This window comes from Dioscorea cayenensis, chromosome 19, assembly GCF_009730915.1.
Source record: "Dioscorea cayenensis subsp. rotundata cultivar TDr96_F1 chromosome 19, TDr96_F1_v2_PseudoChromosome.rev07_lg8_w22 25.fasta, whole genome shotgun sequence".
NCBI lineage: Eukaryota > Viridiplantae > Streptophyta > Magnoliopsida > Dioscoreales > Dioscoreaceae > Dioscorea > Dioscorea cayenensis.
The window spans coordinates 4,715,049-4,859,227 of NC_052489.1; the positions used below are offsets into that span (position 1 = coordinate 4,715,049).

Here is a 144,179-nt window from a genome sequence, read left to right on the forward strand (position 1 = left end):
ACATTAGTTTAGGAAGACTTATATGGAAATTTTAAAAATAAGAAAATTATCTAAAAATATAGAAAAACTAGGCAGTTGTTTAAAAAAAAACCCCTAAATCCCATCTCCCAAAAATATTACAAAACTTTATGACATCCTCAACATGCAGATTTTGTTGACATCTTGAGAGAAAACAAAAAATATATATCATTATTTTTTCTCCCTTTTCATTTTGACTATGCCATACCCTTTGGCCTAATTTTTTTTAATTATTAGGGGTTCTTTTGCAAATTTTAAAAATATTGTTTTGAAAAATAGTATATATATACATACAAAGCATTCATATGACCTAACAATATTAAGTTACTAAATTAATTTTGTTATTATATTTTCCTTCTTAACATAATACTGTAAGTTAAAATTTAAAAACTTGATTCCCATATATGATTTTTTTTAAAAAATGCAATTATTATATATAATTTTTTTTTAAAAAAAACCTAAAGACAAACCATAGTGGTCAAAGCGACTTAGTTCAAGTGGTTGGCGGCACTAAAAATAAGTCTCTCGTGGGGCGTGGAAAGTGGTGAGGGTTTGAATCTTTGTTAGAGGAATTAACTCACAGGTGATGTCACAGCTCACACTCACGTGCTACAAAGATAGGCGCTTGTCACCCTTTTTCAAAAAACCCCCATAGCTATACTTTTAAAATGATTATAAAAAAATTGTTGGTTAAACAAACAAAAACATGAAAATCTTTGAATTATTGTAAACTATGCACATCAAATCATATTTAATATTTATTTAACTAATTTGCATACATCTGAACATCTAACATTTGTCAGAACTCCCAATCCTTAATTAATCTCAATTCAAATAGAAATAAAATCTTACAAAATACTAAATTCAAATGTTTGTTTCTAATATGTACAAATATAAAGCAAATATAAAGCAAATATACTCTTCTTTTAAGAAAATCCAACAAGACATGAATGCTATCTCTGATTATATATATATATATACAATGCATTTGAAAAAATATATCAATAACCAAAGAAAAATAGGCCAAACCAGCCATCTCTCTATATGTATATATATATATATATACCTTTGTGAGGTAGTAGAGACTATCCCAACAAAAAAAAAACACCTGATAAAACTAAAGTAATCTTCCTAAACAACAATCCATCATCACTCTGTTAGATCTAACATGGTACTGTTCAAGAAGTTTTTTCATGTTCTTGGTATTGTTTACATATATTTTCCATGTTTTTGGTATTGTTCAAGAAGTTTTTTCTTTAGCAAAAAAAAAAAAAAAATGCATATCATTCTTCCAGTTTTAACTTATTCTTCCTTATTATTGTGTTCATTTCTACCACTTAATTTATGATATATATTGAATGCAATTTGCAATGCTAGTAAAGCAAAAGAAAAAAAAAAGAGAGAGAGAATGAGGACATCCAAATTCAAGAAAATTTGTGTGTGTGTGTGTGTTTTTTTTTTGTGGTAGTAGCCTAGGGAAGAGAAAGAGTTACCAGGATGTTGCCATTGATCTTGGGAAAGAACTGGTTTGGATTCTTCGTTTTACTTGATTTTTATTATTCTTTGCATCACTCTCTCTTCCTTTCTATCTTGTTCCTCTGTGCAAAATAAATAAATAAATGAAGATATTTGAAATCAACTAGCAGTTGTTCGCCATTCAGGTGATGAAAAACATTGATTTGGTATATGGAGGAGGAAATATTGGATTAATGGGCTTGATATCTCAAACTCTCTTTGATGGTGGAAGACATGTTCTTGGGTATGCTTTAGGTTTTTTTTTTTTAAAAAAAAATAATTCAAAGTCCATTCATTTAATAAAAAAACTTCTTAAGATATTAACCAAATCTTTTATCCAACTACTTAGAGTGATTCCCAAGGCTCTAATGGATAAAGAGGTATAAAAATAATTTAGTTATTTTTATTACAAACTCTTTAAAAACAAAAACTCAAAGCACAAACTATGCATTAATTTTTTAAATATATATATATATATATTTATGGCAGATCACTAGTGTCACGATAGGAGAAGTAAAACTAGTTGAAAATATGCACCAAAGGAAAGCAGAGATGAGTCTACATGCTGATGCCTTTATTGCTATGCCTCGTTAGGGTATAACCGACATTTCCTATTACTCAATATTGCACATAAATCAAACTCCTTCTTTATTTGCATCACAGAACATGAAAAAAACTAAATTTGTTCACTATTTTAAAAATGCAACAACTACCATTGTTGCATTTTGTTATTATTCTTTTATCACTTATTATGCAGAAAACACAAATCATATCACTAACCATTATATTTTTTCATTTCAATGTTAATTGTTATGCACGAGGTTATGGCTCTCTTGAGGAACTTTTTGAAGTAATTACTTAGGCACAATTAGGTATACATATCAAGCCAATACTTTAATCACAATTATACACATACATAATGAAAATTATAAAAAGAACATGACTAACTTAATCTTTGTTTTAGGTCGAATTGCTAAACATTGATGGCTACTATAACTCATTGCTTTTTTCCATTGACCAAGCTGTAGAGGAATGTTTCATCATACCAAGTGCTAATAATATTATTGTCTCCGCTTCAAATGCAAAGAAGCTAATTGAGAAACTCGAAGTAATATTTATGATTTTTTTAATAATATTTACTAAATATTAGTTTCTTGACAATTATTGTTAATTATTTAGAATTCTACTGAAATTACAGGACTACTACTCATGTCATGAAGAAATGGCATTGAAACTAAATTGGAACTCTTAGCAGCTCAGACACTCCTAAAATAATGTAATTTCTATTTAAATATAAAGATATAATGAACAACAACATTATAGACAAATTTTGCTGATTGAAGGCTTCAACCTATGTTTATAAGTTCATGTTATAATAAATATGAACTTGCATAGTAATTGCATAGCATTACACTTGGTATATATATTTTTTTAAAATGCATTAATGAAATACAAAATACAACAAAAAAAAAATATTTATATACAAAAAAAAAAATACATGTGAACAAGCCTTACAGCTAAACTTTTTTGCCACATCAGCATAACACACTAGACAAACCTTAAAAATATTAAGTTAACTACAAATGCATCTTAGCCTAGCTATGATTTATGCACAAAAAAATATTCAAATTTCATATAACTATAATACTTTCATATCTATTAATAAATACAAAATGAAATGCATAACAAATTGATTTAGTATGATTATCATTGAGAATCTAATCTAACACTAAATTATTCTATGCATTAGTAAGTGTAGAATAATTTCTTTATATCATCTCGAATAACATCTTCACATGACTTACTTAGAAAAACATTCACTACTACATTGTTCTTTTACAGGTCAAAAATATTGCTAGCCATAAGAAGGGAGGCAAAGGGTCAACCCCAAACCATCATCAGATCCATGGAGTTGACACATAGGAGAACAATGCCAGGAAGTCTCTCAACTCCAATTCATCTCCCAAAATCCCATCTTTAGTCACTCTGATCGATGTCAATCTTCCTATTGCCATGGACGACGACGTTGAACAATCCACTATCTCTGATGCACATCCATAATGACAAACAACCATGAGTGGAGTGGAGTTGTTTCACTTTTTTTCCATTTTTTTTCCACTGTTTGGAATTGGTGATGGGAACTTGAACAATTTGTTCTATGTTTAATTCAAATGGTTTTGTTTCCTAATATTTTGATAATAATCTTTCATTTAATTATTAAATTGAGTAAATGTGAATGACATCTCAGTTAAATTGAGTAATTCTTTCAAACTTACTTGAGAATATAAATCAAGTTGGTGAATCCATCACAACTCAACTTTTCTACCATGAATGTAAAACAAAAAAACTATGTTGTAATTTATTCATGTATGAATAAATCCTTACTAAATATATGATTTTTTTTTCAAACTTACTATATATCTTATAACCAATATATATTAAGAACAATTACCTAAAAGTCCTTGGAAAGTTTCAAACTTCCACTGCAGTCCCTCTGACAATTTTATTTCCCATTAGATCCCTCCTTTTTTAAGCCAAGTTCTCTTTAGCCCTTGGTGTTACTTCCGTCAGTTATGTGGAAATAAAATGAATCAAATGCCCATGCACCCATGTGAGATGAAAAAAAGGCAAAAAGTTTCCCTCCAAGTCACATCACATTTAGTAACCTGCAAGTAGCTACAACTAGCTGTATTGCAAGTGGAGTTACATATAAAACATTGTTTGGTTACCTGTGAAAAGCATTTTACATGTAAAATATTTTGCACTCTTGATTGTACTATTGCAGGATTTCAACTTATAACAACTTTTGCTGTAAGTTGAAATCCTGCAAAATAACTTGGTTAAAGTCACCTTCATTTTAACAAAACAACTTTCCTCTTTTGCTTGAGCAGCCCCACCGATCCTCACCGCTCCGTGCTTTTTTTCTTGCTCTGTGCTTAAGTTGGGATCCACCGCCAACGACGACAAGGTACTTCTCCTCCCTTGCCCTTTGGATCTGGCCTCAATCTTAGTTCGAATAGATCTAGTACCATAGTTTCCATACCTTTGATCTTCATTATTTCCATTTTGGTCTCATTTATGTGATTGTGATTCTTTTTCTGGGATGTTTTGACTGTGAAAACATGAACGTGAAACCAATGTGTTTCTCACCTCTTTGCTATTACCAAGCACTCTCTCACTCACACTCATACACACACACACACACACACACACACACTCATTTGCACATATATAAACCATTGAAGATGTAAGAGCTCTTATTTGGCTGAATCGGCAGTGGCCTGAAAGTTTTGGTAGCCGTCTCACACACAATACAAAATCCAGTACTCACGCCATTCCTCTCGTAAAAAAATGATGTTTTAGGGAGAAAATTTTCTTTTTAAGTGATGTTTTAAAAAAATAAAATAATATATATTTTTTTCAACACTACTTCTTCAATAACAAGGAGACTTACAATTATCAACTGATTTTTTCTATTTTTTAAAGTTGAGAGATTGATGTTGTGCGGGGAAAAAAATTAGTGGAACAATAATTAGAAGCCTTTTTTTCACAAAGGAGTATTTTAGTTAAAACTCCAACTGGTTGCGGGAGTTGTAAGGGGCTTGATATTTTTTTAAAAAAATAAAAAAAATTATAACTAGGAAAAATGTATTAAAACCAACATATATTATATTTGTTTAATAAAATATTCATAATTTATTTATTAAAATAAATTACATGTTTCTGATATAATTTGGATCTTTTTTTTCGTTGGAGCATGTCTATTCACTCAACTTTGGCCTATTAGACTTAATACTAATCAAGCTTGCTCATTGTTTATGTGGCTGAGTGTGTAATCTTGTCCCCATTTGGCAACTAGGGAGTGTGCTTATCAACTGATTAATAGCTTGCATTTACATGCATTTTTTGTTCTTAGCTTTAGCTTAGAAAATATGATCATGTGTACTTATGATTTGAAGCATATATATTATTGTTGTTTAATCAACCATGATCTTTAAAATGTTAATTAGTGACTTAAAACTTATTTTGTGGTTCTTGATAGCTAAGAAGATCTTTGAAATTTTTGGCATTTTTGTGAAGAGTGTTGTTGAAATTAGGTGAGAACTTGGAGAGAAAATTATTCTCTTAATCATATTTTTTTTTTTCATTTGCTTTGTAGCTTATATATGAGCATATATATATATATATATATATGATGATGAAATTTTTGTATGTATATACAGTCATTCTAGCATATGTACATGTATGAAGTAGAGGGATAGTCCATTACTTTATATATGAAAGCATAATAATGTAAAAACAAATTATTATGTTAAATTATTTAGCAATATTGTCATCAAATTCGGTCATAGAAACAATAATTAAGAAGCCATTAAACAAATGCAAAGGTATGGTGGGTTATGCAACATACCTGTCTGCTCATTTATGGCATTTATGGCATTTTGTGCATCCTAAAAAATAAAAGCATAAGATCATTATGCATTTTACCACCCACCCCGAAACCCACATAAAAAGCACTTCATTTTATTATGCATTTTACTAGTGGGAATTATTTGCTAACCATAAATCATCCTGTATTATTTTCTTTATTTTTTTTTGGTATTGCCAATTACGATACCTGTTTATTACTAGGATCAAGACTATTATCCCAATGAAATTTGCAAAAAAAGGTTCAATAGAATCGCACTATTCTTTCATCAAGATTTGTCATACTTGGACTGTTAATTCTTTCTTTGCATGGTGATACTTATATTTTTTGGTAATTATTTTAATTATTTTAATTATCTTACTTAATGGCTATTGCAATATGACTTATAGATGGAGTCAATGTCTGAAGATGAATATGCCACAATTTCTTTCACTTATTTTCCACCATCTTTGCGTTAATGTGGTTTAGGAGAAGAAACCTTAGTTTGCCATGGGAGCCTTATTACAATAGAGATGCACAATGAGCAAATTATATTTCAAGAATAATAAATAGCTCCGATGAGGCTAGTATATCTATGTTGAGAATGAAAAGAGCATCATTTTTTGGATTGTGTGATCTTTTAAAAGCGAAAGTATTGCTATACAATACTTTACATGTAAGTGTGGAAGAGCAAGTGGCTATATTTCTTCACATAGTTGGTCATAATATGAGAAATAGGGTCATTGGAGTTAATTTTCTAAGATCGGGAGAAACCGTTAGTCGATATTTCAATCATGTCTTGTATGCTATTGGAGAACTTCAAGGTGAATTAATCCAACCACCTAATATAGCCACAAGTCCAATCATCACTCAAGATCCAATGTTTATGCCATACTTTAAGGTAAGAAATATAGATTTAACTCTAAATAATTTTTTAACTAATAGATGCAAGGTGTTAATAATTTTTCATTAATTAATAGGATTGCATTGGAGCACTTGATGATACACATATTCACGCATCTGTTCCACACGATATTGTAGCTCATTTCCGTGGAAGAAAGCCTTACCCTAGTCAAGATGTATTAGCTGCAATTAATTTTGAATTAAAGTTTACATATGTACTAGCCGGTTGGGAAGGTTCAGCACATGATGCACTTGTCCTTCGGAATGCTTTGGAAAGAGAAGATGGGTTTGTAGTGCCTGAAGGTATCATAAAATAATTTCAAAATTAACATAGTTAATCTAATACAATTGTGTAATTAATAGATTGTGGCTATTTTGTCATAGGAAAATACTACCTAGTAGACGTCGGATACTCTACCCGACCCGGTTTTATATCACCATTTCATGGTGTCCGATACCATCTCAAGGAGTTTAGTGCACGAACTCCATCAAATAACAAGGAGTTGTTTAATTATAGGCATTCCTCTTTGCGCACTTCAGTTGAACTAGCCTTTGGTGCTTTAAAAAATCGGTTCAAAATTCTAACATCTAGACCATTTTTTCCATTTCAAACGCAAGTGGATATTGTCATTGCGTGTTGCATACTTCATAATTACATTTTACAAAGAGGTAATGATATATATGTACCAAATATTGAAGATTGGGAACCACACACAAATATATGCGAGGTGAGAACGCAAGCCCAAGCTCGTGAAGAAACAAGAGAATGGTGTGCAATACAAGAAACAATTATGAATGATATGTGGATTAATAGATAAATCTAACTTCCTATGTTTTTTTAGGCCAAAAAAAAAAATTTGTGGGCTTATGGAATGCTATATGTTTTCCAAATTTTGTTGTTTAATTATACAAAACAAATCATGTGGTGAAACTTGTTTATGTTTTGTTTTCATTTGTGATCTTATTCAATGTCTCCTTACATTTTGAAATGAGTTTGTTATACCTTGCCCACTATTGAATAAGATCAATTTTAAAATAATTACTTCAATGCTAATTATGTGATACAGATGGAGTCTCAAGACTTAACACAAGAAAGCCATGACTCTGTTGGAAGGAAAACATCAACTAATTTCCGATGGACAGCTATCATGACATCTTTCATGTTGGCATCTTTGGTTGAGCAAGCAAATCTTGGCCTTAAATCTGACAAGGGATTTAAAAGTGTTGCTATAAATGTTGTTGCTATGGCTGTGGGTGAAAGGTTCAATTTAGCCGTAAGTGACACACATGTTTTCAATCAGCTTAGGTATATAAGAAAAATATGTCTAATAATAAAGAAGATTAAGAATTTAAGTGGTGTATCATGGGATGATGTGGAGAAAAAAATAATCATGGGAGAGGAGGAATACCGAATATATATACAAGTAAGTAGTGACTTAGAGTTTTTATAATATATTTTCAATATTTGTGCATTGACTTTAATTAGAGAATGCATATTTATCTTTGTAGGCCCACCCCGGGGAAGAGATTTATATTAATAAGCCAATTCAGAACTATGAAGAGATGGCAATTGTATGTGGAAATGATCAAGCAATGGGATCTTTTGCGAGAACAAGTGCTCAAAGTTCTAGAAGCCTAGGCACACAATTGGAACCACCACTACAAATGCCAATAATCAATCTTGATGACCAAAGTCAAGGCTTCGATGATTTTGACGACATTGGACAAACTCAACCTCCTACAAATGACACACCGACGAGCTCCACCTCCAAAGGCAAAAATGGTAAAAAATGAGGAAAAAGTGCTAAAGCGGATGAAGAAATCATGCGAAATGTTGAGCATCAATTAGGAAGAATTGCAAATGCATTAGAGGGAGACAAGAGTCAATTTATTAGTAAGTAATTGCTTGATGAGATTATGACTTTAAGTGAGCACTACACCGAATATGATCTTGGACAGGCATATGACTATTTGCTTCAAAATCTTCCTTTAGCAAATGGGTTTATGAGCAAAACTCATTCACTTCGTTGCCTTTGGATGGATGATTTTATTGATCAATTAAGGGGTGGTTGTCGAGCATGAGTTGTTATAACACCATATCATGTTGTTTTATCTTAACTTGGGATGATGTCTTTGGACAATGTTATATTTTGTTTTAATTGGACAAGTATCATGGGATGATGTCTTTGTTATTTGTTTATTTTTTTTTGTTGTTGGATGGACAATTGTCATTTTATATTTGAACTATGAATGTTGAATGTCGTTTTTTGGTTGAACGAGGCTTCATGTTTGTATTTTTGTGTATGATTATTAAAATGTGTATTATGAATGTTGAATGTCATATTTTGGATGAACAAGGCTTCATGTTTGTATTTTTGTGTATCATTATGTTGATGTGTATTATAAATGTTGAATGTCGTATTTTGGATGAACAAGCCTTCATGTTTGTATTTTTGTGTATCATTATGTTGATGTGTATTATAAATGTTGAATGTCATATTTTTAATTTTTTTTTTTTGTTGTTGGATGGACAACTGTCATGTTGTATTTGAACTATGAATGTTGAACGTCGTATTTTGGATGAACAATCAAAATAAAATTAATTAATTATTTATTATATATAAAGTATTAATTAATTAATAATGAATAATAAATAATTTTTGTATTGTTTAAATGTAATCAGTAATTTATTAAATCAATTAATTAGTTTCAAAAATAAATTTAATGAAATTAATCATTTAGGTTTAAATTATTTTTATGAAAAATATTAATTAATTAATTAATTAATTAATTAATTAAGTAATAATAATAATGATAACAATAATAATAGTAATAATAATAATAATAATAGGGGTAATCTCACCCCTTCACTTACATGGTAACCATATCTTTTAACTTACATCATTCCAAACAAAAAAAAAAGTAAATGCAGCATTTCCAATTACAGCAAACCAAACAAAAATGATGTAAATTGAAATGCAGGATTTTCACTTACACTGTAATTTTGTTTACATGTAATTTCACTTACAGGTAACCAAACAGCCCATTAATGTAAAGTATGGTCATATCTTCCGATGAAACTTCTTTGTCAGAGAAAAGATGATATTCCAGTTCTTCTTCTTCTTTCATTCTTGCCATTTTTTTTTGAACTTCTCCTTGTTTATCTCTGTTTGGTTGCCGAAGCTTCAACTTCGTCTTCCATCTTGTTTAGTTAGCAGGTTGAAATGAAGATATTTACACGTAAGTTGTTGTTGTTGTTGTTGTTGTTGTTGTTATTGTTGTTGTTGTTGTTGTTGTTGTTCTTCTTCTTCTTCTTCTTCTTCTTCTTCTTCTTTGTGTTATTTTGCATGCTTTTGCGTTTGTAATATAACAAGCTTCTTCACTTTTGTCATTTTTCTGTGTGTCATTCTTACAAGATTTTTGCAATCTCATGTAGGCGTCATTAACAATAGAAACATTTTCCGCCGTGCGCGATACAAAGGTGAAGGATGTGTGCTTCAATTCACCATTTTAAATTCATAGGAGTCAGTCATGGGTGAGATATGAGCACGTTGGGTGGTAGATGTTTCTTAAGTGAGAGTGAAGTTTGTAACGCCTGACGCATACAAAATGCTTTGCCCAATTGAGTCTGACATCGATTTTTAATGCATGTGTTATATATACCATAGTTTCAACATATTTGTCATAGACATCATCATCGAGAATGTGAGTGTCTCTGTAGATGGAAACTCGGCATCCTTGATCCCATTGTAATACAACAATCACTGATTTTGCTGGTTACTTATCATCTATATATTCCTTTGTTCTATATGATGGTACTATGAATAACAAATATTTCATATGTATTAATATATCTTACTATATTAAAAATGATTTCCTATGTATAATACCAGACTTCTATATCTTATTCTGATATCCCGTGTATAATATGTGTTTCCTATGTAGAATATTGTTTCATGTGTATAATCTATGTTTCTTGTGTATTATTATTGATTGTGTGTATTTTTTTAATACGGAGAGTCATTGTCAGACAGCGTCAACCTCAATAGCGATAGTTTTTTCTCCCAACATAATTCTTCTAGGCCGCTCAATATTGTTGGGTTTACCGATTCACATGATGGTTTCACTTTACAAGTAGGCCAATGGTTTGAGAATGCAGACCAATTTAAAGATTTCCTATGAAGCATAGCTATAAGGAAAAATTTTAATTTACATTTATAAAAAATGACAAACTTCGGGTGATTGTAAGGTGCGCTGCTCAGGAATGACAATGGCGAGTGCATGCTTCTAAAGAGGGAATTCATGATGCGTTCTGGTTGAAGACAATACAAGCAGCTCACATTTGTGGTGGAGGAATTGGTACGACAGTACATTTAAAAGCAAGCAAGAAGTGGGTTTCTGAATGTGTTATACATAAAATAAAAGAAACATCATTATACAGAGTTGTTGAAATACAGAATGACATATTGCATAACTACGGTGTTCGTCTTCCATACAAGCGTGCTTGGATTGAAAAGGAGGTTGCCAAGTCGATGATTCATGTAGTGAGGTTAGTAGCTATCATTTAATTCTATGGTACGCAGATAAAGTATCCGAGACAAATCCCGATAGCGTTGTCACCATTGACAATGATGACGAGCGGTTTAAGTGTGTTTTTTTTTTCATTTGGGGCTTGTTTATTAGGGTTCAAGCATGGGTGCAGGCTATTACTTTTTATTGATGGAACCCATTTGCTGGCCAAGTATGGTGGGATTCTGCTAGGGGCAACAGCAAAAAATGGCAATGATGGTCTATTCCATGTAGGATTTGCTATCGTTGACAACGAGACTGATGAGAACTGGACTTAGTTACTTGCTACTCTTGAGGAGGCCTTGTACGGTCAAGATATCTATGATAAAATTATAACATTCATATCAAATCGATCGAAGGGACTAGTCAATACCGTCGTGTGAGTCTTCCCCTCATCACCACATGGTTATTGCCTACGTCATTTGGAGGAGAACTTCATGAAGACAACTCTAGCCTCAGGAAAGCTTTGCGAATGCAATGCTAGGCCGTAATCTTGAAAATTGCATATGTATACACTTCAAAAGAGTTCGATGATGCAGTTTGTGAACTTGCATATCTATTGGCCGACGCACACGCTTGGTTGATGAATAAGTCTAACTTTGATCATTGGTTAAACTTTTTATTTAAAGGAATGCCATGGTGTGAGATGTATTCCAACGTGGTAGAATCCTTCAATGCCTGGATTAAAGAGGCACGGCATCTACCAGTAATAAGCATGGTTGACTCTATAAGGTTAGTTACCTACTGTATATGGATATGTGGTTCCATGTAATATATTAGCATTTCTGTGTGTTATATAAATTTCCTGTATATGATACAAGTTCACTGTGTACTTATTTATGTTTCTGTGTATAATTTTAACTTTACAGTGTATAAATAGACATTCATGTGTATACATATTGATTTCCTGTGTAATTGTCATTTTCCAGGTTTAGACTTATGAATATATTAGCCGAAAGACGCGAATAATCTAACAGGTGGGATACACCCCTCTATCCTGAAATACGGAAAAAGGTTGAGCAAATCGTTGATGACACTCATTTCCTAAGAGTTGGTACTGAAGATACATACGAAGTTATTAACAATAACAACAACGCAGTCAGCCTCTAGTCTCGTCAGTGTTCATGTAAAAGGTGGGAAGTACATGGCCTACCATGCAAGCATGCATGTGTGGCGATTATGCAAACAGACACAAATGTCTATTCTTATGTTGATGATTACTTCACAGTGGAATGGTATCGTCGAGTGTATGCGAATCCAATATTCCCTGTTCCTGACAGTGACAAGCCATCTAATTACAACCGTCAACTACGACTTAGGCCACCAATATCAAAGAAACGGCCAGGCCGTCTAAGAAGGAAGAGAATAGAGTCACAAACATTCGATGTCCGCGAATTACATTGTAGCCTGTGCCATGAAGCTGGGCATAATCGGCTATCATATAATGCAGTTATAGCGGACTGACCATGCTAACCCTAATGGTAGCGTATGATATTTGATTTTGCTTTCGCATGTTTGTTAGCATGACTTTATTAATATTTTTGCGTTCCCTATTTTATTTCTCTCGTTTGTGTGTGTAAAACCTTATTTATTATGTATACTTTTGCGTTACTGTGTATTACATATGTTTTGCAGTGTAGTACATCCGTAATCCCTGGTCATTTTGTCTGTATCATATGTACTTGCATAACAAAATTTTCAATTACAGACAAACATAGGCATTAGAAACGTAAGATCTCATAAATGTTTGAGCTGAGTGACGAGTAGTGCATGTACTTCTGCTTCTCATTGTCCAAAACGAGTAGATGGTGATGACTATGAAGTAAGATTGGCATAAGTATAAGGTAAGCTGTTTTGTACCCGTATATGATATCTTCCATCATATACACTGCTTCTTCCGCTGCAAATTGCAATTTCTACATAGCAAGAGCTAGGGCTCATGTGACAATGCCACATCTCTTGAATACCAGTGGATTTGTTAGCAATTCCACACGGAGCATGAGTATGAGGGCATCCAATACATCATCGGGGACATTTTCCTTCCTTTCGAGGAAGATGAACAAATGGGCACGAGTGGTATACCCGTAGTCTTTATCATCCCTCCAGATGACAGAGCTAGATAAAAGAAGCACACAACCGTCCATAAGTATACATAAAAACATTAAAATAATATGATATACACAGGTAACAATATCAATACATAGTAAACTAAATATGTACGCAGAAAACTAAATATCTACGCAGTAAACACACACACACACATATATATATATACACACATAATGATATATAATTTACACATGTACATGATTTTGTAATATAAATTGTCTGAGCTATATGGAAGAGAAAAATACTTGTCGACACGTGTGCTGAGGAAGAAGGTGAGGGCTGCTTTTTCGAATTGGTTAAGCTTTCCAAAACCCGGATAGGTCTTCTTCTGTGGTAGGAAGTCAGTCTCAGCCTTCTTTTGATCCTTAAAGTACACCTGTCCTTCTAGTTGAGGCTGGTATATGACCACAGCAAGTGGCGTTTCTGTCGATTTTTCCTTTCTCAAACCATTCAGGAATTGAAGTAGTGTGTCTACAGCACTTAATGCTACATCATCATTTCCGGAGTCGTCACTCAAGATGGAAACCTTTTCAGTAACTTTGTTCTTCTGTGTTAGGCCCTTATTCCTTGTAGCTCTCTTTGGTGGAGCCTTTTTCGGTTGGGCTCTTTTTGGCTGAACCGCTTTGGCTGTGTCTTCTTCACTGGGGCTCATTTTCATGGAACTTTTTTTGGAGATGGACTGCATTGATGTGTATCTTGCGCAACCATGCATTGTATAACACGTTTGGGGGAGCATCTTCGGCCTTTACCGGGATCTGTGTGGCCACTGGGGCCTCAGGAGGCGGGACATGAGACGGAATTTCATCCGTGGCCACATGAGGAGGCGGAACATGAGACGAAATGTCATCTATATCAGCTTCAGGAATTATAATTTCATCACTTCGGACAAAGCATTTAGATGTTGGGACCTATGCTACGACTTCTGGCTCTTTTTCTTGAGTAGCTATTGGTGGAACGTGAACATCCTCGAAAGCAGCTTTGTCATGCTGTGCAGGGATTTCCGCATTTCCTGTATACTTCATACTGTACTGACTAGAACGATTTTTCCAAGATCGTGCTATCCTTTTGAACCTAACGCCAGGAGTAGGGGACGGTACTGACGAAGGAAGGCGGCTGATATCTGTTGTCTTCATAGGGGGAACCGAATCCAAAGGCGGTGACCGTGACTCAGCCTTTTTTCGCTTTGCATCTTCACGTTCACGATCGTCTATACGAGCTCGCAGGTCATGAAACTCTGTTAAGACTTGTTGCAATAATCGCCGCATTTCATCATCACCTTGCGAAACCTTCTTAATCCTATCCATTGATGACTATCTACGGCCGATTTCTTCAGAAATAGTTAGAGGGGATTGATTCTAACGTCGCTTTTTGTTGCCTCAACGCTTGGTTTTTTCCCAGCAGTTGGGGCCTTGTTTGTTGTCGGGACTGCCTTGTATAGTAGCCCGATTCTGATGTTTTGACAGGGGTTTGCTTCTTGGCACACTTAATATTACCAACTAACATATTCTCCTCGTCGTTAGCTGGCAGAAGCTCAGAGAACTGCTAAGTAAACATGAAACATCGTAATGTTAGCATAGTATACACAATAATTCTAGAATATACACAAGAAATATGATATTATACAGATGAACACAGTATTATACACATGAATTGAGTAATTTACAAAGTACAACATTGTATAATTGGGGAAATAACATATTCGTCCAAATTACCAATCATTTTATACAGCAATTGGATTAACTTACTTTTCTCCCTTTGATTGAGTTTAGCAGCGGCTCGATAGACGCCGACTTGATGAAACTGGAATCCTCATAGCACATGATATGGGGTATCTGGCCTATTCTTTGTTTCTTGATACTGCCCATCACCTAATAAAACCAACTAATTAGAGAAACCTTTCAAATACCCTGCACTAGGGCACTTTTCTTTACAACGAAGTTTGGCATGGGCGGCTGTCGCAGGGATGTCTTCCATCATCCACTTATGAGTAGCATGCGCCCATGCATAATGCCCGAGTGACTCCAGATTGTCAGCGTACCTTGTTATAAATGATGGCATATTTAGACAAGTGTTGGGGAACAGAATCATCGTCATGAAGTACACCACCAGGAGCTTCACAAAGGTCTCCTCGTCACTGTGTTTGCTGCTTACAATTCTCAGTAGGCTATCTTTGATTACATCTCGGTGATGATTGTGCATTTGATGCAGAAAGTTCTTCTCAAATTCTGACTGGACCCTCTAATGCTTGAAAGAGACAGTATATCCATGGCAACTGAGGCCTAGGATGAGAGCGACGTCTTCTAATCTGAATAAGATCATGCTTTGTCCTATCTTAAACATTGGTTGTTCTCATCGTACACCTGCAATACCACATCGAGAAATCCTCGCTCTTGCAACACGAGAGTGATGTCCATAAAATGGGAAAACAACGTACTGCAGAGTATCTCCCAATGGCGCATGTTCATTAGTTTTTTCAACTCTGTAATGGTTTCAACAACTGGGCCCAGATAACACTGAGCGTTTACAAGTATTGTTGCCATCTTCTGATCTATATAAAAATGCAAACACAGACTCAATCAGGTTGAGAGATAAATATAATATTATACACAACAAACCACAAAGTATACACAGGAAAAGTGACAAACATTACACAAGAATGTCGATATTAACAAAGGAATCATACAACATTACACAGAAAATAAGGAAAGCCACTCAGATAACCCTCCTTCCATGGCAATCAGGTATATCTTCTCACCTTTGTGCTACCTTTTTTCCTTGAGGTAACTCGCCAATCTTTCACAGGATCTCGTCGGAGATCTTTGCCAAAGATAATCCCGAACAAATGGAAACCGGGGATGAAAGTTGCCGGAGATCTCGAAGACGAGGTTTTGCAAGAAATAAAACTAGCCAAAAAAAGGATTTCAACGGCCTTCGCTGAGATAAGAAGAAGGCGAAAGGATGCAGCCTTTGGTGAAAGATAGGGTTCGCTCCCAAATCCCAACGATTTGCAGTCCCAACCATCCTCGCAAACGGTTCCCAAGGAAAAAGCGGGGTTAAAAATGTCATTTCAGCCGGTTGAATTCAACCCCAATTAATTCATCTCACAAATCTTCTCTCAGGGGCAGCTTCATCATTTCACAGGCCATTTAACGCCTCAGTCTTCTCCGTCTACTGATTTAGGGCTGAAAAGTAAATTATAGAAAAAGGAGGTACCCCTTGAGGAAACTCAATATTTTGGGGGATTAAAAGGAATTATTGAAACTATTGAGGGACTTTTGGGTACTTCATCAACAAACGAAATATTTATTACATTTTAAAAAAAAATTAAAAAAGGGAGAAAAATTAAAAAAATTGAATAAATAAAATAACATAAATTTTAAAATGCAATACAATTGAAAATCAAATTACTTTCATATATAAACCTGTAGCGTCAGCACGGGTCTTCCCCACTAGTTTATATAATTTTCAAGACCTTCCTCGGGGGCTACTTGTTGATGGATTTGTTGAATGTTTCTGGCTCTTTACAAGTTCTTGCTTGATGACCAAATTCACCACACCTAGCACATTTATGTCTGCCTAACTTGATCTCATCTTGCCTTTATCTTATTTTTCTTCAGTCTTCTAGCTAGTCTCCTTGGCAATGGAGGAAGTAAACCATCCAATTGACTATTAAAAGTCCATTGATTAATGTCAGGCATGGGAGCAATCTCCAAGTTGTAGGCAACCCAAATTTTCTCCACTAAAAAATATAAATCAACATATTCTTTTCATTTTGCACCGTTGATACTGAAGATGAATGTCATAGCATATACACAAGATATTCCAGAAACTTGCCACTTTCTACAACTGCATATTCCATCAGTCAACACAACATCACACATTTGTCCTTTGTAAGAGACCTCAGCCTCTGAATCTCTACAACATTGCACCTTATATGTTGTCAATCCTCTGAATAGGTTTCTTACATGTTTCTTCACAAATGGCACAATATCATCCTTCCATTTTGTTGTCATTCTTCTTCTTTTATCCATGGTCACCATTATCTTCTGTCTGATTGTGTCTAAAAAGATCCAAAACAGGTATTTCCCTAACTTTTACAACCCATGCATTGAATGACTAAGATATGTTATTTGTGATGTAATTACATTCACAAACAGTACTAAACTATAATCTACTCCATATCTAGTTTCTTCCCCAAGTATTCTATCCAATTATAAACTCTTATATTAATTGATTTGATGTCTTCTATAACTGTATTGTAACCTCTAACTGTGTATGATCTTGCAGCAACCCAAATGCTTCTTTGTAGATTTTCCCCATGGAATTTATTCTTGAAATTTTGGTACATGTGCCTCACACATGTTCTATGCTCCACAGATGGATAAACCCTACAAATTGCTTCCTTAAGGCCCTTTGGCCTATTATATGTAAGTACCAAATCGTTAGGTAAACCTATTACCTCATATAAGACATTCAAGAACCATGTCCAGGACTTAATATTTTCTAACTCTAATATGCCATAAGCAACTGAAAGAGTCGATTACATCCATCAATACCACTAGCTACTGCCATTACTCCTTTGTATTTGCCTTTGAGATGGTATACATCAAGTCCCAAGAAAATTCTAGACATATGAACATCCTCTTGAAATGTGATTTCCCCTCCTTTGAGTCTTTGTCAATTTTACTATGCTGCCATAATTCCTTCTCATCAACTCATCCTTGAAATCTGTGATCTTCATATAAGACTCCTCCCAATTACCATGTATGGTAGACACCGCTTTTTCTTTCCCCCTCCAAACCCAATGATATGGCAGATCCACATTATACTTTTCATTTACCCTTCTTCTTAACTCGACAGAATCACCTTCCTGATGAAGCCAATCATAGACCTTACTTGCAATCCAATGTTGGGTTTTCATTTTATTAACACATTTGTTTATTGAGCAACAAGAGTGTCATCTTGCATTGTCTTTACCTACAAGGTATTAATGCATATTAATTGCTAGTTAATTTGTATTGCAAAATTAAGTAACAATAAGTAAATAATAATTGTTCTTACTTGCAATACACCTTGCTCTCGAACAATCGATGCATGGACCCTCCAGGAGCATTTATAATCTACACACCTAGCTGTCACTCTTGGCTTATCACTTTTGATGTACTTAATGGAAAACTCTCTAAGGATGGAGTACTGTTCAAGTGCCTTTCAGAATTGATAACAATCAACAAACAAGGAGCCAATCTTTATACTTGGGTTTTCACCACCAATCTGAATTTGGTCTTCCTCAGCACCTGATTCATCATCTGATTCACTGTTATACAATGATTGATAGCTAGTTTCACTATCAATCTGCTCAACCAAGTCAAGAACTTGACCACAATCTTCTTCATGCACCATATTGATGTTTTCATGATTTGCATCAATGCTTGTTTGAGTTGGAATAGGTCTGTCATTAGAAGCACACTTTGGAGTTTCTCTCCTATCCATTACTTCTAAATTAGTGGCCCTTTGCCCACCATCCTGTATAGAACATGGTGTTGCATCAACCAATGTTACATAAATCTCACACTTCTTTAGGTCCTTATACTCATTAAACATGTTGGTGACATCTTCTTCTCTTCTAATTTTAACAAACGACTTCTAACTATTTTGTCTTGTCACACTCCAAAATATTAGTATTTGATTCAACCCCCAACTGTAGAATTGAGATAGATCTTCCTCCATATTCATTTAGTTATATAGATCGGCATGCACAATAATTGATTTTTGTTTTCCCAAATGATACCTCAATCTTGTAGTGCCTTTAATTTCCTTGAAGTATCCACCATACTTGAATGTCAACTTGTACACATTGTTGACACTATCCTTGCATGAAATGGAAATTGTTGGAATTCTTTAAAGAACTTACAACCTAAACCAAAGCAGGAAAACATTTCAGCAAAAAAAAAATAGAAATCTTATTTTGATACCACATTGTTGTAAACTGAAGAGAAACCAAGAACCAACCATTTAATCACTCATGAAACAACTGATCCTTTCGCAAAACTAACTAGAAGATTCCAAAATTCAATCACCAAACTCTCAAATATCCCAGAATTTTTTTTAAAAAAATTAAAACTAAGATGACCTTGAACTGAAGATGGCAAACCTCACTCAAAACCCAAGACCGGATCACCAGATCCAATTGACAATACCACTAATTTTCCAGAACTCAAACACCTTTATTCTATAATTTCCCCTAATCCAAGGGGAAATCACATGACCATGAAACCCTACACAATCAAAACCACAAAAAAAAAAAGATCAAACAAAGTACTAAAGAGAAAAAACAATCATTAATGATCCGTAAAACATCAAGAATAATGCAGGTGCCTCCAAGCTATCTAAACCAAAGAAGCAAGATTGTGTGATCCAACTGGAACAACATCGGATGTGGTGATCTAGGGTGGCTAGAGATCGAGTATCACCAACCTCCAAGAAGCCTGGGATTATGTCTCCTGTTCTGCCAGGCGATGAGAAGGTTGGTGAAGGAACATCTCTCCCATTTCTCATCTCTCTATTTCTTCACCAACCTTCTCATCACCTAGCGGAATGGAGACAGATGAGAAATGGGAGAGTGATGAAGACACACAGACACACACACACACACACACACACACACACACACACAGAGAGAGAGAGAGAGAGAGAGAGAGATGGAGAAATGGCCAATTGGAGTTTTTGTTCGGAGGTGTATTGGTCAAGTTGTACAAGGGTTATTTTGGACCTTTTGTATATCTTAACCCAAGTTATACCACAGTTAATATAGTTTAATTAACTTTTGTTAACGGAATCTAACAGTAGGGACATATCGGCAATTATCTATATTTTTTAGGGATATATAATTATTTTTTCTAAAGATAAATATACAATTATGGAACTTTTGAGGGGTTTTTATAATCAATTTTCTCTTTTATAAAACCCTCTCAGTTGAGAAATAATGGTAAAATGGTGAAAACCACATTTGGGGTTGTTTGGATGGGCTTATTTTAAACCCAAAAGAGCTTTTTTATAAGTTAAACACTTCTATGTTTTAAAAAACATGTTTGTTTGGGCTTTTAGGCAGAAGCAAAAACTGAGAAAAAAGCTGAAATTCAGCTTTTTCAGAAGCTGGCCACCATGTGCTTCTCAGACTTCTGAGAAGCTATTTTTGGGGGTGTAAAATTACAAAATTATCCTTGACAAATGACTAATTCCCTCATTATTTCTCACTCTCAACATATAAATATTCTCATTAGACCAATCCCAGAATCCCCTACGAATCCTCCAAACCCTCGCCATTATCTCCTCACCGCTTTCCATCTCTCCCTTTTCCCTCCTTGATTTTCTTTTCTGGCCGGCAGTGCAAGTGAAGAACCCAAGGGAGCCTGCAACAGCAGCTCCAGCAGGTGGTGGCGCATCCCATGACCGTGATTCCCCTGGCAAACATCACCACCGAACATATTCAAAAGGTATTTTCATCCAATCTGGTCTTCCCATCATTTATATTCCATCATTTCCTCCTAAAGTTCCGATTTTTTTTGGAAACCCCTTTTGCGGAAGTTTGATCTTATCGTTCTGCAATGTATACACCTAATCATCTTAATTATTTTGATTATTTTTATTTAACAATCTTAACTTATAATTCAAATAGTCTTAACTCTAAATTCTGTGGTTATATGTTTTGATTATACATGTTTAAGCGCTGTTCTGAAATTAGTATTCGTTTAATCCTTTTCAGCCATATTGGAGCATGATCATATTGCAAATCAAACTTCTTTAAACCTATGTTTTCACTATCTTGATTTGTAGTAGAATCATCATTTCCATTCAATTCATTACTGCTAATCCCACTCAAGTTTACATTGTCTTGTTCACTAAATAATTAATAATTTAACATTATTATAAAGGCTGAAATTAGTATTATAGTAGTCAATCTTGTCTTTATTTATACCCTTACTTGGACTATTTTGCTGTTGAATCTGACAAGTAAATTGTTGTTATAATTTGCACATTCTTAGCAATTTATTTAGCAATTTATTGTAATATACATTCTATCCTACATGTACACATTGCTATTGATAAACAATTAATGTTTTTGGATCCAGATTACTAATGCTTAAATTCTCTGCATCTATTTAGTTCTGAAATTTGATTGAGTCACTATTGAAGCTTTTTACTACTATTATTAATTCCTGGTTGTCTGCTTCCTTGTAATTCTTTGCTTATTCCTTGTAATTACTGCTGCTTAAATTGTTTGCATCTATTTAGTTCTAAAATTTGCTTATTTTTGTTAGTTTTTGGATCTAAATTACTGCTGCTTAAATTCTCTGCATCTATTTAGTTCTAAAATTTGATTGAGTCACTATTGAAGCTTTTTACAATTGTAATTAATTCCTGGTTGTTTGCTTCCTTGTAATTCTTTGCTTATTCCTTGTAATTACTGCTGCTTAAATTGTCTACATCTATTTATTCTAAAATTTGCTTATTTCTGTTAGTTTTTTTTTATCCAAATTACTGGTTAAATTCTTTGCTTATTTCTTGTGTAATTTTTTTGCTTATTTCTTGTGTTTATTTCTTGTTAGTTCACTTACTACGATATAAACTCTAACCTTCTGCAATGCATAATAATTAATGAATTGAGGAAAACTATTTGGTTCACAAATCTTTGGTGATAGTATGCTCAGGACCTCAGGTTTTAAAGACATCTATTTATTGAGTTTAGCTAGTGTTATAGTAGTCAATTTTGAAAAGTTTATTTATTATAGTATCACTTGTCTTTTGTTATTTTTATTATAGTTTATTTTCATTTGATATGTGGAAAGAAAAAACCTTGCATATGTTCTTATTTTGTTTGCTTCAAATAAAGGTTTGAAGGATAATTTTTCAATATGGCCTCAATACTACCACCTAGAAGAGTTGTACAAGGGACAAATGTGGGTAATGTGGATGTGATACCAAGCGAAAATAATATTAAAGCCAGATGGGATGACACAAACACTGAAATGTTCCTAAAGATATATGTCGAGGAGATCCAGATTGGTAATAGACCACACTCACATTTTACAAAGGAAGGTTGGAAAAATATATTATCAAAGTTTACTATGAGAACAGGGTTGAGTTACAACCATAAGCAACTGAAAAATAGGTGGGACTGTCTCAAGAAAGAGTTTGGCATATGGGCAAAACTAGTAGAGCACCAAACAGGGCTTGGTTGAGATCCTATTAAAAGGACAATGATAGCAAGTGATGATTGGTGGGAAAGAAAAGGACAAATAAGCATGTGAAATCTTTTTATATAATGGTGTAGTCATTTGTTTTATAATTTTTATTTCACAAAATTAATAAAGCGTTGTCTTTTTTTTATTTAACTAAAATAGGAAAACCAAGAATATCTGAAATGGAGAAATGAGGGTCCAAAGTTCTTAGATATGATGGAGATATGCTTTAAGGATATAGTGGCAACGGGCTATATGGCATTGGTACCATATGCAGAACCATCATCAGAAAATGAAGTTTCCAATGAATGAGTCAATGCTCCGATGAATGATGTTGACGTGGAGGTAAATAACTTTGATGATGACGGTGACAGTCCTTAACAACACAATGATACTCCACTAGGAGAAACAAGTACAACACAAGCTAGAAGAGACAAAAAACATCACAACGAGAAAAGAAAAAAAAGTGAAAATGAAAAATTGCAAGAATTATTTGATTGTCTTCTCTCCGGGATGGATAATATGTCACGTTCAAGTAATGCACGAGTTGAGAACGATGATCGTTGTAGTATCACCAAATGTGTGGACTTGTTGGACATAGTAGTGGGGATGGAACAAGGAAGTCCACATTACTTTCTCATGGTGAGGTTGTTTGCAAAAAAAAATATCATCGGGAGACTTTCGTGGCACTTGTGGAAAAGGACCCAACTCTTGCTATAGGTTGGTGTCACACTTTCAACATGGATAACCTCACCAGGCTTTGACTTGGATGGATGCTTATTATTCTAGGGGATGTTTAGATTTGTTTGTTATATTTTTTTTCTTATGCCATCAACTTGTTTGTTATGTTTGAATGTTGTACTCGACTATTATCTTGATTTTGTTTAGTGCTAGACTTATATGGTATTTGATTTTGTTTATTCGTGCATTTGTATGTTGCAATTTTTTTTCATGTGGTAATGGAGGCATTAAACATTTTTTATGGCTTACGTAGGGTGTAAAATAAAAATGAATTTCATGCCTAATTCAGATATAGAATCAAAAGAATCAATGTCCGATTCAGAAGAAGAAGCTAGCAATTTGGGTATGCATATAGATGAATACATTGGAAGGATATATGCATGTGTTGCCTTGTACAATACTAGTATATGAAGTCAATGTTGAAAAGAGAGAAGAAGACATCTTCTTTAACTGGTCATAGGTGGGTTTATGAAATATTGAATAGATCAGATACTCATTTCTTTGAGCAAGTCCGAATGAATAAAGCTATATTTAGAAGATTAGTGGATGAACTTACTCAAATGTATGGTTTACAATATACCCAAAATGTCACTGTAGAAGAATCAGTTGTAATGTTTCTATATATACTCGGACAAGGAGCTACTTATTGGAATGTGGAAGAAAGATTTCAACATTCTGGAGAAATAGTACATAAACAGTTCCATCAAGTGCTGAAAGCTACCTGCAAACTTGGAAATGATATTATCAGACCTATAGATGGAAGTTTCAGAGATGTGGATGATTACATATGTGGTGATCCCCGATATTGGCCTTATTTCAAAGATTGCATAGGTGTAATAGATGAACACTGTAATACCCTGAACCTTTGGATAATTACTGGAAAAATATATTCAGGGTATTACTACAGTTGCAGTAATATTTTTGTACAGAGTAATTTTGGTGAGAAACCCAAGCGGAAAGAACAAGGACTTAAATGTAAAAGTTTTTAAAAAAAAAATTTTGGGTTAAAAAATAAATGAAAAGGATGGACATGAAATGTTTATGGAAACCGAGGACTGAAAAGTAAGATGGAAGGGATCTTTTAAAAAAATGTTGTGTTATAACCTGGGGACCGTTGGGTAATTTGAAAGGACCTTTTGAGAATACTATTTCATAATTCAGGGATCATTGGTGAGTTTTTCAGGGACTGTTTTGTAAGAAAATATATTTGGAGGGATTGAAAGTGAATTTCGGCTGAAAATGTAATTTAGAGGAAAAAAAATCTAGGGTTTGAGAAATTGTTCATCTTCTTCTCCATCTTTGTGCTTCTGATAGCCGAGAAGAAAAAAATAAAATAAAAAAATGAAGAAATGAGGAGAAAAAAATGGGAGATTTGAGGGTGGGGGATGGGAGATCGTGGGAGGGAGCTCATGGGAGGATGGTTTTAGTTGGTAGAGAACTTTTCTTGGTGTATTTTTTTGATGAATGAGTGTATGTATGCATGTATATATGTGTATTTGATGGATTTGATGAAGATAATGATGGATTTGAGTAGGAAAAAAACATGTTTAATGGTTATAGATGATTGTTGCTTGATTTGTGTTGAAAAAAATCATTGTATTTGTGATGAATCTAAGCTTGAATGAAGGATGAGATTTTTCGGTTTCTTGTAGCAATTCTTGTAGCACCGAGATTAGGGTTTAGTTTTAGTTAATTAAGTTGATGATTATGATGATTAAGATGTTAATGATGATGGTTAGATTGGAATTGGTTGAGTTAGCCAAGTTGATTTGGTTGGATCAAACCAAGTTATAATTGATTTGGTTGAGTTGAATTGAATTGAATTGATTGAGTTGAGTTTGATTTGGTTTAACCAAGTTCATTTAATTGAATTGGAATTGGGTTTTGGATGAGAATTGAATTGGTTGGGTTTGATTGAATTGATCCGAGTCGGGGGTTTGATTAAATCGAGTTGAGTGTGGTTGGACTTGAATGGTTTGGTTGAATTGAATTAGTTGAAGTTGATTTGGGTTTTGGTTTTGGATGTTGGGCTAAGGGTTTTGGGGCTGAACCAAGTTGGTTCAATATATTTTTGTATAAGAATTGAGTTGGTTCAAGGCTGATTGGTTTAATTAAACCTGGTTCAGTGAAATTGAGTTTGGTTCAGTGAATTTGAGCTTGGTTCGAGTGGAATTGAGGATGGTTCGAGGTTGGTCGAGAATGGTCTAGTCCAAATTGAGTTGGGCTTAAGTGCGATTGGAGACCAATTTGATTATCTGAGTCGGGGTTTGAACCGATTGGAGTGAGTGGGCCCGATAGAGGTTGATTATTATTTTTTTGTATTTTTCTTTTTGAGTTTAAATATGTTATTTATTTTTTTATTATATTATTCTATTAGGTGTTGTTCGGTCTTGGGAGGGAGTTCAGGGTCTAGTGAGGAACCCAAGGACACGGAGTGAGTTGGTAGTGGCTATTATTTTTAAATAATTGATTAATTATTATTATTTTTGAAATAATTGTTTAATGGCTAGTATTTTTGGAAATAAATGTTTAAGTATTTCATTTTATCATGTTTAATTGCGTATAAAGGTCGAAATATACTTATATTTATTTTTCCTACGATGTGCCATGATAACAGTATTGATACATCGGTTTTGTATAATTATATGTATTTGTGAATAGTAAAAAAATACATGTATATGTGATTTAATTATTCAATTCTTGTATTTATTTTTTTGATGGGTATATATGCTTTTGATTTGGAGTGATTTGCGAAACCATGTGAGCATATTAAAGATGTTTTATCGGCGTTGTTAGTAGAATTGGTTTTCATTCTGGTATAGGAATGGTATCATGGATCTTTCTTGGTATTATGCATGGTTATACTTTTTGGCGTTGGCTTTGTGGAAAATAATGTTTATTTCAGTGATGTGAATACTTGTCTCGGAAAAGGATCACGTGATATGATTTATATCGATGGTATTATTCTTTGTATTTACTTGATGGTTTTGATGGTGACGGGCTAAGGGCCCGACTCTCTGCGATAGTGGGTCCCCACGGGCCGACCTTTAGAGGTGGCGTGGTGGACCCGGGTGTTGATTACTACGAGGGCGGTTCGGGTGGGAGTGTAGAGCCACGGTCGGATATTCATCGGAGTGGCCGGGGTCAGCGGCCGGTGAGCCAGATGGGTCAGCGTTAGGGGCGTGAGTTCCTTGGCGGCTCCGAACCTAGCGCTGCCACGGCGAGGGTTTAGAGAGTTTTCTGAGACCATGTTATCTTTGGGTGAGTGTTGGGTATTGCTTTTATTTTTGAATTTGAGATTTATGTTATATTTTTTTGAATTGTGATGAGACCCGGGACTCTCACAAAATTTGTGTTTTCGAGAAAATCAAATTGATGTTGATTTATGTTGAATTTATGTTTCAAGAGTTCTTTAAAGATTGTATTTTTGCTAAAATTACGGTATTTTTGAAAAAAAGTTGGAAAAATTATTTGAGAAGTTGGTATTTATATACTATATATATCATGTATTTAAGTATTTGAAATTATTAAGCCACTCTGACCAAAGCCCGAGATGTCTTTGTAGTTGCGGGAGGCGGGGACCCTAGTAGATCACCGATTCGACTATAGAGCTAGTCGAGGTTGAGTCCGGGATTGCGGTGGGTCCTTCTTCCTTTCTTTTTTTATTTATTGTTGTTGTGATCTTGTAGCGGTTGTACCCATAAATTTGAGTTATTGTATTCATGATATTTATGTATTTGAACACTGTAGTTGGTGTAAAGTTGTAAATTGTGATTTGTAGGTCTGATTTTGTTTAAAACAGGGTGTCAGTTTCCAGTTAAAAGGGAATTTTAACTGATGGGTGCCACATTTACCTCAGTAGAAGGGGTGGGTGTGACAAACACATGTAGCCGTTCTTGTCCCGACTGATAGTCAGGTTCCATTTATGAATAGGAACGGGTACACGTCAACAAATATCTTAGCCGCATGTGACTTCAATATGCGTTTCACATTAACACTTATTGGTTGGGAGGGATCTGCACATGACACAAGTGTATTAATGGAGGCTTTGAGGAATCCATCTTTGCAATTTCCTTAACCGCCCAAAAGTTCACATTTACTTGAAGTTTATTTTATAATCTATGTTTTATTTTTCATTTCTTATGGTATTATACTTTTGTAGGGAAATACTACCTTGTTCATTCTAGGTATCCTACAATGAAAGGATTTTTGGGACCATGCAAGAGTGCAAGATATCACATTCCACAATTTAGGATGTCTCATGCCTTTACGTCTCCGAATGAAGTATTCAACTATCATCACTCGAGTTTGAGAAGTGTTATAGAAAGAACACTTGGAGTTTGCAAAGCAATGTGAAGGATTCTATAAATATGACCAAGTATAAATTGAAGGTGTAGTTCCAAATTATATGGTCATGTTTTGCGCTCCATAATTTTATTCGTAGAATGGGTGCTAATGATTTAGATGTTTTTGAGAGTATTGAAGATATCAACCAAATTCAAGAAGGTGAATGTGGCTTTGAGGGTGATGACTGTGAAAGTTCATTTGTATGGCAACAACCTACCAATGAGGACACTCAACAAATGATCACACTTAGGAACAATATTCAGGACCAACTCTCCAATCGATGTTTGCCTTAATGGTGTAGTATTTATAACTTATTGTAATGGTTATGGTGTACCCTATCTTTTGTGTATGTTGTATTCTTATGTTGTAGGCATGACAATGTAGTAGTATTTATAAGACACATGGGAATCCACTCTTTGAAGCATTGGAGAAAATGAAAGAAGGTGTGTTTATGTTGAAGAAATCCTTTTGCTCAAATTATTGTGTTCTTGATTGTAACAGCTTCACTGTTTTATATTTGTTATGGCAAAAACCCATGCTTATTGTGGTTTATTTGATCTATGCAAGCTTATTCATACCTGAATGTGATTTCACTGATGTTATAATTTTGCATGTTCAGGCTGAAGTTTTCATATTGTTTTTGTATCTCTTTCATTGGAAATCTGTTTGTTGTTTGAAGATGATGGTTTATAAAATTGGAAACTCTTGCATGTCCGTTTTTGTGCAGGAAATATTTTTGTGATTTAGTCCATGTGTTTGTTTCCATTTTGATGGTGTTTGGGCAAAAGATTTTGGAATTTATGTTTGTTGGTGTCCTAAAGTTGGCACCTTTATGAATTTGCAAATCGGAAGAGTAAATTTTGATGATGGTTTATGAATTTGTATTGTTTGAGAAACTCTTTTATTTCTCTTTTTGTGCAGGCAATCTCTTTGCTTTTGTGTTGTTTGTATCACCTTTATGAATTTGTATGGTTTATGAATTTTACATTATTTGAAATTTAGTTTTGTTATTGTAGGTTTTGAAATTTGTTAGTTTATAACAGCTATTTAGTAAAGCATATACCAAGCTTATCATCATTTAGGCAAGTTCCTATAATATCAGCCAAGGACAGCAAAAGGGGTTCCTTGAGATTAGGCGAACTGGTAAATCTAAAAATAACAATGGTAATCGGAGTAAAGGTCTGATTCTAGCTTGAATGTCCTGATATATTCCAATTCATGTATTTAAATTAAATCTGGAATATGTTGGCTCTTTGTAGGCCAAAGGAAGCAAAATCAACGAAGCCGTTGATGTAATTCTGTGCGGCGGTGATACATTATTGGAGGATATTAGCAAAACACCTTGAAAAAGACATGTACTCCAGTTGCACATCTCAAAAATTTTTCTTTATCACGTCTCAAAAATTTTTCTTTATCACAAAGCTCTTAGGAAGCAAAGTTTGTGTAGCAAGAGTATTGAGGCAACATGAAACCAACTGTTATGAAATAATAGAGGTGACAAACAACATGTTTTGAGTTAGTCTTGCAACTTCCACTGCCTACTCCACCAAGTATCAGTTATTTTTAAGCTGTATATTTGCATGTTTTCTAAGCATTGGTATTTATTAAGAGAATCCTGAGTTGATATGTGCAAGAGAAATAATGCTGGAATTGATGACATTGATTTTCATAATGGGAGTTTTCACATCCGTCTAGATGTAGTATAGACATGAGAACTTTAGGAATGTTTTATAAAGATAAATATTAAAAAAGGTAGAAAAGTTTTTTTTAAAAAAAAATCAAACAAGTTATGTATTTCTCAAGAGAATATTAGATTGAATGTACAAGTAAAATTAAATTAAAATTGACTAGATTTTCGATAAAAATAAGTAATAAGAGAGAACTGAAAATTTTTTGTTGTGAGAAATGTAAGAAGAAATTTGATCGGTTCATCTTTCATTTTATAAAAATTATAAAATGTTTATGTAGGATGGATTGTATATTTCACATTAAAGAATGTTCATTTTGGTAATTTGTATCTCCAAAAGTGCTTTTACAATTTTACATCCAAACCCCTTCACACATATAAAAGTGATTCTGAATTAATTTATTTAAATATAAAATACAAAAAAACACTTAACTTACTCGATTTTTTTTTTTTAAAGTCTTTCTGCCAACACTTTTCCTTCAGCTAATCTAAACAAGGCGTATATCCTCTTAAACCATACCTTCTGTATAACCAGGGATCCAAAACCCTTACCATACAAAACCTCATCCAAGCGAAGGGTCTCACTTGAAGAACAGAATGCGTCTCCTTGCTCGTCTCCGCCGCCACCATCTCTCACTCCCGTTCTCCTCCTCCCCAAACCTTAACCTTAACCCTAAACCTAACCCTAAACCACCATCCGAGAGTATCCGGGCGATCATCAAAGCCCTCAACGACGAGAGCGACCTCGACAAGCTCGTCACCTCCTTCAAGAGTGCTGCCGCCATCCCGCGCTTTCGTGCCATCCACAATGTCTACGAGATCACTGTCCGACGCCTTGCCATCGCCGGCCGCCTCGCCTCCATCGAGGACATCCTCGAGTCGCAGAAGACCTACTCCGACATCAGCCGCGAGGGCTTTGGCATCCGCCTCATCTCCCTCTACGCGCGTGCCGGCATGCTTTCCCACGCCGCAACTACCTTTGATCAGCTCCCGTCTCTCGGTTGCCCGCGCACCGTCGCCTCCTTCAATGCCCTTCTCACCGCCTGCACCCACGTCAAGGACATCGATCGCTTGGCCGAGGTCTTCCGTGACGTCCCGGCATCAGACCCTTCCATCGTCCCCAATGCCATCTCTTATAATATTTTGATTCTGGCTTTATGCGAGAAGGGTGATCCTCATGCTGCTCTTGATGCTCTGAAGCTGATGGAAAAGAACGAAATGGAACCCAATTTGATCACTTTTAACACTCTTCTCAATGGGTTTTACAGCAAGAGTTTCTTTCTTGATGGCGAGAAGGTTTGGGAGAAGATGAAGGATAAGAACATAGACCCTGATATAAGGAGCTACAACGCCAAGCTTAGAGGGCTGGTTCTGCAGGGAAGGACAATGGAGGCTGTGGAGCTTATTGGGAAGCTGAATGACCTTGGATCAAAGCCTGACATATTCTCTTTCAATGCGGTAATCAAAGGGTATCTTAAAGATGGGAAATTGGAGGAGGCTAAGAAGGTTTATTCAGAATTGATGAAGAATGATTGTGCTCCGAATCGATGGACTTTTGAGATGTTGATCCCTGAGCTCTATGAGGCTGGAGAACTTGATATGGCTCTTAAATTATCCTATGAAAGCCTTAGTCGTCGGTGTTTTGTTGAAGTTGGGGTGTTGCAGAAAGTAGTAGATGGGTTGGCTAAGGCATCGAGGGTAGGCGAGGCTAAGAAGCTTGTCGAGCGTGGCAAGTTCAAAAGTTTTGCTAGGAAGGGCTTGAAGTTGCCATTGTCATCGTTAGTTGGGTAAGTTAGTTTATCCAATTCCATTGTTCCATGGATCAAGCTAACTTATTTTATTTTTCTCAACTGTATTTTGATGTCAAATCAAACTATGTTTCATCTTATCGGAAGGAATATCATATTCTCGGAGTTTATGTTCAGTTTTGGACTTAAATATCATTTTTTTATTTTATTTGCATTGGCATGCATATACAAAGCTTTTATTTTATCTAAAACCTGATGATGCTTTCAACTCTTTTGCTTGAGATACTAGTCATATTAATGCTTGTCATTGACTGAAAAAATTCTTTCAGCGTGACTAAGTAATTTACAGGTTAAGAATTACGAATTTCGTCAATTGAGAATAATATTAATTTACAATACTTCGTGTTGTTATGATGTACATCTCACATGTTAGCTTCGAAAACAATTTTGTATGTACTTGTGTGTGCGTAAACATAAAATAAATTAGGGTATTAGTCACAATCACATGTTTGCTTTTCTTGGAGCAGATTTTCCTAGAAAATTTTTGAACCAGTAAGCAGAGTCTTTTGGTATTCTTGTAAGGTTGTTCTTGTAATCGATGAAGTATAGCCCAAATCGGACTGTGTAACCTGAGTTCCATTCCCAATTGTCTAGCAATGACCATACAAAGTAACCACGAATGTCGCATCCCTCCTCCCTGCATTTTGTTGATTAGTACATTTAGTATTATCCAGCTGTGTTAAGGAAAATATCAATTCCATGCCAAGGCAAATTGATTGAGAGAAGTAACGGGAATGTGCTGTTGAAATTTCAAAGAGGATAAGGCATGAAATGTGCATGGAAGGTTTTGATTGAAGTTAAAAGTTCTCATATGGCTAAGGATGCTGCACCTGCACTTCTGATAACAAATGGCAAAGGAGTAAGTATTCATGGAGAAACTCCACTTCACTCACTTAGAAGAAACTTTGATGGTTACTATACTTCTTTGCTTATGGATTATTACCTGCAGAAACTTAAATTGCTATTAATGTTTACCTGTTATGCTAGAAATATGACCAATTTTTTTTAAAAAAAAACTTGTTAAATTTAACCTATCTTCCAAAAGGGGGAAGAAAAGTAGTGGTTCTTTTTTGGGGAGTGGGTTTGTCTCATGACTTTTTAATACAGGAAGTATTAAGGGTTAGCGTAATAGGCTCAATTATTATATTATGTCTAAACTAATATCGAAGTCAAACCTTATGGCAGCGTGAAGGTTAGAGAGGTAATCATTGTGGTAATTTATCCTCTTGTCATCCTGTAATGCCTTGTCTAGGGCAATGAAAGGGCTGTTTGCATCATCCATTCCTGCAATTTGAAAGCACTCAACTTTATTCTTCAACAACTTGATATATAAGCAGCTCTTGAAATAATATGTTTACTTCACCATTTTCTGTTATGATGACTGGTGTATGCCCGTAGTTTTTCCTGATATAGCTCATCAACTTGTGAATGCCCCATGGAACTATGTGCAGCCACCGGGATGCTGCCTGAAAGGATATACATTCAATTAAGTCTGGTTGGTTATTGGACATGAATTTGTAAGCATTGAGAGACCTCGTGCTGCAGCTTACGTTTTCGCCTATCAACTCCCCATACCGGAAAGCTAGGAAAACATGAAATTTTTGTTAGCAGTTGGATTGTTTTACGAGAAGGCTAATGCATCTATGTTTTATGGGTTTTACCAGTTCTAATGACACCCGCATCAGTATAAGCATCATCTAGTATCCGCTTCCAAATTCTGGTGCGATCATTTCGAGCATATAATGTGGTGTAATGATTTATGCCAAGAAAATCCAGTGAGCCAGCCAATAATTTTGACATCTCAGCTGTAAATGTTGGTAGTCTGCTGCCAACAAGATCCTGCATTGAGCGAGGATATTGACCAAAGAGCAGAGGCTCTAAGAACCTACTTGGGTTCTTCTCCATTAGTATTGTAGCCAATACAATATTCTATCTGTAAGAGAGGGTGAGTTTTTAGAAATGTTACCATCCTAGCTCAAAGTCCATTGCTCTACGAGCAGCATCAATGTCTTCGTCAGCATCTGAAAATGGTTCATACCATTTGGAATCCAGAGCAATTCCAATGGCACCCCCTTGCTTGGCCTACAAAATCCATAGAAAAGCTTATTATGCCTTTCCGAGGGATTTGAAATTTTGTATGATAAACTGGCAGTGTTATTGTTGCTGAGAGGAGTTTGGGTACCTTAAAATGGAGCTTGTAAGTATGAAATACAGATGCATGGGATAGAAGAATATTATGAGCAACTACATATGGTTCGGTCGATGATTTTCCCTTTTTACAGAGCAAATGAGAGAGAATTGAACACCTCCCAGGAGCCTGTATTCCTGTATCATAGCCTAGAATTGAGAAACCATGAGGTTCGTTGAATGTAATCCAGTGCTTCACTCTGTCTCCAAAGGCTTTGAAGCAAGTGAATGCATAATTATTGAAGTCCTCTCTGTATCATAGCCGGTTATCAATTCATTTGTCATTTTTTATGAGAATGAATGCTGAACTACTTCATATATAAAGTTCACTCTTACAGTCTTACACTATCTGAATATTCAGCCAGCCTTCATATCTATCTTCTAATGCCTGAGGAAGATCCCAGTGGTATAATGTAATGTATGGTTGTATTCCTGAAACAAGATGAAAGCATGTTCAGTAGCTTATATTGTTTGAGGAATTCACAGAAACAGTAGAGAAGTGTTGTTTTAGGCTACCTTTCTCCAACAATGCATTTATGAGGTGGTTGTAATGATTTATTCCCTCTGAATTGGGCTCTCCAGTTCCATCTGCCGATGATTTTTGTTTGTGGATTCCTTGGAAGATATAATAAACAACTTAAAAAGGGATAAAGACCTACTTGGGAAAATTCTTGACCATGAGATGGAGAACCGATACGCGTCCATTCCCAAGTCCTTCATCAAGTCCACATCAGCCTACATTTTTTTTTGTTTTTGAAGAAGTGACGGATTGATTAGCTTTCTATATACTACATGTGATGCAAATTGTGCCATAATCATGCTGTTTATTTTTGCTGTTCTACTTCTTTGAAATGTTTGTGTTATATTTCCTAATGATGCTGATTTCCTCTTAGCCTTTAAAACTAAATTCATGAGAAACTTAACAACTGGTGCATGACAGCTTTCCTTTATTGCAAATTGAATCTATAATGAGTCACTAGATCATCAATGATTTGTACTTTAATGTGAATGGTTGAAATGCTGCTTTCTGTCTGTCATGAACTTATGTTGATGTTTTAAAATTTTTGGCACAATAGTGATAGAACTTTTAATATTCAAGTATACATTTGGATTAGAATTCAAGCCCCGTCCTGCTATAACTGTATGCAAATTTAGCTCTTCTGTTTTTAATCATATTTGAACTTCTCTGTGTGGCCTGGTGTTGTCTTATTCACCACTTCAACTCATATCCTCCTGCTGTGGAACAGATGAAGATTTGACTGGCCCAACTTTTTAAAGGTTGCTGGGGTACATTTTAGTCAATCAAGAAGTGAATATAGTGATTATATCTGCATACAGTCCATACTTCACCTTGAACCGATGATACTGATCCACTGCAACATCTGCATTGCTGAAATCCAGAATCCTTCCTGCCAAACAGTAAAGATATCTCCGCACACATTCGTTTGTTTTGCAGTAAAAATTCAGGTATGTATGGCATCTGCTTACCTGGTCGTCTTGTAAATGTGTCCCATATACTGTCTCCTTTATTCCCCTCTTTCACAGCCCCTTCAAACTAAATATCAAAACCATTGTTATTTTATCTTCTTCAGAACTAGGACCGAAAAGCAAACAGAAGACCGCACCTGGTAAGCAGAGGAAGCCGTCCCGAATACAAACCCATCAGGAAAGTCTGCTCTATTTATCGCCTCACTGATAATCAAAGAGCTGCTCAGCAGACACAACATTAAAATGACTCCCGGCATTGCGCATGGTTGGAGAAGATTATGCAAGTGACTTTAATATATATGTTCTTGAAATGTGTAGCTGAAGAAAATAAGGTGTGGTTTCACTTATCCTTGAAAACTTCTGATCCTTTGCTTTGTGTCAAAGTTAACATCCCCACGGAGCAGAGTATGTATTTGCTGATGATGGGACTTACAAGGGTTGGCAGTTTGATCAAGGAAAGCAAGCTTTTCAAATTATTATTATCATTATTATTATTATTATTATTATTATTATTAACAGTGGTTTTCAGTTGTTGAACAGGAAATTAAATTCCATTTCTGTTTTTCGTTTTAATTGTCATTTGATTGGACTCAGGCCTGTACATGCAAGAACTGGAGTGTTTCAGACCTGCACTTAACTCCAAGATTAAGTTTGGATGGTGCTTGTACGTTTGGATTTTGGGTACATGATTAACTTGTTCTTGTTCTTTTTCTGTTTATTTTTGTATTGTACCTCTGTTTTAAGTTATGCGTGTGGGATATCTTGGTATTTGAATCTGACATGAAGCTTAACATTCACATCTTATTGTAGCAAGTATTTATCCTTGATGAAATTTGTATAAAAAAAGAAAATGACACTTGAATTATACGGAACTAGATTAAGCCAATCAACTAAAATAAATCGGCTAAAACATTTGCCAGCCGTGCAGAAGGTTTAGAGTTCAATTCTAATTCCTGGTTGAGGTTTAAAAAATAAAAAGGTGTGAAAATGGTTTATTCACGTTGTTAAAAAAAAAACATAATGATAATAAATAAATAAATAATAAACTCTGATTAAATTATTAATTAATTTTTGTGATTGTTTTATAATTGTCCAAATGTTCCTAATTATAATTAAGTTTATAAGACTTTTAACAAAGGAAAAATAAAAAAATTCCTAACAAAAGATGTAAAGCAGAGTTCCATTATAGGATTAAAAAAAAAAAAACAAATTTGTGTTAAGTTAAAAGGAATATTCTTTACCTCCATGTGGTTTTGCAAACTAGAGAGATATATGAATAAATACTCTAAATTTCTATTATTCAAAACATTCATTTGTACTAAAATTATTAAACATTGAGTAAAGATAACAAGAGCTTTCTTAAAGAATGAAGCATGAGCTAAGGAAAGCTTTGAGGTTGATGGCTTCCAGTGACCATAACTTTTGTTTCACAAACCTCTAGTACAAGATTACTTTTGTTTTGATCTACAAGATTCTATACTTGAAGAGCTGAAAATAAATTGCGAAGCCGATAACTTATTCACACCGGAACTTCGACAAAGTGATTTGTTTGGCACAATCAAAGTTTAGATTTATGAACAATTCAATAAAAATTCAAACCGTCTATCTTTGGGTTTATTTGAAAATTCAGCAGAGGCAGGATCTCCAATATGACCAACAAGGACTGTTTGAATCTGTCAAAAATAGTCTAACCAAATACATGACTATCATTAAGTTCCATTCTTCATTTCAGTTTATCGAACAGCTTGGGTGCAACCTGCGGATTAATAATAAACCAATTTCAGTTATTGTGAAGACAATTTCATTGATTTTATGAATGACAAATGGTGAACAGAAAAAAAAAATTTAAGAAAAAACACTAGAAATTACTTACACATGCATCGACGCATGACCAATAATCAAAGTATTGACCGGTGCAATGCTTGTGACCGGTTTCATCACCCTTCACCCTCTCGACACAAGCCTGCAGAAATTTAGACATTAACATAATGCATTCACCAAACTCCCATGATCACAATTTGGTTTTTTTTTAAAGAACGCGAAAGTCCCAAAAAATGCAGTACAGCGTAGAAACCATAAAAGAATAACTAATACCTCCAAAATTGATAATAACCAGAATACTACATAAATATCCTTATTTATACATCGAGTGAAGATATTAGAAAGTATGTATTGTTGCATTATTGAAAGTATTGAAGAAAAAGAGAACCATATGAAGAGTCTAGCAAGCCTATAGGTACAAGAATGATGGAGATGTAAAAGACTTGAAACAACTGCACAACAAGGAGGCAGTTCACCAGTCAAATAAAAGAATTAATCCATGTTACAGCTACAATGCTAGAGTTATGCTTGTTTTGATAGTTTTGTGGAAAGAGCATATAAATGAGAGGCAGTGATGGATATCCCATCCATCGTCATCTGGTTTAACACGGGTGTAATCCTGTCATAACCCCCTCGTTTTTATATGCCGTGTACAAAACAAGACCTTAAACTGTAAATACATTTCAACTATTGCAGTAAAATTTAACATAAGACCATTCACACATTGACATGCACATGGGTTCAGGAGATTGCCATTCGCTTGAGAAGCTCAAAATTGTATTTTTCTCCTCTAATTTTTTCTTTTTTAAGAAAAAAAAAGACCGACAAGCCAGACTGTAGTGCAACACAATGGAGAAAATGAAAATCAGATGCTTAAGGATGCGACTGGGGGCACTTTTACAAATGGGACAAGGCAGTAACGAGTGCAAAGACCACATTTCACTAATTACCTGATATGCGCGTAGTGGCCTTACACACTTTGGCTTGCAAGTGTCTTCATAATATTTCTTTGGATCAACAACCTCCTCGTCTGCCCTATAATAAAGCAAAGAAATATCAAAGTTTAAACTCTTTTTTTTTTTTATTTAGAAAAATTATAGAGACAAATTAGAAAAACAGAAGCACAAGACCATTGGCTATGTAAAATCAAGACCGTAAGAAGGTGAATAAATGTTGATGAATCCCTGTCCATATAATCAATCAGAGCTCAGTGCTATCGACAGAATAAAGCACGAACTCTAGGGCCAAGTGATACGAAAGTAGGGTTCCTAAATACTAGAGAGGAGGAACATCAACAACATATTACATGTGAAGATTTTGGTGAAGTTTCTTAGAACAGGTGGCATGCCAGAAAAGGCAGTAAGAGCACAAAGATCAAGGGTTTGTTTGGCCCTGCATTAGAAATTAAAGTATTCCTGAAAGCCTACAAACTGAAGCTTTCTCAAGAAAACTCTTCATGGCTTATTTTGACCTTTCATTGACCTAAAAGCTATTTCAAACACATGCAAAGACAAGGCCAAAAAGGCCCTAAATAGAACACGGCTTCCATTAATTTTTCTTCTTGGTAGAGTACTTGTAAAATTCTCTCCAAGACACATCTCCATATGCACAGAGACAACATCAACACATGAAGTCATATCAGCTCCAAAAGCTAACAAAATTTCAACTTTCACATCCAAAATAACTAACGGAAAGAGAACAGGAAACCAGTTTGCACTCACATCTCAATTCCAAAGCAAATGTATCACTTGCCGTAAAAGAAACTGTGAATGTAATGACTTGGCTTTATTGAGAAGAATTGCCTTCTATATAGAGATAGGCTACAAGTCATAATAGAAATTACATGATATGGAAACAAATCACAATAAAATAAAATAAAATAAAATAGGAGAAAATTACAAAATATGGAAGAAACTAAAAAGGAGACAAGTATATAAAGAAGTTTTAACAATTGAAAAAGATAAATAAGGACACTCTAATAAGGAACATTCTAACATTAACATCTCAAAATAAACTCAAATACTCCAACAAATGACAAAATTTCAACTTTTAGATCTCAAATTGCCACAGAATTTAAAGCAATCAATGGAAAGAACACAAGATGACATTTTGCACTCACATTGCAACTCCAAACAAGATATCACTTGTCAGAAGATAACTACGTCGCCAATTACAGCTGTAAATAGATAACTATCAGATTAGTGAAAGCTCAAAAAACCACAAATAACAGAAAGCAATTAAGAACTCCAAAAAATTGAAGAAAGATCACTCATTTATAATATCCGAACAAAACCCTAACAAACATATCAAGAATTAAACAAATTAATAATAAAAAAAGAGCTCCTCAAAATAAAAAAAAATAAAAACAAAGATTTCCAACACAGGAAAGGATTAAAAGCATTCTTATTGATAGAAAAATAACCACAGATCTGAATTTCATAAAATTACCACCAAAAACACACGAAAAAATGAATCTTGAAACCAAAATCAGGGTTAAATCAATGATATCAAAGGTGAAATCAAAGGAAACAAAGATCCGAAAAAGAGAAGAAGGATTACCTGAAAATTTGAAGATCAACCTCGTCTTTGAGCTTGAGGGAGAGATTTTCTCTTTTGGGACATGAAAATCAAAAGGATGTTAACATTTGCATCCCTGTCAAACTAATTATTTCATATGCAGCCCTGAGATAGGAGTTTTACTGTTTTAGAAGTGATTAAAATTTTTATAAGGGTATTGAAGAAAATTTCCAGTTTGATTAAATTTTTAATTGAACTTTATATCTAAATGATTTTAATTATGATCAACCAAACAACACAAACTTGTCATATGAACCAATTTTTCTAATATTGAATTTAATCATTTTAACAAATATATTTATTAATTGATTTTAAAAAAATACTGGTATAAATAAATGTATATTACTAATTATTAAAATACTATTTTACTTTTAAAGTATTAATTTAATTAGTTTTACCATCTCATATAAAAGTTTTTTCACTAACCAACTTTCCAAAAAAAAAAAATTTAACACTTATTTTTATTTTTATTTTTTTCATAAGTTATTTGCCAGGTCATGCGCATGAAGTGGGAATTGATCGTGTACCCTCACCCAGTAACATAGGCTTGAGTAGCAAATCTAAATCTACACTCAGAACCCATTACTATCATTTTAAAGTTCCACACCAAATATTTTATAATGGAGCTAATGTGGTTGGACACGGACCCTTGAACAAATATACTTTTTATGACTAGCTAAATCACTTAATGCACTCTAGGGGGTATATTATATATATATAATTAAAATATTATTCATTATAATTGATACAAAAAATGCTATTTTTATTTTTATTTTTTTTAAAATTCTATCTCATATTATTTAAAATGAATTAAATAACATTAATATATTAAATAAATTTGATGTTGAGTGATAATAAATAATATGGCTAGTCAAACATAAATCCTCAAATATTTTTGTTTTTAAACTTTATATATAGATTTTTTTTATTGAACTTATCAGTACATAATTATCAATATTTAGGATATAAAAATAAAAATAAAAATAAAAATAAAATTCTAAAAAATGCAATTGCTATAGCAAAATCTCTATCAATTATCTCCAAGTTTATGTTTTATTTTCATTATAGGGATTTATCGTTTTTTTCCTTTTTTTTATATCTAATTTAATTTTTTTAAATTTTTGTGTGATTATTTATTGTGTAAAAGTATTTATATTTGTTGAATGATTGTTAGATATTTGTTAAATGTTTATTTCATTATGAAAATTATTGTGAAAAAATGTTATATATTTGTGATTAATTGTTATGAAAATTTGAATTATTCATTAGATTATTTGTTGAATAATTGTTGTATTTAATAATTAACTTATATATGAATTTGTTTAAAGTCATTTTTTAATTGCAGTATTTGATAATTTAGTGTTTAACCAGTTAAGTTAATCACTAATATGTAGATATGATAGCGGTTTTACACATAAACCAATTTTTTTTTAAATAAATATATATTTTATATTTTTAAAATATTGATTATTATAATCTCAAGTTTGAATTAATAGAATTATTTAATATTTAAAAAGATTTTAAAATTTAAATTTAGCACTCTTTATTTTTAGTTCTACTTCCGCCATTGCTCTAGTACTTTTTTCACTTGTAAATAAATAATTATAATTTATTTTTTATATTATTTTAAAAACAACTATATTTTACAAAACATGTGAAAAATATTGATGTGAAGTACTTATTTTAAGATATTACAAGGCTAAAGAAAAATTAAGCAGTAAAATAAATACTTTGTCATTAATCAATGAAAAGTTTAAATTAGTTACTGTATCCCTTACTAATTCCTAATAATCTTATATATATATATATATATAAGATTTTTGATCTATTTTATTTAATAATTAACATGTCTAATTTAATGATAAAAATTTTAAAACTATATTTTATTTTTATTGATTTTTAAATTTTTAAAATTTTACTACAGCACAACTTATTTTAGAGGAGTAGAATTTGAGACAACTATTATATTTGCCTTTAAATTTAATTTTTAAGAAACAAATATAACATATATGTCTATATCTAAAAATATTTGCTTCTAATGGACATATATTTTTTAATTATAATAATTGAAAGGTAGATAGTGTAGAGAAGTATATTAATAAATAGCATCTTTTATAAGTTATACATGCAATTAACCATATACGCAGAGGCACATTTATATTTTTTTTTTCTCTATTTTTATCTTATGTTTCATGAAACAAGTACATAAAACTAACACATTGTTTTACCTCTTAATTTTATATTTATTCCAATCATCAACAACAATGATACAAAAAAACATTCAATATTATTTAAAATTTTTTGTTTTAATAAAATATGGACAAATTGGACAATGAAGTAGGAAACTTAGGCTTTTTCTTTCTTGACGCGCACACTAAGATCGCTTCCATGGTGACAGGAAGAGGTCGAGGTCGAAAGCTCGTGATCCAAGGAGACTTTGCAGTAGCTAGAGGTGTGGGAATGTCGACGAACAAATTGAAGCATAATCATGATGTTGTGATTGAATTGGAGGAGGTGGAAGACCAAGCTATTGATGGAGATCCAACCCTAGCTCCGGAGATTACTATTGGTAATGACAATTTCAATTTGAATGAATCTGCAGTCATTGATGGATTTAGATCAATTAATGTGAACGGATCTATGAGAATGAATCAGAAAAGTGTGGCTAGACCTTGGAATGCTCTATTTGCTGATAATCTGATCAGGGAGAAGAGTAATGAGCTGAAATTCATTTCTCCATCAGTGTTTAATGGTCAAAGAGTTGTTCGATTTTATTCAAGCGAGGTAGTTCAGGAGGAATATCAATGGAGGAATGTGTTAGTAGGCTGTGTCTATGGCATGCAACCAAGGTTGGAAAGATTTAATGCTTTCATACAAGCTCGATGGAAGACATATGGAGTAGTCACAGTCTCTAAAGTAAATGCAGAGCTATTTTTCATTAAATTTGATGATGCCGAGGGGTGTGAACAAGCACTGAGGAATGGACAAATGGAATACACTTTTGCTAATCACCCCATTATACTGCGAAAATGGCAACCAAGGATGAGTATGGAAAGTTCAGTGTGTGTTCTCCCCATTTGAATTCAACTCCCAGGTTTACCTTGGGAATTTTGGTATGTAAGTATGTTAAGCAAGATTGGCAATGTTTGTGGGAAACCTCTTTATTGTGATAAATGCACTATCTCAAAGGTGAAGTTGGGTTTTGCTAGAATTCTTGTTGAAATTGATGCATCTGGGGATTTCCCTGAAATGATTGAGTTGATTGATGAAAAAGGTATGTTTTTTTAGCAAAAAGTAATATATGAATGGAGGCCTGCTGTCTGTTCAAATTGCAGGAAATTTGGACACATATTGAAGGATTGCAAGGCTGCTCAACCAGGGAAGGTAGTGTGGAAAGTAAAGAATAAAGCTGATGGGGATAACCATGTGATTCCAATACACAGATTCAGGAAGAAGTACATGAACATAATAAAATAGAAATGAGGATTGGTAATACTAAAAATCTGCATGTTAAAGACCCTATTGGAGAAAAATGGAAGGAAATTGTTAAAGGTAAGGCAGTAAGCTGCAAAAATAACATAAATAATGGTGTTGTTCACAGGTCATGTCAAGTTCAGATTGATAGAAATGGAGGGGAGGATATGGATGGTAGAAAGCAGAATATACCAGACTTGGATCCAATAGGTAGTCAGTTGTTATTTTCTCAAGCCATACTCCAAAGAGAAGATAATGTTTGTAGGCCAAGTTGCAGTAATAGCTTTGGCATTCTGGAACAAATTGCAATGAGAACAGAACATCCTATACATATTGAGAAAAAACATGCCAATGATGGTAGGAGGGGCAGGAATGTCAGCCTACTAAAATAGTTGAAGGATGTTTTATCGTGGAATATTAGAGGACTATATAGTCCTCTAAAGCAATCGAAGGTGAGAACTATGATTGCTAGATATAGGGTTATTGTTATGGGAATCCTTGAAACAAGAGTAAGAGAGGTAAATATGAATGAAATATGGAAAAACCTTCGTTTGAATTAGTGGATGATGGAGCACAATTATTCACTAAATGAACTAGGAAGGATATGGATACTATATGATACTAATCGTATTAGTTTGCAAGTCATTGAAATGAAATCACAATTCATTCACTGTCAAATTACTTGGGAAAATAAAATTTTCCTATGGACTTGTGTGTAAGAGTCTTATAACCCAGAGATAAGAAGGGAGATGTGGAGTGAGATGTCAAGGATTGGAAACAATCTAACACTTCCATGGCTTATACAGGGGGACTTTAATGCAATGAGCTGCAATGAAGATAGAATTGGGGGTACTTCTGTTAATGAAGCAACAGCTTGTGAGTTCCAAGATTGGATTTTGGGATTACAATTAATAGAAGTTCATAGTAGTGGCCCAAAATTTACTTGGACCAATTTTCAAGAGGGTGATAACAGGATATATAGAAAATAAGATTGGTGCTTTGCAAACCAGTCTTTCTATTCCAAGAAGACATAACCGGCATGTAATGTTCTAAATTGCAGTACATCTGATCATTGTGGTTTGTTGGTTGCTCTAAAGAAACCAATGGAAAAAGTGAAAACATCCTTCATATTCTTTAATATATATGTGGTGTGAGCACCCACTTTTCTACATTATTGTTGAGAAGATTTGGAATATGCCAATCAAAGGCAGTAACATGTATAAAGTTTATCAGAGATTGAAAATATTAAAGGCTGAGCTGAGGTACCTAAACAGGAAAGATTTTGATAATGTTTCAGAGAAAGTATCTAAATGCAGGCATGAGTTGGAGGGAATTAAAAGCAAGCTACTATATGACCCTTTTAATATGGATTTACAGAATGAGGAAACAAATATGATCTCCCATTTGTAGAAATTATTAAAATGGGAAGAAAGCCTTCTAAAACAAAAGACAAGGTGCCAATGGGTCCAAGCAGGTGACAAAAACTCTAAATTCTTTTTCAGAATGATGCAGCAATGGAAGGCAAAAAATAAAATTGGGCAAAGGAAACAAATATCTAGGCCTCCCTCTAATTTCCACAAAGTTGACTAAGGAACATTGCCAAGGTAATCGCCAAAATTACTGCCCAAATTTCATCTTGGATTGCAAAGATATTGTCATATGCAGGAAGACTACAGTTGATTAATTTAGTGTTATCAAGTTTGAATATCTATCAGTGCTTTGTATTTATACTGCCAAAAGTGGTTATTTCTGAAGTAGAAAGGATATGCAGGAATTTTTCGCAGCATGGATCTGAGGACTCTAACATAAGGGGCTTAGTAGCATGGGATCTGGTTTGTCAGCAGAAAATAGTTGGAGGCTTAGGTGTGAAACCTTTGAAACTCTGGAATTATACAACATAAATCAAACACATATGGGAGATAATTCAGGTAAAACCAACACATTGGGCTATCTGGGTGAACACCATCAAATTGAAGAAACTGAGCTTTTGGGGGATTATTAAAACAACTGATAGTAGCTGGAACTGGATGAATCTGCTCAAACTGAGAAAGATTGTAAAACCATTAATTAGTTATAATTAAGCTTGGGGATGAGAAAAAAATTCTCCCTTTGGTTTGATCCATGCATGGTGTAATGGGTCCTCTATAACTGATCTATTACCTGATGTTAGTTTTCTTGAGCCTTACATGGACAAACAGGCAATTGTTTGTAAATACTAGAATAATGATGCTTGGTAACTACCTGCTAGATGGAATCCTACAATAGCGAGAATCAATGATTTTCTTAATGAATATCATGAAGTCAATGGAAATAAGTTGGATTGTATAACATGGAAAGTGGAAAAGAATGGGAAGTATAACACTAAAAGCATGTTGAATTGTTAAATTCAACCTTACATGAATGTAAGTTGGACAAAATTGTTGTGGTCATCAACAAATTTACCCAGACACTCATTTGTTCTATGGCTTGCACTGCAAAAAAGACTTCTCACAAAAGACAAACTGATGAAGTGGAAGGTGATTGACTCAGATGTATGTGTGTTGTGTAATTTAGCTAGTGAACATGTTGAACATTTATTCTTTGATTGCCCATTCTCAAGTTCAGTTTGGAAGAAAGTATTATATGTTGTCAATGTATCAAGGAGACAATTTTCATGGGAACCAGAATTCAATTGGTTTACTCAGAAAGCTATGGGGAAATCTTTATTAGCAAGGGTAAGAAGGACTGCAATGGTGGCCAGTGTGTATACAATTTGAAAATCTAGAAATTGCTTGGTCTTTCAGGAGAAATGTGTTAATGCTGAGGAAGTGTTTGGGCAGATTAGGAAAATTGTGGTGCTCAAATACCTAAATCAATTTTCCAATGAGAAAGAGGGTAGTGAAAGAGTCCTGCAAAAATGGTTTATGGGGTAGATAACAAACACAGAACATATGACTTGATATTGAATAAGTTTCTTGGAGTTGATAATGAAGTAATAGAGTGGAGGCTGTTTTTTAATAGTCATGGAAAGCTATTGGCTGATTTGGAAAGGTGGTGATTGGCGGATGAACAACCTGGGAGTATTAAATGATGGTCTGATGATGGTGTGTTTTTTTGCTGTAATTTCGCTTATGATGATGGGTGGTGGGCATAGGGAATGGCTGTCACAATACCCTTGGGAATTGGGTTAACCCATGTTTTTTGTATGTTGAGCTTAATAAATATAACTGGTTGATTTGACCAAAAAAAAATATAGACAAATCACACATGTGCTCTCATAACATGTGAGTTGAGGTTTAAACTAACTTACTCAGTAGAATATGAATAGCTTACGCAAGGAATCCGGTAGCAATAGACCAAGAGGTTATTGACTAAAATCCTAAATAATAATAATAATAATAATAATAATAATGAGCAAATATCAAGGTTTAGATTCTATCACTAATGTTTGTGTGCTAAGAGACATCCAAACAAGCCTTGAACACCCAACTCAAGGCCAAAGAAAGAATTTTAGTAGCATCAAAGACATGAATCCTATAAATGTTGGAGTTTTAGATTGTTTCATTTGTTCTTATGTGTTATGAAATAAAGAAAAATTGTCCTCCTATTTCTTATTTATATGCATAACTGGTAAAAAATTAAGGATGTTAATAGTGTGAGTGTGAAGCTTGTTAAACTCGCTCATTGCAGCTGAAAAACAAAAAACAAAAGATCACATCCAAATAGTAGTGGCATATACTCAATTAGCATTAATTAAAATAGCTGCAAGAAAGATAAGAAATAAGGCCATGTCCAAAGTATATATATATATATCTATATATATGTACATGTAAAATTGGAAATATGAGAATTGACTACACATTTACAAGAACAGAAGTTTGGTAGGTGAATTTGATGGAACTTAATGAATTTCACAATTGGAATAATCCCTATGAAAAGCCAATATTATCTTGATTGAAAATTATCTGGGAATAATATAAATTAATGGAAGCGTACCTGCATTTAAATATATTGATGATGATGATGATGATGATGATGATGATGATGATGATGATGATTGGATCTTGTGGTTCTTCTAACTGATCACACGTAAAGAGGGGAGATAAAAACCCTAATTCTGGGCCCATTCAAAATTAAATATGATAACATATACACAATTATAAACATTAGTTGTGTACGCCTGCATAACTTTTGCACATAAATCCTTATATCTCTACATAATGTGTGGTCCACAGCTCAACAGAATTATCAAACTTCCGTGTGATGGACAAACATCTAGACAAAAGTCTTATATAATAAAAAATTAAAGTATTAAATTTGATTAGGTAAATAACTAATTAGAATGCTTTGCCATTAATGTCTTGGTGGAGGCATTTATTAGAGGGTTATACAGCTATATATAAATAAATAACTGGAAGGATAGAAAATTCAAATAACTATTACAAATTATGCAACATAATTGATGGGGTGTTTGTTTCAAGGGATTTGGAGTTACAAGTAAATCCAAATCCCTTGTGTTTTTGAAATCATGTGCTTGTTTTTAAGGATTTGCTTTTCTATAGGAATTCAAAATACCATGGTGGAGGGATTTTGGTTTACTGTCATTTTTGACCGTAAAACCAAATCCAAGGCAGCCAAAATCCCTCACGTGATAACATGTGAGGGATTCATCAATTCACATGTGAAGGTGAGAATAGCTTCAGATCTGGTGGCTGGTTGCTTGAGTTGAAGGTCATCAGCACCAACGCCGGCGCACCAACTGTGATCGCGCTGAAGAAGAAGGAAGCCGGTTCGTACTAGAGGTGGATTTGTATAGGGCAAACCTAAATGGTGCACAACCACCTCACTCTCTTCCTTCACCATTATTCCTTCTCTTACTTGGAAACTTCCTCTCTCTCTCTCTCTCTCTCTCTCTCTCTCTCTCTCTCTCTCTCTCTCTATTAATTTTTTGAAGACTCACATCTCCAATGGCATGTTTTATAGAGTTAGAAGTGTTCAATTCATTTCCAAAAGGTTTTATGGCATTCCTTATTTTCTAATTTAAAAGATGAAATAACTAGCAGCAGAAAATGATAAAAGAGGGAAGACGATTGATGTTGATGTTCTGGTGTGAGTAGGATGAGAGGAGAAGCCATTGTTCCACATGCTGTTTTAATGAGTTGTGGATGGAGTGGATGAGGCTGAGAAAGGGTAGAGAAATAATTATAATTTCTTTTTTTTCTAATTTATTTTGAGATATTGTCGGATTTATTAGTGATGATTTGAATCATGCTTCATATGAATCTGAAAGGAAAAATGGCATTTAGTAATAATAAATTAAATTAATTATTAATTAAATAATTGGATTAATTAATTTAAATAATAACCATTAATGGAATCTTATCAACCAATTAATTCACAGGAAATTGGTTGATAAGATTTCATTAATGGTTATTAATTAAATTAATTAATTATTTAATTAATAATTAATTTAATTTATTATTACTAATTATAAAATGCAATATTTTTAAATATAATAATAAATAATATAAATAAATTAAATGCTGAAGTTAATAATTAATAAATATTTAATAATTAATATATCATAACAAATTAATATATATTAAAGTAAGGAGGTAATCAAACAAATTAACACATGTTTGCAAGATCTTCTTCGGACATAAAGGCTTATATTGAAAAGGATGGGGATTTTATTGACTAGGGAGAGTTTCAGATAGATGGAAGATCTTCAAGGAATGGTCCTGTAAATCTGGTTGAGGTTTACGCAGAGGCATTAAATGCTGGTTCTGCTGAAGAATCTTTACAAGTTATGAGAGAGAAGGATCCAAAGTCTTTCTTTCTTCAATACCATAACATGAGGGCTAATGCAGACCGTTTATTCGCACCACCAATTTGTGTTTTCAAATCTAAATGGGATTGTTCTTCTTTCATTGTTAATATAGGTATTTCACAGTGGTTACTTGATAATTTTATTGTTAATGACGCTGCACGGCCGGAGAGTTTAATATTGGAAGATCCAAGTAGGGTAGGTAAAATAGCTTGGGCTAGATTATTAGGACCACATAACTGTATATATCTGTGGACACATGGACTTTAATGCAAATGTCTTTAGGAATGATGTCATGTACAATGTGATCAATGATGTGGCACCTCAATATCTTCGGTTGAAGTATTGGAAAGAATTGATTGGTGCATTGAGAAACTGGCAGTCAAACTGCAAGTACTGGAAGCTTGTCTAAGTTACTGGTGGTGTTCTTGCGATTATATTATGCAATCCTAGATTTGATTCCAGCTATTCTGAATTTCTTGAGAGACCTGAACATATTTCATTCCGACAATGGACACATCAAAATGCGGTTTCGAGTTCGTTTTCTCTCCAATGTTCAGGCAGTTGGGTGATATATCCGGTTCTACATCGGTGTCTATTTAATTTACAGATTGCTATTATCGGGTAAATCTCTCTGTCATCCGGACAATAGATGGATTCCCGAACCGGCATCCTCAATACTATGGCAAAAGCTGAGAGTGGAGTGTATGTTTGGGACCTGGTTAATCCTCTTTATTTCCGGTTGCTTGAACATCACCAACGACTGTTTGGTAGACCGTATGATATTGTAGTTGTTTAAATATAATTCAACTATAATCTGAGAAGAGCTCTTCAGATCCATAAGTGCCGGTTAACTTTCCCTTTTTTTACTACACTTTGGCCCAGTGGATGTGGTTTTGTCCATGTAATTCGCAATCATGTATTGTCGTTTCTAAATAGTCTTGGTGTAATTTCAGTCAATAATGTAATACGCGTTGTGTCTAGCTTTGTTAGCAGATTAAACCAATATGTACTCGACGTGGAGACGGATTTTAATGTTCAATTCAATGTTTATTAATATATTTCTTTCAAGTATCTTGTATTGTATTTATCTTCATATGTATTGTCCATATGAATACTTATCTTTATATATAAATGGATGCTTTCTTTTATAGTTCTCTTACTGGTATTTATTCAATGTCTTGTAATTTATAGTTTTTTACAACATCAATTGTATTTTACATACATATATATTTATTTGTACTAAATTTGTATTTTTTTCCTACATGTTTTCATGGTTGTTTTTTATTATTTATATTGTTTGTGCTTTCTTTCTAATCTTTTTCTTATTCAACACAAGATATATCATGGTTTATGTATACAGGGCTTACTTGTTATTCTTCTAACCTACTTCTTTAGGTCATGGTTTCCATTATCACATCAATAATACGTACTTTTATAATTATATAATATGTACCAACTTTTTATTCTTTTAATATACATTATAGCCTTTATAGGTTGTATTTGTTTTTATAGGTTGTTTTTCTTGTTTCCAACCGTTGGTTTTTCCTTTCTTTATGTTAGGGATCTTTACTGCTCACCGATCTGGGAGACACACACTGAGGTTGGGATTTCGCCATGTGGACGTAGATGCGATGAGGGCTTCGGGTTCTCATGGATCAAGGTGGGAGACAGCGGTAGGACAGAAGGACGGATGCGGGGACGGGGGACCCATGAGCACCACTCCATCTCATGCACTCCGCAGATGGCACCAACTTTTATTTAAATGCCGGCTGCTTATTGGTCCACGTGGCAGTGGGCCTGGGGGGCGGCCATGAGTAACCCTATTCTCAAAATACCAATGTTTTTAGAACCTGACCGGCATAACAGGAAACCAGCCGGCAGTCAGGTCCAGTTCTCTAGAACTGGTTGACCGGGAGTCAACCCGGTCAAACTCGGCGAACCGCCCGGTTTGACCAGAACCGGGTTGACCCCAGTTCTAAAGCTTTGCTTTAACTTTAGAAAAAAGCCAAACAGAGCAGCTATTCTCTTTTCTCTAGCTCAAGCTTCGACTATGAGTCTGTGAGGGTTTCGCTTGGATCTAGACCATCTAGTGAGGGTTTCGCTGTGAGCCTGTGATTCATCATCCATCTCTTTTGCTTTTGTTGTTTTCCCTTTTTTTAGTTGATTTCTTGTTTGGAGTACTCTTGTGGGATTTTGTGCTAAAGAACAAGAGGATGAAAGTTGAATGTTCAGGTTTTTAACCTGTTTTCCAAGGTATTTGATTGGGTTTCTTCTTGAGGATTAATCTGTGTTAAAGGCTGGGTGTTGGGCTTGTTGGTTGTGTTGTATGGTGTTTTGATGATTGTTAGTGAATTGATTGAGAAAATAAGATTTTTAGTTAATGTCATTCTATTTCTCAAAGTTCAAAGATGCTGATTTGTTTCATATTTGCCCATAGAAATTGTTATTTGAAATTTTTATAGATCTCAGTGCTATTATTTTGATGATTTACTCTTTTGTTCACATTTTTCTTTTCAGTTTGCAGAAGCAGTTGGGTATGGAGATCTTTTTATAAGTTTTGTCATTGTTTAGCTGCCTGCCTTGGTATCAATTTTACTTGGTCTTGATCTTTTTGTCCAGATCTAAAGGTATGATGGTTATTAGATTGTTGTGAGTTTAATTTATTTAGGAACTTCATTGGAATGAGGATTGCTATTAGTTCTCTACTATCTTATGCAGTCTTTGTTGCCGGCACTGTCACTTTTATTTGCAGGTATGTTAAAATGGTAGTTGATATTAGGACTTGACAATGATGATGATGACTAGGTTTTGCTAGCAATCAATTTTCATAGACTAAAAGTTGCTTTGATGGTCTATGTATATCTTATGCTTTGATGGTTTGGGCGTGCTAACTAGTACACCATCAATTATCATTAGTTTTTAGTGGTCTTCCATGATTATTTTAATCTTAATAATCAAGTGAAACTAATGTACCTAAAACGTATTGTTATCAAAATTCAGTAATGCAAGCATATAACACTTCATACTCAATTTGTTTATTTTTTAATATTTAATCATTTCAAACTATTATCTCAATTTTTGGGATTGTATTATTATTTTAAAAAAGAAATTAACTGAAGTCTTAGATTTCTGGTCCAATGTTATGTGATGGTTTGGTGGTGAATTTTGAGTTAATTTCTCATGATGATGATGATGATTATTATAAAAACAAATGTTGTCTTGTGATGGTGATTATGGGGATTGGGTGAGTATATAGATTGTGATCATTTCTTAATTAAGCTCATTTTTAATTTTTTATGGTAATTGTACCAAAATTGCTATTTTTAGTGGTGTGTTTAAATTGTGATTAGGTTATGAGTCATGATCAATTTTGTAGTTCATTTATTAATTATTATGATAATTGTACCAAAATTTTTGGAGAGTGTTTAGATGTTGATTCTTTTTCCATTTGTGTTGTGGATTGCAAATAGATGGAAACTATTAGGTCTCAATCAACATCGTCAAATGAAGTTGAATCTAATGAACAAACTTCTTCTGGTGTACATATTCGACAAAAAAAAAAGATATTGCATGGAGATATGTAACTGAGGGGCAAAATTCTCAAGGGAGAAGGATCTTCATTTGTAATTTTTTGCCTAAAGCAAAATGCGGGTGGGGGAATCAACCGAATGAAACAACATCTTGCTAGATCAAAAGGCAATGTTGATTCATGCAAAAAAGTCCCTTCTGATGTTCATTTTTTTATTCAAGGATTATTACAAGAAAATGTTCAAAAATCCAAAGAAAAAAAAGGAGTTTATGATGATACCAATCTTTATGGAGAGTCTATGCATGAATGTCAAGGTGATGATGTTTTGGTTGGTAAAAGTAGTACATGTGTGGAGATATCCTCTAAAGGGAAACGAAAATCTAGTTGTGGCATTGGGTCTTATTTTAAACATGGAGTTGGCGATCCTACCCAACCAACTATAAAAGCTTCTATGCAAAGTAAAGAGAGGTGGCATGATACGGATATGGCAATTGCTATGTGGCTTTATGATGCATGTATACCATTAAATGTTGTCAATTCTCCATTCTATCAAACTGCAATTAGCAAGATAGCAAGTATGGGCCATGGGTACACAGGTCCTACATATCATGCATTGAGGGTCAATTTGTTGAGAGATTGTAAGCAACAAGTGAAATTAATTATTGATGATTTTCGAAAGACTTGGGTTGAAACATGATGCACTATTATGGGTGATGGATGGATAGATAATAGGCAGAGGTCATTGATCAATTTTTTGGTATATTCTCCTAAAGGAATATCATTCATTAAATCAGTTGATGCTTCAAGTTTTATTACGGATGCTCAGACATTATGTAATCTTTTTTCTTAAATCATTGAGATGGTTGGTCCTCAAAATGTAGTACATGTGGTGACAGATAATAGAGCTAATTATAAGGTTGTTGGAAAGAAGATTGCAAAGAAATATTCTGATATATATTGGTCTCCATGTGCTGCTCATTGCATAAACTTAATTATTAAAGACATTGCTGAAATGACAACTGTTGAGAGTTTGGTAGTTCTTGCTTCAAAGATTACAGTGTTCATTTATAATTATAAGTGGATTTTGAATTGGTTGCGAAAACAACCAAAGTAGACAGAAGTTGTTCATCCTGGAGCTACTCGTTTTGCCACAACTTTTATTGCATTGAAGAGTTTATATGACCACAAAGATTACTTACAATCATTGGTTGTTTGTTCAGATTAAAAAAATTCCTCAAAGTGCAAAAAGGAAAAGAAGTTAAGCAAATTGTTTTGGATGAAAATTTTTGGAAGAATTGCTTGATAGTTGTGAAGATTATGGGTCCATTGATACGTTTGTTGAGAATTTGTGATTCCGATGAGAAGCCGACAATGGGATATATATATATATATATGATGGGATGTATAGGGCTTGCAAGGGAATTAAAGACTTATTCAAAAATAAGAAGCACTTGTATAAGCCTTATACTTCCATTATCAAAGATCGATAGAATAGGACCTTGTGCACGGGGATACATGTTTTAGCATATTGGTTGAATCCGGCATTTCAATTTAGTGAGCAAAACTTGTGCCAAAAGTTGGAGGTTCAACGTGGTATACTTGATGTGATTGAGCGGCAAACTTTGTTTAAATCAAGTGATTTAATAGAAGAGATGAGAATATTTAGAGAAAGGCAAAAGACTTTTAGTCGGGCACTTGCTTTAACTACTTGCAAAACTACTACTGCTGGTAGGAATAAATCTGATTTTTTTTTAAATTTAGTTATATGATTGTTTACTAATATAGTTTTGTAATTTTTTCATAGATGAGTGGTGGAAATTCTTTGGTTGTGATGTGCCTTATTTGCAAAAATTAGCTATTAGAGTTCTTAGTCAAACTGCTTCTTCTTCTGGTTGTGAACGTAATTGGAGTGTGTTTGAACATATACATACCAAAAAAAGGAATAGATTGGAGCATCAAAGACTTAATGACTTGGTGTATGTTCACTATAATCTACGTTTGCAACATATGTATGACATTTATGGTTTTAAACTTTTAATTTGTCAAATACTCTTTACATGCAAATTATTTTTATTCAATATTTTGCTTTTTTTTTTAAAGGTCATCTTCTAAAAATAGATCTTACGATCCAGTGGATTATGAATCAATTGACAAAATTGAATTTTGGGTCGTGGAAGAAGAACCAGAAGGAGAACTTAACTATAATGAATTAGAGAACATGTTGGAGGAGCAACCTAGAGGTAGTGAGCAATCAACTAAGCTATCTAAAGGTTAAGTTTCTAACTCTTTTTTAACTATTAATTATATTTAATGTCAATGCTTCATATTCATATTCATAACTATTAATTCATGAAATGAATTTTTAGGTGATGATGAACAAGATGATGTGATAATCACCGAAGATAGTGACCATGAAATAGTCGGTTTTCAAGGAATGACTAGCAATAATTTAGATGAAGAAGATTGGCTACCATCCCCTCCAAGAAATTAGATGAAGATGTTATGTTTTTTATTTGCTAAACCTTTTATCTTTCATGTATGCTTGTTGTCGTGAGTCTTGTGACCTTGTTAGATTTTCTTTCATGTTGCCACAAGTCTTGTGACAATGTTAAATTTTCTTTTCATGTTGTTGTGATGTTGTTGTGACTTTGTTAAAATATTTTCATGTTTTTGATACCATGTTAAATTTTCATTTATATTGTGACCTTGTTAAATTTTCTTTCTTTGTAATATTGTTAGATTTTCGTACTATTATTTAGATGTTCTTCTTTAACATTGTTTTTGTCATTTGACATTATGTGATGAATAAGGTGTAGTTTTTTGTCATTAGATTAAATTGGACATGGAATATATATGTGAGTTTAGAATTTTGAAGAATATATAAATATATATATATATATATAATTATTACATCATCCGGTTCGACCAAATCGGGTCATCCGGTCCAACCGATTGACCCATGATCCGGTTGTTTGGCCGGTTCACTTCCCGGTCCGGTTTTGAAAACATTGCAAAATACATCCAACCAAACATGTGTTTTCTAATTCCAGATTTACAAATCTTTCCAAATAAACATAAAATATTATGAATTATAATACAATAATTCCAGTTACATCCAACCAAACATAAGATTTTATTGCACTGTATTTTATAATCTAAGTATTTTCAGTTACATTGTAACTGAAAATTCACTGCATTTAGAATTACATCCTACCAAACGCCACCTAAGAGAATATACAAATACGTAGATAATTGATGTGTCACTATAGTCATATAACAAACAAATTAAGTTTTTTCATTTTGCACTCTACCTCAATATCCACCACCTGCTTCTTGCACAAATAGTGGATGTTATGTTACACATCATCTGTAAATACACATTACTGATGATGAATATTCAATCTTTTTGCTCATTAAAGATGATATATTTTTATATTTATAGTGTTAACTAAAGTAGGACTGTGATTTTAGCCAGAAATTGAAGTCTAGATTAATGACTGAACATCTTAAAAGAAACTTTCTCAATTGGTGGGTTAAAAAAAGTTTTTTTTCCCAAATTAACCCTCTTTTTAATAATATTGTCCAAATGGCTTTAAGGCCATTTTATTTGTCAAAATGACCCTAGGGTCATCACATCAATACCCAATAAGCACCCATGTGCTGATTGGGCAATTTAAAAAAAAAATTATTTTTTTTACATTTTAACCCCTTATCTCTTTTATAATTATTTAAATATTTTATTTGTGACTTTTTTAACCTTATTTTTTTAATAAAAATTGTTATTAAAATAGAAATATTATTTGAAATTAGAATTATTATTATTAACATGAGATTTATTAAAATAAAAATTATTTTAAATTTTTTATTAATATTTTGATTATTATTAGAGTGGCAATTAATGAAGTATTAATTATTAAAAAAATATTATTATTATTATTAGTAAAATATTTGAATTAAAAAAAATAGCTTTAAATTATTTTATCGGTAAAATCACGTTTGCATTACTAGTATTAAAACAAATTAGTTTGATGTATATAAAAATGGTAATTATTATGGAAAAAAAAATGCTATAGGGTGACTTGTTGCAAAAAGTCAAAGAAATCATGGATAGGAGCCTATCTAAGTGATAAAACATCAGTGATTTATCCACTTTTATAAAAAAAAAAAAAATGATAAAGGCATAGGTCTTTTAAACAAAAGATCACAAATTTAAATTTTTATGTATATAAAATTAAAAAAAAAAACAGGTTAAAAAAACTCTTTTTATAAAATTGTAATATCTCACTCACATTAATTTAGAATCTAGAATTCATTATTAAAAAAAACCCAATGAATCAAAGACTAAAAAACGTAAATGGAGTTTCTTATTTATTGCTTTCATTTTTTTGGTAGAACTTATTAAAAAACTTTAGTTATTTTTAAAATATTTTTTCTTTTATAATTTAAAATTTCTAGGAAGTTTGGTGTTCCTCGAATTGTGTCATCAAGCTCCAGCATCCCATTGGTGCTCTGCTGACACGTGTTTTGTTTATGTTGTTTAGCTAATTTGATGAATATTTGCAATCATATGTATACATTAGTTTGAACTTTGAAGCATGCACATTAATCAAAGAGATTTTTTTTTTAACAATATGAACAAATCATTCTGGACATAAATAATATATTGATAAATAATCAATTTTTTAATCTTTTACATAGGAGTTAAGCCATAAATAAAAGGTGTTTTATGATATTCAAGAAGGAGCCTCAAAACTATCAATCTTTATTACTCACGAAGTTTTTAATCTATACAAATGATAAAATAAATATAATTGTTGTAACAGGATAACAGATCGTAACAACTAAACAATATTATTAAAACATAAAAGATACGATAGATACTAATCAAATCTAACTAATTATTAAATTTGCTAACATTCCCTCCCTTAAACTGAACTTGTTCAGTTTAAAGAAGCTTTGCTAAACACCGTCCTTGTCTTGAAGATCACTTTCACTCATGATACCAATTTTACTCCTTAGATACATGAATGTTGCTGTTTTCAGGGGTTTTGTGAATATATCTGCTGATTGTTCTTCTGTTTTACAATGCTGCAACTTTACATCACCTTTTTCAACCAGCTCTCTCAAGAAATGAAACCTTACATGAATATGTTTGGATCTTCCATGAAACACTGGATTCTTGGAAAGTTTTATGGCTGAGCTATTATCACAATATAGAATAGTCGCTTCCTTTTGTTCTGCTTTCATATGCGCTAGAATCCTTTGCAACCAAACAGCTTGGCAGGCACCTGATGTTGCTGCAACATACTCTGCTTCTGTTGAAGACAATGTCACGATCGGCTGCTTCTTTGAACTCCAAGCTATTGCTCCTGTGCCAAACATGAAAATATAACCAGTAGTACTTTTTCTGTCATCAGGATTCCCCGCAAAATCATTGTCTACATAATCTGTTAATTGACCTTGAACACCTTTTCTGTAAAATATGCCGAAATCTTGTGTACCCTTCAAATACCTTAAGATCTTTTTGGCTGCTATCAAGTGTTGTTCTTGCGGATTTTCCAAGAAACGACTAACCAAACTTACACTGTGCATAATATCTGGTCTCGTAGCTGTGACGTACATCAAACTTCCAATTATTTGCTTGAACATAATGTTGTTTACCTCTTGACCACCAGGATTTTTCATCAACTTGGTTTCTTTATCCATTGGAGTAATTGTTGAATTACATGCTGTCATTTTGAACCTATCAAGTATCTCAGCAACATATTTTTTTTGACAAACAAAAATGCCATCACCAGTTTGTGTAACCTCGAGGCCTAGGAAATGATGTAACATACCAAGATCTGTCATATCAAATTCCAACTTCATGGATAATTTAAATTGTTTCAACAAATCAATATCATCACTAGTATAGAGAAGATCGTCCACGTATAAGCATACTATCAATATCTTCCCATCAACTTGCTTAACATAGAGAGTGTGTTCATATGGACATCTAATAAAGCCTTCCTTCAAAAAATATGTATCAATCCGACAATACCAAGCTCTAGGAGCTTGTTTCAATCCATAAAGGGCTTTCTTAAGCTTATAGACCTTATGCTCCTGTCCAGCTTCAATAAAACCAAGTGGTTGCTCAACAAATACCCGTTCATTTAGTTCACCATGCAGGAAAGCTGATTTTACATCAAGTTGATACACTGGCCAATCATTTTTTGCTGCTACTGCCAAAGCTGTTCTTACTGTATCTAGCCGCACTACAAGTGCAAACACCTCTGTATAATCAATTCCAGGTTCCTGTATGTATCCTTTAACCACTAGTCGAGCCTTATGTTTGTCTACTTCTCCATTTGCCTTTCTCTTAGTTTTGTAAACCCATTTGACACCTATAGCTTTTTCACCATCTGGTAAATCCACTAGCTCCCACGTGTTATTCTTCTCTATGGCCTATATCTCTTCTTCCATTGCTATTTGCCATTTTTCCTCTTTTACAGCACTTTCATAATTAACTGGATCATAATCTGCAAAAAGGGCCAACTGTGAGACAGTTTCAGTAATCCTCCATCCATACTGGTGTACGCCTTTGCCGTTAAGGTCTTGAACTTGTTTCACCTCCAGATTGATCTTGTGTTGAATGTTGTGATGTGTTGGACGTTACTGGTGTCTCAAAAACAGTTTCCTCTGAACCATCATCATCATCAATGACTGCAATTGATTCTCTGTGCTGTTCTTGTGGAGAATTCCAAGGCCAAAACTCAATTTCTTTGAAAAACACATCCCTGCTGATAATGATTTTCTTTGAAATAGGATTATATAATTTATAAGCTTTAGATTCTTCACTCACTCCTAACAGAACACACTTCAATGCCTTGTCATCAAGCTTGGTTCTTCTTTGTTCAGGGATTAGTGAATAAGCAATACAACCAAATACACGGAAATAATGAATTGCAGGTACCTTTCCATTCCATAGTTCTTCAGGTGTTCTTTCTACAGCACTGGTTGGACTTCTGTTCATCACATGAATGCACCAAGCCGCAGCTTCAGGCCAGAATGTTCTTGGCATGCCACTCATCTTCAAAACACTTCTAACCAAACCAAGAACTGTTCGATTCTTTCGTTCACAAACTCCATTTTGCTGTGGAGAATATGGAACTGTTAGCTGCCTTTTGATCCCATGATCCTCACAAAAATTGCTGAACTGCTGGGAAGTAAATTCTCCACCTCTATCAGACCTAATCATCTGAATAGTTCTGCCAGTTTCTTTCTCGACCTCTAGCTTGAATTTTTTTAACACATCTAATGCGTCTAACTTGGTCTGTAAAAAATAAATCCATGTCTTTCTGCTGTAATCATCAACAAACAAGATGAAATACCTCTTTCCCCCATTAGATGTTGGAGTGATAGGTCCACAAATATCTGTGTGGATCAATTCCAGAATATGTTGTGCTCTCTAGTGACTAGTTTTAGGAAAAGATTCTCTGTGTTGTTTACTGAGAATGCAGTCCTCACAGGCTTCTGTTGGCAAATCAATTGATGGTAACCCTTTTACCAAATGTTTATGTTGCAATTTCTGTAGGCCTCCAAAGTGCAGATGACATTATCTATAATGCCACAACCAAGCCAACTCTTGTTGCTTAGCAGTCAAACAAGTGAGCTTTATATTCTGCAAATGCAAAGGAAACATCCTGTTCCTAGTCATTGGAGCACTTGCTATCAAATCAAGACTTGAATTTTTGATTTGACAAACACCATCCTTTATCACAACTTCAAAACCTTTTTCTTGCAGCTGCCCCACACTAAGCAGATTTGTCTTCAAATCTGGGACAAAGAGCACATCAGAAATATACTGATTTTGACCAACCTTGGTCTGAATTTTTCACTTTTTCCTTTTTCCTTTGATCGCTACAAGTGAATTGTCACCAAATTTAACTGATGATCGAAAAAAAGCGTCATCTAGCTCGGAAAAATGCCTCACGATCACCACACATATGATTACTGCATCCCGTATCAAGATACCATAAATCCTTGGCATTTGCTTCCTTGTTATGACACACCATTAGTAAAGAAACTTCTGCTTCCTCCTTTTCTCTTTGCTCAGCAAAATTGGACTTCACTTGCCTATAAAATCGTGCCTTGCATTCAGATTTGTAGTGTCCATATCGATGACACTTGAAACACTGGATATGAGCCTTTGATTTTCCTTTAATACTTTCTCCTTTCTGCTTGTCTTGAAATTGCAGCTTCTTTTGTCCTTCGTTCACCTTCTCGGCTCTTTTCCCCTTCCAAGTTTGAAAGCTTCTTGCACTAGGCTTTGTTGTAACTTGTAAAGCCTGCATCTATGCCTGCAACAACTGCTCCTCCTTCTCCTGTTTCTTAACTTTTTGCTCATGTATTTGCAGTGAATTTTGAAGTTCATCTAAGGTCATTTCATCAAGATCATGAGATTCTTCAATGGCAGTGACAATATAGTTATACCTTGTTGTCATAGACCTTAGAACTTTTTCAATTATAGTGACATTCTTCATTTTTTCACCATGAATTCGGAGCTTATTTGCTATAACCATTGTCCTGGAGAAGTATTCTGAAACAGATTCCTCTAGTTTCATTTGTAAAGTCTCGAATTCAGCTCTGAGACTTTGCAGTTGTTGCCGTCGAGCCCTCGCATTCCCTTGATACTTCTTCTTCAGTGAATCCCAAATTTGCTTTGATGTATCTGTACATAGGATAGTCTCCAAAACAGCCCGATCAATCGCTTGGAAAAGATAGTTCTTTGCTTTTAAATCTTTCAACCGCAAGCAATCATGCTCAGCTTTCTGTGCATCAGTTGCACCTTCTGGTAGCATTAAAACTCCAGACTCCACCACTGTCCAATATTCTTTGGACCGAAGAAAATTCTCCATGAGCATACTCCAATGGTCGTAATGACCATCAAATCGTGGGATTGAAGGTTGAACAAAATTATCATTGGCCATTGATGATTGTTTTGATGTTTGGAAAACTAGATCGTAGACTCTCTGATACCAAATGATATTCAAGAAGAAGCCTCAAAACTATCAATCTTTATTACTCACGAAGTTTTTAATCTATACAAATGATAAAATAAATCTAATTGTTGTAACAGATAACAGATCGTAACAACTAAAACAATATTATTAAAACATAAAAGATACGATAGATACTAATCAAATCTAACTAATTATTAAATTTGCTAACATTTTAGTGTGGCAATGGCCAATCAAAAACCCATTTGATTCAAATGTATATGAGCATATTTTATTTATATGTTTTTTAAAATACAAAAAAAGAAATGTAATCATCATGACATTAAAAAAAACTCAACCAAAAGCAAATGGGAAAATTAGGTGCACTTGAAGGATCATGTAATTGAAAATAAAACTTGTGTATAAAATAAGCATAGAAAATTTGACAGTTTTGACCAAATTGAAGTTGATCGAAGAAGACTCATTAATTTAGTAAAAGAGTTGCAAGATAAACAAATGGCATGACCAAGGTTCATAAACAGCTTAAATTAAAATAATTCACTCACAACTGAGCCTCAAGAGTTGGATTCCATCATCACTCTATCCTTTCACTAAAAAAAAAAAAAAACAATAACTCTGGTTAATAATCCAACAATAAGTGACAACATATGAATATTTTTTATAGTGTGATATTACAATAAATTGGATATTTGTATTATTTTGATGAGCATTTTTTAATAAAACTGATTTTAAGAGTTAAATCTTGTGACAAAACTACCGTTAAATATTTTAATATAAAAATATCTATTCAAACATGTCTACACGATTTAAAAATATTTATCTAATAAATCAAACAACACTACTCCCCATTAAAAAAAAAATATAATCCAAAATATACTCTTATTATAAGAAGGATCTCATCATTTATTGACATTAATCCCTTCATAAGATATGTCCTTGCTAAAGAACAACTTTAAACCTCAGCTCATGTATGGTGAGGTACTGAGGATATATACAGGTTAAGGTATTAAATTCTCATATATACATATCTCTGATTTATTTTTATTCACTTTGTAAAAAAAAAACTTGTTTATCAACAAAACATTCTGCGAGGCATAACTATCAATTCATATTATATAACAATAGTGAAAGCCCTGCACAGGAAAGAAATGATTATACGATTATAAGATCATAAAATTTATGAATTAATATATTAACTCCTCGTATGTACACTTGTTTAACATACATTATATAATGTTTATCTTATTTGTAAAAAAATAATTAAAAAAAAAACTAATTATTGACAAGGCGGCCGGCAGGGGCATAACTGTCAATTCATAATATATCACCATTTCTATATAAAAATTCAAAAATAGCGAAACACTACTGAAAGCACAGAGAGAGAGAGGATGAAGAAGCTTGTGGAGCTGGTGCAGTGCCGCCGGCCATGTGCTTGCGGGGACGCAGTGCTCGTACACGACCCTTTGAAGCCTCAGAGACTCGTCTCCGATGATTGGAACTCAGCGCCGTCGATCCCCTCGCGCTCCGGCCACACCATGCGTTCCAGACCCAGGGTTCGCACAGCGAGGTGGAGGCCCTCTCTTGCCGCCGTCTATGAGGATGGCGTCGCCGTCGCCAAGGCCGCCGTGAGTGGCCGGGATCGCACCGGCTCTGGATCTAGGGCTGGATCGGCGCGTACGCCTCTTCGCGTAGATAGGGACGATGGATTCCGGTGCGGCGGCGCTCTCCCTTCCAATTTCTTTCCTTTTTCTTAAATAAATAATTAATTGAAATTTCAATATTGTTTTAGCTTTTAATTTTTATTAGTTCAAGGGCTTGCATGCATTTTTCGTCAAATAGCCACCTATTTTGTTTTTTTTTTTAAATATTTTTATTGATTGATTTTCTTATATTCTCTCTCAATTAAAACTAAATAGGTTGTAAAAGCACTAGTGGTTTTCCTTGCTCCACGGAGGCTTTTGCACATCCCTACCTTTCTTAGATGCTGTTTGAAACTTATTCATGTAATATATTCATTACTATTGTTCAGTATTATTTACTGATTTTTTATGTAAACCCCCTATAAAGAAAGATAGTATTTTCTTCTTTTGAAAATTGTATGGTAGGGGATTTATCTCAACGGATTATTAAACTACTGTAACTAATAAATTTATGTACCTACCTATTCTTTGAGGGAGGTGTCATGGAGCTTGTCATTTTTATATATATAAAAAACTTTTATAAACAATGAGGGCATAAATAAAATATTATTGATCCTTGAAAACTTTTTAGTCAATTTGATTTCTGAATTTCCAATTAGTACTTGTATTAAAAGGTATGTTTAAGAATAATTATGGAACTAATAATGATTATTTTGGTGTTATTTTATTTTATTTTTAGATTTGTGGATTAGATAAACGCATTTTTTGAGTTCATGGTCTGATATTACACTTACAGCAAACAATGGTAATGAGTTTGAAGTTTGTGATCCCTGTATGCATAGTTTTGTTTTCCGAATTTTATATTCTTCAATGCATTATTTATAAGTATGTTTACTAGTGCATTATTTTTTTCATAAATTTATAGCAAGCTAATTTTTTTTTATTAGTGTATTTATGATGAATGTTGTACGATTTAAGGATAAAAGTATGCAGTAAGAATGTAAGAGAATTAAAAAAGAGAGAGAGAGAGAGAAAAAAAAGGACTCCCCTCCAATTTTTTTAATTGTATAAATAATCTCCAAATCTTTTATAACTTAAAAAGTCTATGTTTTTTAAATGATTTATTTTTAAATTCAAATTTATATAAAATTATCAAAACTGAGGGGTTGAGCGCTACCCAACGGTCCCAACCAAGCTCAAAAAAAGTTTATTAAATAATAAAAATAAAAACGAGGGACAGAAAAATATAAAAAAAATTGAAAAAAACTGATCGAGAAAGCCGTAAACTTTTAGGGACTGATGGGTAATTTTATCTAAAAATTATTATTATTTTAATTAATATTAATCAAAATTAAAATAATTTAAAAAATTTAATTATTAAATTTATTCATTAAAATAATTAAATATTATATTTAAAAAAAAAAGTTTGCTTGAGTGATAAAACCTTAAACCTCTCAGCATATTTTGAGTGAGTACTTTCCTTGAAACATCAATTTTTGTTATTGGTTCCAAAAATTGCAATTTTTTTTTAAAAAATAATAACTACATGCGTTCCCTTTCTCTGTCCAGGGAATATGAATTTCCGAGTGTTGTCCCAGCCTTTGCACCGGCAACTTATTTCTTTTGAACCCGGTGTTTTTTTTTTACTCATGTACTCATGTATTGTTACTCATAATAAAAACATGTTACTTATATATATATATTGTTTATTGTAAAATTATTGTGCAATGTAAGTCTATTAGTCATGTTGGTGATAGTCAAGCAGTTAAAACATTCAGACTCTCATATGGGAAATGGAAGGTTTGATTCTTTCCAATACATTGATTATTTTTTAATGCATGGTAGTTCAGTGGAGATGTAATAATAAAAAATATGTGCATGTTTAAAGTGATTTGTCCACATTGCTAAAAAAAATAATAATATAAAATAAAAACTCCCTAGATTTTATAGGCAAGTGTTCAACATTTAAAAGCTCTATAAATTAATTTTACAAATAACATGTTTTGTGTGTAATTTTATAGGAGTATTTTTTATAAGAGTATGAATTATCTATGTACGTTCATAGTTTTCAAATCTATGAGTGTTGATGCAAGCCGTTGAATGGAACTCCAATTAACTCTCTCTGTACACCCTAATTGATACTGTGCTCAACTGCGGACATTCTATAAACATTCGCAGTTGATGTTTTCTCTTTTTATAATGTTTACAAAACAAGTAGCATAAGGTTTTTAAAGTTTATTTATTTTATAGGCTTTGTTTGAAATTTTTAATTAATGTGATCTCACCATTTTAACCGAAAATATTATTTTAATTAATTTTTTTTTCTGTGCCAAAAAAAAGTTAATTATTATAATAAAACTTATTCTTGTTTGTCTCATTTTTCCAAAAAAAAAAAAGAAATTAAAAAACCATTAATTTTGGTGATATGTTAATTGTTTATTTATTTATTATTAAAATTAAATTTTATCGATCATAATAAAAGAACTAGGTATTTTCTCTTGCTTCACATCGGAGATTTTAAAATTTTGTAAAGAGTTTTGAGGCAATATCATATATAAAATAATATAATTAAACAGAAACTATTTTATACCTTAGATTTCAAAATTTTATGGACATTTATTACTTAAATAATTAGGTGTAATTAATGTTTTTCAATTATTAATATTTATAAATAATATAAATAAAAACTTAAATATTATTAAAAAAATTAAAATTTTTTCTTGAAACGCTCCCGGAGTAGATTATACATCTACTTTAATAATATGTATAGATTAATATTTCATTTTTTTAAAATAAAAAATATCAGTATGTATGTTATTTGAAAAAAAAAAAAAAAATAGCCATGCTGTTCCTTAACTTCCTTATTATAAATTTTAGAAAACAAATAAAAAGTAAAACTTAGTTAATAGACACAGCTTAGGAAAAATCTAATCATTATTTATTCTAATAAAGTTTTAAAGGGCGTTCTTGCAAATGAGTCTGGTTAGTGTTGTCGAGGATTATAAACGTAATTACGAACTTTTTAAGGGTATGATTGCAAAAACAAAAAATAAAAATAAAAAAGTGAGGTAGTTTTTTCATTAGAGATTCGATCCCAATATTCAGAGTTCCTGAACAAATCTCGTTCTGTGCCCTAGTTTTTGGAATTCATTCGATGGAGTTGGCGGACAAGGTGGTGGGATTCTTGCTCTCCGCCATTAGCCTCACCATCTTCATCTACTACACCTTCTGGGTCATCATCCTGGTACGATTCTTCTTCTTTTTCTCTTTGATTCGACGTTTTTGGCGTGTGATTTCATGGTGAATGTCTGTGATTCTTGTAGCCATTTGTGGAGACCGATCACTTCATTCATGGGTATTTCTTGCCGCAAGAGTTTGCCATCTTGATCCCTGTTTTTGCTGGAGTTGCGCTTCTTTGCTTTTTGTGCGTTTTTGTTGGGTATGTCATGCTGAAATCCAAGGCGAAAAAGAAACAAACTTGATGAAAATTTCTGTTGATTTTTGACACTTTAATTGCACTGTGAAATGTAGATTGTCACAATTGAAGAAATTTTAATGTGAATTACTATCTTATTGTGCTTATATTTTCATTTTTGTTATACTAATTTTTGACAAGTTTGAATGGGTGTTATGATTTATGACTCAGTATTAGTGCTCTCACTTAGTATTTGACTTGTTTCTGAATGTTTGAGAGTAAAACTGAGCCAATAGATATGATCATATATCAAGTTATCAACTTGCCAACCTGTGCAACATGCTACTTTCAACTGTTATTTGGCCTGATTTTAGTTGGTAGTTGCCTACTTTCAACATTTTTCATGCTTTGATAGTTCTTTATATCTGGTTAATGGCTAGGAGACTGTTAATCAAGGAGGAACCTATATAGTAAAAAAAATATTCATTTTAGCCTCTGAACTACATGAATTTATTCATTGTGACACCTCCTTCCAACATGGCAATTCATGTGGCTTAATCTATCTAATTTATTTCTACAAGGTTTATGCACCATAAAAGATATAGAGCTTTCCTGATGGATAAATGATTGACTAATCTTAGGTATTGATCATTGTACATTGCATGAATGTGTTGATGATATTAAATTTGTGTACGATCATCCATAAGTGAAAATTCTTGAGTGATTTTTTTTTAATTAGTGAATAATCACTGAGAAGATGAGGATGTCACCTAGTTTAATCTGATATTTTTAGAAGCAATTTGTTTGTTTGATGAGAGGGTAAATCTACAATAAGTTGGAAACTGGATTAGGGCATCATGCGTAAATTGTAATTATAGCAAACAGAGGAGGGGTTATTAAATATTTTCTTTGAAATAGCAGGCTTTTTGTTTATTAAAAACTAGAGTTTGGTGTTTTGAATGTTTTCTTTATATAGTCTGAGCATCATATTCAGTAATGGTAGGAAAGTCATCTCCCTTGAACATTTCAAAGATACTTGTTGGAACTAGTGACTGAAGGACAGTTCTCTCATGGCATTCATTCAGATTTTTCCATTGTTTATTTTTACGCACATTTTGTTGTTTAATAAAATTGTATTAATGCTTCCCTTTTTGAATGAACTTTTTTGATGTTTCTTGAATGAGACCAAATATTTGTTAGGACAGGATAAAGCTTTGGGACTGACCTTTCCCGAGTATTTGATTAATTTTCTGTTATCTCTGCAAGAAATTATGAATGCAATTTCTTTCCTGGTCTCATGATCTAAAATTAAATTAAGACATGGCAATGAACTGGAAATTATATTTTCTTCACAAGTTCTATTGATTGACAAATGTGCAATTCATACAACAATTTGAAGCACATGAATCAAGAAAACTTTTGTTTGCTTGACCTTTACCACATGATTCACATACACATAGATGTGCCTGCTGTGCATTACTTTCTTTTCTCACCATGAGGGAGATTTTTTGGTTGTGGTGTTTGCTTGTAAGTTTCCACCCATATTAGTCTCATATTAGTCTCTTGATGGATAATTTCTTATCTGATTTTTTGGTCAAACTCCACCACTCATGTTGAAATTTTCCGATAACAATCACCATGTCACACAACTCACCATATTGTGATCCTTTACGTGAATTTGTCATGTATCGAAACATATTGCTGTTATTGTTACCTATCATGTTTGGAGAACAATGTAAACCTCGTCACGTATTTCTTTTGATTTCTAGGAGTTTAAATTGTATAGGTTGGCATGCATAATTGTATGCTGTCCTTATCTTTTTTGAAACTTGAAACACTTTCATGTATCATGGCACTGTACTCATAATCTTGAACCAAAATGAAGAGTGAGATCAAAAGAATGAATATTGCAAGGAAGATGTTCCAATCTTTGAGGACGTTGATTATGTCGTGTTTTAATCATACTACTTATTCTATAAATGAAGTTCTTCTACCGATGTGTTTTAGGAACCAGGTATCCTCTCAGCATAAACAGCTTTTGGAATTTGTGAGGTCTCATCTTAATTACATTTGCCAAAGATGGTATGAGCAACTATGTCAAAGAGAAATATTTGGTTCTAAATGTGCTCTCTTCATTGTGTTTTATTCATTTATTGATATTTATTTGTATACTTCTTGAAAGAAAAGAATGAAACTACTGCATGTAGCTTCTATTTGATAGTCATATTTTGGTTAGCTTGTTTATTTTTCTCTATAAATTTACCTCCATTTTTAATATTGAGAACCAAGCTGTTATAAAAGGAGTGCCTGTATTCCCAATTAGCACAAGTGTTTATCCAATTTTTTTAAAAATAATATTATATATATATATATATATAATATGTAAATATACCACTTAGAAGTAGTAACAACCTTTAATTTGTCAAATAATTAGAATTTATTTGTAACTTTATGGATACAGGAGCCAAAACAAAATTGTGCACAAAATTTTCAAATTTTATAACAAAAAAGGTCTATTTTGGGGAGACGAAAAGAACTAAAATTTATAATTATTTGCTGCTTAAAACTGAGTTCCTAATTTGGAATACTTTGAAATAAGATATATATATATATATCTTTTTTTAACAAAATTAAATACATAAATTAATATTAATAAAAATCAATAACTAATTAGAAAATTATAACTTCAACGTATTCTAATTATATCTTACATATTTCTTAAAAATAAATAAATTCAAACTTCAAAAATTCAAAACTCCCACATTCCAGTCAACCAAATAATGCCTATAGTCATTTGGTTATAACAATAACAATAATAATAATAATAATAATAATAATAATAATAATAATAATAATAGAGTTAGTTTTCATAAACAACCCTGTAAAACACACACACACACACACACACATATATATATATATATATGAAATTATGAAGTATTACAGGGTTATATGTGCATAAATACCCTCCTTCATTCAATCTGCTGCTTCGTATTATTCAAAACAAACCAACGAGAAACCTCTGTCTCCCTGTCTGTCTCAAATTGGTTGCATTTTTAACATCAAAAACCGTTTTGCTTTCTTGTGTGTTGCTCTCTGTCTCCCTGTTTTCGTCTCCCCTCTTGCCATGGCAAGCGGGGGCCAATCACCACCCCACCCCGTCCACCCTCCCGCCGGTCCTTCCTCTCCTCCTCCTCCCAAGAAATCTTGGGCTCAAATGGCCGCTGCTGCCACTCCTTACCTTAACAGCTCTCCTCTTCATAATGCTCTTCTTCTCCAAAAGCTTAAAGAGACCACAAACAACTTCGTTAAAATCAACAACGATATCCTTTCTAAAGCTCAGGGTCGGTTCCAGTTTGCTCTGTACGGGAAGCTCTTCGGCAAATCGCCTCCTTTCGAGAAAGTTCGCGAGTCTCTCCTTGAGAAATGGGCCAACGTTGGCGAGGTCTTCATCTCCGATCTTCCTAATGGCTTCCTTCTTATTCGCTGTTCTTCTCAGCATGTTATGCAATACCTTATCACTGAGGGACCCTGGTCCGTTAATGGTTCTATTCTGCAACTGTCTCCCTGGCGGCCTTTCTTTGAACCCTCTTTCTCCAAATTGCAGTCTGCCTCTATTTGGGTACAATTTCATAACCTTCCGGTAGAATTCTGGGATTTTGATGCTTTGAAACTTATTGCCGGTCAGCTTGGTACTCTCATTAAAGTTGATGATTTTACATCCACACTTGCTAGATCGAAGTTTGCCCGGGTTTGCATTGACATCGATTTATCTAAACCCCTTTGCCGTGGCTTTTGGTTGGGCGACGACTTCCATCGTGTTTTCGTGGTCGTCATGTATGAAAAATTACCCACTTTCTGTTACTCGTGCGGCCTTATCGGTCATGGTTCGAATAACTGTCCGGCTTCGCTCTCCACTGTGAAAGGTTCACCTCAGCCACCCTCTCTGGTTACCAGAGAGCAGGCGGTAGGGGGCGGCCCTGTTCAGGTGGACGAAGCAGGCAATCACGACTCTTCGACGTCCATCCCTCCTGCTCCGGTCACTGTTGAGGCTCCGAACTCCGTAGTTCCCGACTCTGATTTCGGACCTTGGCTCCTTGTCACTCGTCGGCGAGGCAGTGCTCGCGGTCGAGGAGGAGGCGTCCGCGTCAATCCCGAGACTAGCAGCACTGCTGCCGTGGTGAGTCCCGAGGATCGTGCGCCTCGGTCTTCAGTTTTTGGTGGGACACGTGGTGGCCGGTCTGGCCTCGGTCAGACTCATTCGCGTAATCCCAATATCACTTACTGTTCCCCCATTAACTCTGATGCGACTGCTCTGGAAACCATCCCCTCATCTCCCATTTCGACCGTTGATCCTTCTTCGGTTTCTCCGCCAACCGTTGATTTGCTTGGCAATACTCGTCCTCGAGATCTTTTGCCAACCCCACTTTCTCTTCCCAATTCCAATTCTGCCCTTTTGTCCGTTCCTCCTAGGCCTGACAAGCGGTGTCTTGTTCCTTCCGTTCAGAATCTTGGAAAATCCATCCCTTCCATTCGTTCAAACTCTCCTCCTCCCATCTTGCACTCATCCCTTCATACTCCCCCACACCGACCCTCTCAGCCTGAGAGATCTCCGCATCTCCTCATTGTCGATCAGGTGTCCGCTGCTCTCAACGAAGAAATCATGGATGAGGACAGTGATGGTGACCCTGATGATGATATTGACTCTGACGATGATGGTGAATCCGACGATGATGGCATGTCTCAAGATGATGAACCAGAAGACGATATGACTCTTATTCAGTATCAGGCTGAAGTCCGGCGTGATGCCCTCATCAGGAAAAGCTCTCATTCTTCCTGCTCTTCTCCGAAGAAGGGAAGGATGGAGATGGACGTCGCTGGTCCTTGACCCGGTTGTAGTTTCTCTGACTGTCCCTGTTCTTCTTTTTTTCCTTCCCGAAGTCTTGTCCTAATTCTCCATTATTGTTTTTTTATGATTACTTTTAAAATCTTACGTTGGGCCGTAGGGGCTTCTCCGCGCCTCACACCCTTTGCAGCACATCTTCAAAAGCCATCCGTACTTACAAGCCTTCCCTGGTTTGCCTCGTGGAGACCAGAGCTAACTTTGAGCGCCTCGATCGCTTCCGTATCAAACTTTCCCCTTCGTGGGACTGGGCTGCTATTGAATCTCTGGGGTTTTTCAGCGGCATTTTTTTATTTTTTTGGAATAAGAGCATTGGTCATGTTTCCCTCTCATTGTTTCTCGTCAGTGCGTTGCATATCGTTGTTTCTTCCCCAAATCATACTAATTGTATCGTTTCCGTCGTTTACAACTCTAATTTTTCCCGTTATCAACGTTTTCTCTGGCACGAGCTTTCTAAAATTTCTCAACTCCATCTTCCTTGGCTTATTATCGGTGATTTTAACGCTGTTCTTTCGAGGCAGGAGTTTAAGGGTGGTAACTTTTCTTATTATGACCGTAAAGCCCGCTTCTTCAAAGACTTCGTTGATTTAAATAATCTCATTGATTTTAATTTCTCGGGTCCTCAGTTTACTTGGTGCAACAATCAACTTGGCCCTGCTCGTCGCTGGGCCAGGCTGGATTGTTACCTCGTTAATTTGGAATGGATCAATGTTTTTCGGTTTTATAAACTCCAACATCTTTGCCGTGCTTTCTCCGATCATTCTCCTATCCTTCTTAACATTAGCATCCATTCTTATAGCAGACGGAAAATTTTTCATTTTAACAACTTTTGGCTTGATTTCTTAGGCTGTCGCGATGCTGTGGGTTCCGCTTGGAATTTTACACCTCAGGGGAATTCTATGCATGCCTTCTCTCATCTTCTCTCCCGCTCTCGTTTTTTCATTCGCAGATGGTGCCGGTCGGGTGTTAATAATATTGAATCCAATATTCTTCAGGCGGAATCCGCTATCCAAGACTGTGAAAGCAACATCCATAACCCCATCTCTTGCTCTCAGCTCTCTGATTTGTATTCCAAACTAGAAGCCCTTCATAGACAAAGTAACACCAGATGGGCTCAACGGGCTCATATGTCTTGGCTTGCGGACGGAGATAAGAATTCTAAGTTCTTCCATTATATTAATCATTCCCGTACTCACTTTAATCTGATTCATCAGGTCTCGAATCAGGACGGTGTTGTCGTCTCTAATCAGTCGGACATCCTCCTTGCATTCAAAGATTTCTATGCTAAACTTTGGTCAGCTCCGTCGGATCATGATCACAACCTCACTGGCCTCATTCCTGATGATATTCCTACCCTCTCAAACGTTGACAACTCGCTTCTTATCCGTGAAGTTTCGAAGGAAGAGGTTTATCTCACCATTCTTGATTTGCCCTCCGGTAAGGCTTCTGGTCCCGACGGGTTTAATGTTGAGTTTTATCGAGCTTTTTGGCATATTATTGGCGATTCTCTCTTCTCTGCCGTCAAACATTTTTTCGATTTCTCTTCTCTCCCTCCTTCTTGGGGTAGAACTTCTATCGTTCTTATTCCCAAAATTGATTGTCCTAAAAAAGTCTCTGATTTCAGACCTATTTCTCTTGGCAATGTTTGTTTTAAAATCATCACTAAGCTCCTTGCCAATCGCTTAAAACTTGTTATTTCTAAGCTTATTGGCTGTGAGCAAGTTGGCTTTATTCCTGGGCGTTGCTCCTTCGATAATATTATTGCCATTCAAGAGGTTGTTCACACTTTAGAGCATGATGTCAATGGCCCCTCTAGGATGATTGTTAAACTCAATATTGAAAAAGCTTACGACACTATCTCTTGGAATGCAATTCTTACCATTTTGAAAAAAATGAATTTTCATAACAATTGGATCTCTTGGATTTCCACATGTCTTAAGGCTTGTTCCTTCTCTATCATTGTCAATGGTGTTGCTTCTTCTTGGTTCTCTTCCTCTAGAGGTGTGCGCCAGGGTGATCCACTTTCTTCTTACCTCTTCATTCTGGTTTCTCAAGTCCTCACCAATCTTCTTAATTCTGATCTCAGACGAGGCCTGATCCCTGGATTTAGCTCCAATCTTAGACACAACTTTAATCACCTTATGTACGCTGACGATCTTATTTTAATCACACATGCTTCTCGTTCAGCTGCTAGGAATATTGTGCGGTGTCTTAGGTTATATTCTCACATATCTGGTCAGCGGCCTAATTTTGAGAAGTCTCAGGTATATTTCCCTACTTGGTTTAACTCCAGAGTGAGACGTAGCATTTGCTCTATCCTTAACTTGCACCTCGCATCGCTTTCCTATCGATATCTTGGGATCTTGATCTCTCCGAAAAAAAACTTAGAGTCTGCTACCTTCCATTCCTTGGTGGACAAGATTACTCGCTCCTGCAACCGATGGACTAATCTCTCCTTATCTTTAGCTGCCAAGGCTATCCTTATTAACTCTTCTTTGCTCTTAATCCCTATCTATACCCCTTTCTGCTTTATCCTTTTGCCCCTGATCCCATTACCTCTGAGATCACTAAAATTGTTAGAAGATTTTTTTGGAGTAAAAATGGTAATCGAAATGGCATTCCTTATGTTGCTTGGTGTAATATCACTAAAGGTAAGTTTGAGGGGGGCCTTGGCATCCACGATCTCTCTATTGTTAGACATTCCCTCATGGCCAAACACATTTTCAAATATCTTAATGATGATAATGTTTTCTGGGTCGACATTCTTCGTTTCAAATATGGGCCTTTTAATTTCTGGCGTGATTCTGTCCCTCCCAAATGTTCGTGGTTCTTTAGAGGTCTTTGTCAGTCTGCTAATCAACTTAAACCTCATTGCAAAATCATCTCCGTGAACCCTTGGAATGCATCCTTCTTATGGGACCCTTGGTACTCTTGCACTCCTATCGCTTTAATGCCTACTTTTATTGATATGTCGAACAATTTAGATCATATGACCATGGCGAGTGTTATCCTTAATGATTGCTGGGATTTTAGTAGTCTTAATGCTCTCTTTGGCAATTCTAGCAGTTCTGATTCCTGCAAGCCCGGTATTATTGACTCATCTTCTCGTAATCACTGGGCTTGGTTCCCTTCTCCCAGCAATCTTAATCTCTCTGCAAATGTTTATAATAAGCTTAATACTCAAGATCCTTGCAGTGAGGTTTGGTCTGGTTGGAAGAAATTGTGGACCATTAAATCTGCCCCCCGGGTTAAGTTCTTTATTTGGTTACTCTTTATGGGTAGGCTCCCTACTACAGACTTTTTTTTCAGAATGAATCTTGGGCTCTGATAATCCTTTGTGCTCTTTTGTGGGTTTTCAGTGGAAACACTTCATCATTTGTTTGTATCTTGTCCTTTCATCCAGGAAGTCTGGAGCTTGGTTAGCGGGAGGGTTAATAAATCTATCTCCTTTCCCGATAGCTTTGCTTCGGAGCTTGGCTCACGAGTTATAATTACTCTCATTTTGTGGTTTCTCTCATTGCAACTTGTGCATGGTTTCACTGGAAAAATAGATGTGATGTTATCTTCAGCAACAATTTTCGAATGGTTACGAGATTGTGAGCAAAGCTCCGGCTCACGCTCAAAGATTTCTTTTACTTGTAACCATAACCTTCTTGGTCGGAAGCTTATTTGCCATAACTTCTCTTGGGCTGAGGGTCCATTTTTATTTGTTTACAGTCACTTCCACCCGGACAGGTATGTCTCCTCATCGGTTTCTTCATTGCTAATTCGATTACCATGTTTCATTTGCAGGGTGTTTCTCCTGTTCTGCAAATGATGCATTCTCTGGAGATCTGATCAACTTTGAAGCAGCTATTCAGTCCACCTGGGATATTCATACTCCGATCAAGCACATATTCACCAACAGCAGCTTCATTCCACATGCTTTATCTGACATGAATCCTTCGATTTCCTGGCGATTCTCCGGCAATATATCTAACATCCGCTTCATATCGAACATGCTGGGAAACCCTGCACTTCATATCACTCCTTCCCATTGGATGAATCCTGCTTCCTGTCTTTCCAATATCAATCCCAATTGTCATGTTCTTAATCTATTTCTATCAGGCCGTGAGCTCCCGTTCTGGGTCATGAAGAGCTTCCTTACTGCCGGCTTCCACTTCTCCTAATCTTTCTTCTATATTTACTTTTTCTTGTTATTTTTAGGTTCAGATTTGTTTTCTTCAGTCTTGTTATCAGCTTTAGCTTTGTATTCTTCAGCCTTTAATATATCAGCCTTTCGAGGTTCTTTTTAAAAAAAAAAACGAGAAACCTCAGCGCGAGTGAAAGCAAGGCCGGAGCAATGGCGGCAATTGCAAGCCTTCAGAGCGCCATGGTCTCCTTCTCCCTCAACTCCACCTCCTTCTTCGGCCAACGCCTGTCCTTCCCTCTCTCCAACTCTCCGGTTCGCTCTCTTTCTCTCCATGTCTTCGTTCCTTGATGTTTATGATTCTTGCTGAACTATTTGACTGATTGAACATGGTATTCTAGGTTCTTTTTTATGAAGCTTAGATCATTGGGAACTCTTTAACCAAATTTAATCTCAAACTTTGGAAAACTTATGATTCGGAAATTGAAACATGAATTGCATCATCTTAGGGCTTAAAAAAAATTGTAGGAGCTCTAAGTGGAAATTGGAGTAATCGAGTTAAAAGGGATTGAATGAAGTGAACTGAAAATGAAATGAGGGAAAGAGATGATTGCGCATTGTGCAACTCATATAGACTAGCGGATTTGTTCAGAGTCCTATAAAGTTCTGATTTTTTTTATTAAAAAATGCTTCCTAAATTAGAGTAAATGTTATACTATCTATCTAAATATTTACTTGTATATACTTGTATGCTATATAACTATTTACCAATGTTTTTTTTTTTTGCACTTAGCTAGTTCCAACTTACAACTGCATGTGTAATAGTACTGTGTCTAGTTGTGCATAAGTGTATATAACTTTTTTGACTTACTATGTGATCCAGAAGTCAATATAAATATACGCAAATGAGTAATAGATGCATCATCCTCTTAACTACTGAACAATAGTTGGGCATTTGCTGCTGGAGATTATTATGATGAAATTATGTCTCTGTGGTTTAGTTAAGAACAAGACTTTTGCATGCATGTGAACATTAAGCAACAAAATATGCCAGGGATTAACTATGATGTTGGTGAGTACTTGATGAAAGTTGAGCTTATAATGGGGTGATTCTATATCAGGATAGATTATTTAAGATGCTCCAATTCAACATTATACTGTATAAATGGAACTTGAAGAAATTTTCATTTCATTTCCTTCAGCATCTAGTTTCCTATGGTTTATGGGCTCACTCAAAAGATTTTATGTTGCTGACCTTAATGAACGAAGCAAATAGTTATTTGACTTATTTCTCGATTCTATATCCCAAAAGTTAAGTAGACCATTCGAATGAAAGCAAATTAACTGCGTGATATTTAAATTACTGATCATAGACTTATCACTTACATTGGATGAGGTAAGAGATTTTGGACCTTTTATTGAGTGAGGTGATCTGTGACATTTCTGTCCTTTCTGAATATGCTGGAATTAATTTTGTTTTCTTATGGTGTTTCCTCCAAATCTTCTTAGTGAGCTTCCATCTCATAGCATGGCATTTATTTACACATTTTTCTTTTATCTATTTTAATGATTTAGGAATTTAACATATTATTCTTCACATCTCTATTCCTTTTTTCCCTTGGCGTGTTTGCAATATGTAAATGTAGACTTTTTGATCTTTTCTGATACAGATTGAGGCTGTTATTCACAGCTCAAATGTTATGCTCTATTCAAAAGAACAAAATGTAGCAAGCAGAGTGGGGCACAAAAATCCTAGATGATGGAAGCGAGTCCATTACCTTGTCAAAACTGGTGAAATAATAGACAACTCAGAGAAATGGAAGAGAGTGGTCAAAAGAAAAAGCAGGAGAAAGAAGAGAAATCCAATTGATTTTACATGACCCAAGTCATTTTCTTGTATGCACGGATCAATTACCTTGCTAATAATCTTAGAATTTCATCTTTTTTGTCTACTTGAATGTAATTGTATCCCAGCTTTAGATTGCTATTTTCTTGTCTATTCTAGTTTTCTTCTAAGGTTCACGGTGCTACTATCTTTTTGTGAAGTAGTATAAATATATAATCATTCACCTTTTATCAAGATAGCCATAATTCTTGCATGGATTCGCCAGGTACATTGCAACCCTTTCCTTATTGGAAATGATTGATTGTATATCTTATTATGGTCAGTCTTTTGCCAAGCAAGGTGAGCTCAAATCTCCGCAGGCCAATTTGATAGCACTGTTGCTTAGTTTGGGTTTTGGTCTTACAAAAATGTTTCTCATGCAGATAACAGTAGTGCCATGATGTGGACCAAGCTTACAATTAGATCCACAATTTCTTATTTTGTTAATAGTATTTTTCTAAAAATTGTTTCCATCTATTTCTTTTGCATAACTTTTTGCCATGATATGCGGTCATTTGTCTTGGATTTTGTTATCTTTTCTGCTTGCATACACCACTATGATGTTTTGAGGCCAGGTGCTTCCTTTATTGTGCTTCTAATTTAAAATTTTGTTTTGAGCTTCTCTTCCAAGTTTAGTCTGAAAGGAATATAAGAATTGTTTTATGTTTAATTGACAAAGATTGTGAACTCCTAGATGGATGCTATATTCATCATGGTCATTATCATAATTCCCCCTGACCAACAGTACTCATCTGCTAGATTTTCTGTGGGTTACATAGTTCAAGTGCATCCCCTTGCTTTCTTTTTCCTCTGGCTGACTGAGTGTTTTAATTTAGAGGAACAAAATAGCATCTTTAGCTGTCTCATAATTTGTCAGATTTGGTGAATATTCTGTTTACAAGATGTGTTTCTCACTTGTAAGCATGATTTCAACCATTATTTCATTCACCTTCTTTTTCATGCTGTCAGTCCTTTAAATACTTTATTCTATACTTTTTGCCATCTAGAAGCATGGCCTGAAACTGAAAGATTGGGTAAATATTCCGGTTGAAATTATTCCTTTTATTGTCTTATTGAGTACTGAATTGTAGAATTATTCATGTCCTTCAGTTGAAATTAAATTCCACATTGATGGTGGAGTCCTAGTTTGACAGAAGGCTTTTGCACTTGTCATTCTCGAGTGTCGTTGGTGGAGTCCTTTTTGACAGAAAACCTTTGCTCTTGCCATACTCAAATATTGAATCAATTATTTCCTCCAAGCTCTTGTACTTGAATTCAAAGCCTGCCTGGATAAGCTTCTCTGATGAAAGGCTCAATTTGGTCGGCCCAGGTAAGTCAACAACACTGTATGGTTCCATAAGAATCAAAGTAAGTGTTAACTTAAACCTGAAGGTATGATCTCATTTCTTTTTCTGTATATTAAGACAAAATGCTTCAAATTATTATGCAGGCAGCCAGGCATATGACCTTTTTTTTGTTCTTCTGCTACATCTATTATTTTGTCATTGTTGTCACTACCATCCCTATTGTTTTACAGGCAATGTCTGTATGTAGCAATAGCGATTATCATATTAAATATCATTTCTGAGGGATGGGTATTCAATAATTATTGTTGTAATAATAGTATGATTGTGCAGTAAATTAATCATCTTGAAGGTAAATTGGTGAAGAACTGATAGATTGAGATGGTGCTTTAGTGTTAGGCTTCAGACTTTTAGAGAGCATGCTGTTGATAGTTGGGCTGCAAACTTTTCAGAATTATCATGTGAGAGTGGAGAATAGGGTGCCTACTCATTGAAAACTTTGTACTGTGGATATTGTTTGTTGAGGAATGATGCTAACTCTGGTCCACTTGTGTTCACTGCATTACAGATGTAACGACCAGAGGCTTTGTCATTCTCAGCCAAGAATACGTGAGCTCTGGCTGTATCCTCTAGGTGTGTGACAGAGACTGAGCCAGAGATCATCTGCATCATCTTTAAGATATCCATCCGCATCTTATCGCCTGCAGAATCAAAAGACAAGTGAGGGAGAGATCAAGTACCAGATTCTATGAGTGTTTTAGTCTTACCTGAAAACAAGCATAAAACCAGTTTTACCGGTGAAGGAACTTCTCCATTCAGTGGAGTGCCAATAATGAGTGTGGGATTTATGGTTATGAGATCAATCTTGTTCTCCTTTGCAAATTTAAATGCTTCCTTCTCTGCAAGTGTTTTGGCAACAATGTACCCCTACAAATTCAACCACTCAACAGTTACTCCCGGTGCTGTGAATTCATGGCTGAAGGTAAAGAGATTTATTTGATGTTTTAGCTTTACCCAAGTTGGTGGTTTCTCCTTGAGCATGTAGTCGATGTCAGACCAGGCTTCTTCATCTAGTACATAACCTATGCCTTTCTGCTGATTAACTGATACAGTGCACGCGGATGATGTGTGGACTACTCGTTTAACAGTCTTTGCCTTCAAGCATGACCTCAAGATGTTCAATGTGCCTTGAATTGCCGGTTTGATCAGATCATTCTGCAAATGAAGGACACAAATTTCAGATACTACAGGTAAATCTTTTATCAAAAACATAGAATCCCAGCATTACCTCTGGATCTTCACTCATTAAATTTGTCGGAGCAGCAACTTGGAAGACATAGTCACAACCAATCACTGCATCATCAAAACTCCCCTCCACCATCATATCTGCCCGAAAGAGCTTCAAGGTACCAATCTCTCCTATCTTCTTCAAGTAAGCAACCTTGGCAGAATCATCTGATCATAAAATAACACCATGTATTCTGTGTTCATTTATTCGATTTCAGCTTATTTAAAAAACAAAACGAATAAACTGGAATACAAACCAGGATTGCGAACTGTGGCATTGACATGATAACCCTTTTCAAGCAGCTGTTTGATGATTGCCAATGCAAGGTAACCATTTCCTCCTATAACACAGGCCTTCTTCATCTTCCTTTATCTTTATATATGTATATATTTGTCTTCAACTTCAGACTTGGATTGAACTGTGTGCTAGTGATTTATATATATATATATATATATAGTTTGTTGTTTTGCTGAACTAGAGTTAGACACACCTAAATTTCAGCTTGGACTGTTAGCTTTGACTGTGTAACACCATCAACCTCTCCAAAACTTTTCTGAAAGTTGGACAAAAGATGTTGTTGTTCCAATGAGCTTAATTGATGTTTAATTAAGAGTTGTTATTTTAGCATGCTAGCATGTCTTTAAAAAAATTATTGAAGTTAGTTTTGCAGAGATTTATGCAAAACTATTGGTTTTGCTTTGGCTATAATAGTGATATTAACAGTACATATACATTGATTGATCTAATTTTTACAGTGGGATGGTTTGGTGTTGATGGATGTGGTGTTTATAATGCTAGTTGTTGTGGTCATTTCCTCTCATAAATTCTTCATGGGCACACCATTTATATATATTTATATATATATATATATATTTATTTATTGTAACAAGTCATTGCCTCAACTGCCTTTTTAGTGTACCATATTAAGTTGTTGGGGTTTTTGCATTTATATACTTAAAAAAAAAACCTCATGATTACATTAAATCTCCATAAAAAGAAAGTGTTTATGATGCTCAAAACACTAATATTCATAGTTAATCATTTACTACACTGTAGAAAATATCCAAAATATCCTGCAAAGTAGTTGAATTAAAATTTTAGAAGCATGCATATAAACTTATAATTGCTTTTTTTTTTTTCACCATTTATATATGTTTAATGTTGTAGCAGTATATTTACACAAATGAATGGTTGTGGGAGAACGCTCATAAATATGTTTCTTTTGAGGGTATACATAGGGTCGGACCTAAGCATAGGGAACCAACATGACAAAGATTAATTCAAATACATGTAATAGAAACCCAATATCTTAAAAACTTTGTTCCATGATTGAAAAGATATTCATATTTATTGACAGGCAAACCATAGCATAAACAATTTTTAATATATATATATATAGATGTAGGTTATGTGTTAGAATATGCACAGATGTGAAATTAATTTTTTAACACATATGTGTCCTCATCTGATATGAGTTAAAATTTGAATCTATGCAAGAGATTCAATTTTAATAGATTAAAAAGTCGTTCATAGCATAATATAGTTAAAATTTGAATCTGTTTTTTTTAAAGAATGTAAATATTTTATGCAAGATATTCAATTTTAATAGATTCAATTTTAAAATAATATCCTTTTTCATGTCCTGCGTGAGATCAAATCAATCACAATTTCCATATTTTTTTAAGTCATTGATTAAAATAAAAATGTATTTTAGGTGTCGTTTGTCATTGTTTTTGTTTTTCTGTTTTTTTGGTTTTGTTTCAATTTTGTTTTGTTTTTGTTTTGTTACTGATTTTTTTAAAACAAAAACATGTTTGGATACCAAAGTTTTATGTTTGGAAAAGCAAAAAGCACAAAAGCAAAAATAATAATATTGTAAAATTTAGCATTATTTTCTTAATTTATATTAATATAATTTTTATAATTTTTTATATTAGTACATAAAATTAAGTCGCATTAGTAAACAATGGTTGTTTTTATATATTTTTATAAAAAAAATATAAAATATAGAGATGTCATGTTTTTATAAATTTGTATTAGTGACAAAAAAAGGGACAGACAAACGTGTTTTTTTTATTTTGTTTCTAAATTTAGAATTGGTAACAAAAATAAAGATTTGGCAACAATGCCAAAAGAGCCCTAAATAACTTTGTTCATTTTAGTCCATTCATTCATCATCCTTAATAATATCATACGATACTAAGTCTGTTTATATATATTTATGACATCAGTTATGGTCTGCTGAATTAATGATCAATATATATATATATATATTAAATTAAGAACTAACAATGGGCTTGGGACTTTATATTTGATAAGGAAACCTTAACTCAACTTTGCCCATTTATTAATCCAATGACAATGAAGAATATATTGATGGAACTTAATGAGAATATTGCTGATAAAAGCCTGGATTTTTTTTTTTTTTATTGAAAATTGTTTGGGAATAAGAAGTGGCATGTATGGTGAGGAAAAGCATAACTATCAATTCATATTATATCACTAGTTTTACATAAAATTAGTGAAAGCCCTCTGTGCAAGAAAGAAAGGATCTTAAAGTTTAAGGAGCTTCTGGATTAATGTATTAACTCATGTGTACACGTCATGCTTTATATAATGTTTCTCTTGTTTTTTTTTAAAAAAAACAAAACTAATTATTGACAAGGTGGCCGGCAGGGGCATAACTGTCAATTCATGATATATCACCATTTCTATATAAAAATTCAAAAACAGCGAAACAATACTGAAAATATAAAGCGAAGCAACCACACGAACCAGCCACACGACTGATGTGACTGGTGACAGTGGCAAATGATTTTAATTTAAAGTAAAAGAGTCTTTTGTCGCTTCCCTCCCCCGCTCCCGGCCTCGTTCTGGCAGCCGTTTCCTCCCCCGCTCCCGGTCGCCGCTACATCAAAGGTATGATATATTTCATGTTTTATAATGATTTTTTGGAGTTATTTAAGATTTTTGTTTGTTTTATGGTGATGGAGGATAATTTCTTGGCAATGTATCTGGATTATAAACCAAAGATTTGTTTCATGTTTTCTTATTTTTTGGAGTAATTTAGGATTTTTGTTTTTTTATGGTGGATAATTTAGGATTATAAACCAAAGATTTCATGGAGTTATTTAGACATTATCTGCATTATTTTTGTTTGTTGGCAATGTATTTGAATTATTTTTGGAGTTATTTAGGCATTATCTGGATTTTTGTGTTTTTTATGCTTTTTTGGAGTTATTTAGGATTATAAACCATTGCTTTGTTTCATGTTTTCTAAAGATTTATCTAATTTGTGTTTAGACATATACCTAAAGCCAATGTTTTAATAACCGGACCGGTTGTCCAACCAGTTAGGCAACTGGTTCCAGTCCAACCGATTGAACCGGTTGCACCGGTCGGTTCAACTGGATTTATTTATTTTTCAAATAAATAAATATTTAAAAATTAAAAAACATTAAAAATTATTAAAAAATAATTTCAAAAATAACAAAAAATAATAAAAAAGATACAAAATTACATATTGCAAAGTTGAATTACCTTTATAAGGTCACAAAGTCTCAACTTTACATAAAATTAAAATTTTCAAAATACAAATATACAAAGATACAACTATACAACAAATATTGAAATATAAAGAATTGAGTAAAATATGAGTATACAAGTATACAACAACAATAATAATGATTAAAAAATAAAAATCAAACCGTTCAAATGTTTAATTTAACATTTTAACTTTAATGATTTAATTATTGATTAGTGTAAAATTATAAGTTAATCATGATAAATTAATGATAATAAATTCTAATATATTAATATTTTTATGCACCTTGCTTTTTATTTATTTATTTATTTATTTTGACTTTTTTGCCTTTTAAAATTTGGATTGAGTTAATGAGTTTATTAACTTTATTTAAGTTTTTATAAAATAAATAAACTAATTAAATAATTTAAATTAATAAATTAAGCCACCTGTCCGGTTCAACCGGTTCACCCATTAAATCGGTTGAACTGGCCGGTCCGGTTTTTTAGTGGTTTATATCACTAATCGGACCGGTTTACCGGCCGGTTCCCGGTTGAACTGGTTGAACCGGCCGGTCCAGTCCTGGTTTTAAATCATTGCCTAAAGCAAGAACATGGAAGAACTGGTACTTGGGTGTTATAAGCAAAGAAAAGATAATATAGAAGTTGGATGTTCAAGTTATGAAATACATGCCAAAGAAAAACTTGTAGATTTGGAATTAGTTGAAAATATTGTGCCTGAGGCCGATATGATGATTGATTCTGAAGAAAAAGTTTATAAATTGTATGTCCAATATGCGCCGCATGAAGGGTTTGGCATCACCCAAAAAAGCACGAGATTAGGTGATGATGGAAAATTGAAATATTACACGCTAGCATGTGCAAGAGGTGGCAAACGAATATCTACTTCAAAAAACTCCTTCAACCCAAGACTATCCATCAAAGTAAATTGTCCGGCAAAGATTAATGTCATTTTTGGCAATGATGGGCGATTTACCATTTCTAATATTAATTTGGAGCATAATTATGCACTTAGCCCACAAAAAGCTCGTTTGCAAAAGTGCAATAAAAAATTGATGCATATATCAAAAGAAGGCTTGAATTAAATGACCAAGCAGGGATAAGCCTAAGCAAAAATTTTCATTCCCTAGCGGTTGAAAGTGGGGGTTATGAAAATTTAACATACACTGGGAAAGATTGTAGGAATTATATTGCGAAAGCGCTTGGCGTTGGAGATGCTATGGCACTTGGAAAATATTTTTCTCGTATGCAACAAAAAAACACAAAATTTTTCCATTTGATTGACATGGATGAGGAAGGTCGTTTGAGAAATGTCTTTTGGGCGGATGCAAGGTCTATAGCGGCTTATGAAGCTTTTGGTGATGTAATTTCCTTTAATACAACATACTTGGTTGCTCTGTTTGTCAGTGTAAATCATCATGGGCAGATGGTATTGTTTACGTGTGTCTTATTGTCGAAAAAAGATATAGAAACATATGTTTGGCTCTTCAAAACTTGGCTGGAGTGTATGTCAGGTAAAGCTCCTAAAGCAATTATTACAGACCAGTGTATGGCTATTCAGGGTGCAGTTAGATTGGTTTTTCCAAATTCCCATCACCACCTTTGCCTTTGGCATATCATGAAGAAGGTTCCCGAGAAGCTTGGAGGTTTAAACGAATACAAAGCAATCAAGAAGATTTTGAAACACATCACGTATGAAGCAGTGGATACTCAAGAGTTTGAAGACACATATTTGAAGATGGCGGACTATAACATTGAGAAAAATAAGTGGCTGAATTATCTATTCAAAATTTGTGATCATTGGACTCTTGTATATGTTAAAGGCATATTTTGGGCTGGAATGTCTACCACTCAAAGAAGTGAAAGCGTAAATGTATTTTTGATGGTTATGTTGGTTCGACGACTTCACTGAAGATTGAGAAGGAGAACAAAGTTGATTTTGCTTCATTTAATTTGTGTTTTCCATTGATCACTGATTGCTATTTTGAGAAGCAACTACAAGAAGTATACACAAATGAAAATTTTAAATTGTTTCAAGATGAGTTGCGAGGAATGATATATTGCAATCTTACTCTCACTGGTTCACATGGGGCAGTCTACTCATTTTAGGTGTCCGACGTTGTCAAAGGAAAAGAAGGTGCATTTAGAAAGCAAGTGGTATACAATGTTTACACTAACGAGGAAGAATTTGACATTAAATGCTCTTATCGGTTGTTTGCGTTCAAGGGGATTATTTGTAGGCACATTTGCAAGGTGCTTATTGAGAAGAATGTGAAAGACATTTTTTCTAGATATATTTTACCACGATGGAGGAAAGACATCAAACGCATGCATACATATGCACAAAACTGTTACGATGACCCACAAACCAGTGAGGAGAAACTACGGTATAATAAATTATGCTCTCATTTTACTAAAGCCGCAGAACTTGGAGCAGAGTCAAATGACAAATACATCTTCTTGATGAAATATGTGAATGAGGCAATTGAGAAGTTAATGAACAACACAACTTGTAAGGAAAAGTTTACACCTATGTTGTTGGAGGCGACTAATGTGCCACACCAAAAATTTCTCACTCCTTCGAAGGTGCGGAGTAAGGGCCGTCCACAATCAAAAAGGAAGAAGTCAAAAGTTGAAGAAATAATGATCAGAAACAAGAAAAAGGTATGTTTATGTAGTATCATATTAATTACTTCTTTAGATTTTTTTTTCGATGAACTTTTTTTTTTTTAGTGTATAACATCCATGTTATTATTGGCAGAAGCCACAAACAAAGGGAGATGCATCAGCTCAAAAATTTACACAACATGATCATTGCACACAAGAGAGCGTGGTAATTCTCTTGTAATTGTCATTAATGTCCAAATTACATATTTCAATCATTTAATTTCAAATAATGATTTATTGGACTATAATCTCTTTTCTTAGGTGAATTCAAATTCTATATCGATCAATCTGGACATGCATCATAGTTCTTTAGGTTTTACAAGCCAATGCAATGATCTCTGATTAAGGTGAGTTGGAATACATATGTATTTTTTTTATTCAATACTTAGTGATTAAAATTGTTGGTGATATGAAGTTGTGATGTATTATTCATTTTAATTTTTTAGGGAATCGTATTGTGATGCAAGTTGCTTATATAGCGCGAGGTTTAATTTTTGTGTTCATATTTGTGTTCGTGTTCGTGGAGGAAAAACAGAAATTTTATGTTCATGTTTGTGTTATAAGTAAAGATTTTTGTGTTTGTGTTGCTTATGTTTGATGAAGAGATGAACCAGGACATATATGTTGTTTGATTTTGTAATAAGGGAAGGTGTCCATGATGCTATCTTTGTTTGGAAATGGTTTCCTATTCTTTTTTATTTTTTTGTTTAATTTATTTTGCTCACAGTTGGATTCTCACGCTAAATTGTTAGTAAGTATGCATCTCTGTGGATAGTTTTAGATATTGAAAACTTAAACAAAAATAAAAAAGAATGCTTGATTAACTTATTCTACAGAAACTTGCTCCTTCTTGGTTGGTATGATTGTGCTCCTGGATTCCAGGACAGTCATGACTCCACCTCCTGTTTCTAAACTGAGCGAAATTAAGTAATTCAATATAATAAAAAAGAACTTGATCCAATTTATGCGTGGTCAGCTCACAAACACTTGTGCATACAAAAGTTTTTAAATTTGACATCTACATAACAATCACGGTCACTGAAAAGGCAACAGAACAGAATTCTAGCAAGAATTCCAGATTGCAGTGCTCAAACTACCTTTCTCAGCTCTGTCCATCTGTTAGATAAATCTGATATGTGCAACTGTTTACAAAAATTCCATCTAATCCTCAATCTGATTTAAGGTTGAGTGCTTTTGCCACTTGCACCATGTTAATTTGAATCAACTAAAATCTTTGGATTTCCAACTGTGTAAATAATAATGCAGTGATTGTAGAAATCAATCAAACATAAAAATTAAAATACATAAATAAAGAAATATAACAAATACGAGAAGACCTATAATCAATTAGCTTCTGATTATAATGTAATTGGTCTTACACATACGGCAAGCATTTTAGTAAAAGAAAAAGACGTCGTACCTTGTGGAAAATTTCACGGCTTCCACTTGCATCAACCTTCTCATAAGAGGTTAAACAACCCTGAACATAGATCAGGTCATTAGGTTTCAAGTGTTTCAGTGATATTTCTGCCAACTTCTCTTTGAACTCCAGTAAAATCCTATCAAAGCACATCAAATCCATGGAATCACTTCATGCAAAGTTAGCTAGTACATTATACCAAATATCAAATAATAGTAAAATAAATCCTCCTCAACCCTGTTATGCCATGTATTAGATTATAGCATCAGACAAACTTCAGCATAAAACCCTAAGACATAATCAATGAAATCCCTTGCAATGAATGCTTATTCTAATTTAAAAAAAAAACCCCACCTTTACATCTAGAACCAATTCTTCATAGTGAATCAATGATTGTAGATAATCAATATCCAATTCCAAATACCATATTTTTGCATATTCAAAGCACAAAACACTAGGGAGAAATGCAATTCTAAATGGTGAACATATTCTATCCTCATGATGATCCATAATTCGATGATGAACTTGAGATTTGGATGAGTCTAATGCAGGCTGTGATATTTCTAATCCTTCCTTTTCAATGATGGATAAATAACTGCAAGAGTTAAAAGTTGCCTTTAGAGTTATGTTAATAAGATATAGATCATGATAAAAATAAATATATATACAAAATAGCAATTTTTCCATATAACCATGTGTTCATAACTTCTACAGAAACTTCAACAACAAAAATAATATTTCCAACATTTAGTTTGCCACTAAACCCAAAAATTCTAACAACTCTTAATTCTAGCCCTTGAATCAATTGCCCAAAATCCAACAGAGAAACACATTTTATATCTTCTGCACAAATAATTTCATGAATTAAAATGAAATGACAAAGCACATCAAATTAAGGGGGAAACCTGAAACCCTAGAAAACTGCTTTATTTCCTCCAATGCACAAACCTGAATTAAGGGCTACAACCAAATAAGGCCATATGTATAATTCACATTTCAGATTAAATTCAGAGAACGAATTCATGTTTCATCAAAGGCTCAGATCTTGCCCCTCTATTCTTTTGCATGGATAAACATGAATCAAGGGCTGCAACTAAAGTTGTCACGCTACCCAATCTCTATATGCTTTTATAGGGCAAATCATCATGGCCACAAGAACATCATTACTAAAGAATAATGCTATATAGAGTGAACCAAATACATGAACCAGCCACGTCGACGGAAAGAAATATATGATGTAACAAAATGATTCATGCTGAATATATATATAAAATATCAAGCAACAGAATAAAAAAAAAGGCTCAGATTTAACAGTAATGATTTTCTCCCACCCTTCACCCTCCTTCTACAATAATAGGAGTAGCGGTTGCCTACTAGGCCATCGAAGCTATTACGCCATCGTTGTAGAGAGACGAGGGCACAAGAGAAATTTTTAGGACATCATCATTGCCTCTATACCTGATTTCAAGGAGAAGAGAGCGGCGGCCAGGCTTTTGTCCCAAGAATTTCAGAGAATCAGCCACACGAGAGAGAGAGAGAGAGGGGGGAAGCGGGAGCTATCGCTTGAGAGAGGAGGGGGGAGCGGTGGCTAGTCTTCTCTCTCTCTCTCTCTCTCTCTCTCTCTCTCTCTCTCTCTTTGTGCCCTAGCTTCTCTTGCACCACCGATCTAACCGCCGCTCCCCTCTCTTGTGCACCTCTGACCTGTGCCCTAGCTTCTCTTCCAAGCCAAACAAGAGAGAGGCAGTGGTCGGGAGCGGGGGAGGGAAGCGACGGTCGGGAACACAGACACAAACAAGAGAGAGAGAGAGAGAGATAGAGAGAGAGAGAGAGAGAAGGCTCTTTTACTTTACTAATTTTTTTAAATATATAAAAAAATTAAAATCATTTGCCACATCACCAGCCACATCAGTTGTGTGGCTGGTTCATGTGGTTGTTTCGCTCTATAGAGCATTACTCATACTGAAAGCGCAAAGAGAGAGAGAGAGAGAGAGAGAGAGAGAGAGAGGGAGGATGAAGAACCTTGTGGAGCTGGTACAGTGCTAGCCATGTGCTTACCGGGACGCAGTGCTCGTACACAATCCTTTGAAGCCTCAGAGATTTGTCTATGATGATTGGAACTCAGCGCCGTCAACCCCCTCGCACTCCGACCACAGCATGCATTCCAGACCCAAGGTCCGCATAACGAGGTGGAGGCCCTCTCTTACCACCATCTATAAGGATGGCGTCGCTGTCGCCAAGGCTGCCGTGAGTGGCCGGGATCACATCTGCTTTGGATCTAGGGCTGGATCGGCATGAACGCCTCTTTGCGTAGATGAGGATGATGGATTCCGGTGTGGTGGCGCTTTCCCTTCCAATTTCTTGCCTTTTTCTTATATAAATAATTAATTGAATTTTCGAGATTGTTTGACATTTAATTTTTATTAGTTCAAGGGCTTGCATACATTTTTGGTCAAATAGCCACCTTTGGGTAAATATCTTGAGTGTATAGTGCACTCTAGACAATTTTCACTTTGAACATCAAACTTTAATTTATATTATTTTTGTCATCTAATTTTAAAGGTTTCATCAAGATGGTACCAAGAAGTTTCTAAGAGTAATTTGATAATGTTACAGTTGGAATTACCTCGTCAACAACAATTCACGGAATCATCTATTGACGTGTACATGCCACATCACCAATGATGTTAATGTGACCACTTATTATATAAATCAATGAAGTCCAAGTGTACATAATAGATGACAACGTGAACATCGTTGATGATGTGGCATGTACGCATCAGCAGATAACATCATGAATTGCAGCTTACAAAGCAATACCGGAAAGCAACGCCATTAAATTCCTCCTAGAAACCTCATAGTATCCTCCTGGTGAAACTAAATTAAAATTGAATAACTAAAATAATACAAATTAAAATTTGATGCTCAAATTGAAAATTAGCCATAGTACAGTAACCGTTCAAGATATTTACCCCATCCTTTAAAAAAAATGATTTTGTTGATTGATTTTTTTTATTATTCACTATCAATTAAAACTAAAAACATTGAAAATGCACTAGTGGTTAATAACTCACTGTAAAGTGCAGAAGGGGGAGAGGATTTGAAACTTATTCCTAGAGTATTACTCATTATGATTGTTTATCAGTATTGTTTGCTTGTTATGGTGTGGATCTCTCTCCTTTCGAGAGTTGTATAGTAGAGAGATTTGTTTTCATAAGTCATTAAGCCATTGTAATCAGTGCATCTCTGTATCTACCTATCCTTTGCATTCATGGTCTGAAATTGCACTTGTAGGAAAAAATGGCAATGAGTTTGAATTATGTCTGCCCCTTATGCATTATTTTGTTTTTCTAATTTTATATTCTTCACTGCATTATTTGTAAGTATGCTTATGACACATCCGAATATGCGTGTAAACCGCAAGTGCACGGGTGTCGAAGTAATAAAATACCCTTTGAGTTGGGTAGTCGAATCCACAGGGAACAGGGTTACTGGTACTAACTTCTTCTCTGCTTTCTAGCCTAATGATAAATGGAAAGGTGTGGTGATCTAATGTGCGAAGAAATGAATACCGGAGACGAATATGCAAGGGTGAAATGGAGGGAGATCTCAATCAGTAAAAGTGGGGATTCGGGCAATGCTCCCCCTAGGATTCAGGTATTAGGTACCGAATGAGCAAAGTGTTTCTATAAAGAGTAAGTTAAGTCATGGAAATCCAATTATAATCGGATCCAGCCTCTCGATAGCCGATACTAGTCCCCTACGAGGTCCCGGTGGAGAAATCGCTCAATCTCAACACCTCACACCACTTATGACCGCAAAGCACTCTAGGGATTCCAAGAGGTGTATCCGATTCTTAAAGATTGATCCAACCCTAATTCCCGGCGAAGGATCCTAACCCCCTACAAAGTCCCGGTGGAGAAATCTCTTAATCTCACACCTCACACCAAATATGGTTGCATAGAGCTTAGGGAACGGAGATAGAATACACCAATCGGAGGGGAAAGGGGATGCTCACTATCTCATGACTCGCCCTCTCAACCCTCTTCAATCTTGAGATTCTAACCCTAATGGAGACCTCTCCCTCACCAAGGTAACAAATCAAGCAAACCAAATAACCAAAAGATCAATAAGGCAAGCAACCATTAGGCAATCAAGATTAAAACTTAATCAAACTCGGATTAAATAGAAACACTAAGCAAATCCACAAAAGATGAGAATCCTAGGGTTCACAAGCCCAAATACCCTCTAGGGTTTTAGCTCTCCATGGAGCAACATACAAAACACACCATCAATGAATGAAAATACATTAAAACCATAGAAATAAACCCCTTTATATATGAACTGATGGCCTTGATGGAGAGCTTCGACGTCTTGAAGGACCCACTCCGAAGCTAGGTTCACCGGTGGCTTCCTTGATGCTATGACGGAGGAGGAATCGATCAAAGTTGGTGATGTAGCGCCTCCAAAGCCGCAAAGACCTTCTCTCCAAACCCTAGCCGTCTCACCCCTCAAGGGCCGCACAAAAGATGAGAAAGAATAGGGCAAAACGACTATTTATAGGCCTTAGATCGCGTCTGTCACGTGCCCCCACGCGCCCATGTGGATTTTCCACACGCCCAAGTGGGCTACAGTAAAATTACTGTATGTCCGGGAACAAACCGCGATCCAAACACTCTTCTCTTGAGGCCACATGTCCGGGCACACATCCATGTGGTAGGCTATAAAACTTCTCTTCATCGACGTATCTTTAAGAGGCCTTGCAATCTTCACAAAGAGAAGGAACATGAAGATCTGGCTGCCTTTGTGCCCTTCTAACTAGTGAATTGACTTGAATTTTCTTGGAAGTTGGCACACATCTCCACGTTTATGAACTCCTCTCGTGTCTTGGTCCTTGAATTGAACAAGAACTCTCAACATTGTGTCTTTATAGCCTATCTTTGCTTCTTTTTTACTCTTCAAGGCATTCACAACCTATATGCATAAAAGAACACCAAATACACAATATGAGACATAAACCATGGTAAAAATGATACTCAATGCATGTAAAACATATATAAAAATATGTCTACTCAAGCACTTATCAGCTTATTAGCGCATTATTTTTTCCCATAATTTTTAGAGCAAACTAATTTTATTTTTTTATTAGCGTATTTATGATGAATGTTGTATGATTTAAGGATAAAAGGTACTCCCTCCGTTCTTTTTTATCTGTCGTGATTAACCCAATCTCACATACCAAGAAATTTTGTTATTTCACAAAATTTTATAAAAAATTAGTTAACTTTCCAAAATTACCCCTAATTTATTATTCACATTTCTCTCTCATATTTAATTCCAAGAAAGAGAATTGTACAAAGTGTTAAGGGAAATTTTGGGAAAAAAATAATAATAAATGCTTATGATGTTAGAAAATGACAGATAAAAAGGAACATGGATTTGTGACAGATAAAAAGGAACGGAGGGAGTATGTAGTAAGAATGTAAGAGAATTTTAAAAAATAAATAAAAGAAAATAGCAACGGCCTCCCCTTCAATTTTTTTAATTCTATAAATAATCTCCAAATCTTTAATAACTTAAAAAGTCTATGTTTTTGAAATGATTTATTGTAAAATTCAAATTTATATAAAATTATCAAAACTGAGGGGTTGGACGCTGCTGCCTAAGCTAAAAAAGGGAGATATTTTGATACTTTAAAAAATTATTAAATAATAAAACTTGAAAAAAAATATATAAAAAACAGGGACTGAAAAAGAGAAATGCTATACATGCCGATTTGCTTGGCCAAAATCACAGGCCGAATGACGTTGCCTATGTGGCAACCATGTCATAAGTTTTCTCTCTCCTCTGCAATGAACTGATTATAAAAAAAATCCCAAACCTCTCCCCTTCTTGGACAAAACGCATTCTTCTTCTTCTTCTTCTTCTTCTTCTTCTTCTTCTTCTTCTTCTTCTTCTTGAAGCCTCTCATCTCCATACCCAAGTTGTCGCTCCTCATCTTCTCTCCTAAGCCTCTCATCTTTATACCAAAGCCACCGCTCATCATCTCCTCTCCGAAGCCTCTCATCTCCATACCAAAGCCGCTCCTCATTTCTCCCTTCTCTGACAGAACGCCTTCTTCTTCTTTTTCAAAGCCTCTTATTTCCATACCGAAGCCACTCCTCATCTCCCCCCTTCTTGGACAGAACACCTTCTTCTTCTTCTTTGACTGTGAAGCATCTCCGAAGCTGCTCTTCATCTCCTCTCTCCAACTCTTCTCATCTTCTGTACTTTCTATGCCCTAGCATTCAATTTCTACAGCTTTGTGCTTCATCTCTTGATTTATAAGCTTTTTTGTTGCTTAATTCCACTATATCCTATTCTTCGGTCTCTTAATTTATACGTATTGTTAGGTTTCTCATCATTCTGAGCTTTGTTTATTAAGCAAAATATTTTAGGGATTTGATTGTCGAATTCCAAGTTTTCTAGGGTTTTCTTAACTGCGCCCATTTATTACTTATTTGTCTATTTTTTATGTATTATTTCATTTGTTAGAATTTTCTTGTGAACATGATTTACTGATTCAAATTGAAGTCATTTCTAGTTCATAATCTCAAATTATTATTGCAAAAGATTTGGAAAGAAAAACTGAAATGCTGAGAGTTTCATGGCTGGAAGAAATCAAAACAAGCACCACCCCAGTTTTAAAGCATATAATTTTAATTCACTAGATGAGGTATACATATGACTTGCCCTTTAGCTTCATATTTATTTTGATCCTGCAAAGTGCATTGTTAATAACTCGTCTTTGGTTTTATTTGCATCTTAAACAACAATTATGTAGTCTGTGAATATTCTTTGTTATTAGGGATTCTGAAAAACTGTATCTAGTTTCATTCCAAATGTAATTTTTATTTGCATTCTTCTAGTGAAACATAACCTTGAAGTTCTAACTCTAATGGAGACCTCTCTCTCATCAAAGTAATAAATCATGCAAATCCAATCAACTACAAGTATTAATAAAACATGCAAGCAATAGGAATACAAGATTAAAACTCAAATCAACTCGGATTTAATAGAAACATAAAGCAAATCAATACAAAAACATAGATCCTAGGGTTCACATGTCCAAATACCTACTAGGGTTTAGCCCTCCATGGGGTAAGTTACAAAACAATGGTGAATACAATAAAAAGCAATGAAAACCATGAAGAAAAACCCCTTGAATTCGTGATGATGGCCTTGATGGATCGCCTAACTTCTTGAAGAATCCTCCTCCGAAGCTAGGTCGCCCAAGGCTCCCTCTATGCTATGACGGAGAGAAGATCGATCAACGTTGGTGATGGACACCTCCCAATATCGCCAAAGACCTCCTTCAAAACCCTAGCCGCCTTGCCTACAAAGTGCTCGCGAAAAGCCTCGCAAAAAGTCCCTCAAGAATAGGGCAAACGGCCTATTTAAAGCCCAAAATCGTGCCTGTCACGTGCCCCCACGCGCCCATGTGGATTTTCCACTCGCCCGCGTGGCTGCAGGAATTTCCACGCGGGCGTGTGGATAGTAATTTTGCTATAGTAAAATTGCTACAATGTTTTGCTACAGTCCGGGCACACGTCCATGTGGTAGGCTATAAGACTTTTCTTCATCAACGTATCTTTGAGAGGTCATGCAATTTTCACAAAGAGAAGGAACATGAAGATGTGGCTGCCTTTGTGCCCTTCCAACTAGTGAATTGACTTGAATCCTCTTGGAAGTTGGCACACATCTCCACGTTCATGAACTCCTCTCGTGTCTTGGTCCTTAAATTGAACAAGAACTACCAACATTGTGTCTTTATAGCCTATCTTTGCTTCTTTTTTACTCTTCAAGGCATTCACAACCTATATGCATAAAAGAACACCAAATACACAATATGAGACATAAACCATGGTAGAAATGATGCCCAATGCATGTAAAACATATATAAAAATATTTCTACTCAAGCACTTATCAATTAACAACCATGACCAGTACTGTACAAGATACTGAAAAACATATGAGATATAATGCCGCCCTTCCATCGGACAAGCTGAGGAAAAAATAATCTTAGTATATGACTTTTGAAAATTCACCATAAGATTTAGCTTAATAACTGCCCCAACCTCAGGCAACAACTTGAATGATCCATTGCAACTTCCAATATATTGAGTAAATAAAAAAATATAAGTTTGTTATACTTCAATATAATAAAAAATTGAGACAAAAGCAAATAAACAAAGCCGTAGGTAGCATGGTATCAAGAAACTCAAAAGGAAGACCTACATGTGTGTCTTTGGGATCCGGATAGACTAGATATAAATGAAGATTGGTTTAGGAATAATGAAGTTCATACAATTTACAGTTAAACTAAAGATGAAATGATCTATAAGATCAGTTAAAATATAAAGCCAAAAAAGAAAGAAAAGAAACATGCATGTGCATGCATATCAAAGCTGCAAAACATAATATTATCATAAATCACCATTACTAGAATTTAAACTATGATGTGGAATCAACCATTAAAGAAAAAAAGCAAAATATAGCAACATTAGCAATTGTTACTTACCTATGATACAAATAGAAGAAGGAAACATTGTGCTCTAAATAAGAACATTCTGCAGTAGTTTTCAAATGCAACTTGGCAGTTTTGTCCACTTTGCAAACACAACCAATATGAAGGATAGCATTAAACTCTAACGATAGCTTTGTCTCATATATCCCCTAGTAAGAGTTGAACTACCCAACATGAAATATAAAAAACATTTGATAATTGATTGCATTTTTTTTAAAAAAAAAAAACTTCCAATATATGTCCCTATGATTTAAAGATAATATTGTATGTATTAGGATAGTCACAACATGTGAAGAGGAATTTTTAAACACCTGAATTAGAATTGGCATTGACCCATGAAGCTAAATTTGATTCTTGATCAAATGAAGTAAATGTTCCAATTTCATTTTGATGGTTTATCCTATAATCACAAAAAAATAAAAAATAAAAAATAAAAATAAAAATAAAAAATGTGTGTAATATTGTATAAGTAAAAAACTTTTTATAAAGGGGTGTCACACCATACACTAGAAAATAGATTTACTCTATATTTTTAAATTACCTGTGATGAAGCATCAATGCCAACATTTTATGAAGTGAAGTTAGAAATATCTACATTGAACACATTTGAAAAACAATTGGAGTTCACCTAACACAACAAATTGTTATCTAATTTATTAAAACAATCATATATAATACTAAACAAATATAAATATAGAAAAATCAAACATTATTACACTTTCTTGAGTACAAAGTTCAACTTGTGCTCCATTTTGCATTTGTACATTTCCTTGTGCTTGAGTTTTCTAAAGAAAATATTAAATTTAGTAAAAAAAATTAAAACACTAAGAAGAATTATGTAAAAATTAAGTACCTTTCTTTTATTTATAATGATCATTTCTTCAACTTTTGATTTCTTTCTCTTCGACGGTGGCCGGCCTTTACTACGCACTTTTAAAGGAGTTAGAAACCTTGAAGATGTTGCTTGTCAATGGTCATGATTCTTTTCCAACAACATTGGTGGTATAACTTAATTCAACTGTTTCTCACAAAAATTTGCATTATCCATGAGCTTCTTGATTGCCTCATCTACACACCTCATTAAGAAGTCATATTTTTCAATAGATTCTACTCCAATTTCAACAACCTTAGAAAACTGAGAGCATAATCTATTGTATAACATTTTTTGCTCATTAGTTTGTATATCTTCATAACAATTCTTCACATAAGTATGCTGGCGTTTAATATCCTTTCTCCAATGGAGTAAAATATATTGAGATGGAATCTCTCTCACATTCCTCTCAATTAAAACTTTGCATATATGTCTACAAATAACTCCTATGAACTCAAATAAACGACATGTGCATCTAATATCTAAGCTCATTTTGATAAACATTAAAGCCCACTTGCAGTCTAACTCTACCATCTTTTCCTTTTAAAAAATCTGTCACCTGAAATACTTGTTGCCCTTCTGATCTGATATATGTAAGATTACAATATAACATTCCTCTCAACTCATCTTGGAATAGCTTAAAAATTTCTTTTGTATAGGCTTCTTGTAGTTGCTTCTCTAAGTGGCAATCAGTTAGCATTGGAAAGCTTGAGTTAAAAGTAGCAAAATTAGCTTTGTTCTCCTTCTCAATCTTACTTTTTCATGCATTATCATATTGCTCCACAAATTGCTTCAAAGATGTTGTTGGACCAACATAGCCATCAAAGAAAGCATTTATGCTTTCACTTCTTTGAGTGGTAGACATTCCAGCCTAAAAAACTCCTTTAACATAAACAAGAGCCCAATGATGACGATTAGTATACAAATAATTTAGCCATCCATTTTTTATAATGTTGTAATCTTCTATCATCTTCAATCAAATGGTTTCAAATTTTTGAATATCTACTACCTCATAAACAATACTCTTTAAAATCTTCTTTATTGATTTGTACTCAGATAGCCCTCCTAGCTTCTTTGGAATTTTTCATAATATGCCAAAGGCAAAATGGGTGATGAGAATTTGGAAACACTATCTTGGTTGCACCTTGAATAGCCATACATTGAACTGTAATTATTGCCTTTAGAGCCTTCCCCGACATGCATTCCAACCAAGTTCTAAATAACTAAATGTAGGTTTTCATACCTTCTTTTGACAATAACCCACATCCGAATAATATTGTTTGCCCATTATGGTTTACTTCAACAAAAGGAGCAATAGGCATATCATATTTATTTGTTAAATATGTTGTGTCAAAAGATACAACATCACCAAAAGCTTTATATGCTGCTATAGAACTTGCGTCTACCCAAAATATATTTCGTAGACGCCCTTCTTCATCCATATCAATCAAATGGTAAAAATTAGAATTTCTATGTTGCATACGTGAGAAATAATTCTCAAGTGCCTCTACATCTCTAACTCCAAGCCTAAATTACCTTGCTTTTGCAATATAATTCTGACAATCTTTTTTAGTATAGGTTAAATTTTTATACTCACCACTTTCAATGGTCAAGGAATGGAAATTCTTACTTAAGCCTATACCTGCTTGGTCATTTAATTCAAGCCTTCTTTTGACATATACATCCATTTTTTTATTACACCTTTGGAAACGAGCTTTATGTGGACTAAGTGCATGATTATGCTCCAAGTTGACACTGAATATAGTAAAACACCCATCATTACCAACGATAATATTTATCTTGGCATCACAATTTGTTTTCGTAGATAACCTTGGATTGAAAGTACTTTTTGCAGTATATATTCTTTTACCACCTTTCACACAAGTGAGTGCGTAATATTTTAATTTTCCATCATCTCCACATGTTCTACTTTTTTTAGAAATATCAAAACCTTCTTGTCGAGCATATTCAACATAGAGATTGTAAACTTCTTCAAAATTAAACATCATGCCTGCCTTTGGCTTCTCTAACTCTACCAATTTCTCTTTCTCTTTGTTCAATATTTCTGTATTAAAAGACTCAACTTCTTTCACATTCTTCACTTGTTCAAAAGACTCAAGTTCTAATTTTACCATAATGTTCTTGATTTGTATCTATAATAAACAAGTAACAACTACATCATAAGAATATTAAAAACTAAGTAATTGAGAAACATGAAAGATATTGAAATTAAAATTGTCTTAAGATTTGAATGGAAAGTAAACTTTGTTATAAACTTTTCAGCTTAAGAATCTTTTAGAGTGATTAGATTTTCATGATATAATGTGTAATTTACTAATTAAAAAAAAGAGAAATTAGTTAATGACAAAGGCTTTGTTTTTAACAAGGATAGACATTCATAACAACATTTCTCAAATAAAATTTATTTATATGAATTTTTTTTCCATAACAAACATCAATTTATAACAAATAGAATGCAAACAGTAAATATATTAAATCCAATACCAAATCAAATATGAAAAAAAATTTCTCTCTGCAAGCAATTAATATATAAGGATAAGGATAACGTAGCAAATATTCATAACAAATTTTCATCTACAGATACAATAATAAACAAAATATAACTAATAAAATCTTCCCCATTACAAGCTAAATTTGAAAACTTATCTCTCTAAAGCTAACGAAGATATGCATAAAGACAAGATTAGGCAAAAAGGCCAAATCACATGGCTATTATCTACACTAAGAAAGATGAATTAATACCTCAATTGATTGGTGTCAAGAGCGGCTTTAGAGATTTGGAATATGCTTCAAAGATGCTTCGTAGAAGAGACACTTCGAAGAGGAAGGCTTTTGAGAGGAGAGCTTTTGTCTGACGAGGAGAGGGATGAGGAGCGGCTTCAGAGATGCTTCACAGAGGATAGGCTTCGAAGAGGAGATGAGAGGCTTCGGAGAAGAGATGAGGAGCGGTTTCGGTATGGAGAGTAGAGGCTTCGGAGAGGAGATGAGGAGCGGCGGCTTCAGTATGGAGATGAGAGGCTTCTGAGAGGAGATCACATAGGCAACAACTTGATTTCGGCCTGTGATTTCTGCCAAGCAAATTGGCATGTATGCCATTTCTCCTGAAAAATATAAACAAATTAAAAAAACTAATCGAGAAAACTATTAACTTTTTAGGTGATTTAATCTAAGGGCTCGTTTGGTAGACATGATAAATGCCATAGGATATGATAGACTATCATATCCTATTATTTTCTTTTGTTTGGTGTGCCAATAGGACATGATAATATTATCCCATTGACCCAATTTATCCTACTGGGGACATGATATTAAATCTTGTGGGGGGAGTCAAGATAGAAACATGTAGGATATGATAAAATTTTAAACTTACTTTTTTACCCTATTTATGGTTTATTAAACTCATCTAGGGTTTGATTATATGCCTTCTTTCCATTTTTTGATGCTTGGAACAAAAAGCTTATCAACAACTAAATATGACACTAATTTCACTAAGTAGGGTTTTTCGCATCCGAAGTGGTTGAAGAGTTTCTCCGTCGATCTTGTGCTTGAACATGTTATTTTTTATCTAAATATCGTTTGTTATCATGTCTTAGTTTTTCTAATCGGATGATTTTTTTTAATTGATTTTGATGTGATGTATTTAATTTGCTATATTTATGGATTTTTGGTTATTTTTTTCTAGTAAATAGGTATGAAGTATAATTTTTACAAGTTGGTGATATTATGATCTATATATTTGTGGGCATTATAGGTTTTTTTTAATAATTCAATAGAAACTCGTAAAGATACCGATAACTAAATCATTAAGGAAAAAAATTTTTTAAAAGAATTCTATTTTGAAAAATAATATATAATTATATTATAAAGGGTAATTTGTTTATTTACATATCATTCATATCATATCCTGTCATTATCTGATCCACTCCAAACGTAAAATAGGATAAAAAAATGATGTCCAATGGCTTATCTGGTGCGCACCAAACATAAAATAGGATATGAGCTTATCATGCTCATATCTTTTACTACTCCTATCCAGTCCTCATATCATATCCGTCTATATCCTATCATGTCCACCAAACGGGCCCTAAAAGTTATATAATCTTTTAATTAATATTAATCAAAATTAAATAATTTTAAATTTTAATTATTTAAATATATTCTCTTAAATAATTAAATATAATAAAAAAGAGTAATCGAATAGATTTCCCGTTTTCCCGAATGATGTGGATGTTAAGTTGGCATCTATGTCAGCATCCACATCATTCTTTCTTAAGATAAACATATAAATGATAAACCGAAAACCTCTCCCTAAACCCTAAATCGGAAATCACAAACCCGCAAGGAGTTTGTGATTTCTTGTTTAGGGTTTAGGGCTTAGGATTTAAGGTTTAGGTTTTAGAGTTTAGTATTTATTATTTAGAGTTTAAATTTTTAGATTTGTAGGATATAGATTTTGTAGTATTTGGGTTTATGATTTTAGATGTAGTTTAATATTTTTTTAAAAAAAAATTTAAGAATTTAAAAAATTTTAAGGTTACAAAAATTTATATAAAAATATAATGATGTGGATGAGGATCCACGAAAATCGGGAAAAATAGCATCGCTTAAATAAAAAACATCTTGAGTGATAAAACCTCTTACCATATTTTATTAAAGCCGGTTTCTTTTTTTTTTAAACTCATGTATTCATGCATATGTTACTAATAATATAAATATGTTATTCATATAAATATATATTATTTGTTACAAGATTATTATGCAATGTAAGTGTTTACATACGCTTTTCTTAGTCGAGATAAGCCTGATCCCCTAAAACAAATAATGATAATTTTATTCGGAAAAAAGTTGAATGGAATTCTAGATTTTTCAGAAAGAAAGAAAAAAATTAATTGGATAATGGTCCGGATATTCAAAGAAAAAGAAAAATCGTATATTCAAATAGAAAAAGGATAATTTAAAAATAAATAAATAAATAAATAAACAGAGGATAAATCAAAAAAATAATAATAATCTCTCGATATTTTAATTCCAAAAAAAATATATCTTTATCCGGTTAGGATTTAAAATAATAGATAGGATTTTTTATATTTAATATATATAATATATTTAATATATATATATATATATTAAATATTAAATATAAAAAAGGAGAGATAAACTAAAAAAAGAGTTATCTCCCACATCAGATTTTTAAACTCAGATAAAAAAAAAAATCTGATTTTAAATAAAATAAAATAATAAATTCCTAGATAAAATAGGAGAGATATCGTATTTTTGAATTTTTTTTAAATAATAAATTCAAGAATTAAAAAATGGATTAAATATAAATCCGAAAATAAAATAATAATAAATAAATCCGTGAAAAATTGTGAAGTTCAAAAGAAAATATATGATAATGGTATATAAAATAACGAGTGGATAACGACAATTAAAAAAAATAAAATAAAAATCCTGGATTTCAGGGAAAAAAACGAGTGAAGCAAGAAATGCTAACAAATATTGAAAAACAGAGAGAGACCGGGGAAAGAAAGAGAAGAGGGTGAGATTGATGGAGGAGAAGGAAAGAAAAGATAAAGAAAAGGAAAAAAGAATGACAAGCCCCGGGTGAACTACATTTGGTGTTAGAGTGAGGAAGATAAAAGGGTATGGATTGATCATTGCCTCAGAAAAGTCATGGATTCATTTATAAAGTCTTATATTTTGTGATACATATAATCCATAGCATGAACTATTTCCTATGCGCATGCTGAATCATGAAGTTCCTTCCCTTATTCGCATGCAGACAACATACCCTTGGTTTCTCACGTATAGATTAAAGCTTGATCTAACTATTATTATTTTCTTTGTCAAGCTTGTATTATTATTGTTACAATACAATAATTGTGTTTGAGATCAGTATGTAGCTTGAATTGAGTATTTTCTAGAGTTGTTAGTATTCATGATCCAGAGAAAAAAAAACAGTGTCTTATTTAATCCTTGTTAGAAACCGAGGTCAATTCACATTAAAAAAAAAAAAAAAATCCCTTATTCTATTCTATCAAAGTATTATTTCATGCTAAAAAATTGAATGACTTCTTCCGTCCACGTGAAAATATGAAGGTGAGAATCACATCTCTGCATTTAGAGAGTAGAGCATTACAGTAACATCAAAATTTTATTAAATGTAGGATTGGTGGAGAGGATGTGAGTTGGGATGAGTACGTAACAGCTCTGCATGTCAGATTTGGGACTGAATTACACTATGATCCCATGTCTGAGTTGAAGAATTTGGTTCAGTTGGGATCTGTGCAAACCTATCTGGACAAATTTGATCAATTGTTGAATAGGGTGCCCTTGTCTGAAGAATATATTGTGAGCTTCTTTCTGAATGGGTTGAAGAATGAAATTCAATATACTGTTCAAATGTTTAGGCCTATGAGCCTACAAGAAGCTGTGAGTTTAGCTAAATTGCAGGAAGCTGCTGTAGAGAATGCATATAAGAAGGGAAGGATGGTACACAGGACAGCTCCTCTACTCCCTACACCTAAATTTGCTACAGCAGAAAACAACCCTAACAGAGAAAGGATTACTGGAGGGGTTGTGAGGTAGACTGGAGAGAGGACTTTCAAACAACTATCTAGCAAAGAAATGGAGGAGAGAAGGAAGAAGGGTCAGTGCTATTGGTGTGATGAGAAATATACCATGGGGCATAATTGCAGGTCTAAACAACTCTATCGATTGGAATTGATAGTTGATGATGATTATCAAGAAGGGGAAGAAATAGAAGAGGATGATCCAGTAAAGGAAGACACTACAAATAGTGAAGAGATCACTCCCATTATATCTCTCAATGCCTTGGCCGGTATTAGAACCCTTGCTGATTATAATACTATGCGAGTGAGTGGTTCAATTAAAAGTCAAAAGGTGAGCATTCTGATTGACTCTGGCAGTACACACAACTTCATTGATGCATACACTGCTGAATAGCTGTGTTGTGAGCTCACTGATAGCCCATCAGTAACTGTGATTGTTGCAAATGGAAGCAGAATGGTGTGTGACAAAATTTGTGCTAACGGCCTTAAGTGGAAAATGCAAGGTGTAGAGTTCATGGTTGATCTATTGGTGTTGCCATTAGAAGGGTGTCAGATGGTATTGGGTATTCAATGGCTGGTTTTGTTAGGGGCTATTAACTAGAACTTCAGGGAATTGAAGATGGAGTTTATGGTTGATAAAAAGAAGGTAGTGCTGAGAGGATCTTTTCAACCTAGGCTACAGATGATACAAGGGAAGTCTCTTGTAAAGGCATTACAATTACCTCCTGAGATGTGCAAGGTCCAACTATGCTCCTTGATGGTAATTGATGAGGAACTGAACAAAATGAACACTAAACTAAATTGTAGGATTTATCTAAAGTATAGCAGACACAATTGACTCACATATTGGGAAATTATGAGCAATTGTTTGAAGAGGTTAACACACTTCCTCCTAGGAGATCTCATGACCACAGAATTCTGTTGAAAGAGGGTACAAATCCAATCAATGTCAGGCCTTACAGGTACCCTACAGTTCAGAAGGATGTTATTGAAGAGTTGCTGAAGGAAATGCTCCACAAAGGGGTAATCAGGCCTAGCACAAGTCCTTTTTCTGCACCTATGGTATTAGTAAATAAGAAGGATAGCAGTTGGAGACTTTGTATTGATTATCAGGCTTTAAACAACCAAATTGTTAAAGATAAATTTCCAATTCCTTTGATAGAAGAATTGCTTGATGAATTGCATGGAGCTGAATTCTTTTCTAAGCTGGATCTGAGATCAGTTTATCATTAGATCAGAATGCATGAGGATGATATTAGCAAGACAGCTTTTAGAACTCATGAGGGCCACTATGAGTTCTTGGTAATGCCCTTTGGCCTCACCAATGCACCCTCTACTTTTGAAGGCCTCATGAATGAAATTTTTAAACCCTACCTCAGGAAGTTTGTAATAGTATTTTTTTGATGACATTTTAATCTACAGCTCAGATTGGGATTCTCATTTGAAGCAATTGGAGGTAGTTTTCAAGGTGCTACAAGATCATCAGTTGTATGCTAAGAGTAGTAAGTGCACATTTGCTATCAAGAGAATTGATTACTTGGGACATGTTATTAGCAAGTCAAGGGTAGAGATGGATTCTGCAAAAACAGAAGCAATAAAACAACGGCCAGTCCCTAAAATATCAAGGAGTTAAGGGGATTTTTAGGGCTAACAAGCTATTACAGGAGATTTATCAAGGGGTATGGCATCTTATCTAAATCACTGACCAATTTACTTAGGAAGAATTCATTCTACTGGACTGAAAATAGCACGAAAGTATTTTTGAAGCTCAAGCAGTTTATGTGCTCATGTCCTATATTAGCTCTACCAGATTTCACTGTTGAATTCACTGGGAGACTGATGCCAGTGAAGAAGGCCTGGGAGCAGTTCTGGTTCAGAAGGGAAGACCCATTGCTTATATGAGCAAGGCCTTATCTGAAAAACACAACTCTTTTTTTGTGTATGAAAAAGAAATGCTTGCTAATGTCCTACCAATAGAAAAATGGAGGTCATATTTGTTAGGGAGACATTTCATAGTTAAAACTGATGGGCTAAACTGATGGGCTATGATTTTGAGGTTGCATATAAAAAGGGTTCTGAGAATGTTGTAGCTGGTGCACTGTCAAGAATACCCATGTTAGCAGCCATGTTTACAATTTAGTCAGAATTAGGGGATCAAATTCAGAGGAGTTGGGTGGAGGATCCAGACATGGTTTTACTAATCTCTCAATTACAATAAGGTTCGTGTACTGAACAGTACTGATACGAACCCCGCCAAGAACTTGACGAAACCCGTAACAAGATTAGCCCAAACGATCATCCTACCCTCAGGTTTAAGGGAGAAGTACCGTGACCCATTGCTTATAGAAAAGCAAGAACCTTGGTATAGTGAGAATGCCACAAACGGGAGTGGGAGACCATTTCATAAGTCAAGATGAATGCCACAGGACAAACCTGATAAGTTCGATGGTTCTTCGAAGAACCAAAGAGATTTCTCTCACTTTTTAATAATCAGCCAAAAGTCCTTTTCATTCAATAGTTCAGCCCTTATATAGACTATTACAAGAAATATTAAGCACTAAACTCCAAATATTAAACTCATGCATGCTTAGAAACAAGAAATATTAAATACTCATGCATGCTTTGGGACAATCACAAATTAACCACTCTTCTTTTCCAAAGCATTGAAGTATGAGAAGCATTGATGGTGAGTTTTAATGATAATAGCTAATTGATGATAGCTTTAATGATGTGGACCAAACTTTGTTCTTCGTTGATGATGAACTTGTAATCTTGTTTAAGTTGAACCTCTTGAATTAATCCAGCAAGAGCCTCCTTGAATTTCTTAGCCCGACCTCGTGTGATTGGTCTAATTGTGACTTGAAGGGGATCATGACCCTCTTTGTTAGTTTTGGACACGTTTCTATCAAGCATTATTAGTGGGAACAAAATCAGTTGAGAAGGAAGAACAAATTGGTGGTTAGCAACATCTCTGAGGTGAGGCAACTGATCATTAAAGCATTTCACACCAGTTTTGCTGGTGGATATTCTGGAGTAGATTACTTCTATTGGGAATTTGGGAAGATACTGCTCCAGCAGGATTGCTTCAACAGGATGTCAAAACATTTGGGAATTACTTCTATTGGAAGGGACTCAAACAGGATGTCAAAACATTTGTGCAACAATGTGAAATTTGCCAAAGAAACAAGCATGAAATTTCTGCTCCAGCAGGATTGCTTCAATGTTTACCAGTCCCTGAAGGAATTTGGGAAGATTTAAGCATGGATTTTATCACAGGCCTGCCTACTTCTCATGGTAAAGACCCAATTCTGGTGATTGTTGATAGATTGAGTAAGTATGCTCACTTTATGGCCTTATCCCACCCTTATACTGCTGTGACAATAGCTCAGATCTTCTTAGATCAAATGTATAGATTACATGGCGTGCCTAAGTCTATAGTCTGTGACAGGAATCCAGTTTTTGTTAGCATATTCTGGAAGGAGTTATTCCGAATGCAGAGGATGAAGCTAAACTACTCAACCGCCTATCATCCTCAATCGGATGGGCAATACCTCAAATATATGACCGGGGAGAAGCTGAAGGATTTGGTTAAATGGCTTCCTCTAGCAGAATAGTGGTATAATACCAGTTTTCACTCAGCTATACAAGCTACTCCCTATGAAATTGTGTATCGTAAGGCACTGCCAATTCATTTACCTTACCAAGCATCTCACTCCAAATTTGATATGCTGGACAAAAATCTATTGGCTAGGGAAAACATACTAAAGAGGCTGAAGGAGAATTTGGCCAAGGCAAGAAATAGGATGAAATAATTGGCTGATAAACATAGGCTTGACAAAGGATACCAAATTGGAGATTTGGTTTATATCAAATTGCAGCCGTACAGACAAACTTCAGTAGCTTAGCATTCCAATCAAAAGCTAGTTGCTAAGTACTTTGGTCCATATCTTATTATCGACAGGATTGGAAAAATGGCTTACAAAATTCAGTTACCAGTTGAGGCTAAAATCCATAATGTGTTTCACATATCTCAACTGAAAAAGAAGATGGGTGATCAGGCTATCTCTGTTGTATGGCCTGCTTTTTTTAAGAAGGGTGCTTATGAAGATTTAAGAACTCCAACAACTATTCTGGATAGACAATTGGTGGAGAGAAGAAACAAAGCTGGGGTGAAAATCTTGGTTCAATAGTTTGATTCATCACCTGAGGAAGCAACATGGGAGTTCTATGATGTTTTACAGAAGCAATTCCCGGAATTTTGCTCTTCTAATCCTTGAGGGCAAGGATTGTTTGAAGAGAGGGGTAGTTGTTATAATTCATTTTGAAGGTTGTTATCTTAATGAATAAAGCTGAGTAGTTTGCAGGGAAATTAGAAGAAAAGAGAAAAGCTGATGATTTGGGAGGAATGGGAAGCGAAATGTCATTAATTAGACATGGTAGTGGGGACTGGTTCTCACAAGCATGGAGGGTGATTTGGGGTTTTTCTCTATTATATAAAGCTGAAGGGCAGTAATGTAAAGGGGCGTCCAGAATTTCAGATCTAAACTTTCTCGCCTCTCTTATGCTCTTTTTCTCTCTGAATTCCTTAGCTTTGTGCTAGGGTATTGAGAAATCTCCAGGCTAGTCCTCCGATTTCTCTTGGTTTGGTTGTTGATTGTATTGAACTCTTTTCCATTTCAATATAAGTAGTTGTTCTGGTGGTGCTGGTTTGTTTGGTTGCTGAAATTTCTACAGGAAAGTTGCTAAAGCTTGGAGATCGGCATCAATTTCATGGTGAATGTCTATGATTCTTGTAGCCATTTGTGGAGACTGATCACTTCATTCATGGGTATTTCTTACCACAAAGAATTTGCCATCCTGATCGCTGTTTTTGATAGAGTTGTGCTTCTTTGCTTTTTGTGTATTTTTGTTGGGTATGTCCTACTGAAATCCAAGGCGAAAAAGAAACAAACTTGATGAAAATTTATGTTGATTTTTTTTTTGACACTTTAATTGCACTGTGAAATGTAGATTGTCACAATTGAAGAAATTTTAATGTGAATTGCTATCTTATTGTGCTTGTATTTTCATTCTTGTTATACTAATTTTTGACAAGTTTGAATGGGTGTTATGATTTATGACTCAGAATTAGTGTTCTCACTTAGTATTTGACTTGTTTCTGAAAGTTTGAGAGTAAAACTGAGCCAATAGATATGATTATATATCAAGTTATCAACTTGCCAACCTGTGCAACATGCTACTTTCAACTATTATTTGCCATGATTTTAGTTGGTAGTTGCCTAGTTGGTACAACATTTGTCATGCTTTGATAGTTCTTTATATCTGGTTAATGGCTAGGAGACTGTTAATCAAGGAGGAACCTATAAAGGAAAAAAAAAATATTCATTTTAGCCACTGAACTACATGAATTTATTCATTGTGACAACTCCTTCCGACATGGCAATTCATGTGGCTTAATCTATCTAATTTATTTCTACAAGGTTTATGCACCATAAAAGATATAGAGCTTTCCTGATGGATAAATGAATTGACTAATCTTAGGTATTGATCATTGTATATTGCATGAATGCGTTGATGATATTAAATTTATGTACGATTATCCATAAGTGAAAACACTTAAGTAATTTTTTTTTAATAAGTGAATAATCACTGAGAAGATGAGGATGTCACCTAGTTTAATCTGACATTTTTAGAAGCAATTTGATTGTTTGATGAGAGGGTAAATCTACAATAAGTTGGATCCTGGATTAGGGCATCATGCGTAAATTGTAATTATAGCAAATAGAGGAGGGTTTGTTATTAAATATATTCTTTGAAATAGCAGGCTTTTTGTTTATTAAAAACTAGAGTTTGGTGTTTTGAATGATTTCTTTATATAGTCTGAGCATCATATTCAGTAATGATAGGAAAGTCATCTCCCTTGAACATTTCAAAGATACTTGTTGGAACTAGTGACTGAAGGAAAGTTGGCATTCATTCAAATTTTTCCATTGTATATTTTTACGCACATTTTGTTGTTTATTAAAATTGTATTAATGCTTCCCTTTTTGTATGAACTTTTTTGATGTTTCTTGAATGAGACCAAATATTTGTTAGGACAGGATAAAGCTTTGGGACTGACCTTTCCCGAGTATTTGATTAATTTTCTGTTATCTTTGCAAGAATTTATGAATGCAATTTCTTTCCTAGTCTCATGATTTAAAATTAAATTAAAAGATGGCAATGAACTGGAATTTTTATTTTCTTCAGAAGTTCTATTAATTGACAAATGTGCAATTCCTACAACAATTTGAAGCACATGAATCAAGAAAACTTTTGTTTGTTTGACCTTTACCACATGATTCACATACACATAGATGTGCCTGCTGTGCATTACTTTCTTTTCTCACCATGAGGGAGATTTTTTGGTTGTGGTGTTTGCTTGTAAATTTTACCCATATTAGTCTCTTGATGGATAATTTCTTATCTGATTTTTTGGTCAAACTCCACCACTCATGTTGAAATTTTCCGATAATAATCACCATGTCATACAACTCTCCGTATTGTGATCCTTTACGTGAATTTGTCATGTATCGAAACATATTGTTGTTATTGTTACCTATAATGTTTGTAGAATGATGTAAACCTCGTTGCGCATTTCTTTTGATTTCTAGGAGTTTAAATTGCATAGGTTGACATGCATAATTGTATGTTGTCTTTATCTTTTTTGAAACTTGAAACATTTTCATGTATCATGGCACTTTACTCATAATCTTGAACCAAAATAAAGAGTGAGATCAAAAGAATGAATATTGCAAGGATTGATGCTCCATACTTTGAGGACGTTGATTATGTCGGGTTTAAATCATACTGCTTATTCTATAAATGAAGTTCTTCTACAGATGTGCTTTAGTAACCAGGTATCCTCTCAGCATAAACAACTTTTGGAATTTGTGAGGTCTCATCTTAATTACATTTGCCAAAGATGGTATGGGCAACTATGTCAAAGAGAAATATTTGATACTAAATGTGTTCTCTTCATTGTGTTTTATTCATTTTATTGATGATGTCTAGTATACTTCTTGAAAGAAAAGAATGAAGCTACTACATGCATGTAGCTTCTTGTTTTTTTTTTTAAAGACATATATTGTATTTATACAAATGGTGTGACTATTCAGCATAGCTTAATACAGTACAAAACAGCTTAGGATTGTTTTGGAAGAGTCATGCTGGCATTGAGGATGAAGGGGAGGATGAAGATGAGGAGGATGTTTGGGTAGCGGATAAGCAGGATAGTCTTCCAACCTTGTCGTGGCTTGGGACGAGACTCATTTTCACCACCAATGGCCAGGCGGAATATGTTCCGATCTTTGCCAACTATCCTCATGCTAGTGCTCCAGCACCATAGCCGGTGTCTATGAAGAGCTTGTTTTTTGTCTGACGGTCAATTGCAAAGCCACGCATGAGATTGCACCAAGTGAAAAAGGGAAGCAACTAATGTCGAGCCTAGCTCCCATCCAAGCAACGATTAATCTGTAGTCTTCGGGGGTGGTTGAACCTAGCTTTTATCCAGGCGAAGGAAGTCGTCGCACGCCGTCGGTGATGTGTGTTAACGCAGCCAAGAAGGAACAAGCACAGAGAAAATTCAGGCAGTGGTCGAGCGATGCTCCCATGCCGGATGGAAATGTGACCTAACAGGTGAAATTCCATAAGTGGAGGACGGTGGTGGTGAATGCTCATCGTTGGCAAGTTTGAAAGCCTTGAGGGCGGTGAAGCTTGGCTCTCGCCCTAGAGACAGAAGTTCTCGTAAGTCAATAATAAACAAAAGATCAAAGATTTCCACATGGAAAGATGTTTCTTTGTTACCAAGAGAAGAAGGAGATGAAGGGTGGAGAGATACCTCGGGACCGGTGGAAGATGGAAGGTGGCTCCCACGCTAGTATAGTAGTGGTCGAGCAGGAAAGGGATTTTCATGTTAAAAGTCCGGTGATGGTTGAGCGATGCCCTCATGCCGGCGTGGTGGTGGTCGAGCTTAGCTCCCACTCTGCAAAGGGTGACGGTGACTCCAAAGGCTGTGTTTGGGATTCAATGCAACGGACCGATTGCCAATCCAGTCAGCAGTGTACGATTGATGGACTGATGGAGGACCGGTCCTTCGGCTGTGCGCTGTCCGTGAGGGGTCAAGTTGCCCGGGGGAGTGGCTCGAGAGGGGTTGACCATGTTAACTTGTTTAATAAGGTGAGCTTAGTGGCTTTAGATGTGGGGTTTAATGTGGTGGACCCCTTGCTTTGTGGGCCGGAATTTGGCCCAATCTAGTGAGGGGCTGGACCATTTGGGAGTTATGGACCAGGAAGAGGTTGAGACTAGGCCTGACCTAGATGGTGGGCTGGACGGGATGGGTACTGATTCAAAGGGTATTTGGGGTAAACTGGAAGATTCTATTACTGTCATTCGTCACAGTTTGGATTTCTTAGGACCATGTTGGGAGGCGGTTGGTGGGGCCGCCAAGGGCGAGGAGGAGCAAGTCAGTGTAGCAAGCTAGTTTATTTTTTTGGTTGGGCTTGAGGAGGCCCGTTGTTCCTCGTTTTGTACTTTTTTTTCTGTTTGTTGTCGGATTACGCCTAGTGATCAGTTTTTCTTGTTGCTCGGTTTTGGCTTGTTTTATTTAATTGGAGTGGTTTATCCACTTTTCAAAAATAAAAATAAAAAAATAATATATATATATATTGTGTTTATTATTTATTTATTTATTTTTGGTTAGCTTGGTACTTTTTTCTCTATAAATTTACCTCCATTTTATATATACATATATATATATATATATTGTGTTTGTTATTTATTTATTTATTTTTGGTTAGCTTGTTACTTTTTTCTCTATAAATTTACCTCCATTTTTAACATTGAGAACCAAAGCTGTTATAAAAAGAGTGCCTGTATTCCCAATCAGCACAAGTTTTTTATCTAATTTTTTTAAATAATATTTAATATTATATATATATACACACCACTTAGAAGTAACAACAGTTCATTTGTCAAATATGTAGAATTTATCTGTAGCTTTATGGATGCAGAAGCCAAAATTAAAATTTGCACAAAATTTTCAGATTTTATCATAATAAAGGTCTATTTTAAGGAGACGAAAAGAACTAAAATTTGTAATTATTTACTGCTTAAAACTGAGTTCCTAATTTGGAATACTTTGAAATAAAAAAATATATATATAAACAAAATTAAATACGTAAATTAATATTAATAACAATCTTAGAAAATTTTAACTTCAACATATTCTAATTATATCGTACATATTTCTTAAAAAAAATAAATTCAAACTTCAAAAATTCAAAACTCCGACATTCCAGCCAACCAAATAATGCCTATAGTCATTTGGATTTATATTATAATAATAAAAAGGTTTAATTGTCGTACAAGTCCCTGTAATTGTGTATTTTCTACCCTTTTAGTCCTTGCAATATTTTTAGTCATAATTAAGTCCTCATATTTAGTCGAGTTAGGCCATTCTAGTCCGTGGTGTAGATGGGTAAGTGTAAATTACTATGACTTAATTGTACCTAAAAATATTACCGTGGACTAGAACGACCCAACTCGACTAAATATGAGGACTTAATTGTACCTAAAAATATTAGAAGGATTAAAAAGGCAGAAAGTACGCAATTATAGGGACCTGTACGCAGGGGCGGAACCAGAGGAGGCTAGCAGGGGCTGAAGCCCCCTCGGTGCCGGAGAAAATACTTTTTAAACAATATAAGATTTTGTGGTTTTCGATTTTTCTATACTTAATTTCATGTAAAATACAATATTTGGGCACATAAAAGTGTGGAGTGTGGGTGTGCTTGAGTGGTTAGTGGGTTTACCCATAAGGTTTGGGATCTTTTGATCCACCCAAGTTCCCCACTTGGTGCATTTTTTTCATTTTTTATTTTTTAATTTAAAAATTACTATTATTTCAAAATTTTAATAAAATAAATCTTATATACAAATTTTAGTAATTTAAAAAAAGTTTGAATTGATCATGAGGCCTAACATATATACATATATGTTATAATGTACCATATATGCTAGAGTGAGACAACAAAAGTTTTTTTATAAACAATAGTTTGGTTGTTTGTAATGAGGAGGATCAATTTTATCATATTTAAAAAAAAAAATACAAGCTTGAGATGAATTCTTATTAGTTGAATTATTAAAAATCTCATATATTTTCTATCTGTAATAACAAAATTTTAAATTATACTTTATATTTTTTTAATATGTATATTCAAATTTTTGGTTATATTTAAGACATTATTCTTCATTTAAAATAATTATTTTATTAGATTATTTTTTTACTTTTTGCCTTTTGAGCTCAGCTCCCTCTACCATCAAGTGTTCCGTCCCTGTCTATACGGCAATTAAACCTAATAAAAACTGACTTGGTTTTTCCATAAACAACCCTGTATAACATATAAATATATATATATATGAAATTATGAGGTTTTACAAGGTTATATGTGCATAAATACCCTCCTCCATCTCCATCTGGTCTTAAAATGCAATCGGCTGCTGCTTCGTATTATCCAAAACAAACCAACGAGAAGCCTCAGCGCGAGTGAAAGCAAGGCCGGAGCAATGGCGGCAATTGCAAGCCTTCAGAGCGCCATGGTCTCCTTCTCCCTCAACTCCACCTCCTTCTTCGGCCAACGCCTGTCCTTCCCTCTCTCCAACTCTCCGGTTCGCTCTCTTTCTCTCCATGTCTTCGTTCCTTGATGTTTATGATTCTTGCTGAACTATTTGACTGATTGAACATGGTATTCTAGGTTCTTTTTTATGAAGCTTAGATCATTGGGAACTCTTTAACCAAATTTAATCTCAAACTTTGGAAAACTTATGATTCGGAAATTGAAACATGAATTGCATCATCTTAGGGCTTAAAAAAAATTGTAGGAGCTCTAAGTGGAAATTGGAGTAATCGAGTTAAAAGGGATTGAATGAAGTGAACTGAAAATGAAATGAGGGAAAGAGATGATTGCGCATTGTGCAACTCATATAGACTAGCGGATTTGTTCAGAGTCCTATAAAGTTCTGATCTTTTTCATTAAAAAATGCTTCTTAAACTAGAGTAAATGATATACTGACAATATCCCAAGTATATGCCTGCTATTGTATTTCACTTATATTAAGGTCCCTCACCAGCATCTTTTTCCATGTGGCTGGGTTGAGAAACCTGGTCTATTAAAATTTTGAGAAACTTTGATATGGGACAACCTGAAAAGATAAGGACTTGAATTTAGGCCTTGGCATAATCTATGAGCTCAAAACATATGGAGAAATTCCTCCTTTTTGAGGCAATCTATTGACACCCCTTGATTGAATTATCTGCACTAAGCCTCTCAGCTGGTTGCCATTGCCAGCAGTATGGAATGATGAAGTACTAGTGTATGAGAGCCCATTGGTAGACAAATGATCTTGCATATTCTGATGATGTGGTGTGTGAATGTAGACTACTTAGAGCTATGTAACTTAGTAGGTGCCTTCTAGGGATGTGTTTGTTTTCTAGTTTTTAACATTTGCAACAATGCATTTGGCTACTTTGAATTTTTTATGAGGGGAACATTTTATAACTCATTAGACAATTTTTCTGGATTCAAATAACTGAATTCATTGCTAAAACTTAAACTATATGGCATTGTACATAATGAACTTCAGATAGCAACAGTGAGGACTACCTTCTTCCCTGATATGAAAGCCACGAGTGCATAATGATGGCTTCAATTATCTTAACCAATAGAACATGCGATTGTATTATATATCTGATCTCATTTAATCACTGGTTGTTAGTCTTCATACAGGTGGCTCAACCGGGGCAAGAGCTGACCTAAGTTATGAATGCAGTAATCACAAGAATTAATTGAGCCAATGTCAGGAAAAATAATTACTAGTAAAGTCAAGAAGGAAACTCAAACCTTGTTTATTTTGATTAATGAACCTTGGCAAATTGGTTTTAGCAGAAACATGAAGATGTAAACTGAGTGTATAAGAAATAAAAATTATATATTTGTTCACAAATAGAGTTTGTCCTTTTCAGCATATTATGCTGAAGGAGTGCTTTCACAGTTAAGCTTTGTTTAATACGTTGATGTTCTTTTATCTTGAGTGGGTTGTATAAATTTGTGATTTTGTTTGAGATTAGAGTGGAAGATGCCCGTGCAAGGTACATCTATATTCTAATAATTGTTTCTGCACTTCTTTCATGTACCTTTCCTTTATATTGTAAATGTCCTTCTCTAGCTGTAACAATCTCTTTGTCATGTTACTTGCAGAGCAAGGCCACAGATAAACCATGCCAGATTGTAATGAAGGTTTGTATTTTTGTTTAAAATGTTTGATCTAATTATATTGGTTTGAATCATATCCTTTTCTCAAAGTGGCAAGATTCATATTTTTAATTAATATCTTCTTCCTTGAATTTTTATGTACCATTCCATTCCATAAAGGTTGTAGTCTCTTTACTATGTTTGCAGCTTAAACGATGGGAGCGAAAGGAATGCAAACCTAACAGCCTCCCTGTCTTACACAAGATGCATGTGAAGGTTGGGGATACTGTGCAAGTTATTTCTGGGCGTGAGAAGGGTAAAATTGGAGAAATCACTAGGATCTTCAGGCACAATAGCACTGTGATTATAAAAGATATGAACTTGAAGACAAAACACATGAAGAGCAGAGAACAAGGCGAGCCTGGGCAGATTGTCAAGGTGCATATCTTTTATGTTGCATATACTTGTATGCCATATAACTATTTACCCATGCTTTTTTTTTTGCACCTAGCTAGTTCCAACTTACAACTGCATGTGTAATAGTACTGTATCTAGTTGTGCATAAGTGTATATAACTTGTTTGACTTACTATGTGATCCAGCAGTCAATATAAATATACGCTAATGAGTAATAGATGCATCATCCTGTTACCTACTGAACAATGGTCGGGCATTTGCTGCTGGAGATTATTATGATGAAATTATGCTTCTGTGATTTAGTTAAGAACAAGACTTTTGCATGCATGAGAACATTAAGCAACAAAATATGCCAGGGATTAGCTATGATGTAGGTGAGTACTTGATGAAAGTTGAGCTTATAATGGGTTGATTCTATATCAGGAAAGATTATTTAAGATGCTCCAATTTAACAGTATCCTGTATAAATGGAACTTTAAGAAATTTTCATTTCATTTCCTTCAGCATCTGGTTTCCTCCGGTTTATGGGCTCACTCAAAAGATTTTAAGTTGCTGACCTTAATGAACGAAGCAAATAGTTATTTCTTGATTCTATATCCCAAAAGATAAGTAAATCATTCCAACGAAGGCAAATTGGCTGCGTGATATTTAAATTACTGATCATAGACTTATCACTTACATTGGATGAGGTAAGAGATCTTTTATTGAGTGAGATGATCTGTGACATTTCGACCCTTTCTGAATATGCTGGAATTAATTTTGTTTTCTTATGGTGTTTCCTCCAAATCTTCTTAGTGAGCTTCCATCTCATAGCATGGCATTTATTTACACATTTTTCTTTTATCTATTTTAATGATTTAGGAATTTAACATATTATTCTTCACATCTCTATTCCTTTTTTCCCTTGGCATGTTTGCAATATGTAAATGTAGACTTTTGATCTTTCTGATACAGATTGAGGCTGTTATTCACAGCTCAAATGTTATGCTCTATTCAAAAGAACAAAATGTAGCAAGCAGAGTGGGGCACAAAATCCTAGATGATGGAAGCAGAGTCCGTTACCTTGTCAAAACTGGTGAAATAATAGACAGCTCAGAGAAATGGAAGAGAGTGGTCAAAGAAAAGCAGGAGAAAGAAGAGAAATCCAATTGATTTTACATGACCCAAGTCATTTTCTTGTATGCACGGATCAATTACCTTGCTAATAATCTTAGAATTTCATCTTTTTTGTCTACTTGAATGTAATTGTATCCCAGCTTTAGATTGCTATTTTCTTGTCTATTCTAGTTTTCTTCTAAGGTTCACGGTGCTACTATCTTTTTGTGAAGTAGTATAAATATATAATCATTCACCTTTTATCAAGATAGCCATAACTCTTGCATGGATTCGCCAGGTACATTGCAATCCTTTCCTTAGTGGAAATGATTGATTGTATATCTTATTATGGTCAGTCTTTTGCCAAGCAAGGTGAGCTCAAATCTCCGCAGGCCAATTTGATAGCACGGTTTCTTAGTTTGAGTTTTGGTCTTACAAAAATGTTTCTCTTGCATATAACAGTAGTGCCATGATGTGGACCAAGCTTACAATTAGATCCACAATTTCTTATTTTGTTAATAGTGATTTTCTAAAAATTGTTTCCATCTATTTCTTTTGCATAACTTTTTGCCATGATATGCGGTCATCTGTCTTGGATTTTATCATCTTTTCTGCTTGCATACACCACTATGATGTTTTGAGGTCAGGTGCTTCCTTTAGTACTGGATCGCCTTAAAGTGGACAACCAATGAGGTACTTCCCATATTATTGTGCTTCTAATTTAAAATTTTGTTTTGAGCTTCTCTTCCAAATTTAATCTGAAAGCAATATAAGAATTGTTTAATGTTTAATTGACAAAGATTGTGAACTCCTAGATGGATGCTATATTCATCATGGTCATCATCATAATAGCCCCTGACCAACAGTACTCATCTGCTAGATTTTCTGTGGGTTACATAGTTCAAGTGCATCCCCTTGTTTTCTTTTTCCTCTGGCTGATTGAGTGTTTTAATTTAGAGGAACAAAAAAGCATCTTTAACTGTCTCATAATTGATCAGATATAGTGAATATCCTGTTTACAAGATGTGTTTCACTTGTAAGCATGATTTCAACCATTATTTCATTCACCTTCTTTTTCATGATGTCAGTCCTTTAAATACTTCATTCTATACTTTTTGCCATCTAGAAGCATGGCCCGAAACTGAAAGATTTGGGTGAATATTCCAATTTACTTACGTTCAGAACTGACAGAATGGGTATCTCTTGAATGTTTCTGTTGAGAAAATAAAATTACTTTCATGAGAAAGTAGTGCTGACTTTTATCATAATGGATTCAGATGAGGCATCTGATGGTACCACATACGAATTATTTTCACTGGCAGTATAATACTATTTGCACCAGTTACGTAAATATATTCAATGTATAGAATCTATAGATTTCTGATTAGAAAATTGTTATGAGAGATGTGGGAAGAAGTTTCAGACCCATGCAATGGATAAGATATCCATTTACGGATCTAATTTATGTAATGAATAACATTGATAGGATCAAACATTACAAACACAGGATCATTTACTAATATCACTCGTCAAGAGTTATTGAGTACTGAATTGTAGAATTATTCATGTCCTTCAGTTGAATTTAAATTCCACATTGATGTTGGAGTCCTAGTTTGACATAAGACTTTTGCACTAGTTATTCTCGAGTGTCGTTGGCGGAGTCCTTTTTTGATAGAAAACCTTTGCTCTTGCCATACTCAAATATTGAATCAATTATTTCCTCCAAGCTCTTGTACTTGAATTCAAAGCCTGCCTGGATAAGCTTCTCTGATGAAAGGCTCAATTTGGCCGGCCCAGGTGAGTCAACAACACTGCATGGTTCCATAAGAATCAAAGAAAGTGTTAACTTAAACCTGAAGGTATGATCTCATTTATTTTTCTGTATATTAAGACAAAATGCTTCAAATTATTTTGCAGGCAGCCAGGCATATGACCTTTTTTTGTTCTTCTGTTACTTCTATTATTATGTCATTGTTGTTACTACCATCCCTATTGTTTTACAGGCAATGTCTGTATGTAGCAATAGTGATTATCATCTTAAATATCTTTTCTGAGGGATGGGTATTCAATAATTATTGTTGTAATAGTAGTATGATTGTGCAATAAATTAATCATCTTGAAGGTAAATTGGTGAACTGGCAGATTGAGATGGTGCTTTAGTGTAAGGCTTCAGACTTTTAGAGTAAGGAGATACGAAGCATGCTGGCTGTTGATAGTTGGGCTGCAAACTTTTCAGAATTATCTTGTGAGAGTGGAGAATAAGGTGCCTACTCATTGAACACTTTGTACTGTGGATATTGTTTGTTGAGGAATGATGCTAACTCTGGTGCACTTGTGTTCACTGCATTACAGATGTAACGACCAGAGGCTTTGTCATTCTCAGCCAAGAATATGTGAGCTCTGGCTGTATCCTCTAGGTGTGCAGCAGAGACTGAGCCAGAGATCATCTGCGTCATCTTCAAGATATCCATCCACATCTTATCACCTGCAGAATCAAAAGATAAGTGAGGGAGAGATCAAGTACCAGATTCTACAATTCTTTAGTCTTACCTGTAAAAAAGCATAAAGCCAGGTTAATCGGTGGAGGAACTTCTCCATTCAGTGGAATGCCAATAATGAATGTGGGATTTATGGTTATGAGATCAATCTTGTTCTCCTTTGCAAATTTAAATGCTTCCTTCTCTGCACGTGTTTTGGCAACAATGTACCCCTACAAATTCAACCACTCAACAGTTACTCCCGGTGCTGTGAATTCATGGCTGAAGGTAAAGAGATTTATTTGATGTTTTAGCTTTACCCAAGTTGGTGGTTTCTCCTTGAGCATGTAGTCGATGTCAGACCAGGCTTCTTCGTTTAGTACATAACCTGTGCCTTTCTGCTGATTAACTGATACAGTGCATGCGGATGATGTGTGGACTACTCGTTTAACAGTCTTTGCCTTCAAGCATGACCTCAAGATGTTCAATGTGCCTTGTATTGCCGGTTTGATCAGATCATTCTGCAAATGAAGGACACAAATTTCAGATACTACAGGTAAATCTTTTATCAAAAACATAGAATCCCAGCATTACCTCTGGATCTTCACTCATTAAATTTGTCGGAGCAGCAACTTGGAAGACATAGTCACAACCAATCACTGCATCATCAAAACTCCCCTCCACCGTCATATCTGCCTGAAAGAGCTTCAAGGTACCAATCTCTCCTATCTTCTTCAAGTAAGCAACCTTGGCAGAATCATCTGATCATAAAATAACACCTTGTATTCTGTGTTCATTTATTCGATTTCAGCTTATTTAAAAAACAAAACGAATAAACTGGAATACAAACCAGGATTGCGAACTGTGGCATTGACATGATAACCCTTTTCAAGCAGCTGTTTGATGATTGCCAATGCAAGGTAACCATTTCCTCCTATAACACAGGCCTTCTTCATCTTCCTTTATCTTTATATATGTATATATTTGTCTTCAACCTCAGACTTGGATTGAACTGTGTGCTAGTGATTTAGAGATATATATATATATATAGTTTGTTGTTTTGCTGAACTAGAGCTAGACACCTAAATTTCAGCTTGGACTGTTAGCTTTGACTGTGTACCACCATCTACCTCTCCAAAATTTTTCTGAAAGTTGGACAAAGATGTTGTTGTTCCAATGAGCTTAATTGATGTCTAATTAAGAGTTGTTATTTTAGCATGTTAGCATGTCTTTAAAAAAATATATTGAAGTTAGTTTTGTAGAGATTTATGCAAAAATATTAATTTTATTGGGGCTATAATAGTGATATTAATTAATAGTACATATACATTGATTGATCTAATTTTTACAGTGGGATGGTTGGGTGTCGATAGATATAGTGTTTATTAATGCTAGTTTTTTTTTTTTGTCATTTCCTCTCATAAATTCTTCATGGGCACGCCATTTATATATATATATATATATTATATATTTATTTATTGTGACAAGTCACTGCCTCAAAATATATATATATATATATATATTAAAATTTTAGAAGCATGCATTTAAACTTATAATTGCTTTTTTTTCACCATTTATATATGTTTAATGTTGTAGCAGTATATTTACACAAATGAATGGTTGTGGGAGAACACTCATAAATATGTTTCTTTTGAGGGTATACATAGGGTCGGACCTAAGCATAGGGGACCAACATGACAAAGATTAATTCAAATACATGTAATAGAAATCCCATATCTTAAAAACTTTGTTTCATGATTTAAAAGATATACATATTTATTGACAAGCAAACCATAGCATAAACATTTTAAAATATCTATATATATATATATATATATAGATAAGTTATATGTTAGAATATGCACAGATGTGAAATTAATTTCTTAACACATATGTGCTCTCATCTCATATGAGTTAAAATTTAAATCTGTTTTTTTAAAAGAATATAAATATTTTATGCAAGAGATTCAATTTTAATAGATTAAAAAGTCGTTAGTAGCATAATATAAACATAATACGATTAAGTGGATAAAAAAAAAATCTACGTTTTAAGAAGTACACACCAAGTTACAGACTCTTAGCTTAACATACTTATCATTGGATTTATTCATTCAAGAAATCAAATATATATTTCATTTTAGTGGTGAAATAAGGGGTTATTTTGGCAGCAATTCTCTACTTTTGAATATTAAAATATTAATTAACATATATTAACTTATATTTTTTTTTATAACAACTGTTGTATTTTCTATGTTTTGGTTAAATGCAATATTTGCCGATGAATCATGTATTTTTGTCAATTTTATTTCTATATTTAAAACTAAATTATTGTGATAATTGATATTACACATAAAATAAATGATTTTTTTTTTATAAAGTGGGCAAGTTATATGTTAAGGGTGTGCAAATCATCATAAATTAATCATTATGTTTTGTGCACACTCAGGATTGGGCTGCGAATTTGCTCTCACAACTGAGATTTTTTTTGGCATCATTATATTCAACGCCAGTAGATTTAGTACCATGAGACCAAAAACCCTTTGGCAAAAATGAATGATTTTGATTTTTTTTTTTAATTTATAAATAAATTTGATTTTTTTTTCCTTTTAACTTAAAAGGCCGAATTTACCAAAAGTTGAACTTGAACATTTATATAATTTCTTTGAAGACAAACAAACAGGTGAAGAACTCATTAAGCAATAAATCAAGGAAGATGAATGTGCTAAAAACTTTTGTTTTGTGGATATCGAAGGCAAAGGACAAATGCCATCTTTGTCAATCAAGAGTATAATATAAGCTCTAATTACATCCTTTTTCATGTCCTGACTGAGATCAAATCAATCACAATTTGCATCATCTTTTAAGTTATTGATCAAAATAAAAATGTATTTTAGTTCATTAACTAAACAACTTTGTTCATTTTAGTCCATTCATTCATCATCGTGAATAATATAATCCATTACTAAGTCTGTTTATATCTATTTATGACATCAGTTATGGTTGCTGAATGATCAAAATAAAAATATATATATATATATATATTTAAAATTAAGATCTAACAATGGACCTTATGTTTGATGATGAAACCTTGACTTAACTCTGCCCATTTATTAATCCAATGAAGAATATATTGATGAAACTTAATGGGAATATTTATGATAAAAGCTTGGATTTTTTTATTGAAAATTGTTTGGGAATAAGAAGTGATAGTGGAAGCATACATGCACTTGAAGAGGGATGGGAATAAAAAATTATCTTAATTCTAAATCTAAATTATTGTCTTAGGTTAGTTAGGGATCATGCCCTATCTATCACAAAATTGTATGAGATAATTAAAAGTTTGCCCATCATAGACTTGACGATTTTACCCTCATAAATTATACACTATAGTCTTTGAACACATACATCTAATTAGATGCTTACGACACAGTCTAAATTTTAAATCATTGCAATTAATTTCTTTAAACCAAATACGGCAAAACATAAACAGTTATTAGTGTGATTTATGTATGTTTACACAACCTATTGCATATAATTTATTATATCTCTACATAGTGATTATATCCCTAGATAGGGTGTAGTTCACATTCAATATATATAGGATCAGTCTTCTATGCACGTTCATAGATTTTTAATCTATGAGCGTTGCTGCAGACCGTTGGATTTCAATCCAACGGTTTTGTACTGTTACATGAATATTAATACTGTGCTATAAATAGTAGTACAGTGAAAAATAGGATGCACAGTATTTTCAGTTCAATTAATTGGTTCTCTACCGTTACATGAACACTATGCTATGTGAAAAGTGAGATGTACAATATTTGTATCTCGAGATGTATAGTATTTTCAGTGCAATTAATTGGTTCTCTACCATTACATGAACACTATGCTATGTGAAAAGTATGATGTATAGTATTTTCATCTCAACCGTTCAATCAATTTGAGCACAATAAGTGAATCAATCTCAGCCGTCCAAATCCATTACTACTAGACCTACAGTTGTGAACACCAAAACTTAAACTAAAGACACAGAACACCACCACACCATTCAATCAATTTGAGCATAGTAACTGAATTAATCTCAGCTCTTTCCAAATCCATTTCTACTAGACCCACAGTTGGGAACATCAAAACTAAAGACACTGAACACCACACCAACCCATTTAGAACAAGTACCGTGGTCGGTCAACCGTTCAATCAATTTGAGCACAATAATTGAATCAATCTTAGCCATCCAAATCCATTTCTACTGAACCTACAGTTGAGAACACCAAAACTTAAACTAAAAACACAGAACATCACACCAACCCATTTAGAACAAGAACCATGGTCGGTCACTGTTTATTGCACTGTTCATATACCAAGTTGTTCCTACCTCTTTCCTCTCAACTCTCTCTCTTACTATAAATAATCTGGGGACGTTCTATGGACGTCCCCAAATTACACTTTCTCATATATATATATATATAGAATTTACATCCTCTATGGACGTGCATTGATAAAAAATCTATGGACATCCAATTATCAGTCGTTGGATCATGATCCAACGGCTGACATTGATGAACAGTATTATTGTTCATTGTACTGTTCCAAACAGTAATTACTGTATATGTTACTGTAGTAACTACAGTTTATCAATGTTAGATCCAATGACTGGTAATGGACATCCATAGATTTTTTATCTATGGAAGTCCATGGAGGATTGATCCTCATATATATATATATATATATATATTGATATACATACAAAAATCTTGGGAACCTTGAAGCAATGTGATAAATGATGTAGTTGTAGGAACCTAACCAAGAACATAAAAAAATCTTAGGAACCTTGAAGCAATGTGATAAATGATATGGTTGTAGGAACCTTGAAGCAATGCGATAAATGATATGGTTGAGATGATGAAGATGAAGATGAAGATGAGAATAAGTGTGGGCATTCTCTAGACAACTAAAAATCAGCGTGGACTATTGTTAGCCCTCCACTGCACCAACAACAAACAATTCACTATAGCAATCTTTTAAAAATCAGGTTAATATGTGGGTATATTTACTTCATTAATGGCTTTATTTATTTATTTATTTATAAAAGATGCGGGTAAACCATAAATTCAATATTAACCTGTGAGGAGTGGAATGAAAAGCAAACTCTCCTATGGCACTTGGTTAGCTCAAAAATTTGAGGCCATTATTATTATTATTATTATTATTATTATTATTATTATTATTATTATTATTATTTTATTTTGTAATTGATTTTTTTTTTAATCCTCCAATTAAAAGAAGTTGCTTGCTTTATTTATTTTTAATCAATAAACCTATATTGGCCCAATATGTAGGAAGCAAGAGTTGCTTTAATGCTTTTATGCAAATTATTAAAACACATTCTTTAATTTTCAAACTTACTTTTACAACAATTTTTAATAAAAATTTTGAATACAGGATATGAAACAAACAAATAAAAGAATAATGTGATGAAAACAAAGGCAGGATCATAAACATCAGTACAACATTTTGGGTTTATTTCATGCAAAGAGGGTAGCAGCCAAACCTTGAGCAAATAAAACAATGCATGAATTTTGAGTGCCTTGAAGGTTCCTTGAAATCCATTATTGAGGTCTAATAAAGATTTGATTACATGAACAAACAAAGAAAGGCAGGAAATAAACTTATCATTCTATGATTGAACAGAAAAGAATTTTCAGCACATTTCAAAGCATCCTTCCAAATATGTAGGGCACAAAGACATGAATCCATATGTACAAATCAAAACACTTTTATCCCCCCACCCCCCCTGTCCACTAGAAAACCATAGAACTTTCCCTGCTGAAGCAAACAGAATGTCCTACAGTAGAGCAGAAAACTCACACAATGCCAAAGCAGCATGTGGCCTCTTTTGATTGATCGATTGGAAATCCTTAATTTTTTGCATCAACTAGAAGTGAAGTTGCTTGCATTCCGCAACTGTGGTATCCGCCGGGCAGTACGGGCACTTAAATAGTCGGGTGCTACTCTTTGACAACTTGAGAACAGCCTGCTTGCATAGGACGTGTCCGCATGGCATGAACATCGGCGGGTTCTCTTCACTCGCAGGTTCCCACAACACCGGGCACACAAAGATGGAATGAAACTGGAACTCGCTCCCAAGATCCACAGGCATCGGCAGTTGCTTCATTGTTTGCCAGTCCTGGTTTGTAGCAGCCATCACACTTGCCATCTTCAGGATGGTCGGTAGGGCTTGAACTCCTGCTCTTACCACCATGTCGAGCGGGCTCGAGAAGGAGTGCCCCAAAAGGTTGCAGAATTGCCGAACAAGCTCATTTGCTAGATCATCCCATCGGGACTGAGAGACAAGGTCAGCATACGGGGACTGGTCAAGCCGACCAGCCCACAGGAGGCAGGCCATCAACTTCTGAATTTCGGTCTTGTAATTATTGGCGAATGGACCCAGGTAAGCCTTCGCATATGCCAGAGCATCATTTCTGCCACCCTTGTACAGTATCTCAACAAATTGCATGGTGTGAAGTTTCAGTTCAAGGTTCGACCCATTCTTTAACAGATGTTCCCGATGTTTGATGGCCCAGGCAAGTGCTGGTTCAAGATTCCTAGATCTCGTCTCAGCTAGTATTTGATACATCTCGACATATTGAGATCTCAATTTGGAGGTGGCATCTACTTCGTTAGCCTCATTTACGAAGCAATCACCAATCTCAAACATTCCCTGCCTGTAAAAGTGACCAGCTATGATATGGTTCACCGTGTGGGTATCCCAGTCAACATTTCTATAAGCATGTGATAGGTCTGTATTAAATTGTTTCTCTAGTAGCTTGCCATATTTGCCCAGTGAAATGGCAAGATCCTTCTGGGACGCTTCAAGCTGATTCATTGGAGCCATTTCAGTCAGTTTACTCTTAAGTTCCATTAAAACAGAATTCGGGCTAGAGGAGGCTCCTTCACTGGGGATTGCCTGAATTTCTTTCATTGCCTGCTCAACAGCCAGCAGCATTCCATCTATAAGTTCCTTGGTTTTTGAAGCTGAAAGCTTTTGCTTCTTGATAGCCCTCTCAAATGCATCTTCAATAGTAGTCAGCTCCATTATGCTAAATGTGTATCAGCTCACAAGAAATCTTCAGCCTGAATATCAGAATTAATGTCACCTATTAACATTAGTAAAATGTTGAAACAAACAATGTGCATAAGAAGAGCAGAATTGGAATGACTAAAAGATAAGAATATATGAAAAAGAAAGTCCCACAAATGCATCATGGTAGCTAATGCATCATGATAAGAATATATATGAAAAAGAAAGTCCTGCAAATGCATCATGATAGCTAAGTTCAATTCCCAAAATATATTGACAGCGAATAACTTAAAGGCATCTTTATTTTGGAGAATTTTAAAAAAAAATGCATTTGTTAGATAGAAATTAACATTAAGACTTGTTGAGAGTAAATACCATATGGTAGCCAATTAACAAAAAAGATTTCAAGCATCAGACCTATGCTTTAGCAAAGTAAACAAATCAACAAGGCAAACACAATGCAATAGACTGCACACACATGTGGAAATCATGGATGTTAAATGACATACATACCTATTTGGGTGAATATGACCAGTAACGAAACAGGCAAGCAGTAGATATACCAGAAGTCTATGTGGATGCAACTCTAACAAAAAATTCCATAAAACAGAATGCCGATAAGATTAATCTGCTATTACACAGTTACACCTGTAAATATGAAGGCCCCCAAATAACATTTGAACCCGATGAACATGACTGGGCCTTTTATAACAATTTACTTTCATCTTACATTTAATTAGAGCTCCAGATTCAAATATATCTATATATACAAAAACCACACTTCTAAAAAAGTGCTTAATGATTTTACTGTCATCTATTTAAACATTAGCACTCTGTGACATTCGCTGCATGATCTTTTTTCTAGGCCCTGATTCTAAACCATAAAGCAATAAAGGGCAATCTAACTTTTTTTTTTTGGGGAAAAAATGCAACTTTAACTTGAAATACACCATGTTTTAACACAGAACACTTATCACACTTCTGCACCTAATACCTCCAATATTAAATCTAAGCACAAAACATTCCCCAATGTCACCATCTTCATTGATTGACTAAGCTAGGATAAGACAACAGTCACTTTTAGATACTTTTATTCAACAATATTTAGAAAGGCCTAAGTATTCATGTTTAGTGAACAAGGACACATAGATTAAATAATACTGATAGAATAATGTATATTCAGAACTTTTATAGGGCCACACCGAAGTTGGTGAAGAATGAGCAAGTTACATCAACGAATGGCCCAGCATTCAATGCGGGTCGTCGTAACAAGGTAGCCGTACTGGAAGGTGCGGCTGGATCACCTCCTTTTCAGCTAAAAGCCACTCCTATTTGAATATAACCAATTTCACTTAGACGTTTCCAATCCAAAATACCTAAACGTTATAAGAAATGGACGCCCATTATGCAACTACAAATAAAATAAACTTTTCTAAGAAGGTTAACAATAAAAAAAGTCTTAAAACAATTAAATAAGACAAAAACCGAGAATGATACCCCTCTCAGAACCAAAGGGATGACAGGATATAATGAGGTTTCTTCCTTATCATTATCATGCATTCAATGAATTGACACCAAATAGGGGATCCTAAGGACAGCACAAGAGGTCATATTAAATATAGAGGGGGAACAGTTTCTAGTTAAGTTCAATAACAGAGATACTTCAATATGGTAACAAGCAACTAATTCTGTAATACAAACAACTTGCATACCTTGAAAAAAAAACTTGGAAATAAGTAAAGTAAAGAGCATGAGAATCCTACAGATCACTCTTTACATTACTTCATCTATTTTATGTTTCAAGCTCCAACAAAATGTAGGAATTAAAGAAAAGTAAGCCAGAGGGCTAGATTACCCCAACTACCAAATCAAAGGGGAATTTGTGGCTAAAGACAATTCCATTTTTCACGCATAATGATGGTTTGATGAAGCAAAAGGCACCCTAAAACGCATACATATACATACAAGATCCATGATTCTGGAAAAAAAAAACTCCACCACTGAATCAATGGCTTGCAACACCACCAAGAGGACATAAATTCAAAATTTCCATGCAATTAGACAAATAAAAACAACCCAGAAGTATTTCCATCACATTTTCACATTCTCTCATGCATGATCTTGGATTAATTCAAGAAATTTCGACAGAAATGTAACGCATTCACAGCAAATCATATTTAGCAATCGGATAACACCAACAAGCGAACACAAGTTAGAATTTTTCTTGGGATTACCCAATCAAGGACACCACGAGGATCTCCATCCTCACTTGCATACTCCCTCAAGAAAGATCTCGCATTAAATTCAATAAATCAAGACAAAAATTTAAACAGATTCAACAATAAATTCAATAAATCAAGACAAAAATTTAAACAGATTCAACAACAAATCAAATCATCTTTGTTCCATAACAAGACGGCATCGCCTCATCCTACGTCCTAAAATTCCAAGAAAACAAAATTCATCACCTTCATAAAATACATCACGCAGCATCCGAAATCAAGGGCAAAATTCCAAATCCCTACAAACTTCGGTTTCATGCAATGATAAATACAAAAACATCAAAACCAACGCTTTAATGATTGAAAAACGAAGTAGGAAAGGATAACGAGAGGGAGGGGATGGAACTCACCGAAATCTTGAGGGATTTGAGAGGAGAAATGGAAGCGAGAAGCAACAGCACTGCTGCTGGGGATGTCGTGGGATCAGGGTAAAGAGAAGCCCTAGTTTTCTTTTTTTTTTTATGGAAAGGCCCCTCTAAGATCCATTATTTATTTAGTAAAAAAAAAAAACAAAGGGTCTAAAGACTCTGAATCTTGATAGTGAGCTATCGTTGATGAGAAAAAATAAAATTTTTTTTGCAATTTTTTGCAATTTTTTCTAAAGAGAAAATTTGTTACAACCGCCTTAAAAATATATGTGAAATTCGTTTATACCCCTCGAAAACTTTATAATTACATGAATTATGCTAATTTTATTTTTTTTACGTGGACACGAGCACCTGGAAATACGGTGATAATAGACCACGTGTATTTTATTTTTTTTACCCGAATTCTTGATTTAAGAAAAAAAAGAATTGAGTACTGATCGAATTTTTAAAATAAAAACTGGACTAAATTAAAGACTTAATTTTTTTTTTTTTCTGGATCCCGATCTAATCTGGTACATTTTTATTCTAATATATATATATATATTTATGCAGTTACTGCTACCTTCTTTAATTGTTAAATTATTATAAAATACGTGTTAATTCTTTATAAGTACTAATATTTCAACATGACATATATTGTCACAAAAATCTTGACTAGTTAATAACCACTTTTTTTTGGGTAAATATCTTGAGTAAATACCATACTATAGTCATTTTAATTTTGAGTATCAAATTTTGATTTATATTATTTTAATCATTCAATTTTAATTTGTGTTCACCGAAAGAAAACTAAGAGAATTCCACGGGGAATTTGATGGATTTGTCACTTTAACACCACTTTGCCCCTTCTTCTACATACATGGATATGACACGTCATTAGAGAGGGTCCCATTTCCACTCTTATTAATACTGTATATACCATGTCGGCCCAGCGAACTAGTCAATAAGAATGCTCACATAGCTCTCTTTGATGATATGACATTTCCACATATGTAGATGATGCGCAAACTAGTGTTAAAATAACAAATTCATCGTATATGTCATCAAATTCTCTCTAGAATACTTTTAGTATCCTCCCGGTAAATATAAATTAAATTTGAGTGACCAAAATGATATAAATTAAAGTTCAATGCTCAAAATAAAAAATGAGGTACCCACCTTAAAAATTTATCCCACCCTTTTCACTTAAGTTAGCCTATAATCATGAAATTTTAGTATTGCGCATGAGTTTTATTTAATAAAAAAAATTAAAGAATCGACCATTTTCACCGTGGAGAATTGATGCTTTACTTTTTTTAAAAAAAAATTTAAGGGTTTAAGTCCTCTCTTAAAGAGATTTGTCTACTTAAAAAAAAAATGTACAGTGAGTGCAAATTTCATAAGGTAATTTACCTACTAATTTATTTTGAATGAAAAGTATGATGCGATTACTACAAGAATTTATATATATAAAAAAATTTATTAGTCTAATTTTTCTTTTTAACAAATAGACGGTAAATGCTCCTCATTTAAGAAAAAAGAAATTAGGGACTTATACATGAGTGAAGTACAATTACAAACTCAACAAGCATTTATACTTTTATCTTGATTGGGGACACAATACTAATAAATCAAGATGACATTGGTTGCTAATCTAAATTTAATTACAACATAACCAAATTAAGCTCTATAAAAAAAGATATTTATAACCTACTATATATGTTCAAATTCATATAACTCCCATTATAACAAATTCGGAATCTATATTGTTTGTAATTACAACCAACCGAACTCTTCTTTAGCGAAATTTTTTTAATTTACTTCATCATTCACACATCATTAGTGTTTTTTAAGTTTTCTTTAGGGTATACCTTGGAAACATTTTGAAATTACAGGTATATCATTATAAAATTTGTCCTGCATATATCTGAAATTTTGATTTTTTTATACACTCACGCGCATCATTGTAGTAGTTAATTATGATTTATTGCCCTTAATCATTAAATATTATTTTTAATATATTATTTGATAGTAAAGAAATAATTAATTTGACTTGAAAATATATAGACAGTGATTTATCTATTTTTTATAGTAAAATATTTGATTCCGATAGACAAGATCTAGAGTTTAAGTTTGTTTTAATGTGTGATTGATAAATAATGTGTCTGTGATGGTTTAGTACTGTATTTATTAGTGGTATTTTTATAATTTTAAAAAATAATTACAAAATTAATCAATAAAATAACACAACAATTAATCTACAAATCCATCACAAAGAGTCAAACTTGATTATTCCAATGAGCAATGTACAACAACAATGAATTTCCCAACACAAACACTGTTTCAAATGTCCCATATACACAAACAATTAAATTGCCTGCAAACAAGATCAAACACAAACATAAACACTTTCTAAATCACAATTAACAATAATCTCTTGCCTCTGTACTGTTTGTTTGTGAATGCCTTAAAACCCAAACTGCATGCGACTTTGTCTCTTTCTTCATTTACTTTTCCCTGTTTGCATTAATGAGTGACAACCATCACTAAAATCAAAGGCATAACATCAGGAACATGTGCTCAAACTCTTGTTAGACTAATACTGACAAACATTAAAATTTGAATAATCAATCAACTTGTACTCAAATTTTAAAGTCCAAAGATGCTTCCCAGTCATGTAAGCAATTTTGACAATTGACAAACCATTTTGATATAAACATCACAACAATAAGTTTTTCTTTTCTTAGAAAAATAAATAAATAATATGGACAAATCACATATTCGAACAGCACATTCGAGAAGAGCAGAATCAATGTTAAATTATTTCTGAATCTGAAGAAGAAAAATTACAGCCACCACTTGATATAAAGTGAATCGATGTTTTTTTCGAAATTAGAGTTTACAAATGACAACAAAACATGGTAAAAGAGCTCTTGGATTCAGCAAATACAATTCTTCAATGTTTGCATAGAGACCCACTTTTCCAGCAAGTGAATCAAAACCAGACTGACCAGCTAATTCTTGGTAATTATCAAGAGGTCTATGAACTCTTCCAGCAATCACTCTGCAAACAAGCAATGCTTTCCTTGTGAAAGGATCATCTTCAGGTAAATCAATTGAATCGAATGCTCTTCCACTTGTCGCGGTTGTGAATACTCCTATATGTTCTTTAGTCTCCTCTTGCATACTGAATCCATTTCTGATTATTTGGCAAATGCTGCATTTATCTAATGTGCATAGGCTTGATGAGCCATTCATGCCGAGAGAGCAGGAGATCGTCGTACCATGAAATCTTAGTAGTTCATTGCCGTCAGCAAGACACCGGGGATGTTTTTTGGGGAGTTTAGCAGCTTTGATCTTCACTGTTTCTCGGTATTCTTCGAACCGAGCCAGTGTTTTCTGTGTGTTATGAACCTTTAACACTCTTTCTATCCGTCCGCAATTGCTTTCGGTCTTCAACCAGCTTGCTCTGCAGATTATTTCCACAATTTTTCTCGATGAGTCTCCTTCTACTAATTCAGTAACTGCATTGTTCAAGAACTCAATTAACATGAATAGCAAGAAATCAGTATGAGAACTGCAGATAATTAAGGGAGCAAGAACTAGGCTTTAATATACAGTTTTGGCAAATATCGATACAATGAACAAAGAACCAAACGATGAACAAGAGAAATTAATCAACATTATAGATTTGCTTTCTTAAATAGTTTGTGAAAATTAAGAATATAGTTAAGGAGTAAGAACAAAGTTTTTATCAATTCCAGGCTTAGTAAATGCAGATATAGTGAAACTAAACTCCTAAATCCATTAAAAAAAATAAAATGAGACTGAAAATTTCACAGCAGGATCAATTCAAGAGAGAAATCAATCAATTTAATGCTACAAACCTGCAAACTCAGACAATTCTTCAAAATATTTATAAAAAAAAACCAAGAATAAGCTTTAAATTTTTAAACCATGTCCTAAATACATATCCTAGTTTAGAAAATCTATACAAAATCATAATGAAAATTTCACAGCAGAATCAATTCCAGAGAGAAACTAATTAATCAAATGATACAAACCTGCAACCTTTGACAGTTCTTCAGCATTAACAAAAGGGGGAAGAAAAAAGCTTTAATCTATTAAATTTCACCATCCAAGTTCAGCAAATGCAGAAACAGAATGAAATGAAACTAGTAAAAACCCGACACAAAATCACCATGAAAACTTCACAACAAAATCAATCAATCAATCAATCAATATAAAAAAGAAGAAGAAAAAAAAAAATCTACAAACCTGCATGCTTAGACAAATGATGAGATTCCAAAGCCTCCAACTTGGCAAAGCTCTCCCCACACTTAGGACAACTCACAGGAACACAAGAAACAGCAGAAATCTCAGCAAAGGTGGCAGCTTTTGGTGTTGCCAAAGAGACAGAGTGAGCTCCATCTCTATCCCCAAAAGGGACAGCAGACCTTTTAGGAACAGTAGCACATCTAACAACCCTATCAGAGGGCAATTGCCCCCAAGGACCAGGTGTTCCAGGCCTAAGAGTTCCAATACTCTCATGACAAGCCCCAAATCCAGTGATTTTAAGCTCACACTTTGAATCACTAAGAATAACTTCATGAGCAATGGGATTTAGAAACTCACTACTCCCAATTGACCTAGGACTATAACTAGCTGGCCTCTCAAGATGTCTCTTGCTGCCATGAATGACATCCTTGAGGTTTGCAATGGATCTTGAGCACCCTGACCTCCCACTCCTCTTCAACTTTGGATCATAAACATCACATGGCTCTGACCTGCAATGCAGTGACTTCTTCAAACTGAACCACACTGTTGGCATCTCTCTTCAACCCCTTCCTTGCAAAATCCAACTAACAACAATGAACAAACTCCATATTACCACAAAAATCAAACAAGTAGAATTAATACTATACATAGATATACATACATACATGCATATATAAAGAAAGAAAGGATCTTGGTCTTGGGAATGGGAATGGGAGTGATGATGGAAGAGAAAAGGAAGGAAAGTTTGGATGGTTGCATTAATAAATGGTGAATTGATGGTGGCAACTACAAGAGATGGAGTTGCATAGATGCATCTCCATCAGAGTGAGGCAGAGGCAGAGCTTGCAGACATGGAGAAGAGAGAAGGAGAGAGATTCAAGGCCTTTACTGCATGCATGAATGCATGCATGAAAAACAGCACTGGACCATGAAAATTTATGTTTATATTAAGAAATTAATACATTCAGATTAATATATATATATATATATTTCTTATGTTATATGTTGTTTAAAAAAAATTGACTTAAAAAATAAATTTATTTTAGGAAATTTGGCGGTGATGACTGATAAATTAAGAGAGAATTGATTAAAATAATCTCATATATATATATATATTCTTAGACAACCGGTAGATACCACCTAAAAAAATAGTATCTATTCGGTTGGAGGGTCATAAAAAAATAATAATAATAATTAAAAAATACACATAAAAAACTTTATGAAATAGGAGTAATATGTTTTATCTAATTTTGTCTTGTTTTCTGGATTTTGATAGAATAATAATAATAAAAATATTCGTATAACCAATTCCAAATAGTTGACATTATTGGTTTGTGGTTGTACCGGTTCCATGTGTGTATATATATATATATTAGAAATGTGAACTTTTTAGAATTTAATATTTTTTGAGGTTGCAAATGGCAATAGTTGAAGTACAAGATATAAGTGATATTTTTGATAAATTCATATTATTATAGTATAATATCTATATTTAAAAGTAGGAAGTTTTGCCAAGTTTTTTCTTTATTACATGTATATATTAAAAGCAATATCTCACCAAATCCTACCAACCAAATTTTTGCTGTATTTGATATTATTGATATATTAAGTGAGTATTTATTTACAAATGCTATTATTTAAGAAAACTGCTTTTTTTTATAATAATATCATAAGTTAAAAAATCTTATGCGTGGAAATAGTCATAATTTTATATGATTATGTGTATTCATTATTATTATTATTATTATTTTTTTGGTTATGAAATTAACTTAAATTTGTAAAAAAAAAATTTTGAATTGAATTCAGACTATGTCAAACTATATTAAAAAAAGACTTGATATAAATGAATGGTCTCATTATAAAACCGAACCAAACTAATAGATTTTAATAATTTTTTAGATTGCATGAATTCCACATGTTAGACTTTTTATTATGACAGGCGGCAGTAGTTTTGGTTATGGGTTGTATGTTTCATTACCAATTAATTATGAATAATCATAGTGTTTAATTACCTCAATATGATCATAAGTCCAACTTGTACCAAACATTAGGTGATGAAGAAGACTTCCTCTAATGAACCAAAACAGAGGTCTTCATTAATATGAAGGAAAAAAAAAAAAACTCTTAGAATGATTGATATTGATCATGTCTTTAATTGTTAATTAATTAGTTTTAGTTAAATGGATATCACCTTAAAAAAAAAAAGTCACATGTACGTATACATATGGTAAATTGGTAATGACCAAAACAAAGTCAAATAGTATGAAAAAGTTTGGAAAAGAGACTGTTTATAATCTCATTTAATTTTATAAAATCATGACAAAGCTGTCATTTTAGATTTATTTTTTACTGATATATTTGTTTTTTAATTGATGCAAAAGAGAATGATATGAAAATTCTTCATATTTACTTAATCATTTGTAAATCCGGTGTCCCTAGACTTGGCCCATTTGGGTATGACCATACAACATTGTTTGTGGTAGTGTTTTCTCCGATTATAGCAAGAAGACTTCGACTATCCTTATGTCATACACTGTAAAAAGAGACTGATGCATGACTGGGAGTATACTAGTCTCATTTCAAGATTCAACCATACAATATCAAGTTTTGTAATGCTTCTTCGAATTATGGTAAGACAACTCTCATGATACTAATGCCACTTGTGAAAAAAGAATTTGTGTATTCATCTAATCACTACAAACGGTTAATATGATCATTTTCTATTATGCCATTTATACATTTTGCCCTTCCCTTACTATAATTTAATAGTTTATGTTTTTTGAGTAAAAGTAGATAAACCACTAATTTATTAAATAAAAGAAAGTAAAAAGCAGTAGTACTGAGGTGCAAAAAGTAGTAGCGAGAAAAAGAAAGCTAGAAAGAAAAAGCGTAGGCACTCACTCGGAGATGAGGAGAGCAGAGAAGAGACAACATAAAAAAAAAGCAGTAAAAGAGAAAAAGCTGGGCCGTGAAGTCAACCATCCCTGAGACACGGGCCGATCAGAAAGCGAATGCAACGGATTACTCCTGGCTTGAGCTGGGCGCCAGCTCGCTGGAGAAGTTTATGTTTTTTTTATATTGATATTATTATTTAAAAAAATATTACTATTTTTAGGCACAGGTTTGATAGTTTTTTTTTATTTACATATGTTCAAATTGATTGATTAATAAATTACACATTTCTTATTTTGGAGAGAAAATTTATGACTTAAACTTTTTATTATTTTTTCTTGTAGATATTTAAGTTGAAACGCAGTATTTTTAACAATATATAATAATTAAAACTATACAATACCATAAATCTAAATATTTAAATTTGTATCCTTAAGATTGATTTATTGAAGTTATATATTTATATACAAAAGTTTATGTTGATTTTCCACCTACCAAGTTCTCATTCAATGCCATTTATTATCTCAGTAAAAATAAAAACTTTTCTCAAAATCAAAAACTAGCCAATTATTAAATGAAAAGGAGTCTGGTATGTATTCCTCTGCAATGTGAATGAATGTGGAATAGTTCTCATGCTTATATTCCATTTGAATCCATTCTCATCCCACCCCATTGGGATCCAAAAAAACTTACTTATTATTAAAGAATAAATCAATTTTACATTAAAAAAAAACAAACAACTCCATTAGAAGTGAAAACAAAAGCACGCAACAGAGAAAACAAACACTAAGAGATGAGACAACGTATTGAGACACAGGGAGGAGGAGAGAGACTCCTCAAGACACAGCAACATCAATTTTTAAAAAAAATAATATTTTATTGAAAAACAACCCTACAAAGATAAGAAACACACCAACAAAATGAGAAAACTCTTAACACATGAGACAGAGATGGAACAGGGGAAAAAACTTGAATGGGGGATACATCCACAAATGGTGGAATTTTACATCAAATTTTTTTCCAAATATTTTAATATAAATAGAGTTTATATAAATTAATCTATTAATTTGATCCATGCCAGTAAATAAAATTTTCTATGTTGTTAACTAATAATACTAGTCACTAGTAGTTTTGAGTTTTAATTTTTTACATATGTTAAAAAAATCTGTGATAAGTAATCTAATTTTTACAAAATTTCCAACACTTGTCTTATTGTGTGGTCCTTCACCAAACAAAAGAATCATTAAGTGCTATTTTACAAAGACGCTTTAAGTTATTACTGTATTAACTCTCTTCTGCTCAACACTATCTCCCACATTTTATAAAATAAAATTAGTGAATAATCATAAATTCTTTATTAAACTAAAAAAATAGAGTTAAAAAAAATATTATTTTACTTTGTTTAAAAATATTGCTTACCTCCTTTTAATCAATCTTGAATAAAATCTATCTTCCTTTTTTTCCAAACGTTTAATAACAAAATTTTTCATTTTAAAGCAGCACTTATTTAATAACAAAGTGGAGATATATGTATATATATATATATTCTGTTTTAACACATTACTTATATATATATATATATATATTGTTTAAAAAATTAAATAAAATCAATATATTTAGTTAATTACAATTAGGGTAGCATTTATTTAATTTAATATGCAAATAATTGGTCATCCTCATTGATGTAAGTGAAGACCTTGGCAAGAGTGGGCTCAAAGTTAATTGGCAGCAAGATCTATTCACTCACAAGTTCTGAAACCCACTAATAAATAATACTCCTACTCCAATGGTTAACATCTCATGTCCCCAAATTTATTGGCAATTGTGCTTCTTGTTTCAACTTTCAAAGGGAGACATGAAATTAAGTGCCCCATGAATGAGCTTATTTTAAATAAAAACTTTTTAATTAATATATAATACCACTTATAAACAAAGGAAAATTACTTATAAAACCTTTGTATTTTTTTTTTCATTATGATGATTTGGTGACTTTTACCTTTCTATTTATTTTTATTTTTTTATTTTTTGAATATTTTTTATTTGAACTCATGCTCTTAATATTTTAATAAAGACGATGTTATATTTACATAGGATGTCAAGTTAGTATTTATAGATATAATTCAAATTAAAATTATATAAACCCTTTAACTTTTAAAACTATAAAATTTTATAAAATTTTCAATTCAAAACCTTAAAATCTTAAATTTAAATACTATAATACTTTTTATCTAAAATTTTAAAACCCTAAACCATAAATACTAAGAATTAAGATTTACGATTTCGTATTAAAAGTTTAGTGATATAAATATAGCATCACTCTTTATAAAAATATCATTTCTTTTAAGGAAAACTAAGCTATTGAGTATGTAAATTTTATTAAATTCAAAATGGTAAGTAGGCGTTCATTTCAGGGGAACTGAGCTAAAGTGGGGGAAGTGATATTACTTACAATACTTATGGTGTTCATTTTGTTAAAAATGATAATAGAATTGGAGAATTTAGATGTTGAGTGAAGTTCAATGAGTCAAATAAAATTTTGAAAGTGAGGGGAATGCTGAAGTGGGTTTAGTTCAAAATCTACTTCAAACAAAAGTGGGGGAAGTGGCACTTTTCCCATTTCAAGACAAATGAACACCAGAAGTGAGGGATGGCAGCCCACTTTTCCTCACTTCTCCCCACTTCCCATGAAAAGAACGGCTAATAGAAACAAGCGAAGGAAAAAAGAATAGTTAACATATAGAGAATACTATGCTTTAAAATCACAAGCAACCAATTCTTTCATTAGTCACCTGGGAAGATCCATCCCTTCAATGAAAAGAGATAAACCATGCAGATTATGGCCTTCCAAAGGCAACCTATTTGCCACTGTATCCTAGTCATGTCAAATTACTTTAGCTTTAAACAACAATTTATCTTTGATAAGTGTTTCAATGAATGCAAGCTATAAGCCACTCTCTAAGCATTGGCATTCCACTGATCAAAGACCAATCGATGTTAACTTAGTAGGATCAATAAAAAGCAAGCAATGTTTTTTTTGGGGAAGAGGAGCGGGGCGAACCCACTAGAGACCCCAGGGACGTGCACAAGTCTCGGTGGAACAAGTGGGGACGAGGCCGCGCTCACGTGGGCGCTGGAACCACTCATACACAACCACTATTCACAACTGCCAGAAATGTGGCCTCAGCCGATAATCGAACTCTCACCACTTTGTGAGAACTCTATCGGCGACCCGTGTACCAATAGACCCGCAGGTCGTTGGCATAAAAAGCAAGCAATGTTAATGCTCATATCCCTTGCATATGGTAAGCTTTGGAGCATGGCTTGAGCTTAAACCTCTAGAATGGTTTCCATCTCCAATCTTCCACAACCTACAACCAAAAAAACCAAGTTCTCATCAACTATGATAAATCAAAAACCCACAGTTTGACTGTCACGCCAAGAAACATCTAAAAAAAAGGCAATAGCTGCTATGGTTTGGAGATTTGAGGGTTGCCCCATTTTTGCAAATTCATCCGAGTAATATTCCTCTACATGCTGATGAGTTTTATGAGAAATCTTATCAAAATCCGGTTGGTTCTATTTAAAAATAAAATCACATAGTGCTTTCCACATAAACCATATTCAAGTAGTAAGAAATGAGGCAATTATCCTTTTTTGTCTTGACTCGCAAGCTTCTACCCAAATAAAATAAACTATATTTGCATTTGAAGTAGTCTGTAGGCTAGTTTGGTAGTTGAGATTGAGACAATTAATTTGAAACTTGCAATAGGCTAGAAAGATATGTCAAATGTTTTCACTAGACAAGCCACAAAAGATACACAGTTGGAAGGCCCAATCTTTCTTTTCTTTTTTTTTTGGTCAAGCCAAAGAGAAAAATTTTTACAAAGCTCAAACATCATGATACAGACTCAGCCCTCAAGTCACAAAAAACAAAACAAACCTAGATAAAGATACATCAAGTGGCAATCAAACCAAAACCAAACAACCATTAATCTAATACAATCAAAAACCTCCAAGGAGCACCGGCAATCACAGCCTCTACAAATCAGACAAGCTTCTTCTAACCAATTAATGCCAAAACAAATTCCCTGTTGGCCAAATAGATAAACAGAAAAATAACCACCTATCCTCGATAACAGAGCTATATCTACCAGCAAAAACATCAACAAAAATTAGTCCCTACAAAAACACTTATCTGGAGAAACACACCATTCATATCATCTGTAAAAACCTTATCTAAACCACCTGCTCAGAAAAACATTATCAGATGAGCTAGAGAATTGAATAGAGTACTTGGATAGCACAATCTCCCTTATCTGCTCCAACACATGGTCCACATTTGCTTATTTCTATTGAAAAACTTGCAAATTCCGTGCTCTCCAAATCAAATACACACTAGAAGAAAGCACAATTTTTCTTATCTTTGCAAGCAGAGTCTTCCCACTAGCTTTCATAAAAAACCAACTAATCTCTCTATGCCAATCATAGGGGCTCCTTTGAATATTAACAAACTTCAAAGCTCTAACCCATACATCATTAGAGAAACCACAACAAAAAAATAAATGGCTCACATCCTCCCTTGCTTGATTGCAGAGAATATAGACATCAAAATCAGTTTTCTCTAAGAATATAGCTTGTCCTTTGTGAGCAATCTATTATGCAGAGCTAGTCATAAAATGAAAGTGTTTAGGAACATTACTTTTAGACCATACCAATCCAGTCCAACAAAATTTCTGTTCAGCAGGCATCAAACTTCTCCAAGCACTTCTAATACTGAAATCTCTTTTCCTATCAAGCCTCCATAGGATACAATCCCTAACATTGACATCAATGGTGTAATTCTTCTACAAAAACCCCCATACTAGAGCCAAATCAGGATTCCCAGTAATTGAAAATTGCCATTTACCATCTGCCCAAAATTCACTAACACAAGATTTCCTAGACAAAGCAGTCCTTGTTAACGTAATCCAAGGAAAAAGGTCCATAAGGGAATGTCCATCACACCTGGGATCAAACTAGAAAGAAAACCATTTCCCATCCCCCAGCTGATAGAAGAAAAACTTTTTAACCATACCCCTCAATTTAAGCAATTGTCTCCAACTCCAGCTACTTTCAACAGTTTTAGTAATCCCCTAGAAGCTCAACCTCTTCAATTTGTTTTTTATCACCCAAATAGACCATAGGGTTTGTTTCTCCTGAACAAGATCCCATATGTGCTTAGTAAGGGCAGCCATATTCCATACATGTAAAGGCTTAATACCTAAGCCACCATTAGGTTTGCTTGTACATATAGAAGACCAACTAATTAAACCATCACTATTGCTATTGTCAACCCCATGCCGCTAAAAGGATCTACATATTTTCTCCACCGCATGGACTACCGTCATAGGGAGCAAGAACATTGAACTCCATTACACATGCATACTAGTCAAGACAGAATCGATCTGCTGAAGTTGACATGCATAAGAAAGAAACTTTGCAGTCTGATTCACCACTCTACCAGCAATTCTAGCAACTAAATCACAACAGTGCTCCTTTTTAAGTCTGTAAGAAAACAAAGGAAGGCCAAGATACTTAACTAGAAGTGAACCAACCTTGAAGTTCAAAATAGAAATGATTTGTTCCCTAACATCAGGGGCCACACCAGAGAAATATATAAGATTCTTATGCAGATTAGGTTGAAGACTAGAAATCCCTTGAAAATGTTGTAGAACAGATTGGATTATCTGAATTGAATTATCATCACCATTGGAAAAAAATCAAGGTTTTCAGACCCGGACCGGGCATCGACCCGGAAAAGGGTAGGGGTCAAGGGTCGAGGGGTTCAACCGGGTTGAATCGGGGTTGAACCAGAGTCAATATTTTTTATTAAAAATAATATAAATTTTAGTTAATATGATTAAAAAATTAAATATTAAAGAATAAAAAATAAAAAAATAAAAAAATAATTTTTATTAAAAAAATAAATAAATATTGAAGTACACCATACTAAAAATGTGAAATACACCAAATAACATAAAAATAAACTAATACAAGATTAATTGAGAAACATAAAAATATTCACCAAGGAAATACACAACTAAGAAATCCATAAAAAAGAAATATAAAAATATTCCCTTGGTCTCTCCCTTCCTTATAGTTTTATTATTTTACATTATAACCCCCAAACATTAATATATTATAAAATAAAATAAGAATTAAAAAAAAATTTGTGCAAACCCGGGTCGATGACCAGGCAGGGTCATTGATCCGATTGGCTGGGTTGCCAGTTCAATTCGGGTTTTATTAAAATTCTGTTTTATATATTGAACCGGACCGGTTTTAAGGCCGGGTCCGGGTCGACCCGGTCCAACCGGCCGGTCCCGTCCGGGTCTGGAAACACTGAAAAAAATAAATAGGTCATCAGCAAAGCAAAGATGATTCAACTTCATCTTAGAGCAGTGTTTATAAAAGAGAAAACCTTTATCAACAGCTTTATTAAGGATTCTAGTGAAATACTCCATGCACAACACAAAAAGTAAAGGAGATATTGGATCTCCTTATCTCAATCCCTGTTTACCAGGAAAATACCCTTCCAGTTGCCCATTAACCATAATGGAGAACATACAAGTTCTCACTGCATTCATCGCCAACATAACAAACTGGTGTGGGAACCTAAAGCAAGCAAAATCTCTTCCACAAAATCCCAAGCAATAGAATCATAAGCTTTTTGAAAATCAATTTTAATGGCACAACAATCATCTTTATCTCTATGGTATCCCCTCACCAGTTTATGTGCCAAAAGTATATTATCAAAAATTCTTCTGCCAGGGACAAAAGCAGACTGATTAAGATGCACAATATCATTCAACACATTCCTCAGTCTGTTAGAGAGTATTTTGGAAATAATTTTGTACAACAGATTACAACAAGAGATAGGTCCGTACTCATTCAAAGAATGTGGATCTACCACTTTAGGTACCAAGGTAATTGAAGTTGGATTGGCTTGCTTAAACATAACCCTACCCCTAAAATACTCCCTAACAGGGAAGGCCCCAATCTTAAGGAATAAAGGTAATCAAAGGTTGCATGCCTACCATGACACACCAACCACAAGAAAAACTTCACATGAGGTACAAAATAAAGTCTCCAAATATTCTGCCAACCCTTCAATCACCAAGATTTAAGTTATTAGCCAAGAAAGTATGGTACACAAAAGCCACTATCTTCTTATTGGATGTATCTAAGGACCAAACTAATGACGGGTTGCAGCCAAATATTGCCTTGAATTGCTTTTGAACCTTCCAAATCCTAGTTAAACCAAGATAGAAATCCTTCACATGAGGATCTCTAGAAATGAAATCCATATTCAAAAAAGTAGGTTTGAGATTGATAGGGATGCATAAAAACAAGGATCCTCAGTGAAAGAGATATTAGAAGGATCAAAAGAGTTAAGACACATATTAGGCTTGATATCCTCAATTATCCTACAAAGATTCCAAAACAACTAAGAACAAAGGTGTGCTCAATACATTCTCTATCAGTGAAAATATTACCTTGAGATTCTTTAATAAAAGAGATAGAATTCTTATG

At 34.0% G+C, this 144,179-nt stretch overlaps 9 protein-coding genes and 1 long non-coding RNA gene across 19 annotated transcripts; 4 read left to right on the forward strand and 6 right to left on the reverse strand.

Annotated features, from left to right (window-relative positions):
- Window positions 1–30,048: 30,048 nt before the first annotated feature.
- On the forward strand, window positions 30,049–35,251 carry LOC120249511 (pentatricopeptide repeat-containing protein At1g55890, mitochondrial-like). Its single transcript, XM_039258043.1, has 3 exons — window positions 30,049–31,323; window positions 34,779–34,998; window positions 35,124–35,251. Exons 1-2 carry the CDS (start codon window positions 30,134–30,136, stop codon window positions 34,780–34,782), a joined length of 1,194 nt encoding a protein of 397 aa, XP_039113977.1. The 5' UTR covers window positions 30,049–30,133; the 3' UTR covers window positions 34,783–34,998; window positions 35,124–35,251.
- Window positions 31,649–35,741, reverse strand: LOC120249510 (beta-glucosidase 25). 2 transcript variants are annotated; one of them, XM_039258042.1, is made up of 13 exons: window positions 35,157–35,741; window positions 35,020–35,086; window positions 34,882–34,940; window positions 34,191–34,266; window positions 34,048–34,119; window positions 33,876–33,963; window positions 33,527–33,782; window positions 33,311–33,426; window positions 33,006–33,229; window positions 32,895–32,926; window positions 32,708–32,810; window positions 32,520–32,628; window positions 31,649–31,981 (listed from the first exon to the last, which is right to left on the reverse strand). In XM_039258042.1, the coding sequence occupies exons 1-13, from the start codon at window positions 35,274–35,276 to the stop codon at window positions 31,786–31,788; spliced, it is 1,518 nt and encodes a 505-aa protein (XP_039113976.1). In that variant the 5' UTR covers window positions 35,277–35,741; the 3' UTR covers window positions 31,649–31,785. The 2 variants fall into 2 exon arrangements, with proteins under 2 accessions (XP_039113976.1, XP_039113975.1); XM_039258041.1 differs by having other exon boundaries at window positions 32,708–32,926.
- Window positions 35,742–36,408: 667 nt separating this feature from the next.
- LOC120249512 (cytochrome b-c1 complex subunit 6-like) lies at window positions 36,409–39,519 on the reverse strand. The gene is made up of 5 exons (XM_039258044.1): window positions 39,400–39,519; window positions 38,960–39,016; window positions 37,791–37,875; window positions 36,893–36,982; window positions 36,409–36,775 (listed from the first exon to the last, which is right to left on the reverse strand). Coding segments are annotated over exons 2-5 (210 nt in total). The 5' UTR covers window positions 38,962–39,016; window positions 39,400–39,519; the 3' UTR covers window positions 36,409–36,742.
- Window positions 39,520–60,562: 21,043 nt separating this feature from the next.
- Window positions 60,563–61,198, reverse strand: LOC120283985. The gene has a single exon (XM_039290810.1). It carries the CDS (start codon window positions 61,196–61,198, stop codon window positions 60,563–60,565), a length of 636 nt encoding a protein of 211 aa, XP_039146744.1.
- Window positions 61,199–65,957: 4,759 nt separating this feature from the next.
- Window positions 65,958–66,365, forward strand: LOC120250391 (dolichol-phosphate mannose synthase subunit 2). The gene is made up of 2 exons (XM_039259205.1): window positions 65,958–66,112; window positions 66,192–66,365. Exons 1-2 carry the CDS (start codon window positions 66,023–66,025, stop codon window positions 66,348–66,350), a joined length of 249 nt encoding a protein of 82 aa, XP_039115139.1. The 5' UTR covers window positions 65,958–66,022; the 3' UTR covers window positions 66,351–66,365.
- An 8,629-nt stretch (window positions 66,366–74,994) lies between these two features.
- Window positions 74,995–77,057, forward strand: LOC120250292. The gene is made up of 2 exons (XR_005532980.1): window positions 74,995–75,630; window positions 76,986–77,057. It is a non-coding gene; the product is annotated as an uncharacterized LOC120250292 (long non-coding RNA).
- Window positions 77,058–78,217: 1,160 nt separating this feature from the next.
- On the reverse strand, window positions 78,218–120,750 carry LOC120283966 (anthocyanidin reductase ((2S)-flavan-3-ol-forming)). Of its 3 annotated transcripts, none has more exons than XM_039290791.1 (6): window positions 120,578–120,750; window positions 120,322–120,488; window positions 120,048–120,248; window positions 119,801–119,960; window positions 119,522–119,735; window positions 78,218–78,544 (listed from the first exon to the last, which is right to left on the reverse strand). In XM_039290791.1, exons 1-6 carry the CDS (start codon window positions 120,681–120,683, stop codon window positions 78,343–78,345), a joined length of 1,050 nt encoding a protein of 349 aa, XP_039146725.1. In that variant the 5' UTR covers window positions 120,684–120,750; the 3' UTR covers window positions 78,218–78,342. The 3 variants fall into 3 exon arrangements, with proteins under 3 accessions (XP_039146725.1, XP_039146724.1, XP_039146726.1); XM_039290790.1 differs by lacking the exons at window positions 119,522–119,735; window positions 119,801–119,960; window positions 120,048–120,248; window positions 120,322–120,488; window positions 120,578–120,750 and adding exons at window positions 78,992–79,205; window positions 79,272–79,431; window positions 79,519–79,719; window positions 79,793–79,959; window positions 80,049–80,218; XM_039290792.1 differs by lacking the exon at window positions 78,218–78,544 and adding an exon at window positions 118,658–119,061 and having other exon boundaries at window positions 120,578–120,749.
- On the forward strand, window positions 113,987–117,436 carry LOC120283967 (50S ribosomal protein L24, chloroplastic). Its single transcript, XM_039290793.1, has 4 exons — window positions 113,987–114,156; window positions 115,746–115,784; window positions 115,947–116,177; window positions 117,110–117,436. Exons 1-4 carry the CDS (start codon window positions 114,055–114,057, stop codon window positions 117,305–117,307), a joined length of 570 nt encoding a protein of 189 aa, XP_039146727.1. The 5' UTR covers window positions 113,987–114,054; the 3' UTR covers window positions 117,308–117,436.
- A 4,552-nt stretch (window positions 120,751–125,302) lies between the features above and the next one.
- LOC120249902 (protein RMD5 homolog) lies at window positions 125,303–129,570 on the reverse strand. 5 transcript variants are annotated; one of them, XM_039258609.1, is made up of 3 exons: window positions 129,441–129,565; window positions 129,277–129,336; window positions 125,303–126,861 (listed from the first exon to the last, which is right to left on the reverse strand). In XM_039258609.1, exon 3 carries the CDS (start codon window positions 126,821–126,823, stop codon window positions 125,663–125,665), a length of 1,161 nt encoding a protein of 386 aa, XP_039114543.1. In that variant the 5' UTR covers window positions 126,824–126,861; window positions 129,277–129,336; window positions 129,441–129,565; the 3' UTR covers window positions 125,303–125,662. The 5 variants fall into 5 exon arrangements, with proteins under 5 accessions (XP_039114543.1, XP_039114546.1, XP_039114545.1 ...); XM_039258612.1 differs by lacking the exon at window positions 129,277–129,336 and adding an exon at window positions 128,039–128,136 and having other exon boundaries at window positions 129,441–129,535; XM_039258611.1 differs by lacking the exon at window positions 129,277–129,336 and adding an exon at window positions 128,011–128,136 and having other exon boundaries at window positions 129,441–129,535.
- A 2,679-nt stretch (window positions 129,571–132,249) lies between these two features.
- On the reverse strand, window positions 132,250–134,608 carry LOC120283769. 3 transcript variants are annotated; one of them, XM_039290502.1, is made up of 3 exons: window positions 134,381–134,608; window positions 133,716–134,299; window positions 132,250–132,961 (listed from the first exon to the last, which is right to left on the reverse strand). In XM_039290502.1, exons 2-3 carry the CDS (start codon window positions 134,266–134,268, stop codon window positions 132,330–132,332), a joined length of 1,185 nt encoding a protein of 394 aa, XP_039146436.1. In that variant the 5' UTR covers window positions 134,269–134,299; window positions 134,381–134,608; the 3' UTR covers window positions 132,250–132,329. The 3 variants fall into 3 exon arrangements, with proteins under 3 accessions (XP_039146436.1, XP_039146438.1, XP_039146435.1); XM_039290504.1 differs by having other exon boundaries at window positions 134,377–134,388; XM_039290501.1 differs by lacking the exon at window positions 134,381–134,608 and having other exon boundaries at window positions 133,716–134,330.
- Between the last annotated feature and the right edge of the window lie 9,571 nt (window positions 134,609–144,179).

Bases quoted from the DNA above. Each gene is read 5' to 3' on its own strand.
- LOC120283985 (XM_039290810.1), bottom strand. From the start codon at position 61,198: ATGGCCAATGATAATTTTGTTCAACCTTCAATCCCACGATTTGATGGT.
- LOC120249902 (XM_039258608.1), bottom strand. From the start codon at position 126,823: ATGGAGCTGACTACTATTGAAGATGCATTTGAGAGGGCTATCAAGAAG.
- LOC120283967 (XM_039290793.1), top strand. From the start codon at position 114,055: ATGGCGGCAATTGCAAGCCTTCAGAGCGCCATGGTCTCCTTCTCCCTC. The intron at 114,157-115,745 runs GTTCGCTCTCTT...TGTTACTTGCAG, and splicing joins TCCCTCTCTCCAACTCTCCG to AGCAAGGCCACAGATAAACC. The intron at 116,178-117,109 runs GTGCATATCTTT...TTTCTGATACAG, and splicing joins AGCCTGGGCAGATTGTCAAG to ATTGAGGCTGTTATTCACAG.
- LOC120249510 (XM_039258041.1), bottom strand. From the start codon at position 35,276: ATGCCGGGAGTCATTTTAATGTTGTGTCTGCTGAGCAGCTCTTTGATT. The intron at 33,230-33,310 runs GTAACATTTCTA...GAACCCAAGTAG, and splicing joins ATGGACTTTGAGCTAGGATG to GTTCTTAGAGCCTCTGCTCT. The intron at 31,982-32,519 runs GTTTGACTTCGA...AACAAAATGCAG, and splicing joins AACCTTCACGCTGCCATAAG to GGAGGAGGGATGCGACATTC.
- LOC120283966 (XM_039290791.1), bottom strand. From the start codon at position 120,683: ATGAAGAAGGCCTGTGTTATAGGAGGAAATGGTTACCTTGCATTGGCA. The intron at 119,961-120,047 runs GTAAAGCTAAAA...TTGAATTTGTAG, and splicing joins AGGAGAAACCACCAACTTGG to GGGTACATTGTTGCCAAAAC. The intron at 119,736-119,800 runs GTAAGACTAAAG...TTGATTCTGCAG, and splicing joins GGCTTTATGCTTTTTTACAG to GTGATAAGATGTGGATGGAT.
- LOC120283769 (XM_039290502.1), bottom strand. From the start codon at position 134,268: ATGCCAACAGTGTGGTTCAGTTTGAAGAAGTCACTGCATTGCAGGTCA. The intron at 132,962-133,715 runs GTTTGTAGATTT...TGAACAATGCAG, and splicing joins TCATTTGTCTAAGCATGCAG to TTACTGAATTAGTAGAAGGA.
- LOC120249511 (XM_039258043.1), top strand. From the start codon at position 30,134: ATGCGTCTCCTTGCTCGTCTCCGCCGCCACCATCTCTCACTCCCGTTC.
- LOC120249512 (XM_039258044.1), bottom strand. The intron at 36,983-37,790 runs GTAATTAGTGAA...AAATTTCTGCAG, and splicing joins GGCCACTACGCGCATATCAG to GCTTGTGTCGAGAGGGTGAA. The intron at 36,776-36,892 runs GTAAGTAATTTC...ATTAATCCGCAG, and splicing joins GGTCATGCGTCGATGCATGT to GTTGCACCCAAGCTGTTCGA.
- LOC120250391 (XM_039259205.1), top strand. From the start codon at position 66,023: ATGGAGTTGGCGGACAAGGTGGTGGGATTCTTGCTCTCCGCCATTAGC. The intron at 66,113-66,191 runs GTACGATTCTTC...TGATTCTTGTAG, and splicing joins CCTTCTGGGTCATCATCCTG to CCATTTGTGGAGACCGATCA.